Source organism: Biomphalaria glabrata, unplaced genomic scaffold (assembly GCF_947242115.1).
Source record: "Biomphalaria glabrata unplaced genomic scaffold, xgBioGlab47.1 scaffold_20, whole genome shotgun sequence".
NCBI classification, from domain to species: Eukaryota; Metazoa; Mollusca; class Gastropoda; family Planorbidae; genus Biomphalaria; species Biomphalaria glabrata.
In genome coordinates this window covers 110,000-254,178 of record NW_026602928.1, presented here as the reverse complement: position 1 = coordinate 254,178, position 144,179 = coordinate 110,000, and the positions used below count along the sequence as shown (strand labels likewise).

At 36.1% G+C, this 144,179-nt stretch overlaps 3 protein-coding genes and 2 long non-coding RNA genes across 24 annotated transcripts; 4 read left to right on the top strand and 1 right to left on the bottom strand.

Annotated features, from left to right (window-relative positions):
* Positions 1–35,471: 35,471 nt before the first annotated feature.
* On the top strand, positions 35,472–36,633 carry LOC129924127 (uncharacterized). The gene is made up of 3 exons (XR_008776060.1): positions 35,472–35,577; positions 35,911–36,045; positions 36,498–36,633. It is a non-coding gene; the product is annotated as an uncharacterized LOC129924127 (long non-coding RNA).
* A 528-nt stretch (positions 36,634–37,161) lies between these two features.
* LOC129924126 (uncharacterized) lies at positions 37,162–66,826 on the top strand. 14 transcript variants are annotated; one of them, XR_008776058.1, is made up of 11 exons: positions 37,164–37,238; positions 37,486–37,586; positions 37,696–37,784; positions 37,955–38,096; positions 38,191–38,285; positions 38,510–38,697; positions 40,241–40,369; positions 41,494–41,669; positions 62,380–63,645; positions 64,648–64,805; positions 64,934–66,826. It is a non-coding gene; the product is annotated as an uncharacterized LOC129924126 (long non-coding RNA). The 14 variants fall into 14 exon arrangements; XR_008776054.1 differs by having other exon boundaries at positions 37,690–37,784; XR_008776051.1 differs by having other exon boundaries at positions 37,164–37,586; positions 37,690–37,784; positions 62,401–62,439; positions 63,369–63,645.
* Positions 66,827–75,147: 8,321 nt separating this feature from the next.
* LOC129924119 (uncharacterized) lies at positions 75,148–83,066 on the bottom strand. 3 transcript variants are annotated; one of them, XR_008776034.1, is made up of 2 exons: positions 82,719–83,066; positions 75,148–75,224 (listed from the first exon to the last, which is right to left on the bottom strand). XR_008776034.1 is itself a non-coding variant. In XM_056017937.1 (2 exons), exon 1 carries the CDS (start codon positions 79,578–79,580, stop codon positions 78,663–78,665), a length of 918 nt encoding a protein of 305 aa, XP_055873912.1. In that variant the 5' UTR covers positions 79,581–80,148; the 3' UTR covers positions 75,154–75,224; positions 78,352–78,662. The 3 variants fall into 3 exon arrangements, 1 of the variants encoding a protein (XP_055873912.1); XR_008776033.1 differs by lacking the exon at positions 82,719–83,066 and adding an exon at positions 82,104–82,666 and having other exon boundaries at positions 75,154–75,224; XM_056017937.1 differs by lacking the exon at positions 82,719–83,066 and adding an exon at positions 78,352–80,148 and having other exon boundaries at positions 75,154–75,224.
* An 8,717-nt stretch (positions 83,067–91,783) lies between these two features.
* Positions 91,784–102,400, top strand: LOC129924121 (uncharacterized). 2 transcript variants are annotated; one of them, XM_056017950.1, is made up of 6 exons: positions 91,794–91,870; positions 93,748–93,833; positions 95,937–96,142; positions 97,286–97,381; positions 98,416–98,635; positions 101,569–102,400. In XM_056017950.1, exons 2-6 carry the CDS (start codon positions 93,776–93,778, stop codon positions 101,844–101,846), a joined length of 858 nt encoding a protein of 285 aa, XP_055873925.1. In that variant the 5' UTR covers positions 91,794–91,870; positions 93,748–93,775; the 3' UTR covers positions 101,847–102,400. The 2 variants fall into 2 exon arrangements, with proteins under 2 accessions (XP_055873926.1, XP_055873925.1); XM_056017951.1 differs by lacking the exon at positions 93,748–93,833 and having other exon boundaries at positions 91,784–91,841.
* A 20,482-nt stretch (positions 102,401–122,882) lies between these two features.
* On the top strand, positions 122,883–141,635 carry LOC129924122 (uncharacterized). Of its 4 annotated transcripts, XR_008776035.1 has the most exons (8): positions 122,883–123,835; positions 125,672–125,791; positions 130,388–130,439; positions 130,897–131,024; positions 132,307–132,489; positions 134,230–134,390; positions 139,465–139,611; positions 141,045–141,635. XR_008776035.1 is itself a non-coding variant. In XM_056017952.1 (5 exons), the coding sequence occupies exons 2-5, from the start codon at positions 125,714–125,716 to the stop codon at positions 141,236–141,238; spliced, it is 471 nt and encodes a 156-aa protein (XP_055873927.1). In that variant the 5' UTR covers positions 122,883–123,835; positions 125,672–125,713; the 3' UTR covers positions 141,239–141,635. The 4 variants fall into 4 exon arrangements, 2 of the variants coding, with proteins under 2 accessions (XP_055873927.1, XP_055873928.1); XM_056017952.1 differs by lacking the exons at positions 130,897–131,024; positions 132,307–132,489; positions 134,230–134,390; XM_056017953.1 differs by lacking the exons at positions 122,883–123,835; positions 130,897–131,024; positions 132,307–132,489; positions 134,230–134,390 and having other exon boundaries at positions 125,338–125,791.
* The last annotated feature ends 2,544 nt before the right edge of the window (positions 141,636–144,179 follow it).

Here is a 144,179-nt window from a genome sequence, read left to right as displayed (position 1 = left end):
CAGAGCAGACGATGTCAAGGTCATCTGTTTCAGTGGCCCACGGTTAACGAGGGTGTCATGTGGCTGGCACAACGACCAACCGTCTTTATTTTTCTCCAACTAATGTCAGGTACCCATTAGAGCTGGGTGGACTAAGAGGCGCCATAAATATCCCAAAATAAAAAAAAACAAGTCTTCACCTAGATTCGAACCCAGGACCATAGGTTCGGAAGCCGAGCACTTTACCCTCAGCCACCTCGCATCCGCAGCGCTACATAGTGCATAAAAATGATCACCTAGACCAGTGGTCGCCAAACTCGTAATCCGAAAGAGACATATTTTTTAAATTACCGAATTTAAATTGATTGAAAGAGATAACTATTATAATTTAAGCTTCGCTCTCGATGAGATATAATTATTGGAATATTTAGAATTCATTCAAGTCATACTTATATAAAACAATATTTATTTTAAAGTATAACAATATAAATAACATAAAAAATATCTTTAAAAAACAACACTTCAAATACTCTTCCTAGGTAAACGAAACGTAAGACAGCTTTGTTTAGTAATGTTTTTAATTTTTGGCACAATTTTGGTTTAACGTCTATAAGCCGATTTCTTCATTTATCGTTGAGAAGGTTGATGATGATTTGAACCTCACAAGTATTCACTCAAATGATGTTGGTGATGATTTGAACCTCACAAGTCCTCACTCAAATGATGATGATGATTTGAACCTCACAAGTCCTCACTCAAATGATGTTGATGATGATTTGAACCTCACAAGTCCTCACTCAAATGATGTTGATGATTTGAACCTCACAAGTCCTCACTCAAATGATGTTGATGATGATTTGAACCTCACAAGTCCTCACTCAAATGATGTTGATGATGATTTGAACCTCACAAGTCCTCACTCAAATGATGTTGATGATGATTTGAACCTCACAAGTCCTCACTCAAACGATGTTGATGATGATTTGAACCTCACAAGTCCTCACTCAAATGATGTTGATGATGATTTGAACCTCACAAGTCCTCACTCAAATGATGTTGATGATGATGATATAGATGAGATGTTAAAGCCAACTTTGTTGCCAATAGTTTTCTCAAGAAGAAATGCTTTTATTTGAGTCAACACTGACGCGAGATGCTTTACATCTTATCCCATTAGTAACCAACGAAACTTCTAACGCAGTGATTCTCAACCTAATTCGACCCGTGGGCCATTTTTTATTTCCAACACTCGTGTCGGGGGCCACATGAACGAAAAAAAAAAACGACACGAAATTGACCCGAAACTATTTTGTTACAAACTTGTGGATCTGGTACTTACATTAATTATTTTTTATGTTTATATTTTTTTTACGTGTCGGAAACGTCTCATTTTCCTGCCTCTTTTTTGGGGTAACTTTTCCCATCGATCCTCCAATGTCTAGGCGTAGTCTAATCTTTTCACATTCTTTTATTCGCGGCTCTAACCAAGAATGCCACCATTATTGTTTTCTAATCCGTTGATGTTCTTGTTTTTTTGTTTTTTTTTACACAGCTACACTTTCTTGATAAAACAAATATGGCGGCTTGTTTTCATGTTCCACAAAAAAAAAAAGTAAAGATCAGTTCACTTTTCCTTTTAGGATTCAAATTTCAGAGTCCACGTGTAGTTTCTGCGGCTCTCTCATTTCATAAACCTACAAATTTTAGAGGCTTAACACCGGATCTGGCCCGCGAGCAGGGGCGGACTGGCTATATGGGCAAACGGGCAAATGCCCGGTGGGCCGGTACCAAATGGGCCGGTCTGGTCGCGACCAAAGAAAAAAAAATTCAATGCAGACAACTTTAAAAAAAAAAAAAGTGACAGCAGCAAGACACAAAGGCCCGAACACGTTTTCTTGTTGTTTTTATTTTTTTTTAATTCTTATTGCAATTAATTTTGTTTGAAATTCAATAAGAATAACAAAAAAATACACTATACACTGTACGTATTATCATTTGCAAATGTTAGACAGTACTTTCTGCTATGCACGAGCGGCATGGACTGATTTGATGTCTTCGAGGTTGTGTTTGGCCTAATCATTTTTCTAGTTGGTATGGGCCTTTGATGGCACTCCCTTATTTTTTTTTTGCTCCTTCCCTCCCCCGTCTTTTAATGGTTCCAATGAAATTTAACCGAAAAGAGGGATGAGAGAGGTTAAGTGAGAAAACATTGATATAACGCAGCAAAAAAAAAAAAAAAAGATAGGAGCGACAATTAGTTCTTTAACAATACTTAATAGAAATTAACTTTAACACATACACACAGCCGGGAAATTGCAGACCACCCAACTTATTCACAGCTCAATATGGGTATAAAGCTCTACTTTCTGCGATTTGAAAAGAAAAATGAAGTTTCTTTTTGTTTATTTTTAATAACATAGATCTATTAATATTACACTTAAGGCTTACAAAAAAAAATATTTAATCTAGATCTAAATCAATTTTTATACTATTATAATTAATGGCAAAATTTTAATTAGTATGAAGTTATTAATGATGAAAATTATTACAATAAATACAAGAATTTATATAGCTCTGCCACATCCGATATTTAATGAAAGGAGATTTATATTTTAAATAATGGGTCATGGTATATTCATATACAAATCGCGTTTTTGAGAATGTACTAGGAGGAAGCAAGAGCATTTCACATTAAGTAAGTGCCTCTCTAACCGTTCTGCTTTCTCTTTTAATGGAATGGGTTGCCTAAGTCAGCCAGGAAAACCAATGATTTAGTATATTTTAAGTCACAGATCAACATGCATGACTAGATTGACACATGAAATGCGTAAGACGTAACAATCTTATTTTTTGAAGAAAAGTCTGTAATCTAGATCTATAAGTAATACCAAAAAGCTTCAAACTCATTAGGCTAATATTGTATTGTTTATAGTTTTCAGACTACATACATGTATAAATAGAATACATTATGTAATCATACGAATGCATACATCTAGTTTTCGATGCCATATCAAACTTTATATATTTTGTAGAGAATTAGGCTTACACCTATAATATAACACATGGGCGTAGCCGGGAGGGGAGGGTCTTCAAACCATCACTTGCCTCAGACCTCATTGTCTGAAAGGGAAACTTTACTTACTGCCCCAGTGCAGCCAACGTAAGCAAACTACAGTTTCCAAACTTCATGAGCGTAGCCAAAAGGGGGTTTGTAGTTTCCCTTCCCTTTCCAATACAAAAACTAAAGCATTTTACCATTTTCTACCAGTCGCTGGACTCCATTGAATAGTAGATTTGGTTTTTGATTTTTTTTTATCGGAAGAGTAGCAGGCTAATTGCACTGTAGATACCTCAGAATTGGCATTTTTAAAGCTTAAAATAACGGAAATAATGCTTGATTCGGAGCATCGCCCCGGACCCCACTGGAGGGAGCTCGCAGCGCTCCCCCGGACTCCCTAGCTGCCCTTTGGCGGTGTGTATTGTCTTTCCACTAATTATAGGAAGATAGTATTCTAGGGTATAAAAAAAGTTTGAAAGAATGAAAGATCAGAATGTAATGAAGATTAATTACATATATACACACACACTAATATATATATAAATTGCGGAGTGGGGTAAAAATTACCCCCGACCGAAAATATATGACATGCCATTTGTGGTAATGCCCGGGCCGATTTTGATACCCAGTCCGACCCTGCCCGCGAGCATCAGAAGATCTGCATACTCACTCTCTAAATCATGTAGATATTCTTTGAATTGGGTAATGGTAGTGAGCTTTATCTACAATGTAATTGATAATCTTTATTACCAATTACATTGCTTCTAGTTTCGCATGTTGAAATCGAGGTAATATTTTTCTAATAGAATCAGATGTATTTTTTTTAAGTTTTCTGGCACTTTTGCTATATATCTACTCCCCGCGTTATTTCCGATAGTGGCAATATTACCCAAAGGTTTTTCATAAATGCTTTTAGGGGAGATTATTACTCAAGAATTGCATGCATCTTATATTTCCTTCTTCGAACCTTCTTTGGCATCTGTTAATTCAGTAAAAATCTGTTGTAATTAGATGGAAGCGTGGTCGAGAGGTCAAGTGCGCTTGAACTTGGCTTGGCTAACTATAAGGGGGCTCGAGGTTCGACACCCGGGCAGAGCTGTGTTTACTGAGCGCCTAAAGGCAGCACGGAAAACCAACTCCCCCGCCCCCCTCCCCCAACTGATCCACAAATGAAATTGGACCAAAGCGCTCTGAGCATACTATAAGCATGAAAGTATCGCTATATAAAAGCTATAAATGTATATATTCATAAATTTCTGTTCCATCACAAATAAGACCACCGCAAACAACCCTATCACCCGGACAAAGCCCAGTATCTTCCCAGGGTTGACATTATCAAACAGTATTTTAAGTTGCGTGCTCTAAAATATTCCCCCCCCCCCTTAATATCCTGGTATCTGGGGTCCACAGACTACTGGAATAATTTACGAGTATGCTACTAAGGGAATGAGCCTCTCTAAAAAAAATAAGTAAATTGTTCCGCTAAATAATAATCATCATCATCATCAAACTCCATTTGAGTGAGGGCTTGAGAGGCTTAAATCCTCTCTTGCAAAAGCCCTGGACAGAAACCCTGCTGTCTTGCGTTGTGCATACACGTCACCATACAGGTCGAGAATTTTTGGTTTCCCAGACCTGTTGAGGCGGAGATCAGCATGTCTGGGGCAGTCAAACAGAATATGAGGCACGGTTTCCTCTTCCTCCCCGCAGCGGGGGCACCGTGGATCGAAATTTGGCCATAGCCGCGAGAAATATGAGCCAACAGAACAGTGGCCTGTCCTGCACTGTGCTATAATAGCCTGCTCAGGCCTGGACAGCCTCCACCACTGGGAAGTGTTGTCAGGGCGCCTCATGCGCTCCCAGACTCCACGTGCTTTTTGGGACTTGTCCCAGCACTCAAACCACTTTTTCATTTCTGTTTTTTTTTTAAATTATAGCCAGAGCATGATGAAAACTTACAGCGTGTTCAGTTGGTGGAATTTGCCCTCCCTGGTGGGCCAAGGAGTCTGTTGCCAGTCACACCTATGTGACTCGGTACCCACTGCATTATTACAGGAGTGCCATAGCGCTGCTTTATGTTGTGTGAGGCCATGATGACAGTGTCGATATTGGGTGCCCATGGTCCAGGGCTTTGCAAAGCCTGTAATACAGATTTTGAGTCAGTGACCACAACGATCTGTGTTGCCCTCAAATGTCCCTCGCCGAGTTGAGAGTCGATGACTTTTAAGGCTTCACAGACCGCTAAATAATCAGAATTTCCGACGTGTTCCGTTAAGGAAGATGTTTGGGAAGCACTGATCTAGATAATACTCAGAGTGAATCTAGTGATCCTCCTTAGATCAGAGTGATTATCAATTTTTTTTTGCAAACAATACGAAACATCTGTGGGAAAACTCTGTGAGAAAGCGTGTGTGTGTTTGAGTGAATAAATCGTCTACAGATTGAAATGTCAAGAGTTTAATTAACACTAACTTGCTGAACAATTTAGAACGACTAGATCTAGACCTACACGTTGGCCTCTATTCTGAATCAATAATTATAAATCCTAAAACATTGTCCCAGTGAATATATGAGCCAAAAAAAAGTATGTGTATGTTTTTTTCTTTGGAAAAAAACGGGGGGGGGGTGTATAATGCGGTTTGTGGAGTTGTTTTTTTTTTCTTAATGACTGACAAAATATTTTTAAAAAAATGTGTAAAGAATGGACTAAGCTGCGAATCGGTTCTTATTTCTGTTCCGTGTTAAGAGCAAAGCTTCAATGATCTACTTATCAGTAATTTACGGGTACAAATATGTTTGTAGTACTTGGGGGCAACATGTGATTCAAAGAGTTGTATTTTTACTACGTAAAAGGATTGAAGAGACGTTGACGATTTAAATGTAACATTCAAACTAATAATGTAACACAATAATATAATAAAACTAAAGTGAAAACGTGAGAATTTGATCACAAACAAAAAAAAGAGAACAAAGGAAAAAAAAAAAGAAACATGCAGAAGAGAACATAAAAATCGGGGTAAGGTTATTAGAGATACATGGGAATTAAAAGTGTGGTGTTGTATGTGCAGTCATTGCTTGAAACTTTTGATGCAGCAACAACTGTTGTGAATGTCTGAGAGTTTCACTTACCTTACGGCTAATTGGATTACTCTTTCCAACCTTACAGTGGCAGACGTCAATTGCAGCACGATTAAGGAGATTAAGCATCATTGTGTGTGTGTATGTGAGTGCATTAAGTGTGTACGTGTGTGTCCAGGGCCGGCCTTAGATAATTGCAGGCCTTATGCAAAGTGAATTTGGTATCCCCATATCAAATCGAAAAATAAAAAATAAAAAAACAGCGAAAAAGAAAAGAAAATTAAGCAATTTATTTAAAACCTAGTCAGGCTGCCTGGCTAGTGTATACTAACAATAAGATTGGGCACAAGTTTTGCTATTTTTTCTTTTAAAAAATGTTTTAAGTCCTGTGCGATGCCCCCCGCCAATTGTAGCCCCCCTAGGCCTTGGCGGCTGTCTTGTTTGCCTATGCCAAAGGCCGACCCTGATATATGTGTTTTAAGTGCGTGCGTATAATAATTAGTAATTTAAATAATTAAAAGTTCTTGGGACGGGTAAGATGCATTCGATTATATTTTTAAAAAGAAGAAAAATAGAAGAAAAAAATCTTCTGCATTTTAGCTATAAATTAAATCTAGAGAACGAAGAAGATCTATATAGATTCTAGTAGATAGACTAAATATATAAATTTAGATCTAGTTAAACTAGTAGATGTAGATCTAGAGATCTTTATTTCATTGAGCATCAAATGAAAACTGGAAAATGCTAAAAGTAAAAGATCTAGATCTAGTAATCGATCTAGATCTATATGACTATATCAGTATATCTAGATCTACAATAAATCTCTCATAGATCTAGAGTCTATAATGAGTATGTTTATATAATTTCTTCATTATTTGTAAGATTTCATCAATACTTAATGTTATAGACAAATCATTTAGATCCAGAAGCTAGTAGACTCTATCAGTCTATGTAAAGTATGTATCTAATGATCTAATCTTGCCTACTCTAGTCTCTACATTTAATCATTTAGATAATAGATCTACAATCATCTAGATATATATAGATCTATTAATCTAGATCTAGAATCTAGTTCTCGATTCTCCTTATGTAGATCTACAAGCTCTCCCGACAAGTCAGTTGATCTAGATCTATCTTGATTCTATATATCTAGAATCTAGATCTAGATGTAGTCATCTGTCATGCGAATGAATTTTAAACTTACGAGGTTCAAAGTTAGTTTTTTCTTCTATTTTTGATTCTAAGAAGAGTCCTACCTTTGAGTAATAAATAATCCAATCTGCTCCAATAATCCGTGCTATTTCAATAATCCAAGTTGTAAGGAATATCCAATAGTTGAATCACATTAAATTATCCAAAAAAGAAATATTGTACACAAGAACACCAATAACAACAACACGTCTGCTTCCACTCAAAGTAGGTCTATTCTAGATCTATCTAGGTGGCCTCAAACTATTAACTTCCGGTCAATGCAATGTTTTGCTTCGCTTGAATGAATTACGTTACGTGTAAAACTAATGTAGCAGTTGGAATTCGTTCAATATACTGATAATAAGGCGTGTCTTCGAGTCCGAAGATTAATTAGGTATGCAGTATTTCCCGTGGTTAACCAGTTCCAGCTGCGGCCTTCATATTTTGCCACATTCAGCGTAGACAAAACCATTTTCCATTTTGGTGGATTTAGATTTTCTTTTCGCCGTCGACATCAGTCCTCGGCAGTAGATTTTCGTTTGGCCTTAAATGTGTGTCCCGCGGCCTTTGAAAGAGAAAATCCAGCTGTCTGCTTTCTTTATTATAAATATGTAATGAGAGAAATTTGTAGTGATGGGAACTAACCTAAATTTTTTTAGTTAAACTAAAACTAAAAATTAGTTTAACTAAACTAAGAAACTTTAGTTAAACTTTTACTAACTATTTTGACCTTTTTTAAGGATGAAACAGCCAAAAATGAAAAATATAAACAACAACCAATCTCTTTAGCAAAATGTAATAAACATTTACTTGTGCACATGAAAAAAGATTTAAATGTCTTTATGGGATAGATGTACATCTTAATAGAATCACTAGATTAAACTAGAATGATACTATTATAGAAAGAAATTAGAAGTAATTGTCCAAGTTCTAATATAAGTTACTTTTTTAGAAGTAATGATAAAACTGCATGTTGACTCGCTAACTAACTCTAGATTCTAGAATATTCTGGATCTAATATCTTCTACAAACGAAATGATCAGAAATATAATCTGGATCTAGAATTAGATCTAGCTACTAGAGTCTAGTAGATATCTTAGTAACTCATCTATCTAGAAATTTTAGATTATTATAATTATGATTATAACAAGATATGGGTATTTAGATCTATAATATACTATAATATAATATACTCTAGTAGATAATACTAGTCTAGATCTAATAAATTCTAATAGATCTAGATTCTAGATAGTAGATATAAGTATAAATTATAATAGAATTAGATGTAGATCTAGTCTGGATTTAGTTAATTTAATAATCTAATAAGTAATCTAGAATTTTCTAGATATATCTAGGTCTAGATCTAATCTAGACTCTAATTCTAGAATAGTAGAATCTCTGTCTAAAATAGATTTATATTATTGACTTATAATTTTAAATTTACATTTAGATCTAAGACTACTAAGAGTTAGACTCTACTTAAGACTAAGAGACTAAAATAATTAAATATAGACTATTACGACTATAGATCTAATAGTAGTAATAGACTAATACTAATAGTAATAGACTAGACGTCACTAGTCTAGACTCTAACTTTAGATCTATCTAGATCTAGATCTCTAGTAAAAAGTTTTTAAATAAAAAGAGTCGACATTTCTTTTAGAACTATATAGTAAAGCAAAATTATTTGCCTGCAGCTATACAGGAACACACTGGTGTTTAATAAAAAAAAAAAAAGCAGCAAAATGTAGATCTATAGAAGCAAGGAATTATCAGGATTTATCAAGCAGCGAAACTTGCTAGAAATATAATGAACATATGTATTTTTTTTTAAAGGCGGGAATAGCGGCCATCATAGGGTAAAGGTCAAAAGGCTTTCTAGTGACCTGTGCACCCTCTAGTTTATTCTCCTCTCTATCCTTCATTATATATAATATCAGGTGACCGAGCCTCGCTCGGATGAATAATTTGTTAAGGAAGGATATATACCCGAAGTCATTTTGAGAATATTTTTGTACCAGGTGGCCGAACCTCGCTCTGTTAAATAATTTCGGAAGGTTATATACCCGAAGTCATTTTGGGAATATTCTTGTAATTACGAAAATGAACGATCGGATAAAGACTACTAATCTGAAGAGTTGTTTTAGTGTTCTGTTAGTTCTAATTGTAGGCCTAATTGTACATGTCGATTAAATTTAAAGTCTTTTAAGTCCTCCTACAGTCTAGACAAACTACAGCTCACGTCCGTCTTATAGTTTTACAATCTATCTTTTGCGTAAAACTATTGTAGGCTTACTATTATTGGCTTGGAAGAAAGTCTTTGCAATGTAACTTCTCTACGTTATAGGGTAAAACATGCACTTAGTGACAAAGTAAAATGGCGCATTTTTTCTTATTAGACTTAAATCATGGCATTAGTTTTCTAAAGAAACGTTTCAGTTGGGCACCTCTGTTACGCCAAACAATATGCTCGTTACCCATACGGGATACGTGCCCTGCCCAGCCTGACAGTCGGACTATAGGAAGTTCATACCGGCTTTTGCCATCCATCCATCCTTGTGGTACTATGGCCTGCTTTTACACATCCATCCATTCAGATCTCTCCTGGCCCTAACTCCAAGCTTTTTACCGAGGTTTATAGTTAAATCAAAAGAGGCTGCAGTGTACTCAAACTCGTTGACCGCTAGATGGATATCATGTTTAGTGTGAGCAAGTAAGGCGTAGAGAAGCTGTGTTATGACCAGTTCCTTTGTTTTGGTACAGGAGAGGTAGACACTGAAGCATGAACACATGGTAATAATTCACCAGCAAAATAATAATAATAATAAGGCTTGTCTTAGAGTCCGAAAATTAATGAGGATTGCAGCTGTGACCTACATATCTTGCCACATCCAGGGCAAGCATAACCATTGTCCGCGATGCTCGATTAAGATTTTCTTTTAGCGTCTGCGTCTGTCCTCGGCAGCAAATTTTCTTTTGGTCTCAAATGTGTATCCGCGGCCTTTGTATAGAGGGAATTCTTTAAGTCCGACAGTTACGCTGGACAGAGCAGTATCCTATATGGGAGACGAATCTTAGACGAACGCATGCCAAAGGCAGTGTTTTTTTTGGTGAGCTAAAAAGTGGTTGACGTAACACCGAAACCCTTAAAAGACCAGCTTATGGCGCAAACTTGACTTAGCTGACATAGAAGAGAGCACATGGTTGCATGCAACCTCAGAACGAGACAGCTGGAGGTCACCAGCAAAATAAACAACAAAGTAAAAGGTATCTACACCGCTCTACACAATTAAAGTGTAAACAACTTATTAAGCACTTAAAACACAATAACTAATCATATATCGGCACATTTAATTTCATTACTTTTCTTTCATAGTTCTATAATAAATCAATCTACATTAAGATGGTGCGCAAATGTTTCATTAGGTCTATTGATTCTTTAGAACTCGTTATTGTTTGCAAAGAAATATTTTAGTATACTGCGGTAAGCCTAGTGACGTAAGCAGCGTTTTTCCCGTTTACGTCATGGAAAATTTTCATTCATAAAACATTCTAGCCAAAACTAATTTTTCGATAATGAGGCATTTTCAAACCGATATAACGGTCGACCTCGAGTTTTCCCGATGTGGCCAATGAGTTGAGAATTTTTTTCTCACTATTATGCACATACCATGAACTTTTAAAGAAAATCGTTAGAGCCGTTTTCGAAATAAAATTTATATATATATATAAATATAAATATATATACATACATACATACATACATACAAGAATTGCTCGCTTAAGAGTATAGGATTCTCCGAATTACATATAGCTAAATATTTATTGGTATGACCGTATGTATGTTAAAAATGTTTGTAAAATTTTAATTAAACTTTTTAGTTTGTAACTAAAAAAAATTAATCAAACTAGGATTTTGATTATACTATTTTTTTTAAATTAAACTTTGGCCTTAACTAATTTTTTTATGGTTAAACTAAAAGTTACCAACTTTTTAACCAACTTCCGCTCATCACTAGAAATTTGACAGTTCTCAAATAAAAAATAAAAAAAAAGAAACAAAAAAGGTCGACCTGTCGAGCCTATCTAGTATAGCAAGGTCTTATTTTTTTTTACTCAAAAGACGTCTTTGTTTACTTTTTTTTTTTTTTTTTTTTTTTTTTTTTTTTTTTTTTTTGAGGTTTATGTTCCAAAATTTATTTATAATTTAAATGGAAATAAAATTATTTTTTTCCCCTGGCAACATTAATAAAACTCCCCTCTCCTTATCACAGGGTTCTTAGCGCTCCTAAAATCTCCTAAAAAATTAAAAGTCTCCTAAAATTCTACTAAAAATTGCCAGAATTCTCCTAAAATGTTGTCCACTCTCCTAAAATTGTTACCCAATAATTTTTTTTAAATTAGAATTTTGCTTATTTCTTGCTAAAAATGTGGGTGGAAAAAAACAACAACAGCGTAACTAGGCATTCTGATCGCATGACGTTACGGGCTGGCTGTGTTAATGAGCTGATCTGTGACGCGTTTACACCGATAGTAACCCCACGAAAAAACAAGAGGGGGGAGAACAAGTGGGTATTCACATGTCGCTACGGATGGCTGCGCGCTGGACTGTTAAACCCGCACTACAAACAGCGATATTCTTGCGGACGTTGGTATGGACAGTATAGATGGACTTTTTATAGTCCGACAATTTTGCTTGGCAGAGTTCGTCTCCCTTATGGAGGACGACAGTATGCCAAAGGCAATCTTTTTTGTTGAGCTGAATTGGTCAGCGTAACAGAGATGTCCCGCAGAAACGCTTTAAAGATTGCTTAGGCACCAAATTACTTTAACTGACATAGAAGAGAGCTCCTGGTTGCAGGCGGCTTCGGAACGAGACAGATGGAGATCACTTACAAAGGCCTCGGGATACATATTTCAGACCAAAAGAAAATCCGCTGCCGATGACAGACGTAGACGGCGTAAAGAAAATCTAAATCGACACGCAGTAGACAATTTTTATGCCTGCGCTGGATGTGGCAAAATATGTTGGTCACAGCTGTATCCACGAGAAATTATGAAATCCTCTTTAATATTCAGACTCGAAGACAAGTTTCATATTTAATGTTAAGTAAATGTAATAAAAAGAAGATGAGAAATAAATCCAACATTTTGCAAATGCATTTTTCATTTTATTTACTAGATCTAGATTTTATAAACTCCTAATTGTTATCAATACTTTTTTTTTTATCTACTTTTTTTTTTCATTGCAATGTGGATTTTTTTTTTTACAAAAACTCTTTTTAGTCTTTTATTCAACATGGACATTTTTTGCTTTGGTCGCTAAACGAGTGTCATATCAGACACTAATATTCGTACGATGTCCTGACAGTGAGAACGTATTCTCCCTTAAGGCGCGAGCCCCTCTATGTCGCTGGGCTATGATCTGCTTTGGGATCATGTTAGAACGGTGCATTTATTTCTTTTGGTGCCGATAAAATTTATCCAACAGAGACATGGATTAAAACATTATTTACGTGTATTTCCTGACTTTTCCGTTGAAAGTTGAAAGTTTGAAAGCCTTACATATTTATTATGTAGGTCTACCCCTCCCCCTTCCCCTACTCACCCTGTATCATCTTAGAACTTGAATAGATTCTAGTTCTTCTTTTTAGCATAGTTTTCTGTTTTAAATGGCCTACCATAGCTTGGCTAAATCTGCACCCGTCACCGAATTAATGTGTAGTCCCACCTCCTTCGCCTCACGTCCCATATACAGCTGTTTACAATTATTCGGTATTCGCGATAAGTTTACTTTGTTTGAATAATTAGTTTCTTTTCCTCTTCTACTAGTAATAAATCTCCCCCCTCCCCTCCCAATTTCACACGATTCACGAAAATTGAAATTGTCATCTAGAACCAAATTACAATCTAGGCGAGACATAGCAGTGGCGTAGCTAGAGTATATGATGCCTGGTGCGGTACCTCATCTTGATGCCCCCCTCCCCCAAAAAAAAAAAAAAAAAAACTAATTAATAACATTGCAAAGCCTGTTCAAAATAATATGTATTCATAAATCAAATATTGTTAATTAAAAAAAAAATCACTTTTACATAAACATACTACAAATGAATTTTACGCGCTTTCTTGCTGGCAAAAGTATCAATAATTTTATCGAAATCCATTTTTTCCACCAGCTCTTGTTCAATGGACAAAAAGGCCAAATTAGTGAGTCATCGTTGATCGCAAGTAATTCTTGATCAGTTTAAGTTTGGAAAAACTTCTCTCGCATGTAGCGACGCTTACCGCAATAGTCAAAAATATGCGAATCATGATGACGATATTCGGGACTGAATCATCAGGCTGATATTTATTTATAAATTTCAAGAGCTCAACAGGTTTTGGAAGTTCGGAGGCTTCTGATGAAACTGTGACAAACCGTTGAAGCCTCTTTCGCTCCAGCAGAAATTTGTTTTTAGCAATGTCGCTAGGAGTACTATCGAGATTGATTTCGACCTGAGGATTTAATAGCTGGGAAGGCGACAAAAATTCATATCTATCTGCTACATCATGAAGTTGCTCGAATCGGGTGATTATTTCTTGAACAATCCTGTCCAAGGTAGAATAAATTTCCCTTCGTAGCTCTTATTTGTGTGTAAGTACAGAGTAGTTTCTTTTCTCACCAAACATCTTTTTCTTATGGCCAATACGTTTTTGAGGTTCTGTACTGATTCTCAGATCTGAACACACACTTTCGGCAAAGGTTATGCTGGCTTCAGCGATGTCCTCTCGATTACTACTTAAAAATGTATCTAATGTTTTTAGTTTGAGTGAGCAGTCTCGAATAGACAATCCTTGTTTTTGAAGGTAGAATTGCGCATCACTAATTTCAGTTAATACAGGAGCCCAAAATCCAAGATAGGTGAGAAAATTAAAAGACTGAACAGCAACAGCAATGAATAGTGACTTCTAGAATACGTTTTTGGACACCGTAGTTTTGACCTTTCATGACCGCAGCATTATCATAGCCTTGACCCCTGCAGTCCATTATGTCTAAGCCATCCGAACGCAGTTTCTCTAGAATCATCTCAGCGATTCATGCAGCATGCTTGTCCTTTGTGTCGATGAAGTCAATAAAAGACTCACGAACCTGCACCCCGTCATTCTCCATGACAACGTACCGTAAAATTTGGGAAGTTTGATCCAGCTTTAAGATGTCAGGTGTACTGTCAAAAATAATAGAGAAATATTTGGCTTGTTTTACTTGCTGTATGATTTGTTTTTTAGCGTGATCCCTCCAAGCAAGCGATGTGAGCTCTGCTGGTCTCATGTTTTTCTATTTTCGGGGATAACCTCCACCACTCATTGAATCCATCTTTGGATTTAAATGAAGATGATGAAATCTTAACAAACGTGGCCCCTTTACATTTAAGGAGGGAGAGGGCGGTACTTACGGCCTACGAGCGCTACAAAAGGGGCGACTCCAGGCTACCCACCACAATCTTAGTGCAACAGTGGAGAGAGAGGAACCGCATAAAAATGCGATCGTTCCTTCACATTGCGGCCTATTTGTCAAAATCATCTGGGCTCTCCACTGATAGAATTCCTATTAGAAGTATTAATACTTGCCCTCCGTGGAGGAGATTGCCAGCCCCACAAATAAACATGTCCCTTATAGGGCAAGAGGGAGCCACCAAGAGGCGATTAACACCTGCCATACTCCAAAACTTGGCATCAGCTACACTAAAGTCCTACCCATCAGATGCCATTTTCTGCTACACCGATGGGTCGGTAATGAGGGACCCCGATAGATCTGGGTATGGGGCCCTTATAGACTACACAGACTGGACAGAACCAGAGATGCCGATTTCTCCGTCTGAGCTTAAAAGGATTTGAGGCGCCAGCCAGACTAGCCAGTCTTGAGCACTGTTCATCATTTTGTTTACGTTACAGTATTACAATTAACTAGTTAGTTAAAAAAAAACTCGTAGAAAACAAAGGTTAGCTTATTTAAAAATATTGACATTACAATAGAATTATTTCAAAAATTAAACTATTAAGAATCATAAAGAAATTAATAAACTAAGACAATTGTTTAGAGCTAGAGTTTAGAAATATATTTGTAAACTCAATATCTAGATTAAACCAATGGACTAAACAATGAAGTAAAAAAAAAGGTTGGCCTGTCTTCTTCTTCTTCTTTATATTACAGAGCATTGATCAGTGTAGTAACAACATGTACCGTGTGTCCGAAATAAATGTAGTAAATTAGATTCAAACTGTTCTATAGCTTACATTGTATTGAAGAAATAGTCTAGGAGATGAAACAAAATAGCGACATGACTAGTTTATAAATCGTTAGTTCATGTTTACAATACAGTAGTTTATGTTTGTTCGTGTCCATACAATTAGTCGTTTTTACTGAAAAGCTCAGGGAAATAGGAAATTAATACACACTGGGGGAATTTTGGTGCCCCTCTCCACTTGGTGCCCTGTGCGGCCCGCACCACCCGCACATTGGTAGCTACGCCACTGAGACATAGCAACACACAATGTGAGAATAATGATGTCAAAAATTTAATAGTTATATATTAAAATATCAATAGGCCCTATAAAATTCTATAGTAGGATTTAGCTTCTGAAAAAAGGCAGAAACAACTTTATGAATACACCGAAGTTTTCTTTTGTATTTTGTTTTTTACTGATTAAGAATTAGATTTTTAATTTTTTTTTTTATAAATCTTAGTCTGTGTAATTTAAAATGCTCACACACCAGCAGATAATGAAAGCATCACCTAATTTTTGGTGTACAAAATTGACACAAAAAAATTATATCTTCACAGTGTTGCCTACAAGTATCTTGCGTATTTTTGTACGCAAATGGACACGGAAATACGCGAGTACGGTTTAACATCTGAAAAGGAAATGCGCATTCCTCCCGCGAAAGCAAAAAAAAAAGTTTTAAAAATTTTTATAAAAATTTATAAAAAAAATTAATACAAAAAACAACAACAACAACAAACTAACAAAAACAAAAAGAACAAAACCAAAAACAAAAAGTTGTTTCAATCATATAGAACTATATAGATCAGTGCATCCATGCCGGAAGTGGATTATTCTTACCACGAGATTTAACTTTTTCTCTTCTTGCGCAGATGCGCGAAGATTTCAACTAATTATTACTAGAATAGATCTAATTAGACCTAGAATATCTAGATCTTGCTGATGCCAACAAAGTGGAGTACCTTTCAATGTGTCAGCTTATTCCTAGACTTGTTATCTAATGGTAAGTACTAGACTAAATTAATTTTTATCTATTTTGACTATATTACTAGACTCTAGAGACTAGATCTATAATTAGTATATTAATATTTAATTTTATTTTATATTATTAGTACTAGATCTAGGTCTAGATCTATTATTATTAGACTAGATAGAATATAGATCATAGTGATAGTCTACTACTAGATCTAAATCTAGACTAATCTAGAGTCAAATCTAGACTCCTAGACTAATCTAGAGTCTAGATCTAGATCTGATCTACTTCTAGATTCTAGAATCTAGATCTATAATTATAATCTATATAATATATGTCTAGAATCTAGATCTATATTATATAGAATTTATAGATCTAGACTCTAGAGTCTAGATCTAGAGTAATCTAGACTCTACTATCTAGTCATCTAGTGTCTCTGTCTCTAGACTCTAACTCTAGTCCTAGTAATAAGTAATTCCTAGTAATAGTAAATAGATCTAGTAGTATTTACTACTAGATCTAGATCTAGTTACTAGAATACTAGTAGATCTAGCATTCTAGTTAATTCTAGTATATAGGCTATAGCTATAGATCTGATCCTGATCATAGATTATGATAGATAGGTCTACTACTATTCTAACTACTAGTACTAGATCTACTAGAACTAGAGAGTCTATATTTATTAGTATATATACTAGACAATATAATATAGATATAGATCTAATATATATATTTATATATATAGTTAATATAGATCTAGAAAAGTAGAACCAGTTACCAGTATCGAGTATCCTGAGTATCATGAGTATGACTATGCCATATGAGTATAGATCTATATATTATATGAATCTAACTCCAACCTCACAAAGTATATCTTATTATCTAGATTGAAATTTTGAATCTAAAATCTAGATCTATTTATTAAATTCTTTTAGTTTTAGCATTACTACAAGTAGTACAAGTAAGTACTAAGAGTCTAAGTATTAGTATTTTATTTATCGACCTAAAAAAAAAGGCTAAATTTAACTGACTAGGTACATTGTAGCTTTAAAATTGGGCAAATATAGGTCTAGTGACTAGTCTAGTAGTAGATCTAGAATTCTAGATTCTAGTATTTAACATTCAGGACACATTTCCATTTTGGCATGTAGGCATCTCTTGAGTCTTTATAATTCGTCCTATTGCGATGGCCTAGTTCTATTGGGAGATGGTATTACTACTTCTAATCTTTAAAATGAGTAAAGCATCTTTAAATGGTATTTTATTTCTCAAGGGTGGCCAGTCTTCAGAGACGACTTTAGCATTGGATGAGGCCCTGATCGGGTGTCTTTAGGGGCACAAATATTTGTTTGATGAGCTGTAGATGACGAAAGATTCTCTTTGTGGTGGGGCTCCGATCTCTCTCTCTCTCTATATATATATATTTATCTCTTTCCCTCTGTATCTTTCTCTTTCTATGTCTATTTTTTCTTTCCCTCTCTTGTTATCTTAAAATAATGATACACTCATTAGCCTAATATAACACTAAAGCACGCTAGATACATGAGACTCTTGCATAACACACTCTCTTACATTTACGTTTACAGCATTATTGCTCGTACCCACTGAAGCTTCTATATGTAATGTGTTTATGTTGTCCACTTGTCTTTGTGGTAGATAAACGATTAGATAGAGCCATCGTTTGTCTAATACATGCCTAACGGCTGTCTGTGTCGGCTCTATTGAAGTTGTTAGTGAACGGATGCTGCGAGGATGAGGCAGGGGCTAGCTGGGCTTTGACCACTGGGGTGGTAATTTGCATACGGGCGAAATGACTCTGGATCAGAAGAATGTTTTTTTTAGACATTCCGATGGTCTAGAGGCTAGTTTCGCTTGGTGCGTTATCGCTAGGCGGTGGTGTCGAAACCAGTGTCACAGGTTCGAGCCTCGGTCGGCGCATGCCCTTATTTTCGTAGCATTTTAGTTCACTACTTTCTCTCTTAAAAACTTGGTCCCTGGTGCTGTTATTCATTTATGTTTAATATATGTATACACACAACACAGTATGAACTTTCTTACCAAGGGGAACAACTACATACAAACACATAAATAAAATGTCAACATGTCTATTTTTTCTCTCTCTTTCTGTCTCTCGTTGTCTCTGCCTCTCTCGTCTGGTATGCTTTGAGTCTAGTAATCATTTGGTTTCTAATAAAATTTATTTTTAAAAAATGAGGACAGCATTACTACAATAACACATTGGACGGGGCGCTAGGCGAGTATCATCGGGGCTCCAATCTCTCTCCTTTTCTCTTTCCCTCTTATGTTAGCTTAAATAATAATAATAAGGCTTGTCTTCGAGTCCCAAGATTAACGAGGAATGTAATACTTCTCGTGGATACGCAGTCCCATCTGTGACCTACATATTTTACCACTTCTAGGGCAAGTATAACCATTGTCCGCCGGTAGTCGATATTAGATTTTCTGTATGCGACGCTGGGTACATCAAACTCTTTAACACACAACACACAATAGGAGCTTTCTTACCAAGGGGAATAACTCTATATACAAACACATTCACATAAGCACAATGTCAACATCTCTATATTTTTCTTTCTCTTATTATCTCTTTGTGTTTCTTTCTCTCTGTCTCTCTCTCTCTCTCGTCGTTTAGTATGCAATTATTCTTGTATCCTCCTTTGGTTCCTACAAAAATTTTTTTCTTTCTGGTTTTCTATTTCCCTCTCGGTTAAGCGAATTTAGGAAATTTAGGCACCCGGATAATTAGGCACTTTTTTGACAAGACGGAAAATTAGGCACTGGAAAATAGGCACTCTTTAATTAGCGACCTTAATTTTGAAAATAATTTTAAAATTTTAACGTATATTTCATCCTTAGACCATGGGCTATCGGTGACGTTATAAAAAAAAATAGCATCTATGACGATTCTTACTGAATTTTCTTGATATAAAAGAAAAGCTGACAAAACGGGGGAAAATGACAATCACGAGAATGTTTGAAAAAAATAAATCCGGATGAAGAGCCATTATAAAATGATGATTCTCCTCTCATTTCTTCACCTCCTTAGCCCTCCCCCCTCCACGCACTCCCACTAAAAGGAGAGGATTTGTCGCGGGTAGAATGTTGAGCTAGGTCGTGAAAATGACGCAATGAGTCTCAAGGCTACACACTGGAGTTAAGGGCAGGGAACAGCATTGTATACCAAGGTGTTAAAATTAGAGTGGGAATGGGGAGGAAGGTTTTATGCGCGTTACTTATAGGAATTAAAATATACTGATCAACTTAAGTAGTATTCATATTTTATAAACAGTCTTAATCTCCATTATCAACACTCCTTCTTTCTATTTTTAATGGGTTGCCCCTTTACGAAGATCTATTGTGTGAGTGTATAGTTGTGTTACCTCCTTCAAATATTATTTGTGATAATTAATTTTTATTGAATATATATGTAAATTTATGTAATATAATATTTAAATAAAAGGTATATGGTTGGAAATTGCAAAACGGCTAGAAATCACGATCAAATATATTTTGAAAAGACAGATGAGTTAAACATTTCTATGTCATGTTTTTTTAATGGAATATTGGTCTCTTATTAATACTTAGTCTGCTTATAGCAGATTGTTGATGTTCCAATTTAACCCCGCCTTCTCTATCATAAACCAAATTTAATATATGACCTATTTACTACAATTCCCCCATTCCTTTTGTGTTCAGTACCACGTACAATTTTTTTTGCTCTTTAGAATGAAAAATAAGTCAAAAAAGGTTTCATACACACATTATTAAACAAACACTTACACACACACACATATATGAGTAAAACAACAACAAAACACTCGTTTCCCTTTCAACACTGCCCAATGAAATGTAACTATCTGCATTTCCTTTATATTATTATTTGTATTACTGTTATTAACATTATGATGGTTAAAACTGAAATTCGTCTACCAAAGTTTTTGAAAGCTCTGCAAAGCCTATAAAATTGAACCCCAAACGTCCATTTGTACTATATGCTGATCTACTTTCCTTACACCGCCAGCGTGTAGCCTTGAGACTCATTACGTAATTTTCACGGCCACGTTCAACAACTACCCACGACTAATCCTCTCCTTTTAGTGGGAGTGCGTGGAAAGGGGGGGGGGGCTAAAGGACATTACGCGCGTTACTTCGAGGTTTAAACAAGACCAATCGTTGTTATCGCTATAACAATAGGCAATATGTCTCGGTTTTTATGTTAATAAACTAATACAAGTATTTAGTTTATATACAATATACAATAGTAATCCAAATATCTATAGTTCTCTCTTTTTATATTAATTAAAAATGAACAATTCTACTTGGAAGAGGTAGTTCCGAATTCCCCCCGAGTCAATTGGTTGTGTGTATACAACGCGCACCGTGCTTAGTTTTAGTTAGTTTGTAGTGGGACTCTGAAGCGTTTTAAGTCAATATTTAGTGGTTTCAATTTACTCATTAGCGCTAAACTATAATTTGTTAATAACAGGAGAATCTAGAGAAACATTTTTTAAACAGTTTCAACTAAAACAAATAGTTACGTTGGCCTATAATCTGCCATACTGAGATCAAGATTACTTGATCTACAATGAATGATTACACTTACAGTTCTTAGTATTCGGGTAACCAGTCCTAGAAAAAAAAAGTTACACTTTCACCACCCCCCCCCCCTTTTTTTTTTCCTCTGCCCAAAAGTAAACAAGCTTGAACTTGAGTAGAACACTAAAAGTTGGACAGCAGACCAGTGTGTATTGGTCAGATAGCTCTAGGGCTAGTATGTAGTCGATATGTCGACTAGTTGTTATAAAAGATAAAAAGACTGCCATGGGTTTTCCTTGTGCGTAATAGGCTTGAGTTGTTTAGCGAACAAATAACACATCTGATAGTCAAGGATAAATCTAGATCTACTCTAAAAGTTACACAGGCCAAATGTGTCTTACCCCGCCCTTTCATTGTTAAATTTGGTTTCTAAGTAATAAAATGGATCTAGATCTGTTTCGTCGACGCATTTTTGAAACTTTAATGTAACATTTTGTGAATTTCTTAAAAATGCTAGAACTTTTAATAACATAATAATGCATCATGTATCCAACACAAACAAATAATTCTTAATGTTATCGATGTGCATAATGTATTAACGATTGGCGGAATATGAAATACATATAACGTTAAAAAATAGCTGAGAGTTTATGAAAATAACAATGTTTCAACTAATATGCATATTATCCCATATATAGGCCTATAAATATAAATAAATAAATAAAAAATTAATAAAAAAATATACACGTATGTGTGTGTGTGCGTGCATGCGTGTGTGTGTGTTTTGTGTAGTTTATACCAAGCCTTTTTTTAATCTTACAAGAACGTTTGTAAAAACATCTTTTTCTGTATGTATCATCGGCAATTTGTTGACGCTTGCTGTGGACTATAAAGGAAATATCATTGAATGATTGATAATTTAAACCAGGGGTGGGCAACATTTTTCTACCGAGGGCTGCATTAAAAACTATTGGGGACTGGCGTGCCGCATAATTTTTTTTTACTCTCAATTGAGGAATTACAAAAAAAGTTAGCAATATCTTGAACTAATTTTATGAATAGTTTTTTAAATTTTGGTATTGTCCTTTTACATCACAACATTTCACCACAATTGTACAATTGTACTTAATGTGAAGCATTTAAATGTTTACATCCGTGCATCTGTAACTGTAGAACTAGCTCACTAGTTTTTTTATTCTTGCGACTGCTGTCAAATTACAGTCAGTGAGCATCGGCCTGTTATAACACTTGATAATTTTGAAACAAACGAAATAAAGCGTGTTCACAGATAAATCAGGTTCAGAATAATATGAAAGCTTCGCAGCAAAGTTTTCATAAGTATAGGAATACAGCTTCTGGCAGTCATGAAACTTCTGTGGAAGAACTCACTGGAATTTCTCTTTCATGTCATATTTTGCTTGGAGGTATGTCATCTGGAGCTGAATCAGCTTCTGCATTAAATGGTGAGCTGATGGTATAAAAACTAGTTCCAATTCTTAAAATTTATTTTTAAATTCCACAATAAAGGAATCTAAATAAGTCTTGTACTTTCAACCATTTCAGTAGAAATAGTTTCACCTTTCAGCTAAGGAAAATGATAAGACCCGATTTCACTCGCTGCCTCAAGAAGTGGAATAACTTTGTTTGAAAAAATTTAAGATGCAGATACATTTCATTTGCAAACAAAACATTGCAATGTCTCCAATGATAAGCATGAAGTTTGTCTTCAACTTTTCATTAGAAATATTAGTAACACAGTCAATGTCCTTCAATGAACCTAACTATTTCTTCCTTGAGATTCCATATTCTTCTAGTCCAGCGGATGTAACCGAACATCGGAATGTTTTGTTTCCAAATCGTCAAGTACTTCTCGGAACTGCCAGTCATGGCCGGCAGATAATTGGAAGCCCTTGGCAAAGTGACAACAGTAAAATATTCAATTCAATTTATTAAAAACCTATTGTTCTTCAACACTAACATTTCATTAGCTATTTCTTCTCTAAATAATAAAACAGTAGTTAGTGCAAGGCCCTCACCAATTGGGGACCCTAAGCTGTTTGTCTATGCCTAAGGCTGGCCCTGTGCCAATAATAAGATCATTGAGAAATCAATTCCAACAATATATTTGATATTCAATGCTTTATTTAATTAAAAAGCCTGTTTTTCTTAGTCAAAGCACGAGCTCCGTTAGTTGTTACACTTGCCATCTTGTACAAGCCGACCCAACACTTTCAACACAGTTTTTGATAGAATTGAATAAATACTGGCCCGTGTTTGTCTTTGACTGAATGCTTCGAAATATTGCCATTTTAAATAATCTTCGCTTACTTTAAACTTTTTAGAATGACGTTTAAAGACAATGTTTATTTTGCCCCTTCGTGATAAGTGATAAGAATCAAAAGTTTCAATAATTTCTAGAACTATAGATATTTACAATTATTTATTTAAATATTTTTTGCATTTTTATATGTGTAATGTGTGGAAACATCTGATCGAATTAGGCGTCGGCGGACCGCATAAAACACTTCGGCGTGCCGTAATTTGCTCACCCCTGATTTAAACCCATCCTTAAACAGTTCTTGGCCCTTTATGAAAACATTTGTAAAGTTATTTGAAAATTCAGGGAGTTCGTTGATGTACTCTATATATTTTAAAATGTTTGTAAGTGTAAAATTTCGTAAAAATAGAGGAGCAACAGCAATGGAATTATAAGAAGACAAGGCCATTCTCCTCTTTGTTGTCCAACAATCACGTGACTTTGGTTAAAGTAGGTCAGAAATAAGGAACTACCTCATTCAGCGGTAGAGTTCTTACTATGAGTATTACCTTGAGTTCTTAAAAAAAATAACCAATGAATCAGGCTCCCTTACACAGGCGACTATCTCACAAGAAATAAAGGTTTATGTGCCGATCATCAACATCCACATTTTTACCGCCCCCTCCCCGTTTCAAAAGTACGAGCCCCCCTTTCCTTTTTCAGGAGCACTTCTTAAGGGTTAAAGTAGATGAGGAGAGAGCGATTATATTTATCACCAACACTCTCCGACATAATATACAATAAATATTTTATAATATTATTTAATCTAACGTATTTACATTGGTAACTAAACATGTACACAAATCGCGTAATTATCAATTTCAAAAACTCATCCGACAACCATGGGGGTTGGTGATGGAGGTGAAGCAATGAGCGGAGAATCATCTCTACCTCCCCTCCCCTGAATCATGTGATGTCTATATTATATAATGACTCTTAATTGGGAGTCTTTTTTTTTTTTGCCACACATTCTCATGATTATTTTTTTTCCCCGTTTTGTTTCAGGTTTTCTTTTGTATCATGAAAAGTAGTAAGAATCGTTATATTTATTTTTAGGTCAACGATAGCCCATAGCCTAAGGATAAAATATCCGTTAAAATTGTTTAATTATGTTCAAAATTAAGGTCGCTAAATAAAGAGTGCCTAATTTTCCGCCTTGTCAAAAAGTGTCTAATTATCGGGTGCCTAATTATCCGGTTGCCTAATTATCCGGTGCCTAAATTTCCAGACATCCTTGTTAGCTTAAATAATAATAAAAATAATAAGGCTTGTATTCGAGTCCGAAGATTAACGAGGAATGCAATATTTCTCGTGGATACACAGTCCCAGCTGTGACCTACATATTTTGCCACTTCAGGGCAAGCATAACTATTGTTCGCCGGTGATCGATTAGATTTTCTATATGCGACGCTAACACTCGATGCTGGGTACATCAAACTCTTTAATAACACATAACACACAATATGAGCTTGCTTACCGAGGGGAATAGCTCTATATACAAAGACATAAACACAATGTCAACATCTCTATATTTTTCTTTCTCTTATTCTCTCTCTTTGTGTGTTTCTCTCTCTCTCTCGTCGTTCGGTATGCTTTGATTCTACTATCCTCCCTTTGTTTCTACAAAACTTTATTTAAAAAAAAAACGAAGATAGCTACAAGAGCAAATAATCAATGTCGTCTCAGCATTGCACGGGACCTGGGCGAGTACCAAAAGGGACACGAATATTTGTACGATGGACTAAAGGTGTCGAAAGATTCTCTTTGTGGTGGGGCTCCAATCTCTTTCTTTCTTTTTCCCTCTAAGCCTTAATCTCTCTCTTATTCTCTATCTCTTCCCCCTTCTATCTCATTCCTTCGCTCTATCTCTTTTCTCTCTCTCTCTCTCTATTTCTCTCCTTTTTCCTCTCTTTGACCCACTCTCTCTCTCCCTCCCTCTTTCTCTCTCTATTTCTCTCTCTCTCTCGTTGTAGTCTTGACCTGGTATGCTTTTCGCGCCATTTGTCACGTGAGCCATTTGTCGATAAACTCTTTGTCCAGTGAACTAATTATTGTTTTCAAAGAATTGTCATTGAATCTTCTTCAGAGTTAACATACGTTTTATATTTGACGGACAGGCGTGGGAGAGCCAGTTGCACACGTTCACAGACCACGGGGACCGCCACTCCAGCCACGTGTCTCTGATGACGGCCCCATTTGTGGAACGGCGTGTCGGACTTTTTGGACTGGGACTGGGGTGTGTGTGTGTGTGTCAGGTGTACCTTTCATTCTCAACATGGAGAGTAAAAGGAGAGTAAAAAAAAAACATAAACAAAACACATAACAAAAACAAAACAAAAAAACGGACAGAGGCGAGGCTCACTACCCGATGTTCGCCTATCTGCTTCCACTAACATTTCTACCGAGGCGCCACCTTAAAGGTCAGGGGGATCTGGAATTAACTCGGTGTCATTGAACCAGCTGTCTATGCACCATTTGTCGTGGCGCCTTTATTGACCGCAACCTATCCCTTGGTTTGTTAGCCCGTTGGGGCACCACTCATGATCGGTCAACCGTCTTCCTCCTTCCCTCTCTGTCCTTTGCTTAGTATAAAATCTCTTCCTAAGACAGGCACGTCCATTCTTTTTGTTGTTTTCTAATCGCTTTCTCTGTCTGCAATATTTTTTTATTTTTTTTTTACAGTGGTAGCAGGCCTTCATTAACCTATTATAATGTCTTGAATTACTTCCCTTATTTCCGACCCAGTGCAGTCTTGCCAATGTTGACATTATTTTGACGAGAAACTCGTGCGCTAATGGACACACGCGATGGCTGTGTTGAAGCACGGAGATACTTTTGGGCTGTATGACACGTTGCGGTGTTGACTGCAGACACTTGGTACTAGATTGACACGTGATATGACGTAATTATTTTCCTTTTTGAAGTAACGTTTGTAATATGTAAGATAACTTTATTGATCCAATCAAATGGAAATTCAGTTTGACTACAAATGACACCCTCAGCGTAACTCCTGTACAATAACAATATAGATGCACACACGAACAACATTCACACACGAAAAACACATACACATAACCAGCGCTTTATAAATAGACTTCTATGTACTTCTCGATGACAGAATGTTTTTTTTTTTTTATGTTAGTCATCCAGGGTCTATTATTACTGAATGTTTTAATTTTCTTCTTTGATATAATTATAGTTTCCACAGTACTGGATGTACGAATTAACAGTTGTGGTAAGTTCATCTGTCTGGGCAGTTGTTTACAAACATGTCCCAATCTGTTTGCTCCAGGCAACTTTGTGGCTGTAAAAACAGCGTCGTCAGACCATGACTGAATGGACTGTACTTCGGGTTTTGTTGTTTTTAAAACCGATTTGTACACGGGTGTAAGTGTGGTCCGACTCTCCGAGGGGAAATAACGATCGAGATGTGTAGGCCACTTCTATGTTGCTATAACACATGTCCAAGGTTTTATCGTGCCTTGTGGGACAATTAACATATTGACTTTATGTTGGCAAGTGTTGAGCTAACGAAAGATGATCGAAATCTCCCATAACTAGTCGGGCAGCATCAGAACTATTTGTCCCAAGTATATGTACAATGTTTAGTACCGGTTATATGTTTTGCTGCTTTCTCTGTGTTGGCTGTGGGTTTTATATACTCAAGTATGACGTAAAATTGTGTAAACTCTCTCGGCAGGTAGTATAGCCTGAGACTGTTACATAGTAGTTCAATATCGGTCGTGCACACTTTAGTTTTGATTGAGATATTGAGATATAAGATAATATAAGGTTGCGCAACAAGATCCACTTTATTTAGAATCTTATAAAGGCAAGCTAGGAAGATTGATTTATGTGTTAAGTTATGGACCTTGTTGATATCCAAAAGGGCTGAGCCGAAGGCTCTTCGAGCTCTAAGTTTGAAAAAAAACAACATGTTTGGACGCCAAACAGTAAAAAAAAAAAAAAAAACCCTGTGAGAACACAGTTCTGTTTGAGAGAGACCCGAGTCAATGCCTATGTAAAGCATTGCTGTTTCCAATGCCTTTGGCCCCCGACGCATGCTTGGCTGCACATGGCCGAAGGCCGATGACACCGGGAGCCTCCGCCATTTTCCTTCGTTATACCAAGCTAACCGTGGGGGACTCGCCATTTATGTAACGGTCCCTTTGATGCATGGATGTGTGACAGGTTTGTGGGGACTTATTTTAAAAACCCCGCCCGTTCAAGAGGTGGACTCTCGTCTACCCGTGGGCATCCCCACAGGAGTTATGTTTCGCCATTCATTTAGCCTAGCTACCCCCTCAAGTAGCCGTTTCCACCCAGGTGCCACGACGAGGCAGAACAGCGTACCCGGGAAATTATGGACCTAGATTTAGTCTAGAATCTAGACTTGAAAAAAAGGTGTGGGGATATTATAGATCTAATTGTTATAACAATAAGCTACATATTAGAAATTTAGTTTTCAGTTTTTCAACACCGGAAAATATAGATCTATTTAAAATATGAAATTTTTACAATTTATTGTAGTAGCGGTATCGTAATATTATTGGGTTGGAAAGATTCCATGTCTCTTGCAAAGCAACACCAAGTATGCAACGACATCTCCAACCATTAATAACCTTGACCTTGTGCTAGTACACGTAGGGTAAAGAATAAGGCCACCAGACGTCTGCACACCCACGCAGACAACTCTTTCTACCTGTCATGTCTGAGTGTCAAGTTTTAGTGTCGTCGCTAGGGGTGGGGGAGTTAGAATATCCAATCAGAGACGAGATAACAAGTTTATAATAAATGTCTTTAAAAACATAAATAAAAAAAATCGGCTCATAATTTATGGCTGTGTACCAATCAATGATTGTAAATAGCCTACTAGGTAATGTACCAATCAATAATTCGTATCTTTCTTATCTTATCTAATACAGACGTTGCTTCAAAAAAGAGGATGATTACACAATTGTTGGTAATCAGTATTGTAGCAATGAATCAGTGTTAGTAATTAACAATATACCAGTCAGTGATTGTAGGTAAAAGATTATTTGATTTGGAATAGTTTATTTTGATTTGATTTGGAATAGTTTATTTTGGGAAAGGGGGCGATATGGTATAACCATTACTTTTCTTTTGAAGCTACGGCGTACCGGCAACTTTTTCAATGTGGGCGAAAAATTGCTTTTCTTGTATTTTAACGTTTATTATTAATTTATAAATAGTTAAAAGTAAGGCAATCCATCACTGAGTGCCGGCATCTAGTTTCTTTTTACAAAAATAAAAACCACTGGGTCAGACCATTAACTTATTGGCACGAGTCGCCGTGGTCCATATTAAATCACGATGTTTTGCACTGAGACAACTTCTGCACTGATCGCGAAGGACCCGCTCGGGAAAGACCGTGACCTCCGTGTCACGTTGGCTGTGGAAAGACAGCCTTATGAACTCTCCGTGACTTATGCCTTCTTCGATGTAGCGCAACCAGAAAAAAAAAATCTCAAGCTTAGATTACTTCATAGACGGTTGTGATGGTAGACTGGCAGACGTCTGTGGCGCGGGAAGACCTGTAACACTAAGACGGAACTGTTCGATGGGTCAACCGAACTGGACACTTCGTAACAGTATAAATGTCAGTTGGTCGACACAGGTGAACGTGGGTGGGTGCACTATGAGCTACAACCCCAGCTCCATTTTGTTTTATCCGCTCTAAAAACTCCAAAAGAGGGGGGGGGGGATAAATACCTGTGTGGTGAAGCACTTAGCTTCCTATGGTTCTCAGCAAGAATTTCTGAAGACTGGTATTTTTAATTTCGTGATAATTATGACGCCTGTGTCTACACAACTCTAATGGGTACCTGGCATTAATGGGGCGGGGTAAAGGAGGTTGGTCGTTGTGCTAGCCACATGACACTATCGTTAAGCGTTGGCTTTTTAAACAGACAGGGCCGGATTAAAATGCGTCCAGGCCCCGGGGCAGGATTTTGTCCCATACACTTTTTCGAAAAGCTTTAAAAAGACTTATATGATAATTATGAATAACAATACCGGTACTTAAATCCGGAGCTATATTTACATATTATTATTATTATTAAAGACTCAAGAGCATGCAACAAGCGGGCACTTGTTAATCACGACAATGTTGCCAACCGACTTAAGATTGTGGTGGCTAAAATACAAATAGAATGTTTGACCAAAAAAAAAAAGTTCAGACCCGTCATAATTCGGTAATATTTTTCTTTTTTTTATAGAGGCTGTAGCCCGGCATGATCTCACTTAAATCCGGCCCTAAAAACAATGGCTTTTACATCATCTGACCTACAAATGGTGAGGTCTGAAAAGATACTTTTTTTAATACCGGTACTAAAAACAAGGGAGAGAAAGCATGTTTGCTTTCATTGAGTAGTTCCACAAATTCAGTTTTAAAAAAAAAAGTCTAATTATGCTTCCTACATGTTTTACTTGTGTTTATTTCCCCATTATTATAACATGTAGTTGATACAAGTTTAGACCTGACCCTGAATTCTGAGATCCAGCTAGGCGCCCACAATCTCGGGGACTTTAAACCAGTCGTGCAGACCGACCTCCGTCTCTATTTCGTAGTGTTGACCACCCGCGCCCTTTTTTTTTCGCCGCACACAAATGAAGAGATGGGGCGAGAATGGATAAGTAGGCCTATTGCAACAGTGGGCATCTGTTCATTAACAGCACATCAATCTCTGGTCAGGTGTGTTGTGGGGTCACGGAGGTCACGGTTGTGGCAGCGAGCAGTGAGAAAAGATTACATCATACGAGATCACCAGCTGCTTGCTTCATAGTAACTTTATACATACTCATCTCTTTGCCTTTGATTCCGAAGATTGTGTGACTAAAGATGAATGCCCCATTTAACGTGGCAAAGCAGACCCAATTGCGACCTGCATATTTTGCCACAACTTATGCATAAAAAGCAGGTTCTCTGAGGCCTACGTTCTTTTTTTTTTTTCGTCGACTGCGCCTGTCTTATCTGATGAATTACAGACGTTACTTCAAAGGAAAATTGCGGCCTTTGAGAATCCAGTTATCTAGTTAATTAGTGATTTAGTATTTTCCAAGTCATTGCTTTTCCTGGCTGATTCAGACAACCCATTCCATGCTCTAATAGCACCATTGAAGAAGGAGCACTTGTACACATTTGTCCTAGCACGTGGAACAAGTAATGTGCTTTACCCTGCTGTCTTTCTGAGTATTTTATTTTGTTTTCAGAAAACTTTAAGACTAGATAATTTTTATTGATCCAATCAAATGGAAATTGTTTGTCTAGAACTGTCTTTGTCTTTGACCACCTCAAGTAACTACTGTAACAATAACAATATAGATGCAAATGCGAACACCATTCACACACGGAACACATACACCCTAACAACCAGCGCTTTAGAAGTTAGACTTCTATCGACTTCACAACCAGCGTTTTATAAATTAGACTTCTATTGACTTCACAACCAGCGTTTTAAAAGTTAGACTTGTATGGACTTCTCGATGAAGACAGATGACCTTTCGTGTTTGTAAATTATGGTACAGCTAGTGTCATGTAGTATTGCTACTTTACTTTTTAACCTTCTGAGTGATTTTGATCATTGTGCTACTCTAATCAAATGTATTCTTTTCTGGCAGTTGTTTTTCTCTGTCACCTCGATCAAAATGGCGCCTCATTTGATCTTTATAGCGCATGGGGGAGGGGGTGGGTCTCTGTTACGCCATCCTTCATTACGCTTAATTTAAAGATTGCATTTGGCATGCAATCATTCCAATACACAATACTCATATATAATAGAATAATTTTGGGATTAATTTCCAATTGAATGAATAATACGTGAGGTAGATTTAGCAAATTTTATAACTAAGTGCTTACAAAAAATAATTCCATTAGGAAAATAAGAGTTTAGATTTCAACAGTAGAAAGGTGGAAGAAATTGGTGTTAATATAAAGGCCTATAGGTCTGTGATTTGTCTCAATTTTGAAAGAAAAAAATATATCACGAGATTTTTTAATTAGGAATCACTAAGTGCGCAAACAATTCCCGAAATTCGCAAAGTAGGCCTACTTGAATTTTATCTAGTGATCTTAATCTTCGCACATTTTAAGAATTTTTAATTGAAGTAGAGCGAGAGAGAGTGTGTGTGTATCTATGATGCAGATATTCTGCTCTATGACAAAGTTCGTTGGTTATAGAGAGAAACATTTTAATCTACAATTTTTACCGATTAAAAAAAAACATCTTATTATTCACTATTCACTGTGCAGAGATAACGAACGATCTGTAGATGACAGCTCTTTTATTTTTATTACGAACATGTAATGCTAATTTAAAAAAGATCAACAACGTCATAAACATAGTCAATATTTGATGGAATGGTTATTAATTATTTACGATGGGGGATTATTTACGAGGATGGTCGTGCGGTATGCGCGCTGGACTGTCGTTCGCGATGGTCCCGGGTTCAAACCCAGCCCGCTCCCCTCTCCCGTCGCCCTGAGGATGGTTTGGACTAGGAAGTAAATTATCTTCAACTCTGAATGAACATCCGAAACATGTAAAACATTTTACAAACAAACATAATAATTTAGTGAAAAAAAAGGACATGTTATTACGCAATCCTTTGTGTAATCTAACCATCGAATTTGTCGGCACATCTGGGAAGCGTGGTCGAGAGACTAAGAACGCTTGAACTTAACTTTGCTTGGCTACCTATAAAAGGGGCTCGAGGTTCGACACCCGACTCGAGCAGTTAACAAACAAAAAATGTAGGCTCAAGGCCATTACAAACTTTAACAGGAGAGCTAAAATGACACAAACTAATCTAAATAAAAAGTTTTAAACAGATATGTCTTATTAATGTTCTTCTTGAATTTAGTGTAGCATGTCTGTCTGAGATCAATGGGGAGTGAGTTCCAAACCTTTGATCCGTGCACAGAAATTGCCCGCAGACCGTAGCTTGTGAGGAAGTTATAGTTCTAACATGTGTTGCCTATAGGTAAATCCGGCCCTGGTATAATACTAAGTTTAATTTGATGTAGGCCCCCCAACCTAAGACAAAGGTAACGGTAGTCGCGAGATTGTACTTTAAATCCTAATTATTTCAAATAAAAGTGTCTCCAGGGCTACTAACTCTGATCAAACTTCAATTTTGTATTGTTTATATTTCTCTCTTTTGGATGACGAGTTTGCCCACCACTGGTTAGTATATTGTGTGTATGTGTATTGAGGGGTCACGGGTCAGAGTAATTTAAGCGATCTATTGTGTCATAGCAACTAAACGTCGAAGTGTGGGTCTATCTAGTTCCGGATGTAACAAATGCACGTCTTGGATAAACTGGCCAATCCCAATCTATTAGACCTAATCTCGGTCAAGTTTTGACACAGAAGCCTATTGGTCACGTGCGGTCGAAGTGAATAGAGCTCAGTGTGTTGCCAGCATTCAAATGAAATGGGACGCTCCTATGAGGCTAATCCTATCTATTGCCTATCTCGTTATGTCCCTTGTGTCTAATCTTCGGTTCCAGGTATGTTTGCAGTGTCTTCTAGATCTAATTTAAATTTAGTAATGCCATCTTATTATCTAGTCAATATTTACTTGCTTTGGCAACTAACTCTTTATCAACTTTATGGTAATTCTTTCAAAGATTAAATAACTTTTATAACATGATTAATTTATGTCTAGATTCTAGAGATGTATAGGCTATAGACTATAATATGGATTATAGATATAGACTATTCACTCTTATAGGGAATATAGGCCTTTTAGATAAAGTAAATTTGCTTACGTCACGATAACGATAACCGGCTCATCTGTATCTAGATCTAGAGACTCTTAGTATCTAGAAGTCTAGATAGATCTAGCTCTAATCTAGATTGAGATTCTAGTGGTCTATAAGCCTAGATCTACATATTTATTACTATATATTTCTAGGCTAAAGATCTATATATATATATGGAGGCGCAGCGGCTGAGCCGTAAAGCGCTTGCCTTCTGAACCTGGGGTCCCGGGTTTGAATCCCAGTGAAGGCTGGGATTTTTATATCGGGATCCTTGGGCGCCTCTGAGTCCATCCAGCTCTAATGGGTACCTGACATTAGTTGGGCTTGCCCCAGATACCAGGATGTCAGGGCGAAATATTTTAGAGCCACTAATCTAAAAACACTATTTAATAATGTCGACCCTGGGAAGGTACTGGGCTTTATTCGGGAAGTGGGGCTATCTACGAAGATGTGATTTCTGAATTTGTGAACATGCACTATTTACATTAGATTTTTACCAAATATCTAAATTTTTACTACCTTTACTATTTTAACTGTGAATAGACCTTGATTTTAATTATATGACTGTATAGAATCTGGCCCTTGTTGTTTAGAGAGAGAGAGTAGTCCGTAAGGGACTGCAGGCACGACATGGCCTAAATTGTGCCGATGTGCCTCAAATCAAAAATCAAATCATCAACATTAGTTGGGGAAAAGTAAAGGCGGTTGGTCGTTGTGCTGGCCACATGACACCCTCGTTAACCGTAGGCCACAGAATCAGATGACCTTTACATCATCTGCCCTATAGACCACAAGGTCTAAAAGGGGAACTTTACTTTATATATATATATATATATATATATATATATATAGAGAGAGAGAGAATTCTAGATCTAGTAAACATCTAACTACTGTTGTGTTATTGTTACCTGCATCAAGTGTATCCTAGGCCAGTCTTACTTTGTACTTATCATATTTGTGAAAAGAAAATGCTGCCTTAATAACATAACTAGTTACTTAGTTTAGATTTTAGGTCTTAAGTTGTTCATTTGTGTCGAAATATGCATTGACGACTTGGTCTGCATAGCCATGTGAAATACTGCAGGCCTACTCATCCATAATCTTTGTATTAAAGATGGTGTCACTCATCCATAATCTTTGTATTAAAGATGGTGTTACTCATCCATAATCTTTGTATTAAAGATGGTGTTACTCATCCATAATCTTTGTATTAAAGATGGTGTCACTCATCCATAATTTTTGTATTAAAGATGGTGTCACTCATCCATAATAATCTTTGTTTTAAAGATGGTATCACTCATCCATAATCTTTGTATTAAAGATGGTGTCATTCATCCATAATCTTTGTATTAAAGACTGTCTGCTTATCCATAACCTTCACAGTCCTTTGTATTAAAGATGGTGCCTTATTATGCTAGAAATGTAACTTAGATCTAGTGGGAAGCGTGGTTGAGAGACTAAGTGTGCTTGACCTTGTCTTGTCTTGGCTACTTAGAAGGGGGCTCGAAGTTCGACACCCGACTCGGGCAGAGTTGCGCTTACTGAGCGCCTAAAGGCAGCACGGAAAACCAATTCCTAGATACCCCCCCCCCCCCCCCCCCCAACTGGTCCACAAATAAGATTGGACCAAAGCGCTCTGAGCATGCTATAGGCATGAAAGTAGCGCTATATAAAAGCTATAATAATAGTGTTTAAAAAATTTAGCAACCAATTATATTTTAAACAGGAGTGTTGTAATGAATAGTTTTTAACTTTTCTTTTTAGATCAAAACACAGATCTCTTTCTTTGTAATATAAAAAGGGAACATCATACAGATTGCTAGAAATTATTGCCTCTGAGAAGCAGACAGTAAATAAAAACGCTAAAAAAATTGGTGTATCAAGGATGCCGGCATTCTTTAAGGCAAGTAGTCATTGACAAAGGTAGAATTTAACAATTTTGAATTTAATTTCATTGTCATAAAATTTTCCTAATAAGCAAGGGCAAGCTATTAAACCACTGATTTAGCAAAGCAAATATCTGTAAGTTTCATTCTTTTTTTGTGTGTTGCTTTATCTTTTGTGTTATTGCATGCAAATTGAGCATGTTTTTAATTGAAGTTATTTAAAGAATAATTATGTTAATTAATAACTCATTAAGCTTCATATAGTTTTTATAGATCTATTTTTAATAGTTAAGTTGAAATTTTATCTTCAAAAAAACTTAACAACTCTGATTTCATAGTCCAATGTTTTATTTATTCATTATCATAATTAAATTTGTGAACATTTTCAGATCAATGTCTAGTTATCAGATGATTATAACCATCACTTGTGAGGAACTGGTCAGAAGTTAAAACATGTGTAAAGTGTTATGCTACAAAGTGTTATTTAAGGTAAGTAATCCATTCATTGTGATTTATGCATTTTTCATTTAAATTCATTGTTTCATTTGAAGTATGCTAATTAGGAACAGGAAAGCTGTGGAACTACTGATCTAGCAAGTTGTTTTTTTTTTGTTTTTTTTTTAATGTTTCAGTTATGTTCTTTGTTTTTTTTTTTTTGCATGCAATTTGAGAATATATTTTTAATGTTTATATAACATTTAAAGAATAATTTTCTGATTTTATAGAACATTTTGTAATTAAAAATATATGCATAACAATGGTTGAATTTCATAATGCTTGATGTGCATTTCGAAATAATGAATTCAAACTTTTTTTTGTTAGCCAAAGTTTCAACACAAGCTTCATATCACATTAAAAATGTTCAGAACGAGATATTAAGGTGTACAGCCTTGTGAGCGAAGTGAAGGACAGTTGACAGATTGTGTGTGTTGCCCCAGCAGTTCAACAAAGGAACAGGTGAGGGTGTTGTGATGGAAAGTAGTGAAGATAAGATGATCAATTTTTTTTTTCCAAAGACATTGCTTCAAATGCTATAATTTATGTAATTTAGACTTAAGTTTCTTTTGATGCTTGCTTAATAAAGAATAGGCAGGCAGTTGGTATATATAGATATTGAGCAGCACAGTAAGTAATAGTATAGTTTTTTTGACTTTGTACTGCATGCTAATTAAACTTGTTTTTAATATTAACATAACACTTTGTATATTTTTCTGTTATCTTAGTTTTTGGAAACTAGTTTTAAATATATGCATATTAGAAAAGCCTGATTATGATTGATGTATTATTTATGAGATAGGTAAACTCAGGTTTAGCCTTACTAACTTGGTAATAAAATCAATATCTTCAAAATAAACTCTTTCTCTTTGCAGTCATAACATCCATATTCTCATATTTTATAACATTTTCAGTTCCAAATGCAGTTTACAGCCAAGTGATCTAGAAATGGGATCTAGATTATGAGAACTATGACTAAGAGACATCTGAGAAATAAAAAGCACCTATAATCAGAATTGTAGCAAGCTTGTACCATATTTCTCTTTTTAAGGCAAGTGGTTCTTTCCAATGTTACATTTAACTACTTTAATTTAATTCATTTCTTTTCATGAATGTTAAATAAGAACCAGTTTCTTACTACAGACCTATCAAAGCAAGTATATTTTTTTTCTATGTATTTATATATTTTAATTGCATTTTTCTTTTTTTTTTTTTTTTTATTGCATGCTAATTGAAAATGTTTTAAATATTTTCCTAACAATTTAAGAATATTTGTTTTCTGTTATCTCTTAGCCTTATGGTAATTAGTTTCAAATGTATACATAACAACTTTAATAAATTTTCTTCACTTTAACATTTAAAGAGCTAGATCCAATTGGGGATTATCTCATTATGAAGCTTAGTCAAAATCCCAGTATCTTCACTAAGACTTTTAAATAGCAATTTTTTATTAGATGCCATTTATTTGTTTAAATGCTCAGCTACTTGATATCTGGTTGAATTCAAATGATAATAATTGCATCTTAATGTGTAATTATACAATTATTTATTTACCTTGTAGTTGTTTTTTTAATCAGTTCAAGACGTTGAGTATTGATTACTAATCAACTACTAGCCTGGAAGATAAAAGCCAAAGCTGTAAACAGACAGGTCAGGTAAATATATGAATGAAGAAATTAAATCTAGAAGTAAACATCATGGGAAGTCTAATTATAGGGCAAGTATTTTTCCTTCATATCTTATTTAACATAGTCAAACCATGCAATACTTATAGGCTTAACTATTGTTTTCATAGAAACAATGTTATTTTAAATATCATGAGATAGTGTATTTAAGAGATATTGTAGTTCAAGTTTCCATATTTAATCAGCTTAACAAGTGCACATTCTCTGCTGCCAACAGTACCAATTTGTCATCCAAGCAACAAATATTCCTTGGTAATCTGCTATCAGATGACAGTTATCTCTTTGGCATTTTTATGAATTAAAGCTTTCAAAGCCAAAGTAAGACTTATTTTTTTCTTTTCTTTAACTGCTAATTCTAAAATAATTTATCATTGCATGTTAAAAATAACTTGTTATACATTTTTCTCTGTTTTTGGTCAAGCTTCAGATTTGCTTAGCATATTCCTGTACTACATATCAACAAATGTTTGATGGTTTGTCTGGTTCATCTCTTAACACTATGAAGATGGCTACACTGTGAGTACAAAGTTTTAATTTCATTCAAATCACATTTTACAAAAAAGATAATGGAAATTAAATTAAATATATTATTTTACTATTATTATATAACAATGTTATTTTAATATCATGAGATAGTGTATTTTAAGAGAGATTCTAATTCAGTATATGATGTTTCCATATTTCAGAATCTTAACAAGAAAACATTCTGTTGCCAACAGTACCAATTTGTCATCCTATCCAAGCAACTACTATTCCTTGGTAATCTGCTATCAGATGATTACAGTTTTCTCTTTGGCATTTGTATGAATTAAAGCTTTCAAAGCCAAAGTAAGACATTTTTTTTCTTCAACAGTTAATTCAGAAACAATTTATTCAAATTTTTTAAACATTATTCTGAACTATTTTCTGTGTTTTGGTCAAGCCTTAGATTTGGTTAGCATAACCCTGATCTGCATATCAACAAATGTCTAATGGTCTGTCTGGTTCATTTCTCAAGACTATGAAGATGGCTACACAGTGAGTACAAAGTTTTATTTTCATTCACCAAACAAATTTTACAAAAGAAGAAAATATTAAAAGCTATAGGTATTTATTTTGTTAGATAACTATCTTTGTTATTTGATGCATTACTTAGCCTTGGACAATGCATCATCATAACTAATATAATATTAAAAGGCATTTATTAATTTACCTAATTTAGGTCAATCAAATAAGATTATGTAATCACAAACTGTTTTCAGGGTATCAGCTATCAGCAGTGCACCCCTATGATACACAAGTCTTCATTGCCAAGTCACTCTGCCAAACAGTGTGTACACCTTTCTTGCATTGGTAGTGACCCACTTTACTGTCATGAGTCTGGATATGTCAGGCCAAGGAGATCAAGTTTGTGTCCAAGGTTACTTAGTTAATTCTCTAAGAACAATAGGTGAGTTGAATTCTAGTGTACCAGTCAAATATCTTAAAGCAAAGTAAAAAAAAAAAATAATTTTAAAAGCATATAAAAATCTGTTATAAAAACATAAAATGTTAGTTTTAGAGTACTAGTTTTAGAGTACTCGTTTCAGACCAAGTGATCATGGGTCAGATAGTGTCAAGCTCAACTGTTTCTATGGCCATTGGTTAACCATGGGTTGTTTGGCCAGCAAATTTTCAAACATTGCTCTAGTTTTAGGTTTATAATCTACATGTTTTCTTCTAAAGTTAACAAATTAGGACCAAAATGTGAACTTTTAATAAGGTGGTGTAGTTGCAACCACACAAGAGCTGCTTCACATTTACTGTTTGAATGGTGCATACATTTTTATAATAACTTACCTTCTGATTTGTAAGATTGATATTTTATTAATATATATATATATATTATATAAAGCAGAATGTTTGGCGTATGTATGTATGTATGTTCCAGTATAGAAATAAAAACTTGATAAAACTTGGCAGAAATGTTCCTTGGGTACCAACTTAGACCATAGTGTATGTATTGTGGCCCTAAAACAAACTTAAGACCATCAAAAAAAAAAAAAAAGACCAGCTCTATTACAGCTATAGTATTTTATGGATCTAGGCGATGTTTACAATGTTGACATGAGAAAAGATCGAAAGGATTTAGATCTAGATCTAATTTTTAGAACTAAACTTTGCACTTATTATTTTTTTTTTTTTTGACACATGAAAATACAAAATATAGTTTATTTATTTCATTATTTAATAAAATTAACCTTCAAATTTGTGTTACAAAATCATTTTTACATTAGTTCGTTATAGTCTATGCCTAGGTCTAAAACTCTTATTGAACTCTAAGATGATAAAACTTTTTTTTGCAAAGATAGTTTTATGCTTTAACACATGAACATACTAATTATAGTCCATTCATTTCATATTTTAATCAAAGTAACATTTAAATTTTTTTAATACATTCGTTCGCTGTTCGCTAAAGCTGCGTAGCCGTGTTGAGATAGGCCTATATTCATTCATGAAAAAAGTTCATGCATGCGCAGCACAGAATGAACTCTATAAAAGCCAATTTTTAACTCTAGATTAGTCTAGATCTAGATCTTTGTCTACCTCAAGATCTACTTTATACTTTAACACATGAACATACAAAATTAAGTCTATTCATTTCAAATTTTAATCAAATATATGTAGGCCTACAAGCAAATGTTTTAATTTGAAAAAATGGATTTAAGTAGATTAGCTATTTTGATTTGATGGCTTCATTCATACTATTTTTACATTTACACATTCGCTTTATTTATTACATTATTATTTCGTTTAAATGTTTTAAAAACACTATATCGACAGTAATAAGCAAATAAAGACCTGCAGGTCGCTGGTAAAATATATCTAGTATATATATATATATTAATACACTTGGGCAAGGGCTATTACTGTTTCCTTTTTTTTTTTTTAGATTGACATTTTTCTTTCAATTTGTAAATTTGCTTCAACATTCAAGTTTTTTTTTTTTAAAGACAGACTCTACATGCTACTGATCTGGAGGTTAGTGGCTCAATCATTGTGCACTGATTCTTCACTGATGCCTTGATTCTCCACTGTCAACTTTATTGTCATAAAGTTTATCTAGTGATCTACATATCAAGGTAATAAATATTTTTTTACACTATAACCCAAGAGCTTTTGCTTTAAGATGCATTGTTTTTACAATAGGAGCCTAATTCTGATGTATTTTTTTAGGACCCTAGCAATAGTTTCTTAAACTTTCAGACAATAAGAGCTAGTTTAGAACCAAAACACAAAACTTAAGCCAGATCTGTATAGTCTTTTGTTTTTCTAAAAATATTTTAAATAAAAGTCTAGATAGGGTAGCTTATAAGGCCTACTTGTGAAATTAGATATTTTTAAAATGTGTACTTATACTTTTGATATTTGAAGTATTTTAAAACTAGCTATATTTTTCTATTTATGTAATTTATTTATTTTGTTTGTATTATTTACTTATTTATTTATTTATTTAATTATTATTTTTAAAAAAAATTAGTTACCTCCTTTTGTTTAATTGGATAGCATTTCAAAACCTAAAAGATGGAGCTTTTGGGTTAAAAACACAAATTAATGAACTCACATTAGACTGCATTACTTCCTAAAAATTTAAAATAAGCAATTTGCTTCATTCTTCGTGGCACATTTATGTATATAGCCAAATGAAAAGTTGAATGTGATTTTCTTATTTAAAAAAATGTTCCCCTTTCAGACCTTGCGATCTATAGGAAGGATGATGTAAAGGTCATGTTTTGTGGCCCACAGTTAACCAGGGTGTCATGTGGCCAGCTCAACAACCAACCGCCTTAACTTTCCCCAACTAATGCAGGTACCCATTAGAGTTGGGTAGAATCTTGACGTACCCAAAGGTCCCAAAATTTAAAATATCAGGATTCAAACCTGGGACTTCAACTTTATAAGCTAAGTGTGTTACCGCTCAACCACTATACCTCCTATCAAAGAGAGATACATAAAAAAATTGACATTAAAATACCATGAAGTCTCATAAACCTTTTCTATTTTTCCATCACACAGTGAGATAGTATGACTATTATTTGAAAACAAAATGACCATCACTAAAAACACATTCTTTTTAAACATTAGGTCTGAGACAGAAAAAGCTCTTCTTGAATGAAAAGAAATTTTATCAATATTGCATTTAAAGGTTATGCATTTAAATGTGATGTATTTGTTAAACAGTGCATTTTTCTTATCTCACTTATAGACTAAATGGTCAATTAAACATGAGGTCAAGGAAAAAGGATGAACATTTCAAGGCTACAGAAGGAACATTAAACGTCTCTCTCACTGTGAAAAGATTCTACCGATCTACAAATGATCAACATGTTTTATCTTAAGTTCGTCTGCCATTTCTTCAAATGGAGCCATATTAAGAATAAGGTAAGAAATATTCTTATACTTCACAGCATTTATTTTTTTGTAAAGTGATGATCCTGCATTAGTTGTATGTTGTTTGTGTATGTTACTTTAAATATCCTGCATTAGTTTTATGTTGTATGTGCATGATAATTTAAATATCCTGCATTAGTTGTATGTTGTATGTGCATGATACTTTAAATATCCTGCATTAGTTGTATATGTATGCATGGTTCCTGTATTTGTTTTGTATATTATGATGTCAGTAATTACTTCACAAACACTTCACACACAACTTGTAAGTTCACCTGTCTAGTTAAAGAAATCTGTATTGTATTTGTTTTAGTAGTGTCTAGTTATGAAAGTAAACTGAATTTTCATTTGTTAAACTTAGTGATATACCATTTTAATTTCAGTTAAAATATGTGGATGTTCCTATTAAATTTTTCAGAAAAACTGCATTGCTCTGAAATAATTCCAACTGTATAAATGTAAATATATTTCAACAAATAATGGAATTGGATTCTTTGTCATTTGGATTAATTCAATAGTAATGTATTCTAAATATGGAATTCAAACACAAAAATGAAAAGTTGTGAATCACCATCAACTTTCACTTTGCCACTTGGAGATTGGGATGATTCAAGTTACTGGAGATTGGGATGATTAAAGTTACTATTGTAGCAACTATGTGTTAATGTGCATGATCTTAACACCCCAGTACTTAATTGGACAAAAAAAAAAGGATCTCCAATTCACAGTGATATGTACTATTGCATAAACAAGTTGACTTGACTTCATGTAGATCTTTAACTAAATAAACTGTTTCAATTCTTCAGTGTGTGATAGTGTGAAAAAAAACATTTATGGTTTCTTGTGATTATGTGCAATATAATGACATATTAAGTTGACTTGAATACTCTTAAAATGTTTCATTTCTAAGGTGTGGAAAAATGTGCATTATATTTTCATGTTGGGAGTTAATGTGAAAACAAAAATCTACTATTCCATGTGATACAATTGCATGCCCATTCAATGAACAATCAGTATGAACGTTTCCACCAAAGGAAATGTTGCTGTCATGATGCATCTATTTATTTGGCTCCAGATATTCAACTGATGCACATTCGCAAAACAAATGTAAAAAAAAAAGATTTAATCCATTACATATATATAATTGTGCAGGAACATTTGGGATTGTCATTTGTATCACACTCATCTCTCATTCATTGAGACTCTACACTTAATCTGGTGATCTAGATGTATTAGCAATTCACAGTGAAATCATTCTTTGAGTGCTTAAAAAAGAAATTCATACGGATGTATAACTGTGTTAGACGCCTTCATTTATATTCCAATTGAACGTTTGTAACAATAAATATAACAAAAAATGTGTGATAATTAGCAGGTCTTTGACCTCTGCACTTAATGTGGTGATCAAAATGTGTTTGCAATTCCCAGTGAAATCATTCTTTGAGTGCCTAAAAAGAAATTCATACGGATGTATACTGTGTTAGACGTCTTCATTTATATTCCGACTGAACGTTTGTAACAATAATTAAGTCACACTCAAGGAACATATGAACGTGTCCATCAAAGGAAATATCGCCGCTCGTGATGCAACGCACACTAATCAACATTTGCACTTGCAGACCAACTAAATAGTTGCGGAGAAAACACATTTAATTGATGACTTTACTATGTTTAGCTTAGGACTTTTCAAAAGCGAAGACTGGACTCTTTAGCCATCTTCGTGTTCATAGAAATGATTAATGGAGGACTTTTAAAATCGAAGACTGGACTCCTTAGCCATCTTCGTGTTTATAGGAATGATTAATGGAGGAATTTTAAAAGCAAAGACTGGACTCCTTAGCCATCTTCGTGTTCATAGGAATGATTAACGTAGGAATTTTAAAAGTGAAGACTGGGCTCTTTAGCCATCTTCATGTTAAAAGGATGTAGTTGAGGACTTTTTCAAAGAAGATCGGTCTCGGTGGCTATCTTTGTACTTGTAGGAAAGGATATTGTATTATGTTTTAAACATGAGGATTTTTAGCTGAGGACTAGATGTATTAATAGTCATCAATTGAATTGTTGATCCAAGACAAAATAGTTGGTTATGTCTGTGTGCATTTGTAGACAACCCAGCAGTGCACATCCTTTTTCTTGTTTTGCTTTTTTCACGTGCTACAATGCCTTGGACAAAGCATCATCATAACTTGGAATGTTTAAAGGCATTATAAAAATATCATAGAAGAATGAGTTTGTGAAATAACCGGTTATTTCAGTTCAGTTGAATAATAGTTGGGACATAATTAGTTGAGTGCAAGCTTTGAGGCTGATTCAACTCACTCGACATTAGTTGAGTGCGAAGTTTGTGAGGCTGATTCAGCCCTCAAACCGGATGCTTGTAGACCACCTTCAATAGCTTGAACACGACGTCATCACAAATATTGTTACAGTCAGTTCATCAAAATGAAGTTGTCGGTCGACAAGCTCAAAACAGGAGTCAGCCGAAAATGCAAGCCTGAAACTTTTTATTGGGCTCCAGCTATTCAACTGATGCACGTTTGCAAAACAAATGTTAAAAAAAAAAAGGATGAAAATAGAAGCCATCAGATGTATATGATTGTGCAGGAACAGTTGGGATTTGTGTCGTTTGTATCACGCTCATCTCTCATCCACTGAGACATTGTGAAGCGATGTAACCAGTGATGTTTCGAAACATCTCTATTTAATTGTGATGAGGATATCTACAAACGTGTGTGTACAAATGTGTGATAATTCGCAGATTTTTCATCTCTGCACTTAATGTGGTGATCAAAATGTATTTGCGATTCCCAGTGAAATCATTCTTTGAGTGCTTAAAAAAGAAATTCATAAGGATGTATAACTGTGTTAGACGTCTTCATTTATATTCCGATGGAAGGTTTGTAACAATAATTAAGTCACATTCAAGGAACATAAGAACCTGTCCATCAAAGGAAATATCGCCGCTCGTGATGCAACGCACACTAATCAACATTTGTACTTGCAGACCAACTAAATAGTTGCGGAGAAAACACATTTAATTGATGACTTTACTATGTTTAGCTTAGGACTTTTCAAAAGCGAAGACTGGACTCTTTAGCCATCTTCGTGTTTATAGGAATGATTAATGGAGGACTTTTAAAATCGAAGACTGGACTCCTTAGCCATCTTCGTGTTTATAGGAATGATTAATGGAGGAATTTTAAAAGCGAAGACTGGACTCCTTAGCCATCTTCGTGTTCATAGGAATGATTAACGTAGGAATTTTTAAAGTGAAGACTGGGCTCTTTAGCCATCTTCATGTTAAAAGGATGTAGTTGAGGACTTTTTCAAAGAAGATCGGTCTCGGTGGCCATCTTTGTACTTATAGGAAAGGATATTGTATTATGTTTTAAACATGAGGATTTTTAGCTGAGGACTAGATGTATTAATAGTCATCAATTGAATTGTTGATCCAAGACAAAATAGTTGGTTATGTCTGTGTGCATTTGTAGACAACCCAGCAGTGCACATCCTTTTTCTTGTTTTGCTTTTTTCACGTGCTACAATGCCTTGGACAAAGCATCATCATAACTTGGAATGTTTAAAGGCATTATAAAAATATCATAGAAGAATGAGTTTGTGAAATAACCGGTTATTTCAGTTCAGTTGAATAATAGTTGGGACATAATTAGTTGAGTGCAAGCTTTGAGGCTGATTCAACTCACTCGACATTAGTTGAGTGCGAAGTTTGTGAGGCTGATTCAGCCCTCAAACCGGATGCTTGTAGACCACCTTCAATAGCTTGAACACGACGTCATCACAAATATTGTTACAGTCAGTTCATCAAAATGAAGTTGTCGGTCGACAAGCTCAAAACAGGAGTCAGCCGAAAATGCAAGCCTGAAACTTTTTATTGGGCTCCAGCTATTCAACTGATGCACGTTTGCAAAACAAATGTTAAAAAAAAAAGGATGAAAATAGAAGCCATCAGATGTATATGATTGTGCAGGAACAGTTGGGATTTGTGTCATTTGTATCACGCTCATCTCTCATCCACTGAGACATTGTGAAGCGATGTAACCAGTGATGTTTCGAAACATCTCTATTTAATTGTGATGTGGATATCTACAAACCTTTGTGTACAAATGTGTGATAATTCGCAGATTTTTCATCTCTGCACTTAATGTGGTGATCAAAATGTATTTGCGATTCCCAGTGAAATCATTCTTTGAGTGCTTAAAAAAGAAATTCATAAGGATGTATAACTGTGTTAGACGTCTTCATTTATATTCCGACTGAAATGAACGTGTCCATCAAAGGAAATATCGCCGCTCGTGATGCAACGCACACTAATCAACATTTGCACTTGCAGACCAACTAAATAGTTGTGGAGAAAACACATTTAATTGATGACTTTACTATGTTTAGCTTAGGACTTTTCAAAAGCGAAGACTGGACTCTTTAGCCATCTTCGTGTTCATAGGAATGATTAATGGAGGACTTTTAAAATCGAAGACTGGACTCCTTAGCCATCTTCGTGTTTATAGGAATGATTAATGGAGGAATTTTAAAAGCGAAGACTGGACTCCTTAGCCATCTTCGTGTTCATAGGAATGATTAACGTAGGAATTTTAAAAGTGAAGACTGGGCTCTTTAGCCATCTTCATGTTAAAAGGATGTAGTTGAGGACTTTTTCAAAGAAGATCGGTCTCGGTGGCTATCTTTGTACTTGTAGGAAAGGATATTGTATTATGTTTTAAACATGAGGATTTTTAGCTGAGGACTAGATGTATTAATAGTCATCAATTGAATTGTTGATCCAAGACAAAATAGTTGGTTATGTCTGTGTGCATTTGTAGACAACCCAGCAGTGCACATCCTTTTTCTTGTTTTGCTTTTTTCACGTGCTACAATGCCTTGGACAAAGCATCATCATAACTTGGAATGTTTAAAGGCATTATAAAAATATCATAGAAGAATGAGTTTGTGAAATAACCGGTTATTTCAGTTCAGTTGAATAATAGTTGGGACATAATTAGTTGAGTGCAAGCTTTGAGGCTGATTCAACTCACTCGACATTAGTTGAGTGCGAAGTTTGTGAGGCTGATTCAGCCCTCAAACCGGATGCTTGTAGACCACCTTCAATAGCTTGAACACGACGTCATCACAAATATTGTTACAGTCAGTTCATCAAAATGAAGTTGTCGGTCGACAAGCTCAAAACAGGAGTCAGCCGAAAATGCAAGCCTGAAACTTTTTATTGGGCTCCAGCTATTCAACTGATGCACGTTTGCAAAACAAATGTTAAAAAAAAAAAGGATGAAAATAGAAGCCATCAGATGTATATGATTGTGCAGGAACAGTTGGGATTTGTGTCGTTTGTATCACGCTCATCTCTCATCCACTGAGACATTGTGAAGCGATGTAACCAGTGATGTTTCGAAACATCTCTATTTAATTGTGATGAGGATATCTACAAACGTGTGTGTACAAATGTGTGATAATTCGCAGATTTTTCATCTCTGCACTTAATGTGGTGATCAAAATGTATTTGCGATTCCCAGTGAAATCATTCTTTGAGTGCTTAAAAAAGAAATTCATAAGGATGTATAACTGTGTTAGACGTCTTCATTTATATTCCGATGGAAGGTTTGTAACAATAATTAAGTCACATTCAAGGAACATAAGAACCTGTCCATCAAAGGAAATATCGCCGCTCGTGATGCAACGCACACTAATCAACATTTGTACTTGCAGACCAACTAAATAGTTGCGGAGAAAACACATTTAATTGATGACTTTACTATGTTTAGCTTAGGACTTTTCAAAAGCGAAGACTGGACTCTTTAGCCATCTTCGTGTTTATAGGAATGATTAATGGAGGACTTTTAAAATCGAAGACTGGACTCCTTAGCCATCTTCGTGTTTATAGGAATGATTAATGGAGGAATTTTAAAAGCGAAGACTGGACTCCTTAGCCATCTTCGTGTTCATAGGAATGATTAACGTAGGAATTTTTAAAGTGAAGACTGGGCTCTTTAGCCATCTTCATGTTAAAAGGATGTAGTTGAGGACTTTTTCAAAGAAGATCGGTCTCGGTGGCCATCTTTGTACTTATAGGAAAGGATATTGTATTATGTTTTAAACATGAGGATTTTTAGCTGAGGACTAGATGTATTAATAGTCATCAATTGAATTGTTGATCCCAGACAAAATAGTTGGTTATGTCTGTGTGCATTTGTAGACAACCCAGCAGTGCACATCCTTTTTCTTGTTTTGCTTTTTTCACGTGCTACAATGCCTTGGACAAAGCATCATCATAACTTGGAATGTTTAAAGGCATTATAAAAATATCATAGAAGAATGAGTTTGTGAAATAACCGGTTATTTCAGTTCAGTTGAATAATAGTTGGGACATAATTAGTTGAGTGCAAGCTTTGAGGCTGATTCAACTCACTCGACATTAGTTGAGTGCGAAGTTTGTGAGGCTGATTCAGCCCTCAAACCGGATGCTTGTAGACCACCTTCAATAGCTTGAACACGACGTCATCACAAATATTGTTACAGTCAGTTCATCAAAATGAAGTTGTCGGTCGACAAGCTCAAAACAGGAGTCAGCCGAAAATGCAAGCCTGAAACTTTTTATTGGGCTCCAGCTATTCAACTGATGCACGTTTGCAAAACAAATGTTAAAAAAAAAAAGGATGAAAATAGAAGCCATCAGATGTATATGATTGTGCAGGAACAGTTGGGATTTTTGTCGTTTGTATCACGCTCATCTCTCATCCACTGAGACATTGTGAAGCGATGTAACCAGTGATGTTTCGACACATTTCTATTTAATTGTGATGAGGATATCTACAAACGTGTGTGTACAAATGTGTGATAATTCGCAGATTTTTCATCTCTGCACTTAATGTGGTGATCAAAATGTATTTGCGATTCCCAGTAAAATCATTCTTTGAGTGCTTAAAAAAGAAATTCATAAGGATGTATAACTGTGTTAGACGTCTTCATTTATATTCCGACTGAAATGAACGTGTCCATCAAAGGAAATATCGCCGCTCGTGATGCAACGCACACTAATCAACATTTGCACTTGCAGACCAACTAAATAGTTGTGGAGAAAACACATTTAATTGATGACTTTACTATGTTTAGCTTAGGACTTTTCAAAAGCGAAGACTGGACTCTTTAGCCATCTTCGTGTTCATAGGAATGATTAATGGAGGACTTTTAAAATCGAAGACTGGACTCCTTAGCCATCTTTGTGTTTATAGGAATGATTAATGGAGGAATTTTAAAAGCGAAGACTGGACTCCTTAGCCATCTTCGTGTTCATAGGAATGATTAACGTAGGAATTTTAAAAGTGAAGACTGGGCTCTTTAGCCATCTTCATGTTAAAAGGATGTAGTTGAGGACTTTTTCAAAGAAGATCGGTCTCGGTGGCTATCTTTGTACTTGTAGGAAAGGATATTGTATTATGTTTTAAACATGAGGATTTTTAGCTGAGGACTAGATGTATTAATAGTCATCAATTGAATTGTTGATCCAAGACAAAATAGTTGGTTATGTCTGTGTGCATTTGTAGACAACCCAGCAGTGCACATCCTTTTTCTTGTTTTGCTTTTTTCACGTGCTACAATGCCTTGGACAAAGCATCATCATAACTTGGAATGTTTAAAGGCATTATAAAAATATCATAGAAGAATGAGTTTGTGAAATAACCGGTTATTTCAGTTCAGTTGAATAATAGTTGGGACATAATTAGTTGAGTGCAAGCTTTGAGGCTGATTCAACTCACTCGACATTAGTTGAGTGCGAAGTTTGTGAGGCTGATTCAGCCCTCAAACCGGATGCTTGTAGACCACCTTCAATAGCTTGAACACGACGTCATCACAAATATTGTTACAGTCAGTTCATCAAAATGAAGTTGTCGGTCGACAAGCTCAAAACAGGAGTCAGCCGAAAATGCAAGCCTGAAACTTTTTATTGGGCTCCAGCTATTCAACTGATGCACGTTTGCAAAACAAATGTTAAAAAAAAAAAGGATGAAAATAGAAGCCATCAGATGTATATGATTGTGCAGGAACAGTTGGGATTTGTGTCGTTTGTATCACGCTCATCTCTCATCCACTGAGACATTGTGAAGCGATGTAACCAGTGATGTTTCGAAACATCTCTATTTAATTGTGATGAGGATATCTACAAACGTGTGTGTACAAATGTGTGATAATTCGCAGATTTTTCATCTCTGCACTTAATGTGGTGATCAAAATGTATTTGCGATTCCCAGTGAAATCATTCTTTGAGTGCTTAAAAAAGAAATTCATAAGGATGTATAACTGTGTTAGACGTCTTCATTTATATTCCGATGGAAGGTTTGTAACAATAATTAAGTCACATTCAAGGAACATAAGAACCTGTCCATCAAAGGAAATATCGCCGCTCGTGATGCAACGCACACTAATCAACATTTGTACTTGCAGACCAACTAAATAGTTGCGGAGAAAACACATTTAATTGATGACTTTACTATGTTTAGCTTAGGACTTTTCAAAAGCGAAGACTGGACTCTTTAGCCATCTTCGTGTTTATAGGAATGATTAATGGAGGACTTTTAAAATCGAAGACTGGACTCCTTAGCCATCTTCGTGTTTATAGGAATGATTAATGGAGGAATTTTAAAAGCGAAGACTGGACTCCTTAGCCATCTTCGTGTTCATAGGAATGATTAACGTAGGAATTTTTAAAGTGAAGACTGGGCTCTTTAGCCATCTTCATGTTAAAAGGATGTAGTTGAGGACTTTTTCAAAGAAGATCGGTCTCGGTGGCCATCTTTGTACTTATAGGAAAGGATATTGTATTATGTTTTAAACATGAGGATTTTTAGCTGAGGACTAGATGTATTAATAGTCATCAATTGAATTGTTGATCCCAGACAAAATAGTTGGTTATGTCTGTGTGCATTTGTAGACAACCCAGCAGTGCACATCCTTTTTCTTGTTTTGCTTTTTTCACGTGCTACAATGCCTTGGACAAAGCATCATCATAACTTGGAATGTTTAAAGGCATTATAAAAATATCATAGAAGAATGAGTTTGTGAAATAACCGGTTATTTCAGTTCAGTTGAATAATAGTTGGGACATAATTAGTTGAGTGCAAGCTTTGAGGCTGATTCAACTCACTCGACATTAGTTGAGTGCGAAGTTTGTGAGGCTGATTCAGCCCTCAAACCGGATGCTTGTAGACCACCTTCAATAGCTTGAACACGACGTCATCACAAATATTGTTACAGTCAGTTCATCAAAATGAAGTTGTCGGTCGACAAGCTCAAAACAGGAGTCAGCCGAAAATGCAAGCCTGAAACTTTTTATTGGGCTCCAGCTATTCAACTGATGCACGTTTGCAAAACAAATGTTAAAAAAAAAAGGATGAAAATAGAAGCCATCAGATGTATATGATTGTGCAGGAACAGTTGGGATTTGTGTAACATTTGGATGAGCTCATCTCTCATCCACTGAGACATTGTGAAGCGATGTAACCAGTGATGTTTCGAAACATCTCTATTTAATTGTGATGTGGATATCTACAAACCTTTGTGTACAAATGTGTGATAATTCGCAGATTTTTCATCTCTGCACTTAATGTGGTGATCAAAATGTATTTGCGATTCCCAGTGAAATCATTCTTTGAGTGCTTAAAAAAGAAATTCATAAGGATGTATAACTGTGTTAGACGTCTTCATTTATATTCCGACTGAAATGAACGTGTCCATCAAAGGAAATATCGCCGCTCGTGATGCAACGCACACTAATCAACATTTGCACTTGCAGACCAACTAAATAGTTGTGGAGAAAACACATTTAATTGATGACTTTACTATGTTTAGCTTAGGACTTTTCAAAAGCGAAGACTGGACTCTTTAGCCATCTTCGTGTTCATAGGAATGATTAATGGAGGACTTTTAAAATCGAAGACTGGACTCCTTAGCCATCTTCGTGTTTATAGGAATGATTAATGGAGGAATTTTAAAAGCGAAGACTGGACTCCTTAGCCATCTTCGTGTTCATAGGAATGATTAACGTAGGAATTTTAAAAGTGAAGACTGGGCTCTTTAGCCATCTTCATGTTAAAAGGATGTAGTTGAGGACTTTTTCAAAGAAGATCGGTCTCGGTGGCTATCTTTGTACTTGTAGGAAAGGATATTGTATTATGTTTTAAACATGAGGATTTTTAGCTGAGGACTAGATGTATTAATAGTCATCAATTGAATTGTTGATCCAAGACAAAATAGTTGGTTATGTCTGTGTGCATTTGTAGACAACCCAGCAGTGCACATCCTTTTTCTTGTTTTGCTTTTTTCACGTGCTACAATGCCTTGGACAAAGCATCATCATAACTTGGAATGTTTAAAGGCATTATAAAAATATCATAGAAGAATGAGTTTGTGAAATAACCGGTTATTTCAGTTCAGTTGAATAATAGTTGGGACATAATTAGTTGAGTGCAAGCTTTGAGGCTGATTCAACTCACTCGACATTAGTTGAGTGCGAAGTTTGTGAGGCTGATTCAGCCCTCAAACCGGATGCTTGTAGACCACCTTCAATAGCTTGAACACGACGTCATCACAAATATTGTTACAGTCAGTTCATCAAAATGAAGTTGTCGGTCGACAAGCTCAAAACAGGAGTCAGCCGAAAATGCAAGCCTGAAACTTTTTATTGGGCTCCAGCTATTCAACTGATGCACGTTTGCAAAACAAATGTTAAAAAAAAAAAGGATGAAAATAGAAGCCATCAGATGTATATGATTGTGCAGGAACAGTTGGGATTTGTGTCGTTTGTATCACGCTCATCTCTCATCCACTGAGACATTGTGAAGCGATGTAACCAGTGATGTTTCGAAACATCTCTATTTAATTGTGATGAGGATATCTACAAACGTGTGTGTACAAATGTGTGATAATTCGCAGATTTTTCATCTCTGCACTTAATGTGGTGATCAAAATGTATTTGCGATTCCCAGTGAAATCATTCTTTGAGTGCTTAAAAAAGAAATTCATAAGGATGTATAACTGTGTTAGACGACTTCATTTATATTCCGATGGAAGGTTTGTAACAATAATTAAGTCACATTCAAGGAACATAAGAACCTGTCCATCAAAGGAAATATCGCCGCTCGTGATGCAACGCACACTAATCAACATTTGTACTTGCAGACCAACTAAATAGTTGCGGAGAAAACACATTTAATTGATGACTTTACTATGTTTAGCTTAGGACTTTTCAAAAGCGAAGACTGGACTCTTTAGCCATCTTCGTGTTCATAGGAATGATTAATGGAGGACTTTTAAAATCGAAGACTGGACTCCTTAGCCATCTTCGTGTTTATAGGAATGATTAATGGAGGAATTTTAAAAGCGAAGACTGGACTCCTTAGCCATCTTCGTGTTCATAGGAATGATTAACGTAGGAATTTTAAAAGTGAAGACTGGGCTCTTTAGCCATCTTCATGTTAAAAGGATGTAGTTGAGGACTTTTTCAAAGAAGATCGGTCTCGGTGGCCATCTTTGTTCTTATAGGAAAGGATATTGTATTATGTTTTAAACATGAGGATTTTTAGCTGAGGACTAGATGTATTAATAGTCATCAATTGAATTGTTGATCCAAGACAAAATAGTTGGTTATGTCTGTGTGCATTTGTAGACAACCCAGCAGTGCACATCCTTTTTCTTGTTTTGCTTTTTTCACGTGCTACAATGCCTTGGACAAAGCATCATCATAACTTGGAATGTTTAAAGGCATTATAAAAATATCATAGAAGAATGAGTTTGTGAAATAACCGGTTATTTCAGTTCAGTTGAATAATAGTTGGGACATAATTAGTTGAGTGCAAGCTTTGAGGCTGATTCAACTCACTCGACATTAGTTGAGTGCGAAGTTTGTGAGGCTGATTCAGCCCTCAAACCGGATGCTTGTAGACCACCTTCAATAGCTTGAACACGACGTCATCACAAATATTGTTACAGTCAGTTCATCAAAATGAAGTTGTCGGTCGACAAGCTCAAAACAGGAGTCAGCCGAAAATGCAAGCCTGAAACTTTTTATTGGGCTCCAGCTATTCAACTGATGCACGTTTGCAAAACAAATGTTAAAAAAAAAAGGATGAAAATAGAAGCCATCAGATGTATATGATTGTGCAGGAACAGTTGGGATTTGTGTCATTTGTATCACGCTCATCTCTCATCCACTGAGACATTGTGAAGCGATGTAACCAGTGATGTTTCGAAACATCTCTATTTAATTGTGATGTGGATATCTACAAACCTTTGTGTACAAATGTGTGATAATTCGCAGATTTTTCATCTCTGCACTTAATGTGGTGATCAAAATGTATTTGCGATTCCCAGTGAAATCATTCTTTGAGTGCTTAAAAAAGAAATTCATAAGGATGTATAACTGTGTTAGACGTCTTCATTTATATTCCGATGGAAGGTTTGTAACAATAATTAAGTCACACTCAAGGAACATAAGAAACTGTCCATCAAAGGAAATATCGCCGCTCGTGATGCAACGCACACTAATCAACATTTGCACTTGCAATTAAGTAGTTGTGGAGAAACACATTTAATTGATAAATTTACTGTCATTAGCTTAGGACTTTTCCTTTGTGGGTGGTGAGTCCTTAATGTTTGGCTGCACACTTGGTAGGTTTTTCCTATCTGAGCTTGAGTTATTGCCATAAATGAGATAAGTGAAATAAATATGTTTTAGTTTTTTTGTTACTATAAATAACTGACATTTTTCTGGATGTAAAGACATGCTCCAATGTGATTCCCTTTTTTGTAATTCATCTAATTTTCTTTGTAAAATTTCTGTATCTTGAGTTGTTTTTATTGTTTTATATATTATTCAATTGTCTGGAAACAATCTGACTTTTGTTCATGCAATTTGGTAAATTATTTATGTACATTAAAAATAGTACTAAACCTAAGACTGAACCACATTTCCATCGACATGAATATTGATCATATAATTGACTTTTTTTTTTTTATAATTATAAAGTTCCATTTCATATTTTTTTTTTATAATTATAAAGTTCCATTTCAGATCTTTTAATTTTTCCAGTAATCCAACCACACAAAAACTTAATCTTCTATCAGCCTTCTCATGTTGCAGTGTTAACTTTTTATGTTCCTTTGTCTTCTTCATTGCTTATCTGAATTAGCTCTTGCTACTTTAGAAGTAAAATAACTGTTTTCTCTTACTTTATTACAAATTCAAATTCATTCTTTAATAACATATAGCCTCCAATTAACTTTTAAAAAAATATTGTTAAAGGACTCTTTGGATTGCATCCAATTATCAATTCAAATGGAGAGTAGCCAGGAGTAGTTCTATCATCAATTCAGTAGTTATCATTGCCTTTGTAAGTGACCTCTAGCGTTCTCACCCTGAAGCCGCATGCAACCATGTGCTCTCTTCTGTGTCTTATAAATAGAGAGACTTCTTTTGGTCTGACAGTTATGCTGGGCAGGGCATGTATTCCATATGGGTGATGAACGTATGCCAAAAGCAGTCTTTTTTGGTGAGGTGAAAGATGAACATGGTAACAGTGAATATTTCCAATAATCAGGGGACAAACATTTTTCATCACCATAGCTGTGATTCTTTCTGTTATCCATGGGCAGTCAATAAATGCTATTGGACATGATATCTTGTTGTTTTGCCAGCATAATTTTCTTACTGTTACCCATCATATTTTCTTAGTTTTACCTGTCATATTTTCTTAGTTTTACCTGTCATATTTCCTTAGTTTTACATGTCATATTATCTTAGTTATACCTGTTATATTTTCTTAGTTATACCTGTCATAGTATCTTGTTTTAACATGTTTATCATTAGTGACTGTGGTATATTTCACTAGTACACCATTAACATATGCTGGAAAAAATTCCAGTTTTACTTCAATATTATATACTGTAGGTTGGAACTTCATTTGTATTAACATTATTGCTTTGTTACCTATTCTAATTTCCAATTCCTTATCTATTTCTTGGTACATTATATTTTTGGAGAATTAGATTCTTGTCTTTAATGTTGATAATAAATTTCTCTTTGGTGATCTAGATTCCAATAATATTGCTTTTAACAGGATGCATTTCTTTCTTTGTTCTCTCTATTAAGGAGTTAATAACACTCAAAGTCTTGCCTCTTAGTTTACATATGAATATATTAGAACAAGTATCTTCATTGTAATTGCAAGTTTTACAGATAGTCTGAAAATAACTTCAGTATTTCATCAGTTTCTTTAAGGTCCCTCATTTTTTGCCTATAAATATTCTCTTTATGCTCACGCTTGGTAGTTTCTGTTTTGTCTCCCTTGTTTTGAATTGCAGCTTTTATTTTTCAGTTTTTTTTTTTTTAAATTTCTGATTCTTTGTCTGGTTTTGCTTCCTTTTAATTTCTTTCAGCATCTAGTTGCATTTCTCTCTTCTCTTTGTGCTCTCGCCAACTCTTTAAAATATCAACTTGATTTTCTTTCCTTTCCATTTATGTCAAAACATCTTTCTTTTCTTCATCTTTAAGACCAAACAATTCAGCAACTTTCTTTACTTCAGTATATCCATCCATGTATCTATTAATACTTATCAAATGTACCAATGCATTCTGTACTTTTTTTTATAGATAATAATGATATCTAATATCTTTTATAGTTTACAATCACTGACAATATTATCAAGCCAATACTATTGTGATTAACATAACACACTAAATTGTCAACAATCTAATAATCAATGTCATAATCAATTATTATGTCATTACAATATATTATTTTGTCATATAGAAAGAGAAAACAAAATTAATAAAATATTATAATGTAAAAAAAAATGTAACAAAGTTTATACCAAAATGTTACAATTATATAAATGATGATATGATGACTCAGTGCACTGAAAACTTTGATTCAATTGAGGAGGATTCGAGCAACACATTGACCTCACTCTCTTACCCTAAAGCACATCCTGTTCCAAAAGCATGATTTGGTCTATATATAAAAACAAACAAGCACAGCAGGAAAAAGACAGAAAATTTTCAAGAAATACTACATATACTTACAAATATAAATAAAAATGACTTAAAGACCCCAAGAAATTGTGCACAATATTAATACAATGTAAACATTAAAATAAACAATAGTCTAAACACAAAAATCTACAGTGTTAAATCTGCGACCTCTAAAACCTTATGTTCTGATCATATATATATTTTTTTTTACACATTGAAAAAAGACAAAATTTAACAAGGACACAATATCAGTGATACCAAATTTTGACAAGAACATTACTGTCAACAGCTTTCTAAATATAGAACATAAAAATTAAAAATGAAAATCAAAATTATCAGTAATATATTTCAATACTGATTATCTTCCTGTAATGTCATTGAATACTAGCACTGATATAGCTCATCACTTTGAAGAGTGCTTCTTAATCTTTTCACTGTCCAACTTCAATAGAATGTATATATAAATATATATACTGTTACTTGAGTTATATAATATATATCAGCACAAAATTACTGCCTGTGTCCAAATTTACAATTACTGTCCAACTTCAATACAATATATATACTTGTACTGCACAAAATTACTATTATTTGATGAGATATATAATATACACAAATGTACTGTCTGCCTGTGTCAAAATTTACAATTGCAGTTCAACTTCAATGCAATATATATACTTGTACTGCACATAATTACTGACTATTACTTGATGAGATATTTAATATACATTGGCATAAAAATATTGTCTGCCTGTGTCAAAATTTACAATCACTGTCCAACTTCAATATACTATTTACTAATTAATTGTTGGTGCACCTGAAGTGTCTGGTTGATTTTTTGGGGCACTTTTTCATCCTTCAACTGTCTACAAGTGTTTACATACTATTTACAATCACTGTCCAACTTCAATATACTATTTACTAATTAATTGTTGGTGCAACTGAAGTGTCTGGTTTATTTTTTGGGGCACTTTTTCATCCTTCAACTGTCTAGGAGTGTTTACATACTATTTACTAATGAGATATATAATATACACAAATGTACTGTCTGCCTGTGTCAAAATTTACAATTGCAGTTCAACTTTAATGCAATATATATACTTGTACTGCACATAATTACTGACTATTACTTGATGAGATATATAATATACATTGGCATAAAAATATTGTCTGTCTGTGTCAAAATTTACAATAAGTGTCCAACTTCAATATACTATTTACTAATTAATTGTTGGTGCACCTGAAGTGTCTGGTTTATTTTTTGGGGCACTTTTTCATCCTTCAACTGTCTACAAGTGTTTACATACTATTTACTAATGAGATATATAATATACACAAATGTACTGTCTGCCTGTGTCAAAATTTACAATTGCAGTTCAACTTCAATGCAATATATATACTTGTACTGCACAAAATTACTGACTATTACTTGATGAGATATATAATATACATTGGCATAAAAATATTGTCTGCTTGTGTCAAAATTTACAATCACTGTCCAACTTCAATATACTATTTACTAATTAATTGTTGGTGCACCTGAAGTGTCTGGTTGATTTTTTGGGGCACTTTTTCATCCTTCAACTGTCTACAAGTGTTTACATACTATTTACAATCACTGTCCAACTTCAATATACTATTTACTAATTAATTGTTGGTGCAACTGAAGTGTCTGGTCAATTTTTGGGGCACCTTTATCATTTTTCAACTGTCTAGGAGTGTTTACATACTATTTACTAATGAGATATATAATATACACAAATGTACTGTCTGCCTGGGTTAAATTTTACAATTACAGTTAAACTTCAATGCAATATATATACTTGTACTGCACAAAATTACTGACTATTACTTGATGAGATATATAATATACATTGGCATAAAAATATTGTCTGCCTGTGTCAAAATTTACAATAAGTGTGCAACTTCAATATACTATTTACTAATTAATTGTTGGTGCACCTGAAGTGTCTGGTTTATTTTTTGGGACACTTTTTCATCCTTCAACTGTCTAGGAGTGTTTACATACTATTTACTAATGAGATATATAATATACACAAATGTACTGTCTGCCTGGGTTAAATTTTACAATTACAGTTCAACTTCAATGCAATATATATACTTGTACTGCACAAAATTACTGACTATTACTTGATGAGATATATAATAAACATTGGCATAAAAATATTGTCTGCCTGTGTCAAAATTTACAATCACTGTCCAACTTCAATATACTATTTACTAATTAATTGTTGGTGCACCTGAAGTGTCTGGTTTATTTTTTGGGGCACTTTTTCATCCTTCAACTGTCTAGGAGTGTTTACATACTATTTACTAATGAGATATAATATACACAAATGTACTGTCTGCCTGGGTTAAATTCTACAATTACAGTTCAACTTCAATGCAATATATATACTTGTACTGCACAAAATTACTGACTATTACTTGATGAGATATATAATATACATTGGCATAAAAATATTGTCTGCCTGTGTCAAAATTTACAACCACTGTCCAACTTCAATATACTATTTACTAATTAATTGTTGGTGCACCTGAAGTGTCTGGTTTATTTTTTGGGGCACTTTTTCATCCTTCAACTGTCTACAAGTGTTTACATACTATTTACTAATGAGATATATAATATACACAAATGTACTGTCTGCCTGTGTCAAAATTTACAATTACAGTTCAACTTCAATGCAATATATATACTTGTACTGCACAAAATTACTGACTATTACTTGATGAGATATATAATATACATTGGCATAAAAATATTGTCTGCCTGTGTCAAAATTTACAATCACTGTCCAACTTCAATATACTATTTACTAATTAATTGTTGGTGCACCTGAAGTGTCTGGTTTATTTTTTGGGGCACTTTTTCATCCTTCAACTGTCTAGGAGTGTTTACATACTATTTACTAATGAGATATAATATACACAAATGTACTGTCTGCCTGGGTTAAATTCTACAATTACAGTTCAACTTCAATGCAATATATATACTTGTACTGCACAAAATTACTGACTATTACTTGATGAGATATATAATATACATTGGCATAAAAATATTGTCTGCCTGTGTCAAAATTTACAATAAGTGTGCAACTTCAATATACTATTTACTAATTAATTGTTGGTGCACCTGAAGTGTCTGGTTTATTTTTTGGGACACTTTTTCATCCTTCAACTGTCTAGGAGTGTTTACATACTATTTACTAATGAGATATATAATATACACAAATGTACTGTCTTCCTGGGTTAAATTTTACAATTACAGTTCAACTTCAATGCAATATATATACTTGTACTGCACAAAATTACTGACTATTACTTGATGAGATATATAATAAACATTGGCATAAAAATATTGTCTGCCTGTGTCAAAATTTACAATCACTGTCCAACTTCAATATACTATTTACTAATTAATTGTTGGTGCACCTGAAGTGTCTGGTTTATTTTTTGGGGCACTTTTTCATCCTTCAACTGTCTAGGAGTGTTTACATACTATTTACTAATGAGATATAATATACACAAATGTACTGTCTGCCTGGGTTAAATTCTACAATTACAGTTCAACTTCAATGCAATATATATACTTGTACTGCACAAAATTACTGACTATTACTTGATGAGATATATAATATACATTGGCATAAAAATATTGTCTGCCTGTGTCAAAATTTACAATCACTGTCCAACTTCAATATACTATTTACTAATTAATTGTTGGTGCACCTGAAGTGTCTGGTTTATTTTTTGGGGCACTTTTTCATCCTTCAACTGTCTACAAGTGTTTACATACTATTTACTAATGAGATATATAATATACACAAATGTACTGTCTGCCTGTGTCAAAATTTACAATTACAGTTCAACTTCAATGCAATATATATACTTGTACTGCACAAAATTACTGACTATTACTTGATGAGATATATAATATACATTGGCATAAAAATATTGTCTGCCTGTGTCAAAATTTACAATCACTGTCCAACTTCAATATACTATTTACTAATTAATTGTTGGTGCAACTGAAGTGTCTGGTCAATTTTTACGGCACCTTTTTCATCCTTCAACTGTCTACCAGTGTTTGATTTGTGATAGGGTAAAGCAATTGTGAATATGTAATATTTAAAATAGATTTTTATTAATTTATGTAAATGTTTACTATTTTCACCATCTGAGGTGTGAATGAATCTTGTTTTTAATGACCCAACCGTATAAAACTTAGCTCTTGAGCTATGAAGGGGGAATAACCCTTGATAGATTATGGGCATGATATAGCCTTAATTGTGCTGATGTGCCAAAAAAACAAAATATCAATACCTTCCAACTGTTGGGCACCTATATGGTCATCAATTGTTGGAATACTTCATCCCTCATACCAACTGTTGGGCACCTCAAGTGTGTCCTGTCAGTTATTGGGGCACCACAAGTGTCCTAACAACTGTTTGGGCACCTCAAATATCCTTTTAACTCTAGAGGCACCTTAGGTATTGTATCTATTGTTGAAGCACTTCAAATGTCCTATCATTTGTTGGGGCATCTCATTTATCCTAACAACTGTTTGGCACTTCAATATTCTTATTTTTGGGCACTCCAAGTGTTCTATCAATTGTTTGGGCATTCCAAATGTCCTATCAATTGTTAGGCACCTCATCGATCATACCAACTGTTGTCCACCTCAAGTCTGTCCAATCAGCTGTTGGGGCACCACAAGTTTTTCAACACCTTTTTTGGCACCTCAAATGTCCTTATAACTGTTGGGGCACCTCAATATCCTATCAATTGGTAGGGCACCTCAAGCATACTATCAATTGGTAGAGCACCTCTAGTGTCCTATCAATTTGTAGGGCACCTCTTGTCCTATTGTTTGGTAGGGCACCTTTTTAGGCACCTCAAATGTCCTTATAACTGTTGGGGCACCTCAATATCCTATCAGTTGGTAAGGCACCTCTTCTTTCCTACCAACTGTTAGGTCACCACGTCTCCTATTAACTGTTGGGGTACCTAAAGTATCCTATCATGGGGCATCTCATTCATCCTAACAACTCAATGGTCTTATTGTTGGGGCACTCTGTCCTATCAATTGTTGGGCACCTCATCCATCATACCAACTGTTGTTCACCTCATGTGTGTCCTATCAGTTGTTGGGGCACCACAAGTGTCCTAACTACTGCTTGTCTTTTTAACTTATGTGGCACCTCAAGTGTCCTATTAACTGTTGGGGCACATCAAGTATTCATTCAACTCTCTCTCTCTCTTTATATTATACTATATTATATTATGTTAGTTTTGATTACCGTTATAAATAAATAAATAAATATATATGATTATGGTTATTATATATTATACATAATCTGCAGTGTTTTTACAAATGTGTAGTCCTGTTTATTACTCCCAGAAACACTTTTTTTTTTCAGTGTCATTAGCAACATATGAATTTATATATTTGAAATGTTTAATCACACTTCTTTTTACTGAAGTTTAATTTTTTGTTAACAGATATCAAGCTACAAAATAAAATTCCAATTTTTTAGGTTCTCGCCTATATCTGCAATTTATATCTATATATTAAGTTTTGTTACCTTGAACTCTTTCAAGTTTTTGTTACACAACTTTATATTTCAGATTCTTTTTGTTCTTCCTTAGGTTCAAATGTATCAGTTGTTTTTGTTGACAGATATCAAGGTACAGAAATAAGAATCTAATTTAGAGTTTTTTAAAGCTTGATTAGTCATAATATTTGCACTATTATTTCCAATATGTGCCAGAGTGTCTGCTAAATGTAACTAGTATGATTAAAAACATGGTCATTGCAAAGTCTAACATATGGACAAGTAGGATGCTTGGGGCTTGATTCAGTGAAAGAATGTTGGACAAGCAGAAGTGTTATGGAGTGTGTGTGTTTTTATGGTGACTGTGGTAAGAGGTAAGCGATTGGATGTGAATGATGCAAAAGTGGCATTGTCGTCACTTGGTCTTAGGGGAGACGACTCCAGAATGTAAGACTGAAAGGTTGTGTTATTGTAGTGAGTTAGATTGTAAGAAATTTTATTACTTAAGTCTACTACATTTATTTCATGTGATCACAAGTATTATAAATGTTATATTTAGTTTTGTTCACAAGGAAGTTGTTCAAGTTCTTATTAGCTAAGATATATTATGCCTTCAACAGTTTAGTTGCCTACCAGCAGTTTGGTGCTACAAGTCAACAACAGTCAGACTAAATTAAATAAAGCCATGTCTATTTCTACATGATTTTGTTGCTACTAACCTGGTGTTACTAACAACTAACTTGAAAAGGGAGAGGGGAATTATCATCTTATTCATGTACTATTTACATTAGATTTTTACCAAATTATTAAATTGTTACTACCCTTACTATTTTAACTGTGAATAGACCTTGATTTTAATGATTTAACTGTGTAGAATTTAGCCCCTGTTATGTAGAGAGAGAGAGTAGTCCTTAAGGGACTGCAGGCACGACATGGCCTAAATTGTGCAGATGTGCATAAAATCAAAGAAATAAAACATTAACAAAATGTGTATTATAATTGTCACTTTTCCTCTACTTAGAATTTTTTTCTCTCCTAGATTTTCATAATTTTTTGTTGAAGTCATTTCAGTTCTCAATTATTTTGTGCACCAAGTTACAAGAAAAAATTTAAGCAAGAGAGGTCACTACACTAAGACTTTGTCTTCTCATAAGAAAGGATGGCTGCCTGGTCATGTGATATGTGCACTGGACTGTGTATGGTCATCTTGATGCTCATATCTTGCCTGATGACATTTATTCTGCTGAACATTTGGTCAAGGAAGTAGATTCTCTTCAGCTCTCAAGAAACATTCAAAACATGTCAAACATTCGACAAGAATATCAAGTGCAATGTACATGTAAGTAATGTTGAAACATCTGATCTCATTTATGCATTCTTGAGGACAATCTGCAGCCACTAAACCAGTTACATCAGATCTGGATAAAGTGGTCGCTTCCTCTTCATTAAGGCTAGAACAGAAAGATTTTATAACTCTTTTACTCCATTTTCTGTCAGTGTGTTTCATGGTCATTAGTCACATGACAAAGAGGTTTAGTTTATTAACCAGTGGTTGTGTATGACTGTGTCTTTGTATGTTTTGTGTGTGAATGTTGTTCCTGTTTGTATCTATATTGTCGTTGCTATAGTGGTAATCCTCCGGGTAATCATAATCAAACTAAATTTTCATTTGTTTGGATCTTATCTGGTGGGAATTTTAAACTTAGTAATTTGCTCTTAGCTTACTTTTTGATTTTTAAGTACATTCTAAAAGAAATACAATAGATAAGGATAGAAAAAGAAAAGCAAACAATAAAGAGATTTGCTGAAACAATATAAAGTGAAATAAAAATATATATAAAAAAAAAAGAATAAACCTGGAGATTTTGAAGGAAAGACTGCTGTTGCCAACTCAACAAAACCAATGAGTTTGTACTGCAAGCAAAAGAACTTAGTTGTGATTTCATTTTGCTAGAAATGCACAAACTTAATAGCATAATTTTCACTCTAAATATTAAAGCTTTCTGTATTCTGTACACCAGATACACTACATAGCTAGTTATTTATTGTTTTCTGGCATAATTGAAAATCTCCAATAAGTTCCTTAGACTTAAATGACTTAATTAACCTTAAAATTTTTAAAACTTTATTTGTTTGTTATTCTTTGCTGCTGTATTAGATGTCTTGGGTGTATTTTTTTTTTCTTAAAAGTTTATTCATAAAATACTAAGTTAAACCATAAAGTGAAACCTGCATCATCATAATAGTTTTGTTTAACATGAAAAGAAAAGCAACAAAAGAATTTTTTTTTTTCCTTTTCAAGGCAAAAGTTTTTCTTATTAATTTTTTTATTCTTATTTAGACCAACATGATGAAAAGGTAGACAACATGAAGATGTAGACCAACATGATGAAGATGTAGACCAATATGAAGAGGTAGACCAGCATGATGAAGATGTAGACCAACATGAAGATGAAATGTAAACCAAAAAATGGGTCAAGAGATGTATGGAATACAATGGTAAGCAATGCTGTGTATATCTCTTTATATTTTCTTTATACTAAACCCCTGAGTAAAGCTTTGCCAAGTTTTGTGTTTCACTGACTATAAAAATGTTTTTATCAAATTTTGTTCTCTTGTATTGACAGTGAACATCTTGAGAAGTAAAACAATTCCTAGAGGCAAAGACACAGACACACCGGATCTTTTAGAGATTTTCCTTTTCTACCATCATTTAGAGACTTCCTTGTGCTCTAAGGGAACCTGTCATTATCTTTTGATTGCTAATTGGCATTGATGTTTTTACATTCCTACTGCGTCTGAAAGAAATTAACATTTCCCTAATGCTACTTGAAAACCAGACCTTCTCAAGACAATTTTAGTGACCAAGCTGCAATATGGGACTCAGTAGGAAACAATGAAGAATGCTCCTAACCTCAGGTTGAGTAACCATGCTCACCTACTAGAGTGGCGACAAATACTTCTACACCCACAGTTATACATCCTGAACCCAACCTCACAACATGGTTACATTACCGGAAGTGGTCGCAAGGTCAGAAAACCTAACAGATACAATGGATAGAACAATGAACAGGTACAAGTACTCAAGTGATGTACTTTGTGAGAACTATTTAGGTGGAATCACCATAATTGACTTGTATAAATCTTGTTCTATATTTAGGTATATCTTGACAATCAGTCCAGTCATTTGTTCATTTTTTTTTAAATATTCCTTTTTTTTCCCTCAATCTTCTTGTTGTTTCAGTTACATGTTTTTGTATTTTGAAGGAGGAAGGTGCTTTGGTACATTATCGTTATTATTATTGTACCAGTATTAAGCAAACTTTTATATCTTTAATTATTCATGAATTCTAAAGCAGAACGTCACTTCCACCGGAAAATGTTGTAACAACTATACGTGTCTTCAGTTAACATTCAATACTCTGTACAGTCACAACGCCAAAGCCTTGCTAGATTATGCTTTTAATTCAATTTGTTATCTCCCCTGCTTTAGTGTGCTATCATATAATTTTTTGTGTCACATCCCTGCACAATTTGTTCTATGCTTTTTTACAGTATAAATAGCGACTTGACATTATTTAGCTCTATTATAATATTGTTATATTATTATATTTAAAATAAAACTGTTAACATATTCTATGCTGTTATAATATAAATGTTTTGCTGTTACCATGAATACAGTTTTGAGTTTTTGTCTGATTTCTTAGAGGAGAAATTTTTCATAAATAATAATAATAAGGCTTATCTTCAAGTCCGAAGATTAGTGAGAAGTATGCAGTATTCCCCAGCTAGGACCTACATATTTTGCTATAAATAAAGAGTATAATAATATTTACTACTTGGTATTGTCAGTCTTCACTAAAGCAATGAGTTTATCCCCTTAGTGTGTTTAAAATTTTCAAATACTAATTCACTTTGTATTATCTGTTGGTGATCATGGGGTATCCACTTTGTCATCTCCATAGTCTCTGGTGTTAACACTCAGTGTCCTGTTGGAGGTTACGGCTAAGATGTTATCTCTCTTTCTGATGGAACACATGTAAAACCAACAAAACAAACATTAGACCTAGACTTTATTAACAGGTAAATTTTTATAATTGTGAACTGGCGCTCCCAAAGCTACTTTTATGTATTTTAAATTTTACTTCTGTAGGCTAGTGCTAAGCTGTATACTTGTATTTCTACCTATTATATGGGTTAGGGTGGAGTACTTAAAATAGAGCCTATGCTGTTTCCTGTACTGTTGACCAATGGTGTGTGTCAGTTTTAATTATTCTGTACCTGGGACTGCCTGTAAGTTTCAGAATTTTTCTTTTATTTTTAAAAATTTTACTATGTGTAAATCTGTTTTATATTTGAACAACTGTCAAAATAACTAGCAGTTTTTTTTTCTAAAGTTTGTTTTAAAACTATGGCCAAGCCTCTGCCCAGTGCTGTCATGATGGCCACTTCTAATGTTTATGTACTAGATTGTAACTGCTGCCTTAGTCATTGAAATTAAAGTCTCATTTTTGAATTTCTTTATGTTTCTAGATTTCTTTTAGTTCGCTAGTTTAGTTTAGTTTAGTTGTCTGGTTGCTTAGATGACTCAAACCCCTTGGTCACAGAGGTGCACAGATACAACCCACCCATTAGTTTTACAATCTGGCAACTGTAACTTCTTGTTATCCCAGGCTAGACATGACCTTAGGCCCCGACAGGCTAACATATTCTCTCATTCCAGACAGCATTGTCCCTAACAATACATAATTACCTTGCTTTAGTTGTAGAATGAAAGATGAGCAAACAGTTAAAAGTTTCTATAGAATTCACTTGGAGGTGTGGTGGCTAAGTGGTAAAGTGCTTGGCTGCCAAACATAGGTCTAGGGTTTGAAGACCATTTTTTTTTTATAATAGTCCTAATATAAAGAAAAACAATTAGGCACCTTTCAGTCCACCCAGCTCAAATGGGTTCCTGACATTTAATGGAGAAAAGTAAAGGCGGTTGGTCATTGTGGTGGCCACCTGATACCCTCATTGACCATAAGACACAGAAACAGATGATTTTTTGTATCATCTGTCTTACAGATCGCAAAGTCTGAAAAGAGAAATTTATTTTAACTTGACTATTTTCACATTTTGCCCTACATCAAAAAGCTTCTATTTTTTGTCTATCATTCAGTTTGTCTTTGGAATGGTTTATTTTTGATAATGATTGAATATTGAAGTCAATTAGATTAGTTGACTATGAGTTTGTAGAGGGTAATCACTGACTAGATGTTAGTAGCATTTCCTGTCATATCTTTTTTGGTAATTTCATTGCTGATTAATTTCTTGTTCATTGAAGTAATTACTGTACATTTCAAGGTGTATTGAGACCAGCACAATGACCTATTTTCCCTTTACCATTAACTTTCAAATACATTAATAGTTATCTCTTAATATGAATTCAGTAATTTAGCACAGACCAGTTACAATTTAAAAAAAAAAAAATGAATGCCACTTTGATTGCAAGGTATACATATACATCAAAATGAGTCAATCAAATCAATGTATACGATATCACAATAAAACTGAAAGTGCTGCACAAATAAATATTTAGTTAAAAACTAAGGTACATTGGTAGTCCTGATATTACTTTTAGTAGTAGAAATAACTTAATTCATTTAGATCAGGGGTGGGCAAATTACAGACCACGGGCCACATGCGGCCTGCCAAAGTGTTTTTGGTGGCCCGCGGAAACCTACAGAATTCAGGTGAGCCCACAGATTAAACATATAAAAATGCAAATATATTAAAAATAAATAATTTTAAATATCTTCTTATCAATTGTGATATTTAATTGGCCTAAATTGTGCCGATGTGCCTAAAATCAAACCAATCAATTATGATGAAGCTAAATAAACATCGTCTCTTCATGTTATTCTAAAGTTTTAAGCAAATGAAGATTATGCTCATTGATAATATTTCGAAACAAGACACACACTCAGACCAGTATTTAATAAATTCTATGAAGAACTGTGTTGAAAGTGTTGAGTTGGCTTGGAACAAGATGTCAAGTGTAACAACTGATGGAGCCCATGCTTTGACTGAGAAAAACATTTTTTTTTAATAATGAACAATATCACAACCTTAAATTCTACACCGAGAGGTTGCAGTGAATATCAGACATATTATTGACCTAATCATCTCAGTGATCAAACTTATCAGAGCCACAGACAGTTTCAAGAAGTACCACATGGGCAAGGTATTGAAAAGAATATGGGGTCTCAAGGAAAATTTTTTTTTTTCCTTAATGACACTGACAGTGGCTTTCTTACTAATGTTGCTAATGAAGAGTTGCAATGGGCTACTTGCACATCATGAAATTTATGAGCATCTTTTCAAGCTTTTCCATTTCTCCAGTCAAGCAAGTGAAAACAGGTTTTATCATTTTGTAAATGTTAAACATACTATACCACTGACTCAAGTCCGTTTCAGCAGACAACATCAAGTTTATTTTACCATAATAATAATAATAGTACACTGCACTCCTTGTTAGTGCTACAAGTCAAGAAATAATAACAATCCTATCCACATAACAGCGGTATCAAAAGTATCCAATATATGTTAGTTACAAATCACGTCCGCATCTCAGCGGGTAACAATAAGAACAATTGCTACTAGTGACACTGGAGCTCCAACTATAGATATCCATTGCAATACGAATAATACTTTAATATTCAATAAGCACATGATGAAATCAACTCTCAAATATAATTAATCAACAATCATTAGTCCATCGACTTTCATGCTATATACATATATATACACCAGTCCAGGAAGCAACGTCCAACCTTCCTGGACCGGGAGCAAAACCTTACTGACTTGACTGAACTCAAAGTCAACTTTATTCATTCTACTTCCTGTTTTCTACATCAGGAATTCCATGTGTCTTTTAAACTCTTAACATGACGTGAACTTTAGATCATGCAATGTCAACTAAGACTGTGACACATTTTCCTTTGCTGAAAGGTGAAACTATTTCTAGTAAAAAGAAAAGAACAAGACTTATGGAATTTGAAAACAAATGTTAAGACGTCAAGAACTTAAACCATTTTTGAATATCCTCACTTCACCATTTAGTACAGAAGCTGATTCAGCTCCCGAGGAAATACTTCCTAGCAAATTATGACCCAAAAGAGAATCAGTTTGAAGGGTGCATAAGCTGTATTTCCACACTTAAAAAGACTTGATGCTAAACTTTGACATTTTTGGATGCACAAGAATATTTTCTTTTGTTTGAACATATGCAACCAGAAGAACAAGTGGATGCTGACTGGCTGTAATTTAACAGCAGTCACAAAGATAAGAACTAGTAAAGCTAGTTCCAGAGTTCCGGAACATTATGCACAATTAAATACTTCACATTAAGTATAACTGGATTGTTGTGAAGAATGAATGTGATGTAAAAAGACAGTAACAAAATTTTAAAAATATTAGTTAAATTAGTTTCAAAAATTGCTAAATCTTGTTATAATTCCTCAATTTGAATGTCTAATACAGTATACAAGTAAATTAATAGACATCTAGCATATTTTTCTAAGTTGTAAATACAAATTATATATATGTGGCCCCCTATTCCTAAAAAAAAAAATTTAATGCGGCCCTCAACAGAAAAAGTTTGCCATCCCTAATTTAGATGGTTGATTTTAAAAAGGAGACAATTAAATTAGAAGTTATACTAATTAGACATTAAAAAAAAAAGAAAGATACAAAGGGATAAAATAAAGTACCAGTTGTTATTCTTAAAATTAAAAAAAATGTATTTAACACATTAGCATATTCTGTTCCAAAAATATAAACTTGATCAGAATATTTATTGCTAGAGTTGTATACTCTAAACATTACTACAACAGATATATTGACATGCTGATCTATTGGTTCCCATGGGATAAAACACTGTCAGGCAGTCATCTAATGAACAATGTAGATAACACCCAGGACTATACATAAATACTTCATGTCAACTTAATAACATTGTCACTACCAACGAGGTTCAATGTACAATGAATTTACACTGAATTCTATAAATGATTATAAAAACTAAAATGCAAGTAAATAAATGCTTTCACTATGATATACATATTCTACATATATACAAACAAAACAAACTTGATATGAATAAACCAAAATTTTATCACTTTAAAAAAAATTGTTCAGTGCAGAGAGTACATTAAATATGAGATGTTTTTAATATATAGCTATAAAAACCTTAATTATGTAATACAATAAATATGCCATTGTACAATATTTCATTTACAAAACATAGTTGAAAAAAGTCTAGTAATATAGCAGTGTTCAGTGGTAACATTTTCATAAAGAACTCTTAAAAGAAAACTAAAGTTGATAATCTTATCTTATATAATACAGATGTTACTTCAAAATAGAAGATAACGCATATATTAAAAAGTAAATTAAGTTATTAGTAACAAGTAAAATAAAAGCCAGTGGTTTCAAATACAAATATATCCAGTTATCATTTATTAATAGGTCTAATCACCTGTACAGGTACCATTTATTCAAAAAACATTCCACATAAAGATGATGTAATCTCAAAAATGAAATGTTTTCTTTTTAAATTTCTTTAGCATTTAAATTTTTTAATGGAATCCTGTGGTTAATTAACTGTACTTATACCTATTTAAATTTCAATGACAAATATTCTAAAATCCAAAGTAAATGAATAATAGGTACCTGGTAAATTTAAATTAATAAACATAGCAAGTTGTCTTAAAAAACAAACACCCAAATTGACCTTTGATCCCTCTTTCATGAACACTCTCAGCATCAAGAAAACTAAACCATTCATGAACAGTATTGCTTGAGCATAAAAGTGTGTTATTTGGTGACTACAAAAAGTTGTATACAATTGCATAATATATAGAACAATAAAAACAACACAAGACACAGATATTTTACAAAGAGAATTAGATGAATTACAGAAAAGCAAATCAAATTGGAGCATGTCTTTCCACCCAGAACAATTGCTATAACTTAGCCAAATAACCTCAACGAAAGGAGTATAAAATAACAAAATAGAATGTTTAATAACCAAAAAGGAAACTAGATCTAGAATTACACTAATCACATCACAAGCGTCGTTTTCATCTCTAATCATCGGCCATCTTGACTTCCTCTCTTATTTCCTGTCTCTGTCCTGTGTCTCATGGTGCGCAGTCTCACACCTAATGACAGCGTGCATTGTAGAGTCATAACACCAATTGTTGCAACTCTCGGCTAGGCACTCAACGAATAGGCAGGCAACTCAACACAGTGTAACAGGAAATAAAGACAGGTGTTTATTCACTAGGACAAACACATAGCATCCTTCAGCTTCCTCAGAGTCTTTCTACTAATTTAACAGTCCTTTAGACAGCAACCCGAATGTGGACCAACGACAGCCTTCCCTGCTTCGCTCCAGGTCCCTTCTACAACCTTCAGGCAGCACCAAAAGCTTGCTTCTTAGTTTCCAAACATTCAGACTCTTCACAATCCCTGATGCCCTGTTCTTCTCTCCATTCTAGTCTCTTCCTGTTTACGTTCACTAGTGCGCACCTCAAGCACTGGTGCAAGGCAGGGTTACAACACTACCCCCATGTTTACACAACATTTGAATAGTAACACAACGATTATATAGGAAACTAAAAGCAGTGATAAATCTAGGAATAAAAAATACTGATAACAGTGAAAATAATTTCACAACAGTTTTACAAGTTTTAATTAATCTTTTAGACATTTAAAACAATGTTAAATGATTATAAATCTGTCTACTAAAGCAAAAAAAAATTTCTTTAATTTTCAAATTAAATTATTGTGACCAAAAAAGCTATCACCCTAACTTCAATACTGCTTACCAAGACAGATTGCAACTTATAGTTCGTCCATCGTGGTTCGATGATGACCACTTTGTCATCCAGGGGGCTGAGGGCTTTGCACTGGGGTTTTATGCCTCCTCATGTGGCTGATGAGACCTATGTGAGCCCGGAATGTTCGGCCGCACACTGGGCAGGTTATTCCAGCTGGAGCTAGTGTCGTGGGCCTTGCTTTTCTTTTCTGGCGTTTTTCTTCTGCCAGCATTGTTCTTTTTTCCTCAGCAACCTGTGCGCCAGTTTTCACAGCGCGACGCCATGATGCTCTGTCATGTGCCTCTGTCTCCCAGGTGCCTGGGTCTATGCTGAACGCCTTCAGAGAAGCTTTGAGGGTGTCCCTGAAGCACTTTCTTTGACCACCTTGCGAGCGCTTTCCTTCGCTTAGTTGGCCATACAGGAGTCGTTTAGGGATGCGGTGGTCTTCCATTCTGTAGACGTGACCTGCCCATCGCAGCTGGGACTGCATCAGGATTGTGTGGATGCTTTGCAGACACACTCTGGTATTTTGTCTTGCCATTTGACATTTAGTATTTTTCTCAGACATGTCATGTGGAAGTGGTTTAGTTTCTTTGCATGTTTACTGTACACTGTCCATGTTTCTGAGGCATATAGCAATGTAGGGAGGATGACGGCTCTATAGACCCCTAGCTTGGTGTTTGTGGAGATACCACGTCTGTTCCAGACATTTGTAGACAATCTGCCGTAGGATGCACTGGCCTTGGCGATACGCAAGTCGATTTCACTATCAATTTTTCCATTTCTGGAGAGTGTGCTGCCAAGATATGTGAATTTGTCCACTGCGTTTATATCCTGTCCATTTATAGTAATGCTTGGATCCATGTAGGCTTTCCCAGGAGCAGGTAGATATAAGACTTCAGTCTTGTTCGTATTGATGGTAAGGCCGAAGTCTGAGCATGCTCTTGAGAAGTCACTGACGATGCTCTGCAGATCGTTTTCAGAGCAGGCATTTAGGGCACAGTCGTCAGCAAATAGCAAGTCTCTGATTACTGCTGCGTTTGTTTTTGTTTTTGCTTTAAGCCGCCTCGGGTTGAGTAGGCCACCATTAAATCTGTATGATATATTTATCAAGACAGATTGCAACTTAGTTTCTGGATCAATGACAACAACCACTTCATGATTTTCTCATACAATGTAGATCAGAGATTTCTGTGTAAAGAAAGGAGATTCAATTCAGAAGTTGCAAGTCAGAAATACAAAAAGCAACACAAATATGTATTTGCAAATACAGACAAAAATATACCACTCAAGGCTGAATTCATTCATAGAAATTTATGGCAGAATACATAGAAATATGAGAAGTAAATAGCTTGATAGACAGAAACATGACCTGTAAATTACTTGATAGGGTTAATGTTATAATTGAAATTTAACAGTAGACTTCAAATAAGAAAAGAATGTTAATGTATGTTAAATTACAGGTTTCACTAGTTTAGCTAATAGCAATTTGAATATTATTTTACACTTAGTAACTACATGCTTCAACTTTACTCTGTGCAAAAGTGCAGTCCTACCTTGATTTCTATCAAGTGATCTCCAGCCTACAAGTTTCAGTTCTTTACCAGCCATTAACATAAGACAATCAAAGCCATATTGTAAATCATGTGAACTATCTGAATTGTTCTTCTCTTCTACAGCAAGATGTCTTCACTCAATGCATAATTCCCCTAGAATGAAGAAGATAAGATAATCCATGCATTGTTAACAGAAAGATGTCAATTAACTGTGATGTCATCCTCTGAGCTGAGTCAGCTAGAGCTGCTCCCAATGTTTATTCCTGTCAAGAATGCCTTGCTTTGGCAAGTCTTTCAAAACCTTTTACAACTTACACCTTCAAGTGTCTTTCAATTAACAAATCATGTTGATCCTCTGCCAACATAAAGAAGTATACATAGATATTAGCATTTCAAAGTCATGGGCCAAAAGCTCAGTCATTTTTCATTTCGTTTCTATATCAATATTTTGATTTTTTGTCGGCTAAAGGATTTGTGTACCTCATAGGAAAACAATGGGGTCCTGGGTTTGAACCTCCAGCCTCAATGAAGATTGGGATTTTGAATTTTTAGGGTGCCCCTCAGTAACCCAACTCTAATGGGTAACTGATTTTAGGTGGGGAAAATTAAGGTGGTTAGTCATTGTGCTGGATACATGACGACCTGCTCATTAACCACTAGCCATAGAAACATAACCTTGACATCATTAGCTCCATAGATCGCAAGGTCTGAAAGGTAAACTTTACTTTTTTTTTTTATTAATATCCACTGTGCATACTGCATCCCATTACTTCTTACTTATGTACAATAGATTTCTCTTTTCCCTTCCTTGTGTTTCTTGAATCTAGTATCTTTTTATAGAGCATTCTGATACCTCCACAAAGCTAATGGATTATATTATTTGTCATAATGTCCAAAAATAGAAACTAATTATTTTATAATGAGAATGTGGGTATGTGTGTTGTCTATCCAGTATCCAAAACTACACATTTTTCAAGAAAAAATCAACAAATTAAACATATTGAAAAGGTAATAAAAATTAACAAGGCTTATGTGAAGGTCTTTCTAAATTTTATTAAGATTTGTGGTTAAACAGTAGAGTTCTTTTTATTTATTTAAATAGATCATTGAGTGTAATACTTCAAGACCTATATCTAGTTCCTAATCTTCAGACAGGTGATCATGGATAAAATCTGAACATTTTCATTTCAATGTATGGATTCCATGGTGGAAAGGTGTTCTACAGCTTCTGCAAAGATCATGCAGTATCCACCCTAGACAAACAGTATCCGCCTTAGACAAACAGTATCCATTTCTATATAAAAAAAATACATACATATAATTTTCTTTACATATTAAAAGAAAAAGAGAAAGATTACCTGAGGTGACCAGACACCATCAATAAAGCAATATTTTTTTTGAGATATCAGTTACTGGTTCGGATCAGTCACTGTACAAAACTTGGTCAGTAAAATTTGAAAAGTAGACAACTCCATGGTAAACAATAAAATCGCCACCTGAAAACACAAATAAACAATAAGAGGATGTAGACACACACAAAAATTATTACAATGTATGATTTTAATTCAATGTGAGCCAAAGGAATAGTTATAACCTTATATAGCCTTAAACACATCAAACATTTGAACTAGTGACCAATACTGCACCACATTTTAAGGATAAATGTATAAAATATACAGCTATTTTATTTGAATAAATGTGAATATTAAAGTCAATATAAACAAATATGAGACTGTGTGACAAAAGTGTAACTTAAATATTACATACTGTTTGTGTTTTTTTTTTCTCTGTGTTCTCATTATAAATTGTAGGGTTCAGATATATATATATATTTATTGAAGATGAACTCCATTCTTTTCAGATCAGGCAGCTTTCCATACAATCTTTATTCTAAAGGACTGTTGGGGGCCAGTATTTTGTATGGGCCTCATGATAAAACAAGGCCACATGTTCTTTTCACTAGTTTCAACATCCAGAATAAGTGTTGCCTCATTATGTTGTGCCCTGTTCAAAGGTGAAAAATAATTCATTGACTGTGTCCTGATAGAATGTAACAAACATCCTTAATCCTGATGTTTGAGTGACAACTGTTATATTTTTGGTTTATACTACACTTTTTTTCTTTTTCTATTCTCTTCTGGATATAGTGGGAATTTAAGAAAAGAAAAAGTAAAGTACCCCTTTCAGACCTTGTGGTCTATATGGCAGATGATGTAAAGGGCATCTGTTTCTGTGGCCTATGGTTAACGAGGGTGTCATGTGTCCAACCACCTTTACTTTTCCCTAACTAATGTCAGGTACCCACTAGAGCTGGGTGGATTCAAGAGGTGCCCAAAGATCCCAAAATTAAAAACCCCAGTCTTCAGCAGGATTCAAACCCTGCACCCTGGTTCAGTAGCCAAGTGCTTTACCACTTAGCCACTGCATCTCCCATGGAATTTAAGACTGCTTAGTTATTCTCCCATTTGGGCAGTGTCAGCTTTTTCTTCTCCTCTATTTGAAAGTGTGCTGGGATCCATTGGAGAACAGTTTTCTTGCTATTATTGTTGAGATTTATAAGAGCTGTCCTGACCTTTTTGATAGAGGAGGCATCAGATTTTTTTAAACATTAGAAAGAAATGTTTATTCATTAGAAAGTGTGCATGAGAGATCGCCAGTGGCAATTAAATTTTCTAATCTTTCTTAATTGAGCCATTTATTGAATAAGACAGCTCCTCTGTTACTGGTGGATTCTTAAGATGATCCATCTGTATAATTGACCCACTAGTTATTGGTTTATTAGATTTGTAGAAAAATATTCACCATTTTCTTGAGATCTTTCTGATTGTGATAAGATTTTTTGGTTATGTTTTCAATACTGTCTCTTACAGCAGAAAGAGAGCTTAGGTCCCAGGGAAGAGAGTCATTGCACTGTTTAACTGATTCATGAATTATATTTTATAAGTGGTGTTTCTTTGAGATTCTTGTATGAAATGAGGTCTTTTCAGTTAGTTTTGAGTGCCAGACTTGTGGGTTTAAGTTTTGAGTGGGTAGCTCTCTTAGGTTTCCATTTTAGTAAACTGAGTAAGGATTATTATTTATCTTATTTTGTCCAGAGAAACCAGGGAAAAAATGATCTCTTCCATTGCTTTGAAGGTTGTTGTTTTCATTGTTTGGAGTTAGGTTTTTTTTTTACTTTTTTACTTTGTCTATTTTCTGTAGAATTGACTGCTGAATCATATGATGTAGCACTGTGTTCTAGAGTGATGTAGCTGGTAAATTTCTTTTTCAAAATGTAATTTGCTTATGGAAGCTCACAGCCTGCTAGGTGGTTGGTGTTAGCCTTCCCTGGTTGTCCAAGAAGTCTACATCTGAGTTGCCAGTTACACTGATGTGATTTGGTATCCACTGCATCTAGTGTGTTGTAGCTGGTACATTTCTATTTCAAAATGTTGTGACTTGGTATCCACTGCATCTAGCATGATGTAGCTGGTACATTTCTATTTCAAAATGTTGTGACTTGGTATTCACTGCATCTAGCGTGATGTAGGTGGTGCATTCCTATTTCAAAATGTTGTGACTTGGTATCCACTGCATACACCGTGATGTAGCTGGTACTTTTCTATTTCAAAATGTTGTGACTTGGTATCCACTGCATCTAACGTGATGTAGCTGGTACATTTCTATTTCAAAATGTTGTGACTTGGTATCCATTGCATCTAGCATGATGTAGCTGGTACATTTCTATTTCAAAATGTTGTGATTTGCTCCCAATTAATATTTCCATTTTATATCTTTTTCAATTTCACTTTTTTTTTAGTTGACTTTAAAGACTGTCATTTTAATCATACTGCCATGTAAGATCTTTAAATTTGTTGAACCATGGATTGGGCAATCATCAATCTATAAAGTTAGTATGAGTGAAAGCATAAATGAGTTTGAATATAACTATATCAAACAGATTAAAAAAGTTCTCCTTTCAGACCTTGTGGTCTATAGGGCAGATGATGTTAAGGTCATCTGTATCTGTGGCCTATGATTTACAAGGGTGTCATGTGGCTAGCACAACGACCAATCACCTTTACTTTTCACCAACCAATGTCAGGTACCCATTAGAGCTGGGTGGACTCAGAGGCACCCAAACATCCAGAAATTAGAAATCCCAGTTTTCACCAGGATTCATAGCTGGGACCCCCAGCATGGAAGCCAAGAGCTTTACCACTCAGCCACCATGCCTCCATCAAATTGATTAGGCTAAAAGTAGTCCTTTAGTTCTTTGAGTGAAAAGAACACAAGAAAACAGTGTTTAATGAATAAAAAATGGAAGAAGAAACTTTTTTTTCCCACTAAAGTAAATCAAAGTAAAGTTCCCCTTTCAGACCTTACAATCTATGGGGCTGAGGATGTAAAGGTCATCTGTTTCTGTCGCCCATGGTTAATGAGGTTGTCAGCACAACAACCACCCGCCTTTACCTTTCCCATCACATCAGGTACCTTTAGGTTGGTAGACATAGTCATGTGATCAGGCACACATATTGTTGGTAAAAATCTGGTTTCTATGCACAGTTAACACACGCTTTTAGGCACTTACCATGGATAAGTCGAGCAAAGAAAGATACAGAAATAAATAATATTGATCCTTACACTTTGAAAGCAAGCCATCATAATAAAGAAAATGATTTGCTGCCCTCCTTGTGTTATCCAGATCTCTTCACTTATAATCTTGTTCTACTGAAAGTGCCTACACAATCACAAAGGATGAATTCAAGGTATTCCGAATCAATTTTATTGTTAGACCTAGATTAGATCTAGATCTACTAATCTAGACTAGATTCTAGATCTATATTCTAGCTATTTAAGTTAGCATATCTAGACATATATACAACATTCATATAGATTGTGATAGAGATCTACTCTTTACTCAAGCCTTCTTCTTCTTCTTCTTCTAGCCAGCTTTATTGCTGCTGAGCTGTGAGCTCTTTTGCAGACTGTGCCAAGGAAAAAAAGTGTGCTGTTTTCTTCAGTTGTTCAGCACTGCCGTACAGGGTGTTGGTTATGTTGGGCTGTAGTGGAAGTAGGGTCTGCCGAAGGTGGATTAGGGAGGGGCATTCAAAGAGGATATGGTTTACGGTTTCAAAGGGGTGGGCGCAATGTCTGCAAAGGGGTAGTTGTGTGGAGTTTATTTTGTTCAGGTGGTAATTTAATAGTGGTGTGTGTCCTGTTCTTAGTTGGAAGATTGTAGATTGTTCTTTGCGGGGGAGGAAGTTAATACTGTCCAGTTTGTTAGGCGTAGTCATTTCTCTGTACATGGCTCTGCCTGTGTTTCCTGATGCCCATTGGTTGAGCCACTCCTCTTTGTGATTGTTGACTAACATTGACCTTAGGGTGAGGTAGCTAACAGGTCTATCTGGTTGTTCCATAGATGAACCTGCCTTTGATAGCTTATCTGCCTTTTCATTTCCCATGATGTCAATGTGTCCAGGGATCCACTGTAGTGTAATATTGATATTTAATTTTGATATCATCTGGTGGATTATCACAATGAGTGTTGTCAACTCTCTTGGGCTGTTTGAGGTGCTGCTGTTAAGTGCTTGCAGAGTAGATTGGGAGTCTGTAAAGACAACAATATCTGATGGTGGTTGCACTCCTTCATATAATTTGTTTTCCACTGTCTGGAGTGCTATGGTAATTGCCTCAATTTCGGCTTGGAAGTTTGAGCAGTAATCACCACAGGGTGCGCTTATCTCAAAGTGTTTATTTTTAGGGAAGACCAGGAAGGCACCAAGACCAGCATTGATGGTAGCTTTGAAAGCCGATCCATCTGTATAAATATGGATAGCTGTTTTTTTATAGCTTTCTATTGTTTCAAGCATGCCTACTTTGAGCTCCAGTGGATTTGATTCTTTTGTTAAGGTGTTATTTAGTAAATGTGTTTTGATGGTTGGTTGTTTGTGGTTTAGTCAGGGTGTAATGTTTGAAAACCTGGTAATTTTTTCTCTGTTATTGGGTAGGTGGTGTTTTAGGGCTAGTTCGTCAGTAAGTTGGATCAGAGTCCTTTGCTTTTTTTGGTTGTTTTTCCTATTTCTCTGTGTTAGTAATTTATTTGGATGATCGTCCTCCAACCTTCTGTATCTCTCAATAGCTTCTAATGCTGCTCTGTTGCGCCTTAACTTAAGAGGTTCAATATTGGAGTCTATTTCACAGGCTGCTGTGGGAGTAGTTCTCATACCTCCACTATTTAACCGCAAGGCTTGGTTTTGGATTGTATTTAATGATGATTGATAGGTTTTGTTGGCAGCTACTTGTATAGAGAGACAGTTATCCATTACAGATCTGACATATCCAGTGTATAAGTGTCTTAAGGTTTTCTTTTCAGCTCCCCAGGATGTTCCTGCTAGGTGTATTATTATTACTCAACCCTTCAAGGTCTAGTATTCTAGATCTAGATCTATGGCTATATATATCTATTATATATTATATATATACAAAATCTGGATGATGTCTCAGATTAGAGTGTGACTAGATCTTGAGTCTAGCCTACATAATACTTAGGCTTAGTAGCTTAGGTCATTCTAGATCTCATCTAGACTCTATAGAATAGATCTAGATAACATCTAAAATCTACATATCTCTGTTGCTGCATATTTTAAGCATATGAGACTTAATCTTTATCTAATAGATATAGCTAGATCTAGTCTTCACTTTAAAAAAAACAACAATAAAGTAACATGTAGGTCAAATACAAGTTGTAAGTTAGAAATCTAATCAAGATTCGTATCTAGAAGGTTTTTTCATGGTCTAGATCTAAGACTTAAAACTGTATCTAGAATCTAGAGCTAGATCTAATAATTAATACAAGTCTAGATTATAAACATGCATCTAGATCGTGATAGTATTATAAATAGTCTGTAATTGGTCTAGATCTAGTATAGAGCTTGAGTCGATATAAATAGATTCTACATAATAGTATACTCTAAACATACATACTAGATCCACACATAGCATGTGACATAGTACTCGACTCTCAAGCTCTAGCTAGATTGACTAGAATCTTTCAATCTAGATTAGATTAAGATTTAACTTTTTAGAAATTATTTCCACAGGGGATGGGAATGGGCAGGGTTTAAACCCAGCTCATTGCTTAGTTATATGATTTATAGGTAAATCTTCTCAGGCTACATTTAGTAGATCTACTGATCTAAATAGTAAGCACTAAACCCCAGTGTAAAGCCCTCAGCCATGATCAGACCTGCCTACCAAAAAAAGTCCAAATGCGTAACGCTGATGGTCAAAATGCGTATTTTGGCACCAGAATGCGTAACGCGATCCATTATTTTGTCATATATATATATATATATATATAGATATATATATATATATATATATAATATTAGATCTAGATGTCATGATTAGATCTACAATCTAAATCTAGATCAATACGACATTAGAGATGATATCTAGAATCTAGACTAGAAAGAATGTAATCTACTCTAGATCTGGGCTTAAGAGTGTTACCGATGCCGTGGATCCACTACAAACGTAGATCTAGGTCTACTCTTCATCCTTGATCTATTCTATACTAAGACTAAGAATCTAGTCTAGATCTAGACTAGATGGTAGTAGATGTTATCGATCTAGATCTAGTCAATCTAAATCATACAACTAAATTGGATCTAGATTGTAGAGTAATGTAAGAGAATCATGACATAACGTAATGACTAGCTAGACTCTAGCTACATCTAGATAAAATTGCTAGATTCCTAGATCTATTAATGTATAACAAGTTATCTAGATTCTAGATCTAGAATCCAGATCTAGACTAGATATCTACAATGTCACTCAATGTGTTTTGAATCGATAGCACTTCGATATTTATTTCTATACAATGAATACGGGAATCAGGGATTCAACATACTTAATTTCTACTAATGAACTTACTTACAAAAAAAAAGTCATGTTGGTGTATCAGCTAACTGACTGTACCAACCTAGTACCAACCTGCCACTCCCTCACACTCGCGTTCTTCATTTCTAGACTAAATCTAATTGCTTTTAAGAACCAATCAACGTATAGATCTGGACACAATGTGTTCCCCCACCTTTTCTGTCCCCCCCACATGACGGCTTAGCCTTAGCGCGACCTCCATGACCGCTCGTAAGCTAATCAAGAGAGGGGGAAAATAAGGATACGAAATGCGTAACGCGACGGGTTAAATGGGTATTTGCGTACTGACTGTCATTTTTGGGAGATTTTGCGTAACGAATCCGCATTTTGCATAATGGTAGGCAGGTCTGCATGATGGACAAACTATTTATTGTATCATCTAGTTAATATAGATCTATCTACTTTATCTTATTATAATTAAATCCACTAAATTGTACTGTAAAATGTTTTACATTTTGGAAGTTCCTTCGTAGTCCAAACCTCCCCAGGACAACAGCCAAGTCTTTTCAAAGTAATCTCTTTTTGAAGTAATCTCTTCATCCCTAGGGCCTTGCCAAGTTCTAGGCCTAGGTCGTCTAGGAATGCTAAAAAATCTCATTCCTTTCTTGTTTATTGACGTATATGAGTTTTTTTAGCACCCTTTTATGCAGCAGTAGCTAGGCATTTTGTTTAAATTAATGCACTAAAAAGGTCAAAGTAGAGATTGTGTTTTGGAAACTTAAACCCGATTGTATTAGATCTAGATTTACTATAGTCAGTATAGCCAGAGTAAGGCTACTAATGTAAACTTACAAACAAAATGGCGGATCAGCTTAGTACGCAGAAACTGTCGCATCATATGTCTTCCAACCCAAAGGGTGGAATGACCTAAAGATCTGAAATCCAAAATCCCAGCCTTTACTGGGATTTGAACCGGAGACCTTTTAAAACATTATCATTAATCATGGCTAGATTTGAAAGAAAAATTATTTTGTTAATTATTTACCTCCATATTCATGAATTATTTATAATCTGGATTAATAGGGCTGGCTCAGTCCTTTTGATATTAGTATTAGTAAGGGTCTTACCAGCATTCTGAGCATTGCACAGTCTGTCTCCATACTCATTATCATACTGTCTGATCTTAGACAGTTTTCTCACATACTATCACTGAGTATCAGTATATTTATATTGAGTATAAGTATAATGTCTGTAGTCTAGTGTAATCTGATTGAAGTTTGAAGGCATCACTGTAAGTTAGACGTAAGTCTAGTCTAGAATTCAATTAAAAAACGTATTCTTAGAATATTATAGGTAGTCCACAACATCAGTGGCCACAACCGTGGCCCAGTAATTTGGGTAAAACTTCCCATCGAAGGCCCCTAGTTATTAGACTGTCATGGTGGATCTTAGTTTACTAACTAGACCTAGACTAATCAGTGATCTTTTTGAAAAGAGACGATTAAAGAATTATTTGGAAAGGGATCAATCATGTAAAGAAAATCGTTGAGAGGTGTAATTGTTTATAATTTAATTTTTCGCGTCAACGACAGCTGATTTTATTTATTTATTTTTATTTGTACGTATTAAATACTAAAATAAGATATATAAATTAAATTATATGCGCTGTCTAGGTATAATCAGGATTAAGGTCTCATTAAATAACAATTTTATTAGAAGAAGAAAAGAAAAACTTTATGCTACTTATAAAAAGGACTTGAATAAAACGAAAAATTAAGTTATGGCGTTATGTCGACTAGATCTAAATCATATATATATATAGTTCGTCCATCGTGGTTCGATGATGACCACTTTAATTGTCATCCAGGGGGCTGAGGGCTTTGCACTGGGGTTTTATGCCTCCTCATGTGGCTGGAGAGACCTATGTGAGCCCGGAATGTTCGGCCGCACACTGGGCAGGTTATTCCAGCTGGAGCTAGTGTCGTGGGCCTTGCTTTTCTTTTCTGGCGTTTTTCTTCTGCCAGCATTGTTATTTTTTCCTCAGCGACCTGCGCGCCAGTTTTCATAGCGCGACGCCATGATGCTCTGTCATGTGCCTCTGTCTCCCAGGTGCCTGGGTCTATGCTGAACGCCTTCAGAGAAGCTTTGAGGGTGTCCCTGAAGCGCTTTCTTTGACCACCTTGCGAGCGCTTTCCTTCGCTTAGTTGGCCATACAAGAGATCTAAATCATGTATCATATAGTTTGCCATCGTTGTTCCATGATGACCACTTATGTCATCCAGGTGTCTGGGGGCGTTGCACTGGGGTTTTGTGCTTCCTCGTGTGGCTGTTGAAACCTATGTTAGCCCGGAATATTCAGCTGCACACTGGGCAGGTTATTCCAGATGGACTTAATTTTTTTTTTAGTGGAGTAAAGTAGTGCCATTAGAGTATGAAATGGGTTGCCTGAATAAGCAAGAAAACCAACGAATTAGCAGAGTTTAAGTCACTTATTAACACGTATGACTAGAATGGCACATTAAACACGTTGGACGTAGATCTTCTTCTTCGTTCTCATTGATATGTTGGAGTGTTCAGATGAGTAGACCAATACATGAGATGAACTGCGCAGTGGTTTCCAAATCAGGGAGCTCTCCATATAGTTTCCTTTCTATTGGGGTGATTTGGGGCCAATGACTTATACTGGCCTCTTGGTAAAGAGAGCAGTTTTGGAGGACGTGGTCTGCATTCTCTGGTGATACTCCACATGGGCAGATTTCACTGGTTCCAATTTTGAGCTTCCGGACGTAGATCTAATTATCTTCGTTTTTTGAAGTAACCTCTCTTTTATAGAATAATATAAGACAAACGCTAATTTATTTATTTTGTCATTTTTGTCATCATTCGTTTTATAAAAAATAAACGGGAGTTAAAATTATTTATAGTTTTTTTGAAAGTCAATTGCAACAATAACAATAGCTATGCACATTTCATAAGATCTCATAGATCTAATTTTACGTATTTAAATGTAATATCAATATATTGACACCTTTCCAGAACTTGCGATTTATGGGATATAAATGATCTAAAAGTAATCTGCTTCTATGGCTGATAGCTAATTAACGAGGATGTCATGTGGCCAGCACAACAACCAACTTTACCCATCTACTTCGGGTTTTACTTATCTTATATAATGCAGACCTTACTTCAAAAAAAGAGATGATTACGTCCTACGTCCTACGCGTCATGCATTTAGTCATGATTGTTAACCAATGACTTAAATTCTACCAAGTCACTGGTTTTCCTGGCTGGCTCAGGCAACCCATTCCATGCTCTAATAGAACTAGGGAAGAATGATAATTTGAAACCTAAGAATAGATGTAATTAAGTCTTTTTTTTTTATAAAGGGATGAATCATATATATTTAAAAAAAAACGAGATTCAATCGCTTATTTTTGCCCGTGAAGCGTGCTACGAAACATCCCAAGTATATGCACATTACTGCTTATTGTCGAATGGCTACAATGGGCAGCGCATATGAGCGCAACACATTCTCAAGGATGACAAAAATACAAGAGAAATTAAGGGGGATAGGCCTACTAGAGGTTGATCACAGAAAGCCCTAGGGAAGATGATCCAGTTAGTAACTAGAGCCAGCTAAAAACGTTACCACGTGACGTGTCAGCCTAACCCATTAAACCCAATAGAGACTGGTGTGAGGAGAACAAGGAAGAAATTCAAGAACTGCTACAGAAAAAGCACAACTGCTATTGTTCTGTTCTTGCAAACAATAATCACAATGCAGCCAGATCTCTCTATAAAGCTTCTTGTAACACTCCGCAGTCAAAGGTCCGGCATAGAAGTAAATGGTGGCTTAAAGTTGAACTATCCGGGTTTATGCTAACACTGGTGACACACGCTCTTTCTACGAGTCGCTTCTATGTGCCTATAGCTCTCATCTTACCAGACTGTAACCATACTACGTCGCCGCTAAAATCTTCCGATGATTCCACTCTTTTAACTAGCAAGACGGATACACAAAATTGCTGGACAGAACACTATGGCTTGCTATTTGGTGACAAATGGTTTGTATCGGAGGGATCCGTGGTAAATATTCAAAAAAAAAAAAGCTATAGGAGAGGAGCTCGATGATTCACCATTTGAGAAACTTGAAACTGCAATTCTTATATACAAAAGGAGTGACAAGTCTAACTGCTCCAACTATAGAGGCATCACACTTCAATCAGTAGCATGAAAGCTCTTTGCATGAGTTTTGCATGAGTTTTGCTTGACCGACTAACCCATTTTTTTAGTGGAGAACCAATGTGACTTTAGAGCCGGTATTTTTGGATATTTGTTTTGCGACAGTTACAAGAAAATGCAGATAGCGGAACTTAAATATATATGCTGCCTTTGTGGATCTCACTAAGGCTTTCGACACGGTTAGTTGCGATGGCTTATAATCTTTTGCTGTAATAGCGAATGGTGATTTTCACGATAAACTAAACAATAACCAGAGGCGTAGCTAGGGTGGGGCCACCTAAATGAGTGGGTTTGTTTTTTTACACTAAATATTAAATATTACTCAAAATGCAGGGGCCACCAAAGAAGTAACTCCAGTGCCCCCAAAGAACGGCAGATTCCTAGCAACGCCACTGACACTAACAATGAATTCACTGTTGCTAACAAAAGAATAAGAAAAGAAACTGAGGCAAAATTGAGCCTTGAGATTGGTAAAATGTTTGTTTGTTAAATGTTTGTTTTTAAAATGTTTGTTTCTAAAATGTTTGTTTCTAAAATGTTTGTTTCTAAAAATGTTTCTAAAATGTTTGTTTGTAAAATGCTTGTTTGTAAAATGCTTGTTTGTAAAATGTCTGTAAAATGTTTGTTTGTAAAATGTTTGTTTGTAATATGTTTGTTTGTAAAATGTTTGTTTGTAAAATGACTGTAAAGTGTTTATTTGTAAAATGTTTGTTTCTAAATTGTCTGTAAAATGTTTGTTTGTAAAATGTTTGTTTGTAAAATGTTTGTTTGTAAATTGTTTTACTTGTTTTGGATGTTGAAGATGATTTACTTCCTAGTCCAAACATCCCTCAGGGCGACGGGGGATGGCAGCGGGCAGGGTTTGAACCGAGGAACATCGAGACGACCGAACGCACATACCGCACCACCAGGCAACCCTCCTTGTAACCATTTATAACAAACGAATAATCACACTTGAGTAGAGTTACCCTACTAAAAAATATTACTAAATTCAGACAATTCAGGAGAACATCTATGACACAAGGTGAGAATACAGAGAAACACAAAACTCAGAAACAAAGATAGACACATTTCTTATTTCATATGCTAGGACAAATTCGTACAAGTGCTCCTTCTTTTCGGTGCTTTTAGTGCATGTATTGGGTTGTCTAAATCAGCTAGGAAAACCAACAACTTGAAGGAATTTTTAGTCTTTGATTAACATACTTGGCTATTTAGACGTAATTATATTTCTTAATGAAGTAACGTCAGTAATTTATAAGATAAGTAAAAAGAATTGAGTTATAATTTTAACAATAGCTCAATGCGTGACAGTTGATCTTCGTATCAAATCTCCTTTAATACACTAGTCAGTTGCCATTTTTACAAAGCGTATATCAACTTACATTGTCTGTCCATCTGTCTGTCTGGTAAAAAGTTTGTGCCCCTTGTTTCTCCAGCATCCATTCTCGGAACAAGTTGAAACTTTGCACGATTATTCTTTGGCAAAGACAAGACACGAATCAGCTAAAAAAACAACAACAACATAATCCGATTAGTCTATTAATTACTTGTAAATAATTATTTTGTTTGATTCTAACAAGAGAAATTAATTCCATCAGTAGTCTAAGTAAGCAGAGTTTCGTCCCCTTAGGTTATTGAACATGTTATTTCTACCTCACCCGTTCTCGAATTAAGTTGAAAATTGAAACCATTATTTATTGTACCTAATAAAATACAAATCAAAAACAAAATTAAACAATTAGTGATTTGAATATAGGTAATTAATTATTTTGTTTGATATCGCATAAGAAAAATAATTTTTTACATTGAGAGATATGATTGCAAGGGGGAATTCTTTCCCTTAGATAAGGTTTGTATTTCATAATTGGATTTTAAAAAAAAGACTTTCTCCCTATTTAGTGCTATCAAGGGACGAGCTTCGAAAATTCAACTCTACAGTGCTACAGTGTGTAAAACAAATCATTTAGGCTTAACCTTTCAGTAAAACAACCGTATCAATGCTGCCTTAGTTTTTATACACCGGAGACACCAAAGATAGCCGCATATTGTTTTATCGCCTTTTTATGGAAATGTCCAATGAACGACGTAAACAAAGAGGAAAAGAACAAAACAAAAGCAATGCGCATGTGCGAGTGATTCTCTTATCTTATTATTGTGTTTCGTGTTTAAACAATAAGTTTCCCCTATCAGATCTTGCGATCTATGGGGCGGATGATGTTAATGTCATCTGTCTCTAACATGAGCAGGCTGTCATGTGGCCAGCACAAGATCTATGGGGCGGATGATGTTAATGTCATCTGTCTCTAACATGAGCAGGGTGTCATGTGTCCAGCACAAGATCTACGGGGCGGATGATGTTAATGTCATCTGTCTCTAACATGAGCAGGGTGTCACGTGGCCAGCACAAGATCTACGGGGCGGATGATGTTAATGTCATCTGTCTCTAACATGAGCAGGGTGTCATGTGGCCAGCACAAGATCTATGGGGCGGATGATGTTAATGTCATTTGTCTCTAACATGAGCATGGTGTCACGTGGCCAGCACAAGATCTATGGGGCGGATGACATCTGTCTCTAACATGAGCATGGTGTCATGTGGCCAGCACAAGATCTATGGGGCGGATGATGTTAATGTCATCTGTCTCTAACATGAGCATGGTGTCATGTGGCCAGCACAAGATCTATGGGGCAGATGATGTTAATGTCATCTGTCTCTAACATGAGCATGATGTCATGTGGCCAGCACAACGATAAACCGTTTTTACTTTCTCCTACTACAGTCAGGTTTGTAGGTGGATGGACAAACATCCTGAAACTGAAAATCTCTGTCTTCGCCGAGATTTGAACTCAGAACCACACGTTCGGAAGCCAAGCGCTTAATCACTCAGCCACAGCGCTAATTCAAACAATTTTGCTATTAATGTTTGTTTCTTAATATATGAATAAATATGTCCTTTAAAAAATAACTTGTTGTTTTGAAATAAGTATATTCCTAGCCATCAATATAAATTATCAGATAATATGTGCTTGAAATACTTGTATTAGGATCTGTCAGAAGTACAAAGAAGTAGAACTCATAGAGCCTGTTTTTGAGTGTGTAATTCTTTCGTGCGTGAGTGTTGTTTGTATTTGCATCTATGTTATAGTTATCATTACAGTAGTTACGCTGAGGTGTTCAATTGTAGTCAAACTGAATTTCCATTTGATTGGATTAATAAACATTATCTTATCTTATCTTTAACTTTATCTATCCCCCAGTCTAATGGACCGTCGTCGACGCCTTTCTCCATTCCTCTCTGTCTTTTGCCTTAGAACTTCTTTCAGGCCCGTCCATTATTTTATGTTGTATCGTATCTTATCTCATCTTATCTTAAATAAAGTTTACATATCTAAACATAATTTAGAAAATCTTCTTACATATTTCTCTATCCCTTGACTGGCAAGTTTCAAGCACTCTGTGATCTGTCCACCTAGTATAGTCTCAGGATGACACCTACAGACCACTTCTCTGTTGCCTCCTGCGAAATGGATGATGATACCCACCCCCACAGCTACAGCAGCAGACAGCATCAAAAAGACGAACCCATCCAAGGCATTCTTATCTTCTTATCTTATATAATACAGACGTTACTTCAAAAAAGAAGATGATTACGTCCTACGCGTTATGCATTTAGTCATGCATATTAACATGACATCCACTCCTGCTGTCACGCATGGCCGTTAAGTTGGTATGTTGGATAAATCCTTAGTTCAAATTTTTGTGACAGCATAGCGTTCGGTCTACCAACAAAAAGTTAGTATATCAATTTGCTGTGGAAAAAAAAAAGAAACTCTACATATTTCCAAGGTATAGGTTTGACATCTGTCTACTAATTCATGCACAAATAAACTAAATCTAGATCTACATATCGAGGCATGGCGACCGGATGTTAACGCGCTTGGCTACCTAAAAGTGGGTAAGATTATATCTTGGCAAAAGCAAACATAAACCAATCTATCTATCTATCTATCTATCTATCTATCTATCTATCTATCTATCTATCTATCTATCTATCTGTCTGTCTGTCTGTCTGTCTGTCCGTCCGTCCGTCCGTCCGTCCGTCCGTCCGTCCGTCTATCTATCTATCTATCTATCTATCTATCTATCTATCTATCTATCTATCTATCTATCTATCTATCTATCTATCTATCTATCTTTCTGTCTGTCTGTCTGTCTGTCTATTCCCGAAAATACACATCTACTAAAGTAATCTAGTGGTATATATTTATTTTGGCCTTGTTATATTTTTTGTCGGTACAAATATCCTAGACGTTACTGCTTACAAAGAGGAAATAAAAAGGCGCCATTCTTGGAAAAACAAACTCAAAAAATGGTTGCATTTGAATTGTGTTTTACGGGATACACATTTGAGACGAAACGAAAATCCACTGCCGAGGACAGATGTAGACGGCGAGAAGAAAATCTAAATCGAACACCGGTGGGCAACGGTTAAGCCTACGCTAGATGTGGCAAAATATGTAGGTCACAGCTGGGGCTGCTTATCCACGGGAAATACTGCATTCCCCACTAATCTTCGGATTCGAAGAAAAGCCTTATAATTATATCTGAGTAAAAGCGCTATTATTAAAATGTAACAAAAAAATATTAAAATATCAATTTAAGCTACGTCGTTTCATCTTCTGAATAGAAACTTTTCTATCTAAGAGACAAGATTGATTCACAGCATTGGTGTATCTAGGGTTTGGGAGCCCTGGCAACGCCTTCATTTTGACATTCGACATCATGATATGAGATAATGGGAAGCGTGGTCGAGAGGCCAAGTACTCTTGAACTTGGCTTGGCTACCTAGAAGGGGGCTCGAGGTTCGACACCCGACTCGGGCAGAGTTGTGTTTACTGAGCGCCTAAAGGCAGCACGGAAAACCAACTCCTAGATACCCCCCTCCCCTCACTGGTCCACAAATGAGATTGGACCAAAAGCGCCCTGAGCATGCTATAAGCATGAAAGTAGCGCTATATAAAAGCTATAATAATAATATTTAATCTAAAAACAAATTTCGGGCACTCATTTGGAGGATCCCTCCAGTGGGGGCCCTGGGGTGTTTAAAATGTGGACCTCCCCTTCCCCCACCCTAGCTACGCCACTGATTCACTAGGTTCTTTTGAATAAAACAATTTAATGCCTCTTCACCAACGCGATTCAATGGTCTACCTCCTTTCTTTTTACGGCATAACGGACCAATTTCTTCCGACTAACAAACTATTGATGTTTTATTTTTTGAGTGAACAAAAAAGGCCGGTAGAAGTCTCGCTAAACAGGAGGATGGTCTCTACCATTTATGCATCCTTCTTTTCCTGTTTCTTAATGTCACTTTATTTAACATGTTTAATTACACATTTACCATACTGAAATTGACCCAGTGGACAAAGAAAACGCTTTAGGGACACACTCAAAGCTTCTCTCAAAATCTTCAGCATTGACCCAGCCACCTAGGAAACAGAAGCATATGACAGCGCATCATGACGTCGCGCTTGGAAAACTGCTGAAGATAAGAGAACAGCGCTGGCAGAAGAAAATCGTCAGAGATTAAAAAAGCAAGGTCAATAACACTAGCTCCAGATGGAATAATCTGGCAAGTGTGCAGCCTAACATTCTATACACCAGCCACATGAGGAGGCACAAAATCCCGGCCCCCTTGATGATTTGAAAGAGATTCATTTATATATATATATATATATATTAGTCTATGATTGCCGAAATGTGACATATTTTGTTATGTCCGTAAAAACCAAAAGGAAAAATGATTTATATACCATAGGTTTGTGTGAAGAGATCTATATAGCATATAATATATAGTTCTGTGAATAATCACCTCTTTTATTTAGAATTTGCAAAATAGGATTGTGTTATTTCTAAACTTTGAAAAAAAAAAGATCAATACTTTTCTGAGACTGAAGAACGATTTAGATCTATATGTTTCCTTTACATCTTGAGTTAGAATCTTGTATGAATTCTTTCACATTTAGATTCTAGGTCTAGTGGTAATTAGAATTTAATAAATTGTGGGATATTCTACAAGATCTACATCATGAAACACAGACACAGTAAATCACCTGAACCTTGCAAAAAATTACAAATCTATAGATTAGATTTGAGTATCTCCTAGTCAGACTCACTCAGACTAAGAAGTCCACTAGATTACTACATCTATCTATTATTTATGTATAGAAATGTAAATGATTCAATGTATGTCTATACCCCCCTGACCTAGATTGTAGCTAGACCAAGATTTAATTGAAATATTGATAACACGATATAGGGACCTAAGTTTAAATTAGAAACTGCATAGAAAAAAATAATGTCTTCAAGTCCGAAGAATAATGAGGAATGCAGTATTTCCAATGGCATAGAAAGCAAGCATTGCATGCTCAAGATCTGTTAATTTTTTAAAGTGTTAGTCCTTCAAAAATGATGGCTGCCTGGTGGTGCGGTTTGCGCTCTGGACTATCTTTTAGATTTACCGATGTTTCCAGGTTCAAACCCTGCCCGCTCCCATCCTCCGTCGTCCTTTGGGAGGACTCTGAAGGAACATCCGAAACATGTCAAACATTTTACAAATATAACAAATCTGGGTATATTTAAAAATTGAATCTGTGCATTAAAAACTGTAACGTGCTGGTGGAAGCTGCATCTACTTTTGGTTTGAATCTAGTTCAATTTAGAACTAGTTTTAAGTGTTGACCTAGATCTAGAACTTAAAGCCGTATAATATCGAGCAAGGTTAACTAAACAATTTCCATTTGATCTCTAGAGCATTTATGTCTAGATCTGTTAATGTAAATCTATATGATGTAGATCTATATCCTTAGGCTATATGACTATATCATAAATATGGCGCACAGTCGCTTATTACCTTACAATTAGAGTGTAATGACACTTTAAATTGTAAAAAATTAGCACATATAGGCCGATAGTATATTATGGCCTCTTTTAGGCGCGAAGCGAATGTTTATCATCTGAGGGTTGATGAGATGAAAGCCTGACATTACATGTGTCGGAACGTCGTTTTAAAGTTTAGGTACAAACAAAATGTAAGTGTTTCGAACCCTGGAATCTTCAAGTGTGTTAGACGAATGTGATGACCACTACACTACGAAGACTCGTGTATGTAAACATATTTATATATAAGATCGGAAAGTCTTTTTGTAAATATAATGGTTCCTACAGGATGACTTTTACAGTGGGAGGCCCATCATACCATTCTTGTGCTCATAGTCAGGGGTACCTTGTTACGCCACTGCGCTTGTTAAGGCCTAAATAAAGTAGTTTATAATTAGAGCTACATTGTCTCTCTCTCTCTCTATATATATATATATACACGCAAGTGACCTAGTTCATTTATTCATGCACTCACCACTCACCTATCCCTGAATCTTCCACTCAAAGTGGACTAAAAATACGACAATGTTATTACTTGCCTTGGGGCTAGAACAACAAAGATATATTCACGATTGAAGCCGCAGCGGTTTAATGTACCAAATAAGAAGTCAGAAAACCAAGAAGTATAATGTGTGTAATTCTGTACATTAGTCACAAGACAATAATTGAATGTTCTTTATAAATGTATTACATTTGCAAATAATGGGAAGCGTGGTCGAGAAGGCAAGTGCGCTTGAACTTGGCTTGGCTTGGCTACCTAGAAGGGGGCTCGAGGTTCGACACCCGACTCGGGCAGAGTTGTGTTTACTCATCGCCTAAAGGCAGCACGGAAAACCAACTCCTGGATACCCCCTCCCCCACTGATCCACAAATGAGATTGGACCAAAAGCGCTATGAGCATGAAAGTAGCGCTATATAAAAGCTATAATAATAAAAATAAATTATATTGCAAAATTTTTATATATCAACAGACTGTAATTGAGAGAACATATTGGAAGAATGTCTATTATTGTTGTAACTTTCTCTGTTTTCATCTGTCATATCTCAAGTACTGACGGTCAGTGTGATCCATTAATATAAACAGTATTCAAATAACTTAGACTCTACTGTTCTGCCTTTTATAAAAAAAGTTGTTAGAATCTCTCCTGTTATAACGTAATAGAAGCGAGATTTTTATTTGGGTAATAACGTGAGAATGTGTTACCTTGTATAAGAGCTCATTAGAGTCTCTTGTAATTACATGCAAAAAACTAACCAATAACCTTGTGCTAAAAGGTACTAGAAGTGAGAGACACATTTAATGCGATACACATAGAGTTGTTATTTTTATCGGTTCATTTAAAAAAATAATTAAGCTCCATAATTTCCTTTTCTTTAGCAGCTTTAGCAAATTATTTGTTTCGTTAAAAAAAAGGTACTTTCAATTTTAAAACTTTTTTAGAATTGAAATTGTGATGTGAAATATTTACGACTTCGGTATAATTTCACACTTTTCAATCCATAATCCTTATCTGAGATGAACTCCAATTGGTGACAAGGCAGGGAGACCTAGGTCTCCCGTAGTGCCCTGGTAAGGAACTCTGCTGTTTGGCGTAGTGCCTCGTAGCTTCCATACAAACATAGTGAACCACTAGATACGTCTTCCCGCGAGCTGCGGACACTCTTGCAAGACGTGCGCCACCGTCTCTTCTGATTCCCCACAGTGTCGGCAACGGGCATCAAAATTTGGCCGGAACCGGGCGAAGTACGCACCTATGGGGCAGTGTCCCGTACGCCACTGCGCTATTGTTGTTTGTTCCGACCTTTTTAGCCTCCACCACGGGTCCTCTCGATTTGGGCGGCGCATGTGCTGCCAGACTCCCCTGGCAGTGTTGGAGTCATCCCAGGATTTCAACCACTTTTCATGTACCCACTCTCGTATTACTGTCGTAGCCTGTTGGAACGTACTTGGTGACTCGAAAGCGGGCACGGCCAGCGCTCCTTCTCGTGCTAGAGCATCAGCCACGGCATTGCCCCTCACGCCGCAGTGCGAGGGCACCCACTGCATAACGATGACAGCTCCAATAAGCAGGCGGATGTTATTTGCGGCGCCTAATGCCTCTTCCACCAATTTGGACTTTCCACCTAAGCCAGACATGGCTTGGAGGCAGGACTGGGAATCGGTAACCATTACAACGGTAGTCGCAACGGTTATCTTTTCGCGCAGTTTTTGGAGCACGTGATTGAGGGTATTGGTTATCGCATATAATCCTTATCAGAATTATCCTCCATAATAACAATCTATAAGACTTGTCCTCTGATCCGAAGATTAAGGAGGAGTGCAGTATTTTATGTGGAAACGCAGCCTTGCTGTCATCTACTTAGTTTGTCACACCCAAAGCAGACATAACCGTGTGTCTTCCTGTGGTCGGTTTGGGTTCTCTTTCCGCCTGCCACTGAAAGGGGTTCTATCCAAGGCAAAAGAAAGGAATGGAGAAAGACGGTCAACTAATCGTGTATGGTGTCCCAATGGTCCAACAGACTAAGACAGTGTTTCCCAAACTTTTGACCTATGTGTATAATTATTGTAACGCTGATTACCCCTCGCCCTCCTCCCAAAAAATAATTTTAATAACAATCAAAATACATTACTCAATTATACACTAAATAATAATGAACGAATAATGCAATTTTAAGCAAAAGTTATGATATAAATAACATATATGTGGATCAATGAGTAGGTTGATATTGTTTGTGGCTTTGTGCTGAGATAACAGATTTTCGTTAACTGGTTGTTAATTTTAATTTAAGAGGCGCTTTTTTTGACGTGATTTCTAGAAATGCTGAAAAAGCAACTTAATGTTCATATAAAGTTGGAAAAAGCAAAAACGTTTTTGGAACATTTTCAATCACACAGCAGTTTCCCCCCCCCCCCTCCTTTTTCCATTTAGCTATTGTGTCCGATACAGTTTGAGATCAGCAGACATAGCTCATATAGAGTTTCATATTAAAATATTCATCAGTTATTGAACTAAAGCCGCCCTCAATATTCATTTTCACTCCACCCACATTTAATCATTGTTATTTTTCAAAAGAACTTTATAAAAATCATTTATTAGTTGACATAGAAGCAGCTCTTATATAACGTCAAGTAAATTTAAGCCTTATATTATCTTCACAGTTATGCTTCAATATGAGGCGAGTGAAGTCACTGGAGATCAAATGCCTGACCAGGTCAATGTAACTTTTAGCACAGAAACAAAATCTCTAACCAAACTTAATCTAAGACGCTCGCGGCATTTTAACCTCGATATTCCTTTGTATACTTTGGACACCGACCAGGAAGGAATTTTCCATAGACATAAAGTGAAAACCAGACCCAAAAAGGTAAAAACAGTACATTTTAAAATATTTTTTTCAAGAAATAGTTTATAAATAGTCAAAATACAAATTACAATGAAGAACAACTTATTGTGTGAAACTTACAGGAAAGACTGTGATTGTGTTGCGAGCAGGTGTCTGGGTAATGTACCCCTAAATTATTGTTTACATGTCCAGTGATTTAGTGTGGGATTTAGGAAATTGAAGCATTGGAATATTTGGCACCGGACATTTAGGAACCCAGAAATTTAGGTAACAGTAAATTAGGCATGGAGGCGCGGTGGCTGAGCGGTAAAGCGCTTGGGTCCCGGGTTCGAATCCTGGTGAAGACTGGGATTTTTATTTCGGGATCTTTATTTCAGCTCAATGGGTACCTGACATTAGTTGGGGAAAAGTAAAGGCGGCTGGTCGTTGTGCTGGCCACATGACACCCTCGTAAACCATAGGCCATAGAAAAAGATGACCTTTACATCTTCTGCCCTATAGACCACAAGGTCTGAAAGGGGAACTTTTTTTTTTTAATTAGGCATAAATTATCCTTAGGATAGTTTCTTGATTTATTCCAAAAAAATTATATCAACAGTAAAACATACACTCACGAACACACAGGACTGGCTGCTCGAGTAATATGTACACACAACGGCTTAACATTCCACATTCTATCATGAAAATGAAGCCCATTTGTATCTAAAATTCATATTTTAAACACCCTACAGCTAACAAGAAAGGTTTCTATAAATATAAAATGAATATAATTGATTATAACATGCTATATCATATCCACGTAGTCGTTAGTGGGGTCATGAGTTCGAATCCTGGTGGACTTATAAATACAGAGCGCGTCCTTTATCCCACCCAAGTTTACTCTGTAAACTCTAATATTAGCTGGGGAGAGTAAAAGCATTTGGTCGTTCGGCTGGCCACACAACGCTCTCATTTACTGTCGACCACAGCAACAGTTACATTTTGCATCTGCTCTATCTCTGGGATTTCAAATTTTATTAATCTTTTTTATTTTAATTTAAACCATCCTACGTACAGGACAGATACATTAATGAGAGATGACTTAATGTACTTTTATGAATTATAAGACGGTGTTTAGTATTTTGTCTAAATTAAAATATATGATAAACACTCTTATCATTGCAGGATCTAGGTTTTTACCAAGATATTACAAACAAGGCTGTTTTTCGCATCCAAAGGTCTTCAGAGAAATCGGCGTACAAGAAATCTAAATTTAATTTGGTCAGTTTTCCACAATTGACGTTTTCTGGGAGGAATCAAAATAGTTTAAACTTCATGGACAGTGGCTCCTCTGGCTGGGACGATGCCCCATGTTTATAGAATCTTTGCTAGCAGAGTGGTTACCGCCTTTGCTTGTGAAGCCTAAGAAGGCTTTAGCCAACAAGTTCAAATTAAGTTCGTTCCCTTTTAATACATTTAAAAAGCGATCACCCAAAAAGCACGTTCATTCTCCCCCAATCCCTTTTCAAGTGGTCCAGACAAGAGATAGAATCAAAGTGTATTGAGAACGCTAAAACCATGAAAATGCGCTAGACAAAAACAATTGGTAACAAATATTTCTAATCGCTCAGATTTATTATTGTAAGTCTAGACTTATTATGAATTTAATTACATGACTGATTCACATTGATTGATACACTTAATATAACCTTTGCGTATGTAAAAAAAATTTTTGTTTGTTTTTAGCTTGTTTGATTTTAAGATCATTACGTAGAATATTGGTTTATTTGTTTGCTGGCCTGCTTGAGTCTTAGAACGACTATGGTTCATTGCGTCCTCAATCTTGTGTCAGGCTGACCTTGTGTGGCACACAATCGTCAAATCAGATAGCTCCGAATATGAACATTTAACAGATAATGCCCCCTTGCGCTGACTACGTCATGTCCTCCGGACGGGGACTATCGTATCCCGAAAGTCATTCTTTATGACTCGTGACAGGATCAAGAAAAACTGGTCGACCACCCCGCCCCGCTTCCGTTATGTCCATGCTATCAAACGGAACCTCAAAGCAGTGGATATTGATCAAGAAAGATACGGACAGCGAACAAGAATTAGCCACATCTCCACAGTCATATGAAAAAATGTTCTTCGAGATGAGCCATAGTCGTTCTACGACTGAAGCAGGCCAACTAAACACTAATCTTGAATGCCTAGTAATACAGGAGCATTTTCAATAAAACATTGAACTAATTATAAATTTGTAATTGATACTAATTTGTTACGCTATAAAGACATGCCAACTAGTATCGTTTCAGAAAGGGGAATTTCTTTTGAACACCTCCAAATGTCTCTTCGACTCAGAGAAAAAGACCTTAAAAAAGCCTTGGAGAAATATGCCCCCCAAACCGATGTCGAATTCTAGATGGACTGCATCTCCTAGACCACTTTCCACGACAACATTCGACCAATATGTTTATAATTTAGAAATACTGAAAACCACAACGTTTCATATGTTTGACCTCGTAAGAATAGCTCGTAAGTCACGTGACTTTACATGTTATTAAGTTTTGTGTGAGTTGAAAAATATATATTTAGTTACAAAAATCTATTTTTTTTTAAATAGCGTCTAATAAACTATAACTTTATTTACTTTCAATTTACTTGGTCAGCAATTTATTTACCTATTTTTAAAGACGATAAATCTTCGTTTTGTTTTGTATATCTGTTGTATAAGTTTTTGACTTTCCTTCAAAAAATTAGATCTTTGACAGTGAACAGAATTCAAGTTCAAGGTTATCATGACATCAAGACGGGAAAAATCTGTGGGCGAGAAGGGGGGGGGGGGAATGGAATTTTCCTGCTTCCCTATCATTTATTAATTATTAAGGGTGAAGTAATCCCTCTTAGAAAGATCATCGGCTTCATAAAATAGGAATTGATTTTAAAAGAATTTCTTGTTCAGAATGAACATTTAATGCACAGTGGTTCTTGCAATCTTGTGCCTTCTATGTACATTCTAGCTTAAATTTATCCCCTATAATCTAAAATAGTCTTTTTTTTGTTGTTATATGTTAGCGGCCGCTCACTTTAAGAAAAGCCGCTTTTATTTTGTTTTGCCCTTCTCACCGTCTTTCACTTTGCTAAATCTATAACAGCTTTTGAAAATCTAACATTAGGTAAATAAATATAATTAATAGTCCAAAATCTCAGTTCCTTTTTACAAAACTCCCCTTGTCAGATCGAAAGTATGTACACGTTATTTCACCCAAACCCAACCTAGGATCAAGCTGAAATTTTGCATAAATATTTCCTTACACTGCAAAACAAGAATCCATTTTTTTTTTTAAATTTGTTAATGAACTATTGTTAATTTTTTTTTCGAACGAAGGAAAGAAATCGTACTTGGGTAATTTGTGGTATAAGTTAAATTAGCCCCCTTTACAATTTGTAGGTCGCCGCTTTTAAGTTTGAAGCTAACAATAGTGATCAGTGTATTAACTAAAGGAGGCTTTAGCTCTCATGCTCGAATTCAGATCGTCCCCCACCTTTTTAAAAATGCATTAAAAAGCAATCACCCAGATAAATCCTTCTTTCTCCTTCTATCGTTGTACCAGTAGTCCAGTCAATTGATTGGATTATAATGTAGAAAGAAAGCTAAAATCTTGAAATTATTGGCAAGCTGATCAAGCTATGTGCGGAGCAAATCTCTTTTATCTTCTGTCACATCTTTATCCACTCATTGCAAACCTAACTAATTCCACACATCTGGAAAACTTCAGAAATCATACCAGTGCCAAAGAAACCAAAAAATAGATAGCTAAATGATTTCCGCCCAGTAGCACTAACACCTATTGTAATGAAATGTTTTGAAAAATATATATTTAAACAACTTGTAGCAAAAGTCAATAACAGCCTAGACCCTCACCAATTTGCTTACAAAGCAGCTAGAGGAACTGAGGATGCCATTCTATTGCTTATGGGCCAGCTTTATAAGCATCTCGATATACCCAAAACATATGCACGAGTCCTCTTCGTAGATGTCTCCTCGGCTTTCAATACCATACAGCCACATCTAATGATAAACAAACTGAGTAACTTAAATGTAAGCCCTTACTTACAAGCATGGGTTCTAAACTTTTTAACCCAACGGCCCCAGTATGTTAAAGTCAACAACACCAAATCGTCAACTCGAGTACTATGTACGGGTGCTCCACAAGGTTGTGTACTTTCTCCTGTACTGTACACTCTTTACACTAATGACATAAGAAGCATCTATGACTCAGTTAAACTCAATTCATTCGCTGATGATACTGCCATAGTCGGTCTTATTTCAGGAGACGAAACTCAGTATCGAAGCTCGATAGAAGAGTTTACAAACTGGTGCATCGACAACTTTCTAGAACTGAATGTCACAAAAAATAAAGAACTTATAATAGAATTTAGAAAGAAAAAACAAACTATACGTGAACTGCAAACACTAAATCTATAGAACAAGTAAAGGCATATAAATATCTAGGCGTTATCATCATCAACAACAAGCTTTCATGGGAAGACCACCTTGGAACTCTGACAAAGAAAACAGCCCAGCGACTCTTTTTTCTATACAAACTCAATAGCTTTAAACTAAACAAGAAGATCCTTGAGACTTTTTACGGCGCGACTATACAAAATCTGCTAACATACGGAATAACTTGTTGGCAAGGCAACGACTCATCTAAACTGTTGTGACGTCTAGAAAACATTAAAAAAGTATCAAAAATTACACTCACAACATTACCACATTTAAAGGAACTTTTTGAACAAAAGTGCCTAAAAAAAAATCGAAAAAATCTTGGAAGACAACGGCCACCCGCCCCATCAGAACTACGTCAGGTCGTCGCGAAGTGGGCGACTGCTGTCAATCAAAACAAGAACGGAGCGGTACAAAAACTCGTTCGTACCTCACTCGGTCAGACTCTATCACCGCCACTCATTGATCAGGGAACATGAAATGCACCAAGATACCTGTGTGTAGTCGCTGAATGAACTCTTTATGTTTTCTGTTGTGTTGTCTTTATATGAGAAAAGAGTCCTTGTAATCACAACAAATTTCCGTAAGGATCAATAAAGCAGTCTTAGTCTTAATCTTAAAGAAAAACAATTTGTGAAAATATTTATAATTGCACAGATTTATTTTCTTTACTCTAAATCTATTACAAATTTAATTACATAACTGATCTAAAGCTGCCTGGTCGTGAGGTTTGCGCGTTGGTCTGTCGTTCGGATTTATCGATGGTCGAGGGTTCAAATCCTGCCCGCTCCCATCCCCCGTCGTCCTGCGGGAGGTTTGGACTAGGAAGTAAACTATCTTCAACTCTGAAGGAACATCCGAAACATGTAAAACATTTTACAAACAAAGTAATTGATACAACTAAGCTTACTATAAGTTTTTTTTTTAAAGTATTTTTATTATATAATGAATATTACAGCGCCAGAAGAAAAAACTGTGAGAATGAATGCCATCAACAATAGAGACATGCACATGAAAAGCTCAGGTCGTAAATCTAACCAGTCAAAACTGAGGTCAGTCCCACAAAGCAGACGTCGCCGGAACACAGTGCAGGACTACTATGTGGATGTGGTGGCGGTGATTGACTACAAACGCTACTCCAAGTTCTTAGCACAAGCGAACTACAATAACTTCACGGCAATGCAGAATATTCTAGAGTACTATGCTTTAGTATTTAGTGGGGTGAGTTTCTCTTAGCAGTGGTTCTCAAATTATCTAAATTCGATTGCGCGCATGTATGTAAATATAAAATCTAATTCGATGTATAAATGTTAGTGCAGAATGAATCGACAGATAGTAGTCATGAGAAACATGAGTGGTCTAAATGTATGACATTCATAATGAAAAGAAATGAATTGTGTTCAGATATCTTGTTAGTCGAGACGAGAAAGTCGCAGTAGAAAGTAGTAGAAAATCTGTAGCCAGATAGTACTTTGAATAACAACCAAATCTTTACATACTTTTTGTAAGGCACTAAATAAATGGTCAAAAATATTTTTTTAAAAACAACGTGAAGCTTAGAAGTTGGAATATAAGTTTGTTTATTTCACGGATTTCGTTTCCTCACAAAGCAAGACTTTGTGGTGCTCTAGCAGAAAGCAGGAGAGACAATGGTCGCACAACTTTTAAGGTATGGAAACGCAACAAGAAGCTCTTCGAAACTGACACCAACAGTTGGGAACAAAAAGAAGTAAGGGTGAAAGTGATACAGAGTCTTCTGATTACTAATGCTCAACCTATGACCAAAGCTGTGTATCAAGAAAGGGACTCTTTATTTACACAAGACATTGAAAAGGGAAAGGGTTATTAACCAAAATACCACAGGAATGTGGTGGCAGTGAATTATATCAACATCTTATTAATTGATTTTAGGAGAGTAAACACAATTTTAGGAGAATTCTAAAAATTGTTAGGAGGATTTTAGGAGACTTCATTTTGTAGGAGATTTAGCTGCATCAAAATTTGTTTGAAAGTAAAATGTTTGTAAAATGTTTTACATGTTTCGGATGTTCCTTCAGAGTTGAAGATAGTTTACTTCCTAGTCCAAACCTCCCGCAGGACGACGGGGGATGGGAGCGGCCAGGATTTGAACCCTCGACCATCGATAAATCCGAACGACAGTCCAGCGCGCAAACCTCACGACCAGGCAGACCAGTTGTTTGAAATTAGCTGTTTAAATGTTCGTCAAGCAGTAACTATCCATCCTGGCATGATTGAAACGCCTTCAATATTAATTGAAACCAATGAAACCAAATAACGATAAATAAAAAAAAGTTTACAGAAACATTTTAATTTTTGTTAAAACTAGTCTGTAAAAATTAATTTGGAATACTTGAGATTTGTAGACATGGCGGAATACCTATTAATAGAAAGCTTTTTGGCGTATCCGGTGTAAAAAATAAAGATAGTGTGAATAAGCCGTTTTTTGAAACGTCACATGTTAGCCATTGTACCCATTTTAGCAATGCACAATCAAAGTGTTAAGCCTTTCTGTTTGTAACTTTCATTGGAGTTGGCAATTTGGAAGTTCAATTTGGGCGTCCCTGACCTAGTTTAGCAGCTTTGAGAGTGTCATTGACCTTGTTTAGCAACTCGAGTGCATTGTGAAAATCTCAAAATGTGATTTCGTTTTATATTTCGTTGAGAGATGTGTCTTGGCTACCAGAGAGGGCTCGAGTTCGAAGCCTCATATAGACTAAGAAATGTATATCCGAGCTGAGTTGTGTTTGCTGAGCGCATAAAGGCTGCACAGAAAGATTCTCTCATGTCCAGATCACCTCCAAAGAGATTGAGCCAGAGAGCAATGCTACGAGTACTATACAGAAACTATACAAATACTTATAACCCACTCCGTGGTCTTAATCAGCTAATTTTTTTTTGTTGGTGATTTTCCCTAATGAAATTAGCTTTAAGCTTAATGAATACTTTGTTCGAAAATCATAAAGGTCGATCCACATATAATCTTGTTACTGACTTATTGTGAAGATGTTTCTTTTGTCAGGCTGATATGCTGTATGAAGGCATCAAACATCCTGAGTACACGATTCATATTCTTCTGAGTAAAGTATACGTTCTTCAGGTAGTGAAAATAATTAATAGTACTAGATTTATATTTAAAACATAAAATAAGAGGAAAATTTGACCACGAATAAATATTAATATAGCCAGATTTATATAGCGTATAGATTACATTTTTTTAGCAGTGTTTCTCAAACTTTTACCGAGGGTCCTCCATAATTAAGTTCCCCTTTCAGACCTTGCGATCTATCTATAAAGCAGAAGATGTTTCTTTGGCCAACGGTTTATGAGCAGGAAATCATATAGCCAGTACAACGTTCAACCGTATTTACTTTCTCTAACTAAAGTCAGCCACGGCGCCCCGGCTCCTCCGTAGAGGACGAAAAAAAAGTTAGCGATGTCTAGATCACTTTGAGAGTCGCTCAATGTCAAACACAGCATCTGTTCATTTTTTATTAATTTCTTCTTAAATTATTTCCATTTTTACAGCATTGACCATAACACTACCCCCCCACCCGAATCCTGCCCCTCGCTATCATCAACTAGATCTAAATCACTTGACCACATAACCAGTGAAATCTGCCCATATGGAGTATTACCAGAAAATGCTGACCACGTCCTCCAAAACTGCTCTCTTTACCAAGAGGCTCGTATAAGACACTGGCCTCAAAACACTCCAATAGAAAGAAAACTATATGGAGAGCTCCCTGATTTGGAAACCACTGCGCAGTTCATCTCATGTATTGGTCTAATCATCTCCAAATAACAATGAGAACGAAGAAGAAGAAGAGAACATAACAAGTTGACCTATTTTTTTTTTCTTTTCCTTATATCCCCTTGGACAAGGTGAAGACTCAATACGTACGAGTGGTGGCGCTGGACGGTTCCGAGAAAACTACGACACACGGTGTCGCCACTGCATCGTGGACGTGGAAACAAGAGACCACATTCTGTATGAATGTCGTGTTCTGCATAAAGGGCGATCGGGACAAGGATTTAAAAGAGAACTGGTTCGTGTGCGGCTTTTGGTCTGTCCTCGTACGGGGACAAGGCGACCTTAGAACTTACTGACCGCTTCCTTTCACGTGCTCTAAGCGAGTTATCGTAGCATGGTTCCTTACTAATACGGTTTCTGATTCGGTTGCGCTTGTCTATGATGCCTGTGTAGGCGGGTACTCTGCCTCAACGTGGCACTCGGGTGGAAACGATCGCTAGAGGAAGGGATTCGGCAAAATGAGTTTCATCACAAGATTCATGTGGGTGTGTCTAAGGGAATGCGAGAGATTTCTCATTGCATATTGCGGAGTTGAAGCTCTTCAAAATCGACACTGGCAACTGGGAAGAGGTGGCACTGGACAGATCCACATGGAGAGAGAGCATAAAGGAATGGTCCCGTATTGCAGATGTCATACACAACAGAAGCAGAAAGAAGGGTGAAAATGCAACGGCGCCTGGTGATTATATATGCCCAACCTGCGATCGCAGCTGTGTATCAAGGATTGGCCTCTTTAGTCACACAAGAAGTTGCAAAGGGAAAAGATCGTCTCTCGAGACGTAAAATGCCACAGATTGCGGAGTTGTTGTTTATAAATATATATCAATTGCTTGGATTAGACTGTAGATTTTTTTAAAAACTTTCTAAGGCAGCGGTTCTCAACCTTTTAAGCTCGGTGACCCCTTTTTACAATCCCCCACTCTGCCACCACCCCCCCCCACACACACACACCTACACACAGCAATAGAAGAATAGACAATAACAATCCATATTTTCGATGGTCTTAGGCGACCCCTGGCAAGTCGTTAATCGACCCCCCAAGAGGGTCGCGACCCACAGGCTGAGAACCCCTGTTCTAAGGCCTGTGTCAATTTTTTTAGGCCTGAAAGTTTTAAAGTTTCATGAATTTAATTTGAGAGTTGTGATGTATGCATAGTAAATTAGACCTTCTTGCTTCTTAAGTTAACATAACATGTAGATGTTTGGAGGTGCTTATAAGAAAAACAATGTTGAATTTGTTTAGAGTTAATATTTTTAAACCCCATCCAATATTATAAAGGTTTCAGCAATGACAAATATTTCCATCAAACACAATTCACTTGTTGAAATCATAGAAGTAGTTTTTTTTTTAAATTGACTAACAAAAACTATCCGAGCACAGTGATCTAAGAATAAGCATCATTGACTTTGCTAATAACTAACCAATGACTACCATTTACAGACCAAAGACTTTACTAATTACTGACCAATGACTTAACTAAGTATTGACCAATTACTGAACAATGACTTTATCCATTACTGACCAATGACTATACTAATTACTGACCTATAAACCGAAATCTAAATATAGTGCCACACAAAAAATTTGGTAATGTTTTGTTTTACATGTTTCGCATGTTCCCTCATTTGTTCTGAAGATAATTATACCATATCCCAAATTGTAGTGAGTGCTGATCTATTTCGCTGTTGTTCTACTCTATTATTTTCTTTATTTCTTCCCGATAGAGAGGAATTTACATTTGTTAGCTCAAAAGTTATTTACTTATTTATTTTATCTAGATCCAGAATGTCTAGTTTTTTATTGCCTTCGTTTTTTTAATATGTGCTGTTCTTCATTAAAGAACCTTACAAATTGTTGGAATTTTTTTTTCTTTACGAATAAATACCTAACAATAAAGAGTAACCGATTTTTTCCCCAGACGGTCGCTTCTTCAAGTTTTATAGACAGGGACGCTAGTTACGATGAGATGAATGCGGACACGGCGCTACATAATCTACACGTATTTAACATAGGCTCTGGGAGTAGCATCGTTGGCATTTATGATCACGTGATGTTATTAACTGGGTAAGAATTTTCCCTACAAACAACATTTAGTCACGTGATCATATTGATAAAACAATGAAAAAAAACTGTCACGTGACAACCATCATGAATTAAACATGAGATCGTAAATTATATAGAAGAGATAGAGCACCACGTTTCTAAATGTTGTTTGTTTACGATTGGTGAATGAGGTCCATTAGTAGCCCCGCCTCCCCCCCCACCTAAAAAAAAAAAAGAAAAAGCCGCTAATAGTCTTGCGTGGTTGGTCCGTCCTTCGTTTAAGCCCCCTTCCCCCCCCCCAAAAAAAAAAAAAAACTAGAAAGATATTTTAAAAATCTGATATGATATTCTAAATATTGCAAAGTTCTGGTGCAACGGCTTTTAAAAAATCTTTTGAAAAAAATACTGCTACGAATGTCCACTATCCTGGCTCTCTGCAGAATGCACCACACGACACAACGAACTTAAGAACCTCACAACTCAGGCCTCACAATCGCTCTTATATAGCGTCTCAACTGGCCTTCTCGAACCTTCTTGACCACTACCAGTTGATCACTTCCGCCGTGACCTGCGTGCGTAATATTTACAACACTGGTCCTTGCCGAACTGGCGAGTATTGTCACTGGTCACGGCTGACCGCTCGACCTGTGCTAGACTGTAATACCTTTTTTTTAAGTTAATGATGCAAGTTTTTTTTTTCGCATAAATATACTCTTTTGAAAACAATTCATCAATTAAAGACACATTTTTTATTCCATATGCAATTGTACAAGTGCTCCCTCTTCCCTAGTGCTATTAGAGGATAGTATGGGCTGCCTTAATCAGCCAGGAAAACCAACGACTTGGCATATTTTAAGTGACTTATAAACATGTGTGACTAGATTGATACCTGAATACGCGTAAAATCTTATCATCTTCTCTATTGAAGTAGCGTCTTTAATTTATAAGAAAATTAATACATCCTTGCCTTTCTTAAGTCGTAGAACGACTGTGGTTTATCTCGTAGAACGACTGTGGTTTATTGTGGTTTATCTCGTAGAACGACTGTGGTTTATCTCGTAGAACGACTGTGGTTCATCTCACTGCTGACACCTATTCTCGAGAGACATTAAGTAATTTCTATGATGATGAATACAAGAATGTAAGGGAAATTATATTAAACGGAAAAAAATATTTTTTTGTATATGCTGAGTAACATTTATCCATACAATTTAGCTATTAGTTGAAAAAAAAATGTCATAAATTATATAATATCAGGTGACCGAGCCTCGCTCGGATGAACAATTTGTTAAGGAAGGATATATACCCGAAGTCATTTTGAGAATATTTTTGTACCAGGTGGCCGAACCTCGCTCTGTTAAATAATTTCGGAAGGTTATATACCCGAAGTCATTTTGGGAATATTCTTGTAATTACGAAAATGAACGATCGGATAAAGACTACTAATCTGAAGAGTTGTTTTAGTGTTCTGTTAGTTCTAATTGTAGGCCTAATTGTACATGTCGATTAAATTTAAAGTCTTTTAAGTCCTCCTACAGTCTAGACAAACTACAGCTCACGTCCGTCTTATAGTTTTACAATCTATCTTTTGCGTAAAACTATTGTAGGCTTACTATTATTGGCTTGGAAGAAAGTCTTTGCAATGTAACTTCTCTACGTTATAGGGTAAAACATGCACTTAGTGACAAAGTAAAATGGCGCATTTTTTCTTATTAGACTTAAATCATGGCATTAGTTTTCTAAAGAAACGTTTCCGTGGGGCACCTCTGTTACGCCAAACAATATGCTCGTTACCCATACGGGATACGTGCCCTGCCCAGCCTGACAGTCGGACTATAGGAAGTTCATACCGGCTTTTGCCATCCATCCATCCTTGTGGTACTATGGCCTGCTTTTACACATCCATCCATTCAGATCTCTCCTGGCCCTAACTCCAAGCTTTTTACCGAGGTTTATAGTTAAATCAAAAGAGGCTGCAGTGTACTCAAACTCGTTGACCGCTAGATGGATATCATGTTTAGTGTGAGCAAGTAAGGCGTAGAGAAGCTGTGTTATGACCAGTTCCTTTGTTTTGGTACAGGAGAGGTAGACACTGAAGCATGAACACATGGTAATAATTCACCAGCAAAATAATAATAATAATAAGGCTTGTCTTAGAGTCCGAAAATTAATGAGGATTGCAGCTGTGACCTACATATCTTGCCACATCCAGGGCAAGCATAACCATTGTCCGCGATGCTCGATTAAGATTTTCTTTTAGCGTCTGCGTCTGTCCTCGGCAGCAAATTTTCTTTTGGTCTCAAATGTGTATCCGCGGCCTTTGTATAGAGGGAATTCTTTAAGTCCGACAGTTACGCTGGACAGAGCAGTATCCTATATGGGAGACGAATCTTAGACGAACGCATGCCAAAGGCAGTGTTTTTTTTGGTGAGCTAAAAAGTGGTTGACGTAACACCGAAACCCTTAAAAGACCAGCTTATGGCGCAAACTTGACTTAGCTGACATAGAAGAGAGCACATGGTTGCATGCAACCTCAGAACGAGACAGCTGGAGGTCACCAGCAAAATAAACAACAAAGTAAAAGGTATCTACACCGCTCTACACAATTAAAGTGTAAACAACTTATTAAGCACTTAAAACACAATAACTAATCATATATCGGCACATTTAATTTCATTACTTTTCTTTCATAGTTCTATAATAAATCAATCTACATTAAGATGGTGCGCAAATGTTTCATTAGGTCTATTGATTCTTTAGAACTCGTTATTGTTTGCAAAGAAATATTTTAGTGTACTGCGGTAAGCCTAGTGACGTAAGCAGCGTTTTTCCCGTTTTTCCCGTTTACGTCATGGAAAATTTTCATTCATAAAACATTCTAGCCAAAACTAATTTTTCGATAATGAGGCATTTTCAAACCGATATAACGGTCGACCTCGAGTTTTCCCGATGTGGCCAATGAGTTGAGAATTTTTTTCTCACTATTATGCACATACCATGAACTTTTAAAGAAAATCGTTAGAGCCGTTTTCGAAATAAAATTTATATATATATATAAATATAAATATATATACATACATACATACATACATACAAGAATTGCTCGCTTAAGAGTATAGGATTTTCTCACTATTATGCACATACCATGAACTTTTAAAGAAAATCGTTAGAGCCGTTTTCGAAATAAAATTTATATATATATATAAATATAAATATATATACATACATACATACATACATACAAGAATTGCTCGCTTAAGAGTATAGGATTTCATTTGGTTTTTCTGATCAGTATCTCGCTGATCTTGGTATCTGAACAAACGTCGAATCCAGACCTTGTTGGTGAGTTTCCTAGTACTCGATTCTCTCCGTGAGCCTCAGCTTTTGTTAAACGCTTGAGTGCAGAATTCAAGTTGACATCGTCAGGACTGTGAAAGTTCACATCATTCGTAGGCTTCCTGTCGTGGGAGCTACATTCGTAGGAATTGCTATCACAGACAGCGCTAATATCACCAGCGTCTCGGTTAAGTAAAGGATCGTATCTCTTTTCGACATGGTAGCCATCATGTTACCTATCGGTTTATCTGTCTTGTTAAGCATGGTACCTATCGGTTTATCTGTCTTGTTAAGCATGGTACCTATCGGTTCATCTGTCTTGTTAAGCATGGTACCTATCGGTTCATCTGTCTTGTTAAGCATGGTACCTATCGGTTCATCTGTCTTGTTAAGCATGGTACCTATCGGTTCATCTGTCTTGTAAAGCATGGTACCTATCGGTTCATCTGTCTTGTTAAGCATGGTACCTATCGGTTCATCTGTCTTGTTAAGCATGGTACCTATCGGTTCATCTGTCTTGTTAAGCATGGTACCTATCGGTTCATCTGTCTTGTTAAGCATGGTACCTATCGGTTCATCTGTCTTGTTAAGCATGGTACCTATCGGTTCATCTGTCTTGTTAAGCATGGTACCTATCGGTTCATCTGTCTTGTTAAGCATGGTACCTATCGGTTCATCTGTCTTGTTAAGCATGGTACCTATCGGTTCATCTGTCTTGTTAAGCATGGTACCTATCGGTTCATCTGTCTTGTTAAGCATGGTACCTATCGGTTCATCTGTCTTGTTAAGCATGGTACCTATCGGTTCACCTGTCTTGTTAAGCATAGTTCCTATTAGTTCATCTGTCTTGTTAAGCATAGTTCCTATTAGTTCATCTGTCTTGTTAAGCATGGTACCTATAGGTTCCTGTCAGTTCATCTGTCTTTTTATGCATGGTTCTTGTCAAATCATGTCTTGTTAAGTATGGTTCATATCGGTTCATCTGTCTTGTTAATCATGGTTCCTGTCAGTTCATCTGTCTTGTTAAGCATGGTACCTATCGGTTCATCTGTCTTGTTAAGCATAGTTCCTATTAGTTCATCTGTCTTGTTAAGCATGGTACCTATCGGTTCACCTGTCTTGTTAAGCATAGTTCCTATTAGTTCATCTGTCTTGTTAAGCATAGTTCCTATTAGTTCATCTGTCTTGTTAAGCATAGTTCCTATTAGTTCATCTGTCTTGTTAAGCATGGTACCTATAGGTTCCTGTGAGTTCATCTGTCTTTTTATGCATGGTTCTTGTCAAATCATGTCTTGTTAAGCATGGTTCATATCGGTTCATCTGTCTTGTTAATCATGGTTCCTGTCAGTTCATCTGTCTTGTTAATCATGGTTCCTGTCAGTTCATCTGTCTTGTTAAGCATGGTACCAATCTGTTCATCTGTCTTGTTAAGCATGGTACCTATCAGTACCTGTCAGTTCATCTGTCTTGTTAAGCATGGTACCAATCTGTTCATCTGTCTTGTTAAGCATGGTACCTATCAGTACCTGTCAGTTCATCTGTCTTGTTAAGCATGGTACCAATCTGTTCATCTGTCTTGTTAAGCATGGTACCAATCTGTTCATCTGTCTTGTTAAGCTTGGTACCAATCTGTTCATCTGTCTTGTTTTTAAGCATGAAACCTATCAATACCTGTCAGTTCATCTGTCTTGTTAAGCATGGTACCTGTCAGTTCATCTGTCTTGTTAAGCATGGTACCTATAGATTCATCCGTCTTGTTAAGCATGGTACCTATAGATTCATCCGTCTTGTTAAGCATGGTACCTATAGATTCATCCGTCTTGTTAAGCATGGTACCTATAGATTCATCCGTCTTGTTAAGTATGGTACCTATAGATTCATCCGTCTTGTTAAGCATGGTACCTATAGATTCATCTGTCTTGTTAAGCATGGTACCTATAGATTCATCCGTCTTGTTAAGCATGGTACCTATAGATTCATCTGTCTTGTTAAGCATGGTACCTATAGATTCATCTGTCTTGTTAAGCATGGTACCTATAGATTCATCTGTCTTGTTAAGCATGGTACCTATAGATTCATCCGTCTTGTTAAGCATGGTACCTATAGATTCATCTGTCTTGTTAAGCATGGTACCTATAGATTCATCTGTCTTGTTAAGTATGGTACCTATAGATTCATCCGTCTTGTTAAGCATGGTACCTATAGATTCATCCGTCTTGTTAAGCATGGTACCTATAGATTCACGTCTTGTTAAGCATGGTACCTATAGATTCATCCGTCTTGTTAAGTATGGTACCTATAGATTCATCCGTCTTGTTAAGTATGGTACCTATAGATTCACGTCTTGTTAAGCATGGTACCTATAGATTCATCTGTCTTGTTAAGTATGGTACCTATAGATTCATCCGTCTTGTTAAGCATGGTACCTATAGATTCATCCGTCTTGTTAAGCATGGTACCTATAGATTCATCTGTCTTGTTAAGCATGGTACCTATAGATTCATCTGTCTTGTTAAGCATGGTACCTATAGATTCACCCGTCTTGTTAAGCATGGTACCTATAGGTTCACGTCTTGTTAAGCATGGTACCTATAGATTCATCCGTCTTGTTAAGTATGGTACCTATAGATTCATCTGTCTTGTTAAGCATGGTACCTATAGATTCATCTGTCTTGCTAAGCATGGTACATTTATCCATATCTCAAGTTAAATTTTAACTATGATACAGATCTGTTCGTTAGCTCTGTTCGTTAGTTCTGTTCGTTAGCTCTGTTCGATAGCTCTGTTCGATAGATCTGTTTGTTAGATCTGTTCAATGACCTTGATCAAAATGGTGCTTGGTTGATCTACGAACAGGCAGGTGTCCGGGTCCTCTTAATCTTCTATCAGAGCTAGCTGGAAACATTTTTTAAAGAGTTTCCTTGTTTATTTTAAAGCATTTCAGTCTTTGTCATCGTATTTATTGCTTCAGCACTTTGAATTCAAGTTCGTGGATCATTTTCATAAAAGCCATAGAAAATGACACTTTAAGACATCAATGTTGCATCTATTTTTATCAGCCTCTCAGCAAACACTGCTCAACACAAAACAAACAACTCAAGAACTTGAGCACTCCCCTTCTAATAATGTTTTTACTTCTTTTACTTCCTTGGCAGCGCTGGGATAAGTCATTGTTTAGTATTAAAATCTCATCTAAAATAAATAGAATCACAGCTAAAAATCAGTCGCTAAATTCCGATCTTCCCCCCTGCGGGAGGGGATTTCATTATGGGAAGGGGGGGGGTTTGAACCTCAACCCCTCCTGGCTACGCCCATGCGTGCACTATTCATACCACTATAATTCGCCCTCATAAACACATTCCTAGCACCAGTACGGAGTGCCGGCACCCTTTTTCAATTAAGGGTTAAAATTATTACTTTTCTTGTATTTTAACGTTTATTATTAATTTATTGGTAGTTTAAAGGTAGGCAATCGATCATTGAGTACCGGCACCTATTTTAGTTTAACAAAAAAGCACTGTATATCGGGTTAGGAACTTAGTGTCCAACTTGGTCCGAAATTGAGCGTACCAGAAATAGAATGTACAAACTTTTTACAAGGCAGACAGAATGAGTTGATTTTAAGCTTTGTAAAAATAGAGTCATTTAAATTCAGTTCAGTACATTTAACATTAATAACGAACAATATCGCATCCATTCTTTTCATTACAGTTATAACCTCTTTACAGAGGACGGTAATAATAATAAACAAGATACCTTAGGTAAGTGCTCTCTTTTCGGGTTAATGTTTTTTGACAGTACTTCAAAGTGATAGGCCTACACCAGCTCATGATCATACTTCCTTCCAGAATCTTGGTTGACAATTAATTTGTTACCACAGCTTAATATGTTTTTTTTTTAATTTAATTTTTTTTTACGAACCAGATACGATGTGAGTGTATGTATTATACGCTTAACACTTTTTTAAAAAAATGTAAACTGTTTCACGTGTTTTGGATGTTTCTTCAGAGTTGAAGATAATTTACTTCCTAGTCCAAACCTCCCGCAGGAGGACGGGGGTGGGGGGTGGGGGATGGCAGCGGGCAGGGTAGGAACCCTGGACCATCGAGACAACGGAACGACAGTCCGGCGAGCATACCGCACGAGCAGGCAGCCATGTAGTGGGAAACTAGGTCGTAACGCTGTGGTCATATTTTAAACGTATTTCCTTTTTCTTGCTAAAAGTTCTCAATGTGGGTCTCTTTGTTTTGACTGATGACTTCATTAGACCGTGATTCAAGATTCGCAGTGAAATAACAAATCGAACAAGTAAAATTTAAGTTGTTTTTAAATGAAGTCTTCACTAATGAAGCCGTTTGATGGTCTATGATTTCTCATTTAATCAATTTCCTGTAGTCCTTATCATTGGAACGAGTCTTTCTTCTAAGTCTAAGCTTTACACATTCAAGTTCTTCTATTCACAATTTAGCTCAAGATTTCTACTTTGAGCTTGTGTGCAAGATGTTCATGAACGTCTATTTTATGTTGTTCATTTACGTGTCCTCTGTAGTGTTCACTTTTTAAAGCTGGTCAGACATCTTGAGTTATCACTTTTCTTGCCTCCAGGGCCGGACTTAGATAAATCGTGGCCCTAGGGGAACTGCATTTGGTGGCCCTAAATGAAATGTGAACTACTGGCCCGAATTGCGCTCCACAGAAGCACTTTTAGAACATATAATAACATGCACTGTACAGAGGCCCTTTTTAAAGAATTCCAGTCTTGACCCGGAATGTCTAAAAAACTATCGCCCGGTATCAAATCTTCCTGTCAAAGCTTCTGGAGCACATCGTGTTAGCGCAAATTCTTTCTCATCTTGAACAGTACTGTCTCTTGGAAGAATTTCAATCTGCATTTAGGACGTGCCATAGCACAGAGACAGCAATGGTCAGGGTACTAAACGACTTACTTCACAATTCCGACAAAGGCCACATATCAATTCTTTCCATGCTGGACTTGTCCGAAGCCTTTGATACGCTAGACTATGAAATTATGATGGCCAGATTCTCTGCCACTTTTGGTTTAGCAGGAATCGTCCTAAAGTGGCTTTTATCTTACCTGACCGGACGCACCCAAAGTGTGTTTGTTAATGGGACAGAATCAATAAGCTTACTTTTGAAGTACGGAGTACCCCAAGGATCAGTTCTAGGCCCAGTACTGTTCACTATGTATACATTACATATCCACTCAGCGGTGTCAAACGTCCAACCGGCATCTTTACCGATGACTCACAGTTATACGATACCTCAGTACCCTCAGAGGTGTCGCATCTGGCAGAGAAAATCAGTAGTACTGTTGCAAAGGTGAGCGATTGGATGGTTGAAAATAAGCTCAAGATGAACAAAGACAAGACAGAAATAATTAAGATTGACACTCGGAACAACGTCTCAAAAGTTGACAGCACAGATTATCTTTTTTATCACGAACTGCCAGCTTCCTTATGTCCATGTAGTGCGGAATCTTGGAGTTTTCTTCGACTCAACACTATTTTTCGAACCACACATAAAGTCAGCTCTGCAAGGGTCTTTATCTGCAGCTGCGTAGATTTGGCCAGATCCGACCATATTTAACAACGGAGTCAACAAAAACGCTAGCTGTGGCATTCATACCCTCCCGCCTTGACTACTGCAACGCCGTGCTAGCAGGTATACCTGATGACAAAATAGCCAAGCTGCAACGTATACAGAACAACGCCGCACGAATAGTACTTAAAAAACAAAACGAGATTCTGCTACTACGCTCTTGCGCTCGCTTCATTGGCTTCCCATGAAAGCGAGAATCAATTACAAGGTCGCCACACTTTGCCATCAGTGTATATATAACAACGAGATGCCCTTGTACCTTAGCGAACTGATTACTCCATATGTCCTCCAGAGAGCCCTGCGCTCAATGGACTCAACGCTTTTAGTGGTGCCACGTTTCTCCCTCAAAAGCTACGGTCTGCGGGCTTTTTCAGTGCACGGACCAAAGGTTTGGAACTCACTCCCCACTGATCTCAGACAGACAACATGCTACACCACTTTTAAGAAGAACATTAAGACCTATCTGTTTAAAACTTTTTTAGATAAGTTTGTCATTGTAGCTGTCGTGTTTGTAATGTTATTACAGCGCATGGAGCCTACATTTTGTTTGTTAACAGCGCTTTATAAATAAAATTGTTATTATGTAAAGACAAAGTATTAGCCCTCGACAACAAATCAGACTGATGCGCTCCCTTGTCATGGCCACATTTGTATTGTGAGTCTTGGACGTTGACCAGGAGGATCCTAGCAATGGAACTGAGATCCTACAGAAGGCTCCAAGGTATCACATTCAAAGACCGCATCACAAACCAAGAGATAAGAGACAGGGTTACCGCAACGATTGGACCCCATGATGACCTGCTAACTAGCGTTAAAAAATTTATATTCATATGAAAAAAATCATCGGGGCTCGCAAAGCCCTTCCTTTAGGGAACAGTACCAATAAAAAAAATGAAGAAGAGGCAGACAGAGAAAGCGATGGGAGGACAACATAAAAGAATTGACGGGTCTGTCATTGAAAGAGGTTCTAAAGCAAAAGACATAGAGAAATGGAGAAAGACTGTCGACGAATCTTGCATGGTGCCCCAACGGTCCAACAGACTAAGGAATAGGTAAAGGTAAAAAGTAAATGAAAAAAAGCAATATTTCACTTGGATACGAAACCCAGTTGCAGCCTTCATATTTTGTTACATCTAGTGTCGACAAATCTTTTTTTTTTGTAGAGTGTTCTTGAGTTATAGATAGATTTAGGAAATTTAATGAGTAGCAATATAGGAACCAAACGTGTAGTCTGACAAAGACAGAAACTACAAGACTAGAGATGCTCTAAGAATAGTGTTCTGTTGTCACAGATTAATAATAAATTACTGTTAATTGATATCTCAACGGTCTTAACATCATCAACTGAAGTCTTGGTGAAATCTTGTGTAAAGGCTTCGTCACAATAGTTTGCAAAGGTTTGTGATCTGATTGTACAGTCACAGTTCTTCCAAAAATATAATGGTGAAAATGTTCAGCTGCAAACACTATAGCTAACATTTCCTTTTCTATTCGTGCATATCTGCACTCTGTTTCTGTCAATGATCTTGACGTATACGCAACTGGTTTGTCTTCTTGCATTAAAAAGCTTCAAAAGGAAGGATGTGCTAATATTATATGATATTACGTCATTGTTTGTTGTTTATGTTTTATGCGAAAGCAAAGAATCGGACGGAAATAAAAGTTAGTTACATATGTCTACCTTGATAAAGACAGTCTCGTTATTATCATTATTAATTAGTAACGTCTACAGTAATTTATTATTAATCTGTGACAACAGAACAATTAGTGACAAGAGGGATGCTCAGGTTAGTAGAGCGGAAGACATTAGTCCATGTAAATAAATCTGTTCAACTGATTAACAGTTTTTTTTAATCCTTTGAGAGCGCCTGAGAAGCCGAGCATGAGGATTGATTGATCTAAGTATTAGCATAACTGTCTATTTAAGTTTCCTTTTCGTATTCGGCTCCTGTGGGTTAGACCTTCTTCAGCTTTATTCTTCCATGCCAGTTAGCGCAAAATGGAATCTAATTTAATTTAATATGTTATAATTATTCAGTAATATTATACTAATATTATTATTTCAAATAGGTAAAAAAAAAACACTCATGATATCACAATTTACTTATCCATTTAGTTATGACTTGCTTACAAATCTGAAAGAACATATCCAAACAATATCCAGAACAAATCCTTAACCTATGTTCTAATAACGGAATCCTAATTTCTCTCAGGGATTGCTTTTGGTGAAACAATGTGCCGAACAAACGGGAAGAGCTGTTCTGTGATAGAAGATCGCCAAGAGGATCGCTATTCTATCTCTACTTCTCAAACGGTAGCACATGAACTGGCACATGGGTAATCCTTTGCTATTTAGTTTGTTGGAAGGCATTAATGCTGCTATAAGGATCCTAGGCATCACATTCAAAGACCGCATCAAAAACCAAGAAATCAGAGACAGGGTTACTGCAGCGATCGGAGCCCATGACGACCTGCTAACTATTGTGAAAAGACGAAAGCTTAAAACCTTTGGCCACATTACAAGATCTACGGGGCTCGCAAAGACCTTCCTTCAGGGAACAGTCCCAGGAAAAGAAGAAGAGGCAGACAGAAAAAGCGATGGGAGGACAACATTAAAGAATGGTAAGGCCTGCCACTGAGAGAGGTTCTAAACAAGGCAAAAAAAAAGGGAGGAATGGAGAAAGACGGTCGACAAATCTTGCCTGGTGCCCCAACGGTCCAACAGACTAAGGGATAGGTAAAGGTAAAAAAGGAAACTCGCAACAATTTTTCCAGATTCAGCGGCATGTCTAAAGTGAATCAAGCTGTTGTTTCACAACAGACGGTGGCCTACTTCAACATCGAGACGTATATAAGATTAGGGTTATATCTTATTCCCCATTTCACTTTCTTGTAGCCATCGACGATGTCATAAAAATACATTAAACGGGCTGCATTCGGATTTCAATCGAGTTGGATTTTGCAGACGACATAGCATTACTTTGAAATACAATTTAATGTATACTCGAGATGACGGATAAAGACGCCCTCAAAGTTATGCATATTGGGTGCAGGTTACCCAGTACACCCATTAGCATTGGTTATACAGATCTTGAACAAATAGAAAAGTTAACCAAGCCTATTTAGAAGGTGTTATCTCAAGCGATGGTGTTGCATGTCGGATTGGAAAGCAGGAACCGTCTTTAAAAAATTAAGGCCTATCTGAATAGACAAAATTAATTAGCCTGGAGATTAAAATCCACCTACTCAATACAATCATTGTCCCAGCGGCCCCCACGCTTCGAGACGTGGCAGGCTGAAAAGAGTCTGAGTAGATGGCTGAGAAAAATACTAGGAATAACATACCGAGATAATGTACCCAATAGAGAAATCTTTTCCCTCAACAAGCCGTCCAAGGAAAGTGGCGACGGAACGTCGATTGACATTTGTGAGACATATCATTAGATAAGACGAAACACGTTTACCAAAGTCAGACTTAAACATGAAAGCCGAAAAGAGGAACGTAAAAACATGCCTAACATGGCGTCACACCTTTTTAGAAGTCCTGAAATCCGTAGAGCCAGCTGGAAAATGGCCGTGAAGTCGCCTTCAACTCTTTTCTGTGGATAGAGCTTGCAGCCCTATACGTCGAATGAGGCGCTTCAGTCTATGTGTTTCTGAACAGTTTAAAAAAAAATTGCTACGTTTGCCACTCAACTGGTTAGATTAGATGATGAGAGTGCCCCGGACGCCGAGCGTTTTTCTACATTTATGAGCTTCAGAAACTCTTTTCCTGGTGTCTACAAGAAATTATATTTCTCAAATTCAAGGTATTAACTTTTTAGTTTTAAAAGTTGCATTTTACCCACTTGGGTGTCACCCCCCTGGTGGGTGTCACCAGGTGCGGACCGCACACCCCTAGTGACGCCACTGCGCTTAACCACTCAACCACCGCGTCTACTTAATTAGACTTATAAACAAATGGGCTAATAGCGGAAATAAAGGAGATGTGTTACATAGATTAGCTGATACGCCTAGCGATAGTGTTAAAAGTTTTATTTCGTTGGATACGTCAGCTGTGGGGAGAGGGGTGTTATGCTCTTCCGCGGTGTTTAGTACTTGAAAATGTCCAACTGGGGGTAACACTGAACTCAATACTGGAACAGATAACACCGACGAAAGGCCAACAGTCGATGCATAGAGTCGACGCTGGTGTTAAAACAGCAAACACTTTTAATACTGAATACGGGAACCGTCCGATGTCCTCTATTACTAGCTGTCTATATAATTCTTCTTATTCCTACTGTAAAGAAGAAAGCGTCTTGATTCTAAAGCGTCGCTTAGAGAGTTCTTGTTTTTTAACTATCTGTCACGTCACTTGTCACTAAGTACAACTTTCCCCTTATTCCCGAAACAAATAACTAAATCCTAATCATGTCACAACAGGGGGAACAGCTGTGGGGAGAGGAGGAACTGCTGTGGGGAGAGGGGGAAACTACTGTGTCGGTGACATCGTTTCGACTATAGCAAATGACCAGGCATTCATTATCATTTTTATGAGATTATTCCTCGTTCCATATGCTAGGACAAATTTGTACAAAATCTCCTTCTTCCCTAGCGCTATTAGAGCATGGAATGGGTTGCCTGAGCTTGCCAGGAAAACTAGTGACTTGGCGGAGTTTAGGTCATTGGTTAATATCCATGACTAAATGCATGACGCGTAGGACGTAATCATCTTCTTTTTTGAAGTAACGTCTGTATCATATAAGATAAGATTCATAGTCGCAATTCACTGTCCTTTACATTGTTTAATTTATCATGAAATTCTTCAATAAAGAATTTTTAGCTCTTACATTAGTTCGCCTACCCGAGCAGTATTAGATTCAATTGAAAGCCTCCTGTAGGTTATGGCGGGCAGGAGACTTTGATTTTGTAATATATGGAGCGGGGAGTATACCACAAGGCAGCCATGTGAGGCAGGAAAAGACAAGACTTTCTTAAACAACCATACTAGGAAATTTAACTAGTTAATTTATTACAATTCGCAGCCTCTCAGCACGTCACGACGGAGAAAACAATATCTGCAACGCTTCAGAGAGATACATTCTGGGTTCTTCTGATGCGGAAAAAACGCCTGGGACAGAGTATAATCCATGGCTGTTCTCTCCCTGCAGTGTCAGCTACATTACCAGCTTTTTGAAGAAACAATTGAGCTCCAGGTTGGTTTTCTACATTGTTATGAAAACATTTATTTGTTGTTGTTTCAACTCAAGATCTGCATGTGGCTGTTGAAATTTCGGTGGTGCCTCGAAAAGAACATGCAAATCGACCACCGGCGGGAAATGGTTATGTCTGCGCTGGTTGTGGCAAAGTATGTAGGTCGCAGATGGGGCTGTTTAGCCACGGAAAATACTGCATTCTTATAAATATTCAGAGTCGAAGACATGCCTTATTTGTAGTGACCTAATAAAACACTACAAGAAGACATGCCTTATTTGTAGTGACCTAATAAAACACTACAAGAAGACATGCCTTATTTGTAGTGACCTAATAAAACACTACAAGAAGACATGCCTTATTTGTAGTGACCTAATAAAACACTACAGGAAGACATGCCTTATTTGTAGTGACCTAATAAAACACTACAAGAAGACATGCCTTATTTGTAGTGACCTAATAAAACACTACAAGAAGACATGCCTTATTTGTAGTGACCTAATAAAACACTACAAGAAGACATGCCTTATTTGTAGTGACCTAATAAAACACTACAAGAAGACATGCCTTATTTGTAGTGACCTAATAAAACACTACAGGAAGACATGCCTTATTTGTAGTGACCTAATAAAACACTACAAGAAGACATGCCTTATTTGTAGTGACCTAATAAAACACTACAAGAAGACATGCCTTATTTGTAGTGACCTAATAAAACACTACAGGAAGACATGCCTTATTTGTAGTGACCTAATAAAACACTACAAGAAGACATGCCTTATTAGTAGTGACCTAATAAAACACTACAAGAAGACATGCCTTATTTGTAGTGACCTAATAAAACACTACAAGAAGACATGCCTTATTTGTAGTGACCTGATAAAACACTACAGGAAGACATGCCTTATTTGTAGTGACCTAATAAAACACTACAAGAAGACATGCCTTATTTGTAGTGACCTAATAAAACACTACAAGAAGACATGCCTTATTTGTAGTGACCTAATAAAACACTACAAGAAGACATGCCTTATTTGTAGTGACCTAATAAAACACTACAAGAAGACATGCCTTATTTGTAGTGACCTAATAAAACACTACAAGAAGACATGCCTTATTTGTAGTGACCTAATAAAACACTACAAGAAGACATGCCTTATTAGTAGTGACCTAATAAAACACTACAAGAAGACATGTCTTGAAGCTAGGCTTTATTGAACAAGAATGACAAAACAGTTCACACTAACACAGTACACACACACACACACAAGCTGACCTGGACACCATGACATTTTGACACACTAGAACAGATCAGTTCACAACACACAACAGGAAACATAAATACACAACATTATTATTTACAAAGCTTGTATCAACTCCCTGTGTCTGTCTGGTGAAACGTGTGTACATGTTAATTCTCACGTACTCAATCTTGGAAAAAAAAAAAACTGAAATTTTGCACAATTTCTTTTATCTGCCAGTACAAGAATCAAATAAAAAAATAAAAAAAAAAACAATTAGTTAGTTAATTATTGTTAATGAATTGTTGTTTTTTTTTTGTTTTTGGTATCTCGAGCAAGGGAAAGAAATTTCACTTGACTGATAAGCTGAATTAGTCCCCTTTATTATTTGTAGAAAGAAAATTTTGTAAATAACTGTAAACTCCATTTTCATAGGCATCTCTCAGGCAGAGGGGTTACCGTATTGGCTTGAGGAGGCTGAGGAGACCTCGAGTTCGAACTCAGGCTGCTCACTTTTTTTTTTACAAATACATTTAAAAAGCGATCACCCAGATACTCCCTTTTTTCTTCCCCCAATCCCTTTTCCAACTGGTGCAGACACGTGATAGGATCATAGCGTATTAAAAACCTAAAAGCTAAACAAAAACAGTTGTTAAAAATATTTCTAATAGCGCACATTTATTATTGTTTGTCTAGAATCAAGATAGGCCCCCTTATATTATAAATTTAATTACATGACTAATCCAAACTAATTCTGTTTCTGTTTTACATGTTTCGGATGTTCCTTCAGAGTTGAAGATAGTTTACTTCCTAGTCCAAACCTCCCGCAGGACGACGGGGGATGGGAGCGGGCAGGGTTTGAACCCTCGACCGTCGATAAATCCGAACGACAGTCCAGCGCGCAAACCGCACGACCAGGCAGCCATCCAATTTAATTGATATAACTACATTTAATACTTTTTTAAATATTATTTTTATTCTGCTTGTTATTAGGTAATATTTGAGTTTGAGTCTGTCTTTTTTCAATTTTATAAGCTGAAAAACGGACATTTTTAAATAGTATTCGGCATCTGTAAGCATGCTTTCTTTATGGCACTTAGTTTAGTTTTGAGGCGCACTTCAGTCGACGGACTTTAAAACGCCACATTTTAGTGACGCCCTTGTTAGTGAGTTTGACATTATTGATGTAGACTTTTAGTTTAGTGACTGGCTCGACTGTGTCCCCATCTGTAATAAAAGTTAGTCATTGTGCTATCTCAAGTTTGGATTCTGTATCGACTCTCTGTGACTGTGTTAGCTATGTATTGATCTCGCACTTGTAGTTCACTACACAGTACACCCAAGCATCTATGATTCTTACCAAGGTAATAGAGAATATAGAAATATAGAACTCCAATTCACACACACATCAAATCCAATCATGAATAGTAAAGATGACGACTATTATTATTATTATTATTATGTTAGAAAAGAATGACTATTCATTCTCTGGCGCTGCCAGGGTCGAGTTTAGTTAAAGGGAAAGAAAATTCATCGTAGTCACATTATCAGTTTCCACTGACGAATTTTCTGGTGATGTAGCAGGTCTGCAGCAGTACCGTCCTCTGACAGGCAACGAGGATGTTCCTAGGAATGTTAAGGGCCTTTTTATTATTATTATTACAGTGCACAGTCTAGCTCAAACCATTTCATTCCTCCCTTTCTCTCGACCAACACACGAGTCTTGCCTATGTAACTCTAACTTCAAAGGAGTAAAGATTTGAAGCTAAAATGTAAACTCTATGTATTATATATTGTAAATGTTTATTCCAAGTCGAGGTTACACTTGTCTTGTCTACGCTGTCGAAGCATCAGCAGACATTCCAGATGTATCTGATAAACTATTGGGTCAGGTGATCAAACCTGATCAACAGTGTCAACAGTTTTTTGGAAATGATTCCTTCTGAACTTTTGCAGGGTAAGTAACACAACTCGCTAACAGCCCAATTAAATTAACTTCTTTCCTGCTAAGCAGAGTTATCACTCATATCACGCAATATTTGCTTAGTCACTTCATCATGCATTGACTTCTTAGTCACTTTTATTTCCTGCTAAGTCACTTCTTAATCATTGATTATCATCATATTAATTACCGATCCCCTAATTTGATGAGACTCTCCTTGCCCTGCTCTCGGAGGTAAATGAGTATTTCAGAGAATAGAACAAAGAGATACTGTAGATATAATTTCTATTTCTTAAAATTAAATGTAAAAAAATAAATGATAATCGATTTTCGCAGGGAAAAGAAGGAAAACGATATTGTTTCTGTAGCAAAAGAGAACATTGAAATAATGTAAATTTGTGAATACCTTGGTACTATCTTAGTCAACAAATTAATTTTTAGTGTAAATACTGATTATTTCGGCCAAAAGGGCAGCAAAGATTACGATTATTTAGAGAAAAAAAAGTTCCCTTTCACACCTTGTGGTCTATAGGGCAGATTATGTAAAGATCTTCTGTTTCTGTGGCCTATGGTTAACGAGAGTGTCATGTGGCCAGCATAACCACCAACCGCCTTTAGTTTTCCCCAACAAATGTCAGGTACCCATTAGAACTCCCAGTCTTCGCCAGGAATCGAAACACGGACCCCGGTTTGGAAGCCAAGCGCTTTACCGCTCAGCCACCTCACCGCACATAGAAAAATGTCCTCATTTTAAAAATCCTTGGCGATGTTTTATCACGCTCACATTTTAAGTTGTTATATCACTGCCTGGTATGGCAATCGGAACTTTAAAAAAGAAAAGAAATTCTTTTATTAAAAAGAAAAGAAAACCTAATCTAAAGGGGAAGAACTCCACCCTTAAAACTATATCAATAATGTACAAGCTATTTATTTTATAAGATATCAAACAAAATGATTAATTACCAATTATTAACTCACTTATTTTTTTTATTTTTATTGATTCGTGTTTTGTTAGGTACAGTAAATATTTGTTTAAAGTATCAACTTGATAGGTTCTAGGGGTATGTAATACTCCACAGGGTTCCCCACCTCAACGCTGAGTAGTAAATTCCTGTCGGGGTTACACTTTGGCTCGTCTGCCTGGACACGCCTTACTGTCTCTATCAATTAATTTATGAAGTAATTACCAAGAGAACGAATAATGGTAATCTGATAACGTATACTAGTCAACAACGAGAATGCGTAAAACAAAGCAAAAGGTCAAATGAAACAATGATATGATATGACACAATAAACGATGGTTATACATCGTGATCAATATTAAATCAGTGTGCCTAAGATATGAGTATATATATATATATACAACAGCGTTAACCGGTAATCACACCTTGGTCACAGAGTGAACAGTCCACTCCGGGCTCTCGACCCAATGCCATGGATAATGGCCCAGCAGGGTCCAGACAATGCTGTACAGTCGATAATTAAAGTAATTTTTTTTTTTTACGGAAATGTTTTTTCTTGAGGATTTGAATAAGAGATCGACCCTTTACAAAACAATTAGATGAATTAGATATTCATTATAAGACATCAGTTAGGCCACGTTCACGTCTGACTACACATTCACTTTCACCTATCCTTTGGTCTGCTGGACCCTTGGTCACCACACAAGATCTGTCAACCTTCTTTCTTCATTCTTCTCTTTCATTTTCAATTTCATTCTGATGTTCTTTCTAAAAATATTGAATCCTGCCCTTTTTACCTGCCTGGGTGGACCACTTCGGGTGCCGATTTTGAGTTTGTGTTTCTACACAAACTGTCTTTGTAACCTTTTTTTTTATTTTATTAAATCAGGCTTCCGAATCTAGACGCTCTATCATTGAAATCTGCCAAGCAATGTTATGTGCAGATGTTTTAAGAGGGTTATGTATCCCGCATATAGCACTCACTGGAACATCTTGTGGCAATGGAAAGGTAAGCTTTCATCGATCCTCAATATATATCAGAAACGTTTATCAACCACTGGTTGCATTAGGGTTATTGATCGGTGAAGAAACGCTAAGACAATGCGGTTATTGTACTAGAACTAGCAAGACAAATCTAAGCCAAAGAGAAAAAAAAAATTGTTTACTGAATTAAATTTTTAAAAAAATTGTGAGAGGGCAGTAAGGCCTCGTGGTCCAAATGTCGTTCGTTTTACTTGGACCTGCAGGGTCACATCTATGCATGTTTCTTGTAGTTTCTATACAGTCGTTCACCCTTGCAGCAGTATATCTTTGTTTTTGAGTCTTTGAACTTCCTTCCTTCACTCTCTCACTCTCTTCATTACATCTTTCTCTTTTTATTCCTTCCTTCTTTTCTCTCACTCTTTTCTCTCTTCCTTCTCTCTCCTTTTCATTCATTTTCTCTCTCTCTATCTCTGTTTGTCTTTTCCTTCCTTCCTTCTTACTCTCTTTTCATCCTTCCTTTCATCTCTCTTTCTTTCTCTCTCTCTCTCATCTTTCTCTATTCTTTCTTTTCTCTCTGTTCCTTCCTTCCTTCTCTCTCTCTTTTCATCCTTCCTTTTCTCTCTCTTTCTCTCTCTCTCTCTCATCTATCTCTATTCTTTCTTTTCTCTCTGTTCCTTCCTTCCTTCTCTCTCTCTTTTCATCCTTCCTTTTCTCTCTCTTTCTCTCTCTCTCTGTCATCTTTCTCTATTCTTTCTTTTCTCTCTGTTCCTACCTTCCTTCTCTCTCTCTTTTCATCCTTCCTTTTCTCTCTCTTTCTCTCTCTCATCTCTTTCTCTATTCTTTCTTTTCTCTCTGTTCCTACCTTCCTTCTCTCTCTTTTCATCCTTCCTTTTCTCTCTTTCTTTCTCTCTCTCTCTCTCATCTTTCTCTATTCTTTCTTTTCTCTCTGTTCTTACCTTCCTTCTCTCTCTTTTCATCCTTCCTTTTCTCTCTCTTTCTCTCTCTCTCTCATCTATCTCTATTCTTTCTTTTCTCTCTGTTCCTACCTTCCTTCTCTCTCTTTTCATCCTTCCTTTTCTCTCTCTTTCTCTCTCTCTCTCATCTATCTCTATTCTTTCTTTTCTCTCTGTTCCTACCTTCCTTCTCTCTCTTTTCATCCTTCCTTTTCTCTCTCTTTCTCTCTCTCTCATCTATCTCTATTCTTTCTTTTCTCTCTGTTCCTACCTTCCTTCTCTCTCTTTTTTTGTTTCATCCTTTCTTTCTTCTCTCTTGTTAGATAGCTAGTTGAGTTAGTTGGCTTGCACACTTTGTTAGACCGACAGTGAGCGTACATTGTATAGTGACGACATCGACTTTGGGGTTAGAGGTTAGGATAGACTTTTAGAAATCAGTTACTGCTAGACTCTTGAGGGGTAGACATCGTTGTTAGTGACGGACTAGACTGTGGCCCATTCTCTGTATTAAAGATGGTTTATAGTGTTCATCTGGATTTAACTTGGTTCTTGAGGCTTTGATCCTGTTGTAGCTGTTCATGTCTTGTAATGTGATGTTCATGTCCGAGTTCGCAGTTAAAATACACTCAACAAGGTACGCACGCACTTAGTATAATCAAGTATCTTTAGAGATACTTCAAGTACATCTGATTTACACATGCATCCGCACTCTCTATTTTTCTTCTTTCTCTCTATTTCCTCCTTCTGTCTCTCTTTTTTGCTTCCGCTCTCTTTTCCTTCCTTCTTTCTCTCTATTGTTTCTCCTTCTCTCTTTTTTTTTCTTTCTTCTCTCTTTTTTCCCCTCCTCTCTCTCTCCCTCTCTTTTTTCCCCCTTCTCACTTTATTTTCCTTCCTTCTTTCACTCTCTTTTCCTTTTTTTGTTCCCTCTTTTTTTTTGTCCTTCACTCTCTCTTTTTCTTCCATCTTTCTCTCTAACCATTTCTCATGTTTCTGGGTTTAGTCTAGCCCTAAATTCGCTTATTGTGACTCCACCCACTACAACTACTATTTCATTGGTAGTACTACTTGTGGCAGAAATAGCCAACATCGTCCCTTTCCCCCACCCAGAGAAATAAATGAAGCAAAACTAATATTACAGAATCCTTAGTTAATGAGGCTTTAATGTTCAACCCCTACCCAGAGTGTAGCTAGGAATTTCCCATCATTTGGTAGCCCTGGAGGGGGGCTTGACCTCTTTGGGGGCCCTTGCATTTTGTGGAATATTTAATATTCAATGGAAAAAAAACACTCAATAGGGGCCCCCTCTCAAGTGGGGACTGGGGGATTTTCAAATTCACCCCCTCCTCCCCCACCCTAGCCTCAGCCCCCTGTGGCTGCCTGGTGTGCGGTTTGTGCACTGGACTGGCGTTCAGATGTATCGATTGTCCAGGGTTTAAACCCTGCCCGGCCCGCTCCCATCCCCCGTCGTCCTGCGGGAGGTTTAGTCTTCAACATCCGAAACATGCAAAACATTTTACAACATTTTACATTTTACCACCAATAAAAGTCAATGAGCTACATTGATAAAGTAAATATATGAAAACTCAAGCAATAAAATAAGCTTGACTAAAACAAAAAAAATGTAATTCCCTCCACTAAATTAATTGATCTGTTTTGTTATCAGTCGCCCCATAAAACAGTGCAGAGATATGCTCTTTCTATCTTTGGTTTATTTTTGAATCAGAATCTAGGTCAGTTCAAAGTTCATAGTGATGTTATAGAATTTTTTTGTTACCAGGAAGAGCTAACAAAATCTTTTTTTTTCTGCATTTACTTAGAAACTAATTCATACGTAGAGATTAATTCACGTGTAGGCCTAAACTATTCCTAATAATTATTTAAATAGTTCGAGGAACACCAAGTCAGGCCTCGCGGAACACAAAGGTTCCGCGGAACACTATTAAGAAAACACTGGTCTAAATGTTGATGAAATTTTTTTTTAATTTACAAATAATAGAAGTACATCATTTTTTTTACAAAACTTTTATCAATTCACTCTGTCTGTCTGTCTGTATGGCAAAAAGTTTGTACCTGTTATTTCTCACACACCCAATCTCGTATTTAGCTGAAATTTTGCTTCATTTGTTTTTACCTGATAACACAAGAATAAAATTTTAAAAATAACTTATTGGTTAATTAACTATTGATAATGAATTATTTTTTTAAATAAGGGAAAGAAATTGTACTTAAAAGATGTGGTGGCATAAGTTGAATTAGTCCGCTTGAGGAATCTTTAGCCCTGAGGGAACATTTTTTAAAATTCATTTAAAAGGAGATCATGTAAGCATTCGCCGAGATACCCCCCCCCCCTTCTCCCCTCCCCCTTTCTCAACTGGTCCAGACAAGTGATAAGATCATAGCGCATTGATTAAGCTAAATGAAAACCATTGGTGCAAATATTTCTATCACACAGATTTATATATCTAGGTCAGTCTGCTGTACAATTACATAAAGATAGACTAATACTATAGATAAAAACGAGCTATTTATAGAGACATTACACAGAAATATCATAAGGCGCATTGGTCTGACCACATTCCAGATACAGAAATCCTAAAGTAAGCCAACATGTACAGTATCGATGTCACAGTAAAAAAGATCCCAATTTCGATAGGCGGGAGTTGTAGTCCGCATGCAAGAATAATTGCCTTTCCGTACGACCTTTGTACGGGGAGTTGTGTGTAGGAAAGCGCTCCCAATGGGGGTCAATGCAAGCAGCAAACACTATAAAGACACTCTCAAGAGCTCCAGTGTAATATTGACATTTACCGCTGGGAAGCACTAGCTCTCAATCTCTCCTCATGGCGTGAAGCTGTGAGTGTTGGAGTTTTGAGATTTGAAGCAAGAAGAGTGACCAGCGTGAAAAAGCGCCGAACTAACAACTAACTAAAAGCTGAGAGAAAAAGCAAGCCTATCTACAACTGGCCCAACTCACCCAGGCCACGTATGCGGTCGGCTTTTTAAAGTGAGGATTGGACTTTACAGTCATCTACGAGTCCATAGGATATGAGAAATGTGCTCATCTTCGATCACGAAGGAGGATATATATAAATTATTTCTCTAGTGCTATTAAAGCATGGAATGGGTTGCCAGAGCTAGCTAGGAAAACTAGTGACTTGCAGAGTTTAGGTCATTGGTTAATATGCAAGGCTAAAGGACGCGAAGGACGTAATCATCTTCTTTTTTTTTTTGAAGTAACGTCTATATTATATAAAATTAGATAAATATTTACATATAAGGAAAAAAAGTAAAGTTTACCTTTCAGACCATACGGTCTATATCTCAGATGTTGTTAAGGTAACCTGTTTCTGTGGCCTATGGTTTAGGAAGGTGTCATGTGGCCAGTACAATGACCAACTGCCTTTAATTTTATTCAACTAATGTCAGGTACTCATTAGAGCTGGGTGGACTCAGAGATGCTCTTAAGCTCCCGAAATTAAAAATCCCAGTCTATAATTACATGAATGATTTTAACTAATTGATTCAATTACATTTAATATAACTTTTGTTGTTTTTTTAAAAGTATTTTTATGTTCTTCTTGGTAAAATCTTGAAACAAAATAAGTAATTTATCACACAGTTTATAAAATTTTAATCATTGAATTTTTAAATACCTGTCTTTGTTTCAGGTCTGCATAAATGGACAATGTGTCAGCGACCCATACGCTCCTCAAATTGATGGTGTGTAACTTAAAGATCTTAAATATTCTTTTTCTTATTCACCTAATCAGAACTGAATATTGATTTTTTAAAATAAACTAATTTATATTGGTACTACGTTAGTTGCATATAGTACATTTATACGATAATAGGCCAAATGTTTTTGAAATTATGGTCGCTTTAGTTGTGTCCATTGTAAAACACATTTTTTTAAACTGCCATCAATGTACCTTTATGTACATTATAAAGCTAACTTAATTTTCCCAGTAATACTTTTCTCTTTAGAAGTAGTAAATCTTAATACTGTGTTATTGCTGCTACTCTGTGGTTAATGCAGCTCTGTTAATTAACTATTGATAATGAATTATTTTTTTAAATAAGGGAAATAAATCGTACTTAAAAGATGTGGTGGCATTAAGTTGAATTAGTCCGCTTGAGGAATCATTTGAGCAGCTCTGTTACATTTTACTCTCTCTAGAAAACTGCATTTGGAGACAGACCGAGCTATTCTTGCAGTTTGTATATCAATGACTTTATGGGCAACTGTTACTCTACTCTATCGAGCATGTTGTGACACGTGTAACAAAGTGTCTAGGCCCGTGAAAGGTAAACCTCAATACACACATTCAATGATCTATTACGTCATACATAATGCCATACATGTCAATCCATGTCTAGTAACGCTTAGAGTATCTTAGAGGAATGTAATCCTTCAGAATTAAGATATATGGCTAAATATGTAGGCTTTGGTCTCCTTAGATAAATGTAGATGTTATTTCTCCAACACCTATTCTTGTATCAAGTGGAAACTTGAATAATTATTCATTGTAGCAGAGAAAACATGAATCAATTAAAAATAAACCCATTAGTCAATTCATTATTGGCAATTAATGATTGTGATTGATATCGAATAAAGGAAACTAAAGCTGTAAATGCGGGTTTTTTTCCTTCCTATTGCTAACTGAAGAAGGTGAAGATCCGGACACCTCCCTGTTCGAGTTAGAGCCCGATGTAGTAGAGCTGTTGATTACTTCTAAAGAACACATGTTGGCTGACTTTTAGAATGTGTTCAAGTGTGAGCTTACAGAACGAGACCTGTGCCAGGGTAGAACAGATGTACACCTCAGTGGAAGAGATGACGAGCCCCGAGCTGAAAACTTTAAACGAGGTGGTAGAAACCCAGAGCCACGAAATACGCAGCGAAGTCAGAACCAGCAAGGTGTGTGAAGTCCGGAGTAAGACTAGGTTTTTGGACATTCAGTTATTGCCAATTGTGATGTATTTGAAATTAAAATGTTACTGTTACTTTGGAACCCCGAGTAGTGAGGTTCTTTAAGTTCGTCGTGTCATGTGGTGCAGTTTGCAGAGAGCCTGGATATGGGAGATTCGTTACAATACTTATGATATGGCACTCAAAATGTTGGCCAATAGTAAGTAATGCCTGGCTGATTTTGACACTCAGTCCGCCTCTGTACCAAACGGTGATAATTATCTATACGAATCCATAATTATTAAATGGAGTTGACAATTTTCATAGTTCAATGACAAAAAAAAACAACACATACATATTTTATAGTTCGTCCATCGTGGTTTTGCACTGGGTTTTGTGCTTCCTCATGTGGTTGGTCAGACCTATTTGAGCCCGGAATGTTTGGCTGCACGCTGGGCAGGTTATTCCAGCTGGAGCTAGTGTAATTGGCCTTGCTTTTCTTCTCTGGTGTTTTTCTTCTGCCTGCGCTGTTCTATTTTCCTCAGCAATTTGTGCGCCATATATGCTCTATTAAAACACACAGCGAATCAATAGTTCATAACTTTACACACCAGAAAGACTTTTTTAAAAGAATTCTCCATATAGGCCTAATTTAAATTTGAGATTGTACCACTTTAGGCTGTGAATACGGAGATAGAATCATCGATTGTACAAAAGATCACTGCTTGAATTCACAAGTGGATTGCTGCGGCACGTGTAACTATGGCACCCCCTTTACCCCAATGTATAGCACCAGAAGAAGCACACCTGAAAGATTAGCCATGACAGTAAATCCCCTTGTGCTATTCACTTCAATTAAAGGTAGGGAAATTTGTTGACATTTAATGGGATATACGAACTACTAGTTTTTAACAATAAGTACTATCAGGCGTTCATATGCAATTCTTGCGAAAAGTTTATATCAGATTGTTTCTATTTAATAATTTGATTGCCAGGGGAACAAAGGATTTTTTGTGTCTGTTTGTCTTTGCTATCGGTGTTTTGTATCTCTTTAGTGATGGTAAAATCACAAAATCCTGACCCAAAGGATGACCTTTTATTTCTAGAATCTTTTTAGCTTGTAGCTGCCCGAATGGGGTTTGTTTTTTTGCCAATGATTTTACCAGCAGCATTTAGGATTCTATGCAATTCTTGATAGAAATGAGAAAGCTGGGTGAGCTTTGATGTCCTCCATTAGTGACATCCTGATATATATGCGTTTTCGTAATAGCTACTCGGATTTGCAGGCGCTCTCAATTACCCATAAGACTTCGAAGCACTTTAAAATATGTATTCACAAGGGGCAAAGGTCAATGAGTAGCCATACATGGGTGTCCTTATCGTTACAAATTGAATCGTCTCTTCTTCTAGCTACACTTTTTAGTTTCGGGATTTGTAGTTAAAGATTTCTTAATTCTACTTGATATCCTAATATCTTCTTTTTTTTTTTTTATCTCACTCGATGTGAGGACGTAACTGGAGCGGTGGTTCTCACACTGTATTGTTGTGGTTACAGTACAAGAACATGAAGACATTTCTGGACGGGGTACGTAGTTATGATCGCTGCCATTGTGGAACCTTCAGACAAGACTTTGGTCCATGCCTGGTCGTTGAATAAATTTGTTCCCAATGAATTGTCTGGATAATGGCGCTTACGGCGTCGATTATCTACTGGACATTTTACAAGGTGATATTGTAGGTTTACAGCTGTATTGCCCACTGACAGGTAACGAGAACATTCTTAGGGACTTTTAGGGCCTCGAAGGTGGCTGCGTGGTCAGTTGTCATTATCCCCTCGTTTAATATAATAAGGCTTGTCTTTGAGTCCGAAGATTAGTTTCAAATGTGTATCCCGCGGCCTTTGTGAGTGACCTTCATCTGTCTTGTTCCGAGGCCGCATGCAACCAGGTACTCTGTTCTATGTCAGCTAGGGCAAGTTAGCGCCTAAGCTGGTCTTGAAGCGTTTGCATGGGGCGCCTCTGTTACCTCGACCACCTTTTAGCTCACCAAAAAAGACTGCCTTTGGCATAAGTTCGTCCCCCACAGGGGATACGTGCCCTGCCCAGCGTAACTGTCGGACCATAAGAAGTCCCTCTAATATAACAAGGTATAATGTTATTTTATATTATTTCTATAGTCGCTTAGTCTCTAAACTTAGGCTCTCATATTTTATTTTCTATCGATTCACTCTGTCTGTCTGGTAAAAAGTTTGAACACGTTTTTTTTTTCTCACATTCATTCTCGGATCTACGACAAGGAATGTGGCAAAGATTTGGCAATGTTGAAAATTTAATTATTTTGTGTGTGTGTGTTTGAGGATCTGATTTCTGCAGTTTACCAGTATTTTGACATGCTTATCTTTAAATACTTTTATGTCTACAGGTTTTTCTTTTGTTACATTTCCCAGGCCTCATTTAGCATAATTCTTCTTCTTTGTTGCCAAGCATTGTATATATGCGAATCTAAAACACTAAAACTGTACTTTGCAAAAGCCGCTCTTTTTTTTTGGAGCATTCAAGATATAGTCTTGTAATGTATTTTTTTTTTTTAAATACTGTACAGATTGTGTGAACAAGACTTGAGACCAGAACTGTGCACTAACTTTAGCGTCTGCCTAATACAGCCAACACAGTGCTGTCACTACTGCTCGTCATATTACACGTCTGCAACTACAAGTACCACGACAACGAGACCATTGATAACATCCACTTCACCCAAAACTAGTAAGCAATGTATTGGTAGTAAATGTGACGTTAAAAAAAATACTTAAAAAAAAACAGAGCTTATATTAATTTCTATCAATTAGTTTGGATCAGTCATGTAATTAAATTTGTAATAGAGCTAGACTAACATTAATACATCTGCGATTAAATAGTCCTTAAAAAAACTAGACAAGATTCTGCTACTACGCTCTTGCACACGCTCCATTGGCTTCCTGTGAAAGCGAGAATCGATTACAAGGTCGCCACACTTTGTCATCAGTGTATAAATAACAATGAGATGCCCTTGTACCTTAGCGAACTGATTACTCCATATGTCCCCCAGAGAGCCCTGCGCTCAATGGACTCAACGCTTTTAGTAGTGCCACGTTTCTCCCTCAAAAGCTACGGTCTGCGTGCTTTTTCAGTTCACGGACCAAAGGTTTGGAACTCACTCCCCATTGATCTCAGACAGACAACATGCTACACCACTTTTAAGAAGAACATTGAGATCTGTTTAAAACTTTTTTTTAGATTAGTTTGTCATTGTAACTCTCGTGTTTATGTTTGTAATGTTGTTACAGCGCCTTGAGCCTACATTTTGTTTGTTAACAGCGCTTTATAAATAAAATTATTATTAAATTTGATCTGTATGATCTAGAGCTTAGAGCTAGACCAGTAGACATTGAGCTATAGACTTGTGATGGTTTAAGATTTGATCTGGATGATGTAGAGCTTAGAGCTAGACCAGTAGACATTGAGCTATAGACTTCTGTTAGTTTGAGATTTGATCTGGATGATGTAGAGCTTAGAGCTAGACCAGTAGACATTGATCTATAGACTTCTGTTAGTTTAAGATTTTATCTGGATGATGTAGAGCTTAGAGCTAGACCAACAGACATTGAGCTATAGACTTCTGTTAGTTTGAGATTTGATCTGGATGATGTAGAGCTTAGAGCTAGACTAGTAGACATTGAGCTATAGAACTCTGCTACTTTGAGATTTGAACTGTATGATATAGAGCTTAGAGCTAGACCAGTAGACATTGAGTTATAGACTTCTGTTAGTTTGAGATTTGATCTGGATGATTCAGAGCTAGACAAGTAGACATTGAACTATAGAACTCTGCTAGTTTGAGATTTGATCTGGATGATTCAGAGCTAGACTAGTAGACATTGAGCTATAGAACTCTGCTACTTTGAGATTTGAACTGTATGATATAGAGCTTAGAGCTAGACCAGTAGACATTGAGTTATAGACTTCTGTTAGTTTGAGATTTGATCTGGATGATTCAGAGCTAGACAAGTAGACATTGAACTATAGAACTCTGCTAGTTTGAGATTTGATCTGGATGATTCAGAGCTAGACTAGTAGACATTGAGCTATAGAACTCTGCTACTTTGAGATTTGATCTGTATGATGCAGAGCTTAGAGCTAGACATTGAACTATAGAACTCTGCTAGTTTGAGATTTGATCTGGATGATTCAGAGCTAGACTAGTAGACATTGAGCTATAGAACTCTGCTACTTTGAGATTTGATCTGTATGATGTAGAGCTTAGAGCTAGACCAGTAGACATTGAGCTATAGGACTCTGCTAGTTAGAGATTTGATCTGGATGATTCAGAGCTAGACCAGTAGACATTGATCTATAGAACTCTGCTAGTTTGAGATTTGATCTGGATGATTCAGAGCTAGACCAGTAGACATTGAGCTATAGAACTCTGCTAGTTATCTTATCTTATCTTATATAATACAGACGTTACTTCAAAAAAGAAGATGATTACGTCCTACGCGTCATGCATTTAGTCATGCATATTAACCAATGACTTAAATTCTGCCAAGTCACTGGTTTTCCTGGCTAGCTCAGGCAACCCATTTGAGATTTGATCTGTATGATGCAGAGCTTAGAACTAGACATTGAACTATAGAACTCTGCTAGTTTGAGATTTGATCTGGATGATTCAGAGCTAGACTAGTAGACATTGAGCTATAGAACTCTGCTACTTTGAGATTTGATCTGTATGATGTAGAGCTTAGAGCTAGACCAGTAGACATTGAGCTATAGACTTCTGTTAGTTTGAGATTTGATCTGGATGATGTAGAGCTTAGAGCTAGATCTGTAGACATTGAACTATAGACTTCTGTTAGTTTGAGATTTGAGCTGGATGATGTAGAGCTTAGAGCTAGACCAGTAGACATTGAGCTATAGACTTCTGTTAGTTTGAGATTTGATCTGGATGATGTAGAGCTTAGAGCTAGACTAGTAGACATTGAGCTATAGAACTCTGCTAGTTTGAGATTTGATCTGGATGATTCAGAGCTAGACCAGTAGACATTGATCTATAGAACTCTGCTAGTTTGAGATTTGATCTGGATGATTCAGAGCTAGACTAGTAGACATTGAGCTATAGAACTCTGCTAGTTTGAGATTTGATCTGGATGATTCAGAGCTAGACCATCAGACATTGAGCTATAGACTTCTGTTTGAGATTTGATCTGGATGATGTAGAGCTTAAAGCTAGACCAGTAGACATTGAGCTATAGACTTCTGTTTGAGATTTGATCTGTATGATCTAGATTCTAGAGATTAGAGCTAGACCAGTAGACATTGAGCTATAGACTTCTGTTAGTTTGAGATTTGATCTGGATGATGTAGAGCTTAGATCTAGACCAGTAGACATTGAGCTATAGACTTCTGTTAGTTTGAGATTTGATCTGGATGATGTAGAGCTTAGAGCTAGACCAGAAGACATTGAGCTATAGACTTCTGTTAGTTTGAGATTTGATCTGGATGATCTAGAGCTTAGAGCTAGACCAGTAGACATTGAGCTATAGACTTCTGTTTGAGATTTGATCTGGATGATGTAGAGCTTAGAGCTAGATCAGTAGACATTGAGCTATAGACTTCTGTTTGAGATTTGATCTGTATGATCTAGATTCTAGAGCTTAGAGCTAGACCAGTAGACATTGAGCTTTAGAACTCTGCTAGTTTGAGATTTGATCCAAGTTTTGCTTTTTTTTTTCTCCAAACATTTTTTTTTTAGTCCTGTGCGAGGCTACCTTTAATCTAAGGCCAGCCCTGGACGAACTTTCAACCGTGGCGAGGGGCGATTCCTCAGTTCATATGATCATCCAGAAGGAATGGCAATGTTCTATCACTTTCGAGAAGGCCTTCGACGACACTATAAAAAGAGAGAAGGTCATGACAGTTCAGATTCACGAGTTACATTTAGTCCAGTACAGTCAAGTCCAGTGTGAAGTCACCCAGTTGAATCCATTACAGTCAAGTCCAGTGTGAAGTCACCCAGTTGAATCCAGTACAGTCAAGTCCAGTGTGAAGTCGCCCAGTTGAATCCAGTACAGTCAAGTCCAGTGGGAAGTCGCCCAGTTGAATCCAGTACAGTCAAGTCCAGTGTGAAGTCACCAAGTTGAATCCAGTACAGTCAAGTCCAGTGTGAAGTCACCCAGTTGAATCCAGTACAGTCATGTCCAGTGTGAAGTCACCCAGTTGAATCCATTACAGTCAAGTCCAGTGTGAAGTCACCCAGTTGAATCCAGTACAGTCAAGTCCAGTGTGAAGTCGCCCAGTTGAATCCAGTACAGTCAAGTCCAGTGGGAAGTCGCCCAGTTGAATCCAGTACAGTCAAGTCCAGTGTGAAGTCACCAAGTTGAATCCAGTACAGTCAAGTCCAGTGTGAAGTCACCCAGTTGAATCCAGTACAGTCATGTCCAGTGTGAAGTCACCCAGTTGAATCCATTACAGTCAAGTCCAGTGTGAAGTCGCCCAGTTGAATTCATTACAGTCAAGTCCAGTGTGAAGTCACCCAGTTGAATCCATTACAGTCAAGTCCAGTGGGAAGTCGCCCAGTTGAATCCATTACAGTCAAGTCCAGTGGAAAGTCGCCCAGTTGAATCCATTACAGTCAAGGACGAGGCTGAGAGGCCAGTAGAGTTTGATACAACAGTACAGAGTTTGATACAACAGTACAGAGTTTGATACAACAGTACAGAGTTTGATACAACAGTACAGAGTTTATACATCAGTACAGAGTTTGATACAACAGTACAGAGTTTATACATCAGTACAGAGTTTGATACAACAGTACAGAGTTTAATACAACAGTACAGAGTTTGATACAAAAGTACAGAGTTTATACATCAGTACAGAGTTTATACATCAGTACAGAGTTTATACATCAGTACAGAGTTTATACATCAGTACAGAGTTTGATACAACAGTACAGAGTTTATACATCAGTACAGAGTTTGATACAACAGTACAGAGTTTATACATCAGTACAGAGTTTATACATCAGTACAGTACGGTTAAGCATTTTTACAGACACTGTTACGTGTTACCAATTGTACAGTATTGACTAATTGACTCCTTTTTTGAAGTGACCCTCATGTTTCATAGAGATATTAGACATTAAGTTTTATGGAGCCCGAATTGTCAAGTTGAGTAGGTTGTGAAGTGTTTGCATAAAGCCTGGATAGAAAGAGTGACGTTACAATATTGTAGTCTTTCGATCGTGACTGTGTTATTGTGTAATTGTGTGTGTATATGTATACATAGCTCCTCCATCGTGGTTGAATATGAACACGTTTCTTGTCTTCTATGAACTCGACTATGACTATAAGTCCAATCCTCGCTTTAAAAAGGCAGTATATTTTCTGCTTCAAAGAATGTAAAATTGTGAATTAATGTGTATTATTGCTTATCAAATAGTATTTCAGTCTATACCAACTCTATACCACTGTGTATATTACAGAGAGAGTATCATCGTGATGCGTGCATTAAAGTTTTTAAATTGTGTTAAAAGAATGTGACGTGTATAATTGTAATCAAAAAATGCAAATTATTGTTTCAATTGTGTAGACTACAAAAGTTGTTTTCGCTTAAAGATATTAGTGACGTTATAATACACGAAATTGCTGTTTTAATCGTACCTGCCCCCACTAATCCCTTAGATTATAATCTTTTTCATTAGTTGCTAAACATTTAGATAAAAATAATGTATGCTGCAAGTCACAAATCGAAGAGCACTGAAGACATTCTTGATGATATAGTATGCATTTTTTAAAATTGTCTACAGAATGTGAACCAGGAGATCTAGACTTGAGGCCAGAACTGTGCACTAACACTAGTGTCTGCCAGACAAAGTCATCACTATGCTGTCACTATTGCTCGTTACATTACAAGTCTGCAAATACAAGTACCACACAATTAACGCCCCCCAACGGTAGGAAATTTTGTAACCAATTGTGTGTAAATACATTAAATATTTTTCGAATGCTTATTCAGTTTTGAAGATGAACTACATCCTGGCCCAAACTTCCCGCAGGACGAAGGGGGAAGGCAGCGGGCAGGGTTTGCACTCATGAACATCGAGACCACCTAACGACAGCCCAGAACGCATAACAAACGATTAAGCAGCCATTCGTGTTTTATTACATGTGTTTTATCTGACGTTTGAGCTTTTGGTAGTGTAAATGATTTGCGATTTGTATCTAGGTTCTAAGCTTTAAACTATTCCTTTGTCTAATAAACGTGTTTTAGAAAAGATACATAGCCATTAAATGATCTTTTATATACGTAAAAATATTTTGAGTCAAGAGAAGTTAATCAAAAGATTGTACCTGTACTTTCATTCAATATAGACTCATATGTATCACTGGAAATAAAATAGTGTATATCTTTATGTATCAAAGATTGTGTATCATTATGCATTTTTATGAAAAACTGGCTTGCATAATTATTATAACAATAAAAACGGTTAACTTTCAGAAATCATAAAGTAGCCTAAGCAAAAGAGATTTTCCAAGCTGTAAAATCAGATTTTCACAAGATTTTCTATAAGTGTCACAGGTTGAGGAAAGGACAGACTGACAGACCACGCAAAGCTATGGCGGCTTTCCTGCCTTTCGGTGGCCAGTAATATTGTCGAGAGAATAATAATAATCTTTATTATCCATTAGGAAATGTGTCTTACATTTTGTGCATTACACCAATTAAAACATTAGAACTATAAAAAAAACAAAATATACAGTAGGCCTAGATATTTCGATCTGCTTAATTTGCCTTAGCTCTTGTAAGTGGAAACAATTATCATGATGTCAGTTATGGTAGAAACTTTGTTTACAATAAGAAATTTTAATGAGGTTTCTAATAATAATACTAAAGCTTTTCTTCGAGTCTGAAGATTAATGAGTAGTGCAGTATTTCACGTGGCTACATAGCCCTAACTGTGACCAACATATTTTGCCACAATCAGCCATTCAGCGCAGACATAACCATTGAGTGAGGTTTCTACAAAACACGAAATGCCTCGTTTCCTGTTTTATTGAAGTAATTTTTTTCTTTATATAATAACAAAAAATATTCAACCATGTATTGGAAATGTTTATTTGTCGGTATTCTGTTCAGTCCATAGGTTTGTTGTTTCCTTATTTAAACTAATCCACTTTATCGGTTGCTTAAATTTTGTTTTGTGAGCTAGAGGTATTTGTATTTTTTGACACATCGCACAATTTAGGCCATGTCCTGCCCATAATCCATCAAAGGAACTAGAGGTCAACATATCTAACTTTGATTAAGTCGTGCAAGAAGCAGTACTGTTTACAGTAGTCGAGACATGATGAAAGTAATGTATAATTATCTGTTTACTTTCAACAGAGTGTGTACTAGGAGAACCAGATTTAAGTCCACAGCTGTGTACTAGCCTTAGTATCTGCCAGACACAGCCATTGATGTGCTGTAAATATTGTTCTTCCCAAGACAATTCTGCAAGCCATCTCTCTTTATACACTATTTGGATATATTGTTTTTGTATTGTGTTCTTTCTTTATATTAAAACAAATGTCTATTAGGTAGATAAAGTACAAATGTCTATTAAGTAGATAAAGTATAAATGTCTATTAGGTAGCTAAAGTACAAGACTCTTAGGTAGATAAAGTACTTACCCTTGTTCGGAATTTTTTTAAAGTTTTTGTCTATTTCTTATCTTTATACCATTTTAAGCATTGTTTACACAAGGAAATCAATTATAATGAAGCAATCTATCAATCATAATGAAGCAATCGTTGGTGTACTGTGCATGAAATAATAGACCTCTAAAACATGTAACCAGGGCCGGCCTTAGATAATGAGCCTCCTTGTCCTTATCATTATGAGGAACATTTTGTACATCCTCTTATAATTCTGGATCTAGAGATAAATTATGTTGCCTGTTTTTATTTCTTTTATTAAACAGTTTCAAGTTCTTTATATAATGTGTTGCCTTTTCCATTTATAGTTATTCTATAGTTTGCTGCACTAGTTTGTTTTGTGTCTTTTAAAGTAAATGAGCTTTCCAATTTTATTTTTAAAATCATTGACCAGAAGTATCTAATACCTCATCACCTGATTCTGATTTGCCTTTTAATTTATTTATAATTCTATAAAGAAAACTTAACTAGACCCCACACCAGATGGCTCTGTCTGCACCAGATGTGGAAAAATATACAGGTCATGACTGGGTTCGCATTCATCTTTAATCTTGGAAATTGAAGGCATTGCCATTCATTGTATATCATTTGTTTGTCTTCAGTGAAATTATTACAGGATTGTTTCCACAGTATTTTAAATTTTGCTATGTTGTCTTCTTCATCAGTTATTTTATTTAATGTACCATACACCTTAATAATGTTGATTCATCTATATTATATTATTTCTGTAAGCAAGTACTCTATAATTAATCTAATTACAAAACAGTGTATGATGCTGGCGAAAACTTGTTACTGCAGATTACTAAACAGCTGTATGCTGGTATTTGAGTTTGGTGTAAACAAATACAGACAAAACTCCACAAATAAATGACAAAAGAGGGAACTGTTTCAAAATTTTAATCACAACAAATAGTTCATAACAATTACATGCAGGTAATAACCTTACTACTTTATTTCCTCACATCGATAGTTTGATTATGCAACTCGCAAGTAACATTCCAGAAAAGCTGTGACTCAAACAGTATCCCTACAAAATAACTGTCCAGATATCATGGCTACATTAATTTTTAAAAAGTAGGCTAAATGTTCGAAGTTAATATGCGAAAAAAAAAAAGTTGAAGAAAACAGGCACCTTCCAAAGCTTCTAAAATAATTTTATCTAGTGCAATGCAATGTTGGTAAACAAATTAACAATCAGGCCTTCAAGGGCCATAATTCTGAAATTCATCAGCAGAAGTAGAAAGACAATAGTTTAAAGCCTGTGAGGCCACTGATCTTGTATCGACACTTGCTGTTCCTTTGGATCTAGATCAGTTGCTTGGAGAGAGGGAAACTGCTGAGGAGATATAGTTTCGACCATTGCCATTGCACAGGGATTCATTTCCATATAGTAGTTTCACAACTGAAGGATCACAATTAAATCAAGCTGGAACTTTTCTCATCTGGAGTCTTTGATCTCCCATCAAACTTTTACTCAGGTGGCAAATAGGGGAATGCTCTTCAGATATGGCAAATATCGAAGAAATAAAATACTTATGGTATACCAAAATCGAACCTGCTGCCTGTATGAAAAGGAAGGATCCACAAAGATTATGGCACCTTAACTGAAAGTAAAGGCAGCTATCAGAGAGAGCTTAATAGGCCACCCCCAGCTGGTTGTGCGCAGGGTTAACAAGTCATATAAAAAAAAAATATTGTGGGAAAGCTAAAACAAATATGAATAATATAAAGTTAATTTTAAAAAAATGTTTAGGCTATAATAAAACGCCCTTAACGTTGAAGGAAAAAGCATTGATCACACAATAAGCCTTCTATGATGGACTAGAAGAATTTATGACAAGGCAACACTGCAGGACATCAAAATAGTTCTAGGAGATTTCAATGCCAACATTGGAAAAGAATTCGCCTTCAGACCAATAATCCGCAAAGAAAACTTATATGAAGAGGCAAATAATAATGATCTAACATTACTGGGTTTGGCCTCAGGAAAAGGAATGTCTATCTGTAGCACTAAATGCCAGCATAAGAAAATGTACAAAGCAACATGGATCTCACCTGATGGAAAAACCAAAATCAAATAGATCATATATGGATAATCATAAGTAAAAGATGTAGATTTGATGTCTTTCATGTAAGAAGTTTCAGAGAAACAGATGCAGACCATCTAGTAGCCAAAGCTAAATTTAGACAAAGAGTAAAAGTAAAATATACAAGAACCAAAGTAGCACAGCAATGATACTCAAAATGTCATGATAGACCCACTTGATGCAGAAACTTAAGAATTCCTAACACATCTAACAGCATTGGAATAGGACAATTACAATCTAGACTATAATTCTAAGGGCACTTACTGATTACCTCACCTTTCACTAGTTACGGTACCCCAATTGTGGTGAACTAAAAAAAATACAAATTTAACTTGTTATTACTTAACTTGTCTCTAGAACAGCGGTTCTCAACCTTTTAAGCTTGGCGCCCCCTTTTTAGAATCCCCCACTCGGCCGCGACCCCCCCACACACACACACAGCAATAGAAGAATAGACAAAAACAATCCATATTTTTGATGGTCTTAGGCGACACCCAAGGGGGTCGCGACCCACAGGTTGAGAACCCCTGCTCTAGAACAACTAAGCCAGTTCACAAATGGAAACTACAGCAATTAAAACTTCCCAAAATGATGTTTCATTCCCAATTTTATCTTCAAGTTGCTATAACAAAAAGACAATTTTATACTTCTTTCTGTTTTAATCACTATTTAAAAAAAAACCTCCTTTTGAAAGTAAATTTCAATGGCAGTATGTGGCACCAAACTTATTTTTGTAG

Coding starts and splice junctions, on each gene's coding strand:
- LOC129924119 (XM_056017937.1), bottom strand. CDS start 79,580: ATGCTTGAAACAATAGAAAGCTATAAAAAAACAGCTATCCATATTTAT.
- LOC129924121 (XM_056017950.1), top strand. CDS start 93,776: ATGTCTATTATTGTTGTAACTTTCTCTGTTTTCATCTGTCATATCTCA. Junction 93,834..95,936: donor TCATATCTCAAGTACTGACG/GTCAGTGTGATC, acceptor TTATCTTCACAG/TTATGCTTCAATATGAGGCG. Junction 96,143..97,285: donor TGAAAACCAGACCCAAAAAG/GTAAAAACAGTA, acceptor TTATCATTGCAG/GATCTAGGTTTTTACCAAGA.
- LOC129924122 (XM_056017952.1), top strand. CDS start 125,714: ATGTTATGTGCAGATGTTTTAAGAGGGTTATGTATCCCGCATATAGCA. Junction 125,792..130,387: donor CATCTTGTGGCAATGGAAAG/GTAAGCTTTCAT, acceptor TCTTTGTTTCAG/GTCTGCATAAATGGACAATG. Junction 130,440..139,464: donor ATACGCTCCTCAAATTGATG/GTGTGTAACTTA, acceptor AATTGTCTACAG/AATGTGAACCAGGAGATCTA.